At 54.6% G+C, this 137,220-nt stretch overlaps 6 protein-coding genes across 18 annotated transcripts in view; 1 reads left to right on the top strand and 5 right to left on the bottom strand.

Annotated features, from left to right (window-relative positions):
- Positions 1-13,436, bottom strand: part of Man2a2 (mannosidase alpha class 2A member 2) — a 16,499-nt gene extending 3,063 nt beyond the window's left edge. For 2 of the 4 annotated variants that reach the window (XM_042670432.1, XM_042670435.1), the window contains exons 1-20: positions 13,339-13,436; positions 11,452-11,600; positions 10,099-10,356; positions 9,880-10,024; positions 9,587-9,758; positions 9,164-9,291; positions 8,832-9,005; positions 8,374-8,560; positions 6,760-6,937; positions 6,437-6,639; positions 5,649-5,831; positions 5,424-5,538; positions 5,226-5,293; positions 4,975-5,140; positions 3,537-3,773; positions 2,672-2,794; positions 2,341-2,455; positions 2,015-2,148; positions 1,630-1,771; positions 312-445 (exon numbers count right to left, since the gene is read on the bottom strand). In XM_042670432.1, coding sequence (XP_042526366.1) covers positions 312-445; positions 1,630-1,771; positions 2,015-2,148; positions 2,341-2,455; positions 2,672-2,794; positions 3,537-3,773; positions 4,975-5,140; positions 5,226-5,293; positions 5,424-5,538; positions 5,649-5,831; positions 6,437-6,639; positions 6,760-6,937; positions 8,374-8,560; positions 8,832-9,005; positions 9,164-9,291; positions 9,587-9,758; positions 9,880-10,024; positions 10,099-10,356; positions 11,452-11,583 — 2,994 coding nt within the window. In that variant the 5' untranslated portion in view covers positions 11,584-11,600; positions 13,339-13,436. Of the gene's footprint in view, positions 1-311; positions 446-1,629; positions 1,772-2,014; positions 2,149-2,340; positions 2,456-2,671; positions 2,795-3,536; positions 3,774-4,974; positions 5,141-5,225; positions 5,294-5,423; positions 5,539-5,648; positions 5,832-6,436; positions 6,640-6,759; positions 6,938-8,373; positions 8,561-8,831; positions 9,006-9,163; positions 9,292-9,586; positions 9,759-9,879; positions 10,025-10,098; positions 10,357-11,451; positions 11,601-11,777; positions 11,831-13,285 lie in introns of those variants that run through there. The other 2 variants (XM_042670433.1, XM_042670434.1) reach the window with 2 other exon arrangements.
- An 896-nt stretch (positions 13,437-14,332) lies between these two features.
- Positions 14,333-22,797, bottom strand: Fes (FES proto-oncogene, tyrosine kinase). Of its 6 annotated transcripts, none has more exons than XM_042670436.1 (18): positions 22,705-22,797; positions 21,752-22,292; positions 20,314-20,410; positions 20,034-20,220; positions 18,962-19,099; positions 18,755-18,874; positions 18,512-18,634; positions 17,970-18,156; positions 17,745-17,828; positions 17,228-17,437; positions 16,928-17,050; positions 16,679-16,732; positions 16,193-16,311; positions 15,953-16,047; positions 15,747-15,870; positions 15,286-15,443; positions 15,079-15,201; positions 14,333-14,561 (listed from the first exon to the last, which is right to left on the bottom strand). In XM_042670436.1, exons 2-18 carry the CDS (start codon positions 22,256-22,258, stop codon positions 14,419-14,421), a joined length of 2,592 nt encoding a protein of 863 aa, XP_042526370.1. In that variant the 5' UTR covers positions 22,259-22,292; positions 22,705-22,797; the 3' UTR covers positions 14,333-14,418. The 6 variants fall into 6 exon arrangements, with proteins under 6 accessions (XP_042526370.1, XP_042526371.1, XP_042526372.1 ...); XM_042670437.1 differs by having other exon boundaries at positions 21,752-22,328; positions 22,705-22,734; XM_042670438.1 differs by having other exon boundaries at positions 21,752-22,267; positions 22,705-22,723.
- On the bottom strand, positions 16,524-34,998 carry Furin (furin, paired basic amino acid cleaving enzyme). Of its 2 annotated transcripts, XM_042670443.1 has the most exons (17): positions 34,927-34,998; positions 31,438-31,763; positions 30,983-31,081; positions 30,795-30,890; positions 30,395-30,523; positions 30,216-30,292; positions 30,002-30,090; positions 29,430-29,602; positions 28,672-28,884; positions 28,196-28,296; positions 26,772-26,875; positions 26,519-26,636; positions 26,260-26,439; positions 25,794-25,918; positions 25,583-25,693; positions 24,872-25,461; positions 16,524-16,534 (listed from the first exon to the last, which is right to left on the bottom strand). In XM_042670443.1, exons 2-16 carry the CDS (start codon positions 31,606-31,608, stop codon positions 24,875-24,877), a joined length of 2,373 nt encoding a protein of 790 aa, XP_042526377.1. In that variant the 5' UTR covers positions 31,609-31,763; positions 34,927-34,998; the 3' UTR covers positions 16,524-16,534; positions 24,872-24,874. The 2 variants fall into 2 exon arrangements, with proteins under 2 accessions (XP_042526377.1, XP_042526376.1); XM_042670442.1 differs by lacking the exon at positions 16,524-16,534 and having other exon boundaries at positions 24,025-25,461; positions 31,438-31,765; positions 34,927-34,941.
- A 23,963-nt stretch (positions 34,999-58,961) lies between these two features.
- Positions 58,962-110,707, bottom strand: Blm (BLM RecQ like helicase). Of its 3 annotated transcripts, none has more exons than XM_042670467.1 (22): positions 110,625-110,707; positions 104,106-104,207; positions 100,650-101,338; positions 99,972-100,128; positions 97,977-98,098; positions 94,236-94,368; positions 93,321-93,961; positions 91,139-91,330; positions 90,704-90,822; positions 88,209-88,322; positions 86,077-86,175; positions 85,741-85,889; positions 82,110-82,216; positions 81,245-81,405; positions 79,019-79,214; positions 77,072-77,262; positions 74,756-74,894; positions 71,185-71,384; positions 70,439-70,631; positions 66,248-66,370; positions 63,508-63,715; positions 58,962-59,795 (listed from the first exon to the last, which is right to left on the bottom strand). In XM_042670467.1, the coding sequence occupies exons 2-22, from the start codon at positions 104,201-104,203 to the stop codon at positions 59,618-59,620; spliced, it is 4,209 nt and encodes a 1,402-aa protein (XP_042526401.1). In that variant the 5' UTR covers positions 104,204-104,207; positions 110,625-110,707; the 3' UTR covers positions 58,962-59,617. The 3 variants fall into 3 exon arrangements, with proteins under 3 accessions (XP_042526401.1, XP_042526402.1, XP_042526403.1); XM_042670468.1 differs by having other exon boundaries at positions 97,992-98,098; XM_042670469.1 differs by lacking the exons at positions 58,962-59,795; positions 63,508-63,715; positions 66,248-66,370 and having other exon boundaries at positions 70,453-70,668.
- Positions 110,708-110,941: 234 nt separating this feature from the next.
- On the top strand, positions 110,942-113,056 carry LOC122100006 (basic proline-rich protein-like). Its single transcript, XM_042670454.1, has one exon. The coding sequence runs from the start codon at positions 110,942-110,944 to the stop codon at positions 113,054-113,056; it is 2,115 nt and encodes a 704-aa protein (XP_042526388.1).
- A 14,373-nt stretch (positions 113,057-127,429) lies between these two features.
- The window catches only part of Crtc3 (CREB regulated transcription coactivator 3), a 71,259-nt gene continuing 61,468 nt past the window's right edge, over positions 127,430-137,220 (bottom strand). Inside the window, exons 11-15 of one of the 2 annotated variants that reach the window (XM_042670462.1) lie at positions 136,091-136,389; positions 133,419-133,598; positions 133,251-133,331; positions 131,573-131,672; positions 127,430-130,237 (exon numbers count right to left, since the gene is read on the bottom strand). In XM_042670462.1, coding sequence (XP_042526396.1) covers positions 130,029-130,237; positions 131,573-131,672; positions 133,251-133,331; positions 133,419-133,598; positions 136,091-136,389 — 869 coding nt within the window. In that variant the 3' untranslated portion in view covers positions 127,430-130,028. The remainder of the gene's footprint in view (positions 130,238-131,572; positions 131,673-133,250; positions 133,332-133,418; positions 133,599-136,090; positions 136,390-137,220) is intronic. The other variant, XM_042670463.1, reaches the window with a different exon arrangement.

Genomic DNA, 137,220 nt, shown 5'->3' with positions numbered 1-137,220 from the left:
ACACCATGTCATCTGCGTGACCTCTCCCTCCCCCCCCCCTACACACAGCGCTCCGTTTGGAGCAAAGTCAGGCTGGTGAAGGCAGAGAAAGCCATGAGCAGGGGGAAGTAGACGGGACATGCTGGGCAGGGGTGGGCAGACAAGAGGAGTGGACCGGTGCGGCTGGGAGGGGGCTCCAGGCTGCACGAGGGGCTGGGCACATGGGAGATGCCCCTGCCACAGCCTAGGAACGGAGCCCTGCTCTGCCCTCCCAGCCTCCCCGGCCATACCCAGGCCCTGAGCTCCGGTCCAGGCCTTGTCCCCACTTTTACCTCACTGCCGCGGGTGCGCCGCTCCAGCAGGAGGCGGAAGTGGTTGCAGGTGACCTTGTTGTCCTTCAGCCCCTGGCCTAGGCCCCGGTTGTCATCCTGCATTAGCCGCCGGTCCAGGATCACCTCCAGCTGTCCTGTGGAGACCATAGGGAGCCCCGGCTACTACAAGCAGACCCTCGCTTGGGAGGAGGCCCCCCATGGGCCCTCACGAAGAGCCCAGAGGGGCACCATGGGACCCTAGAGCTGGGAGGGCCAGTGGGGGGCTATCCCCACTCAGGACCCGCTGACCCCATGGCTCACCACTGGACTCAACAGTGGGACCCAGGCCCAGGGCCTGGCAGGCACAAAACAGCCGAGTGGGCTGGGTACTAGTAGCTCACGCTATAGTCCTAACTACTCAGGAGGCTGAGATCTGGGGATCATGGTTCAAATCCAACCCAGGTAGGAAAGTCCATGAGATGCTTATTTCTAATTAGCCACCAAAAAGCCAGAAGTGGAACTGTGGCTTAAGAGAAAACACCCAGGGGAAAGGTGGCTCAGTGGTAGAGTGCTTGCCTTGCATGCATGAGGCCCTGGGTTCGATTCCTCAGCACCACGTAAGAAAAAAAAGAAAAAAGCCAGAAGTGGTGCTGTGGCTCAAGTGTTAGAGCACTCGCCTTGAGCTGAAAAGCTGGGGGAGAGCGCCCAGACCCAGAGTTCAACCAGACCAAAAAAAAAAGACAACACCCAGGCCTTGTGTTCAAGCCCCAGGACCCACACACAAAAAGAAAAGATTGAGCCAGTACATGTCTTGCTGGGGATGGGGGTCGGGACCTGGCGGTGTGTGTGTGTGTGTGTGTGTGTGTGTGTGTGTGTGTGTGTACTGTAACACTTGAGAGCTGCGTGTGTGTGTGTGTGTGTGTGTGTGTGTGTGTGTGTGTGTGTGTGTGTGTGTGTGCTGTAACACTTGAGAGCTGCCGGTCGAATGTACCCGTGGCTCTGCCGCAGCACCGGGCCCTTGCCGGACTTCTGTCCTCATCTCAGTGCCCTGAACAATGACAGACCGTCACCCCAAATCCTAAAGTGAGCCCCTCATAGAAAAAACCACCACAATACACAGCATCAGAGGAACGGAGGGAGAAGAGCAGGCAGGGACGCGGCCCGCAGGCAGGAGCCACAGTCCTCCCCTGGGGACACAGCCCTGCTCGCGGCAGCCTTGCTGGGGACACAGGCTTCCAGTCCTGCACTGGAGCGCCACCCTTCCCCAAGCAGGGAGGGGGTGGGGCCGGAGAGAGGAGGCAGATGGCAGTAGGGGGCTGGGCTCTAGATCACCACTCACCGTCACCGAGGCTGGAGACACCCAGGGCCTGGGCTGTGTGCAGTGTGAGGCGTTTCTGCGTGTCCTGGATGTAGGCCATGACCGGCATGGGGTAGAAATTGGCCTGCAGGGGCAGCTTCTTTAGGTACCGCCGGGGCTGGATCTACAGCGCAAGGCCAACAAACCCGTCAAGAGCATCTGGGCCCATTTGACCTTGATGGGTCCCTAGTCTGGAGCTCCCCCACCCCCACCACTCTCTCCTCCAGTCCTTTCTCCATCAGGGCGACCTTCCACCCTGGTCCTGTGCCCATGATGCCCCTGGGGCCTGGCCCTGTGCCCATGATGCCCCTGGGGCCTGGCCCTGTGCCCATGATGCCCCTGGGGCCTGGCCCAGCCCAGCAGGCACCTGGAAGCCATTGAGGTCTGTGAAGAAGGCGCCTTGGCTTTCGATGTCCGTGTGGATGCGCAGGGCCAGCTCCTTGTTCACATAGTCCCGGATGTCCACCAGGAACGACATATCCAGCGACAGCCCCTCCACCCCTGGCACAGGCACAGAGGGAGGGAGGTGAGCTCGGACTGAGACTCTCCAGGAGCCAGAGCTGAGCTGGGCCCTGCCCCCCACTTCTGCACCTCCCAGGATGCCCGTCCCACACGAAACCTCTGAGGACGGTGTGCAGACAGGAGGCCTGCGGCACACAGCCCAAGCAGCCTCCTCCCGCCTGCAGGGCTCACCCGGCAGGTTGTAAAGCCTGACGACCTGGCGAACATGCTCATAGTTGGTCACTACCTCTGAGAAGAAAGGACCTTCTGTCACCCGCAGCACAGGGGGCTTCTTGGGGGTGTAGGGCTGGAGAAAGAGCAGGTGGGCCCTGAGCTCATACACAGACGGCAGAGCAGAGGGCTGGGCCCAGCTGACAAGGAGAGCTCTCCCCAGAGGGTCTGCCTGGAACCGGGGCTGAGGGGCCAAACCCAAAGTTTGAGTTACATTCCACCAACCCCCTAGGGGCAGCAAAGACAAAGGCCCCTGGAGGCTGCCAGGACTGGGGGAACGTCTTTCAGGTACCTTGGCCTCGCCATCAGGCAGGAAGAGGTAGGCCCCACTCTTGTCTTTGGATGTGCGGGTGCCGTAGACGAAGAACTTCATGTCCACCCGCTGTTCCTGCTCCTCATCCACCCTTCGGATGCTCTGTTGAAGAACACAGCCCTGACCCCTGGCCCCACACCAGCATGTCAGGCCTGCCCCCTGGAGGGCACAAACTCACTTCCCCAAGGTGCCAAAACCAGTGCCAAACCTTGTCCTTCAAGGCCCACACGTTGAGGGCTGGTTCCCAGAGGAGCCGTACTGGGAGGTGATGGGGATTCTCCAGTAGAGGAGAAGCCTAGCAGAGGTGGGCCTGGTGGGAAAGGGACTTGGTGGGGGCGGGGCCTAGCAGAGGTAGATCTTGTGGGGGCAGGGCCTGGTGGGGGCGGTGCCTAGCAGAGGCAGAGCTAGTGGCCTCAGGGTACTGAGGCCTGAACTCAGGAACTGGCAATTGCTAGGTAAGGGTTCTAGTACTTAACTAAGCCACATCCCAGAACCCTAGCAGGCTGTCTCAGGCTGCCTAGAGGCACATGTTGAAAAGGCAGGCAGAACCCCATCCCTTTCTCTCTCTCTTCTGTAGCCTGGCTCTGAGGGGCTTTACTTCATAGCCAAACAGTGGTTCTACTTGATCACGTCCCAAAACTTCCAAAACTCAGCCAAAATAATCTTTTCCATTTGTCAAATGACAAACTCAGGAATCTGGAACCATGACAAAGCTGCTTCCAACACTGCTGGCTTGAAGCCGAGTTGGCCCACATCCCGGGCACTGCCAGTTCTGCACAGCCCACTGGTGCGCATGCCCCGCCCAGCCCGCCCTGGCCCTCCCTCACCACCCCTGGCCCTTTACCTTGAGGAGCCCGGTGAGGCCTGAGAACCAGACCTGCATGTAGCGGTTGCTGATGGCAAAGTCGCTGGGGCTGGAGTCCATGACACGGAGGGGGAGGGCGTCGTGCCGGCTGATGGCCAGCTTTAGGCCGTGCAGGTATACCAGCACGGAGGAGGGCAGTGTGTGCAGCCCCTCCACGTCCGCCTGCAGCTGCAGCACGCCCAGGCCCAGCGCAGGCAGGCGCATGGGCACAGACACCTGCAAGCACAGGAGGGGTGAGGAGGAGGGGAGGGAGGAGTGAGGCGCAGACGCTTGGGCCCAGGGCAACTCCACTTGCAGCCTGGGGCTCCTGCGCTGAGACCCCCGCCCACCCCCTCCTCCGAAAGCGCCCTTCCGGCTGGGCAGACGTCATCGTCTCAATGACGCCTGGAAAACTGTGGAGGGACACCCACTATGCTTCCCACGAAGCAGCGAGGTGTTGTACACCTATCATTCCAGCACTCAGGAGCTTGGCGAGTTTAAGGCCAGCCTGGCCACAGAGGGCGCATCAAGATCCTGCTCAAAACAACAGAAGATTTAAAAGCTGGATATGATGGCTCACTCACGTAATCCTAGTTACTTGGGAGGCTGAGATTGGGAGGATCAAGGTTTGAGGCCAGCCCAGGCAAAAAGTTCATGAGACTCCATCTCAACAGAAGCTGGGCAGGGTGGTATATGCCTGTCACCCCAGCTATGGTAGAAAGCATGACTAGGAAGCTCACATCCCAAGCAAACAGCAGGCCCTACCTCAAAAGTAAGTGCAATAAAAAGGGCTAGAGATGTGGCTCAATAATAGAGCACCTGCCTAGCAAGCATGGAGCCGAGTTTAAACTCCAGAACTGCCCCTCCCCTCATGTCCCCCAAAAGCAAGCTCTCACTAACAAATATTTGTGGTTTTTGTTTTGTTTTTTTGGGTCCGGTCGTGGGGCCTAAACTCTGGGCCTGGGCGCTGTCCCTCAGCTCTTTAGCTCAAGGGTAGCGCTCTACCACTTGAGCCACAGCACCACTTCCGGCTTTTTGCTTTTGGCTTATGTGGTGCTGAAGAATCGAACCCAGGGCCTCAGGCATGCAAGGCAAGCGCTCTACCACTAAGCCACCGTCCCAGCCCATTAACAAATATTTATAATGCTGTACAATATTCCTATAATCCCAGCTAGTTGGGAAGCTGAGGCAGGAAGATCACTTGACCCTAGGGTTCAAGACCAGCCAAAGCAACATAAAGACCTATCTCAGAGACACAAGTGGTAAATGGTTGTACTGAATCGTCACTGTCATCCACATACTAACCTTCACCTTGTCTTCAAAGTCAGACTTAAACGGGAGCCTGCCCTGCCCTAGGGGCAGCCCCCTCCCCCAGGTATCCCCCTCCCCATGGGACGCCCAAGAAGAGGCCGTGGATGAGGCAGAGACCAGGGCTCACCTGGTAGACGTGGGGGACCATGTCGGTGGCGGAGCTCCAGTGCGCACTGATCTGCGCGGCCAGCGGCTGGCCCTCCTCGGTCAGGACCCGCACGCGGGGGGTGTCCACCAGCACCGACACCACACTGAGCCGCTCCTGCTCCAGGGGGTTAAACAGCACCACGAACCTGTGGGCAAAGCGGGGCTGACCTGGGAGCTGCACGGGGGCAGCCGCCAGGATGGGCTCTGCGGGGCTGGCAGGCGCTGGCTCACCTGGGGGAGGAGCCCAGCTGGACCACAGTGCGCTCAGGCAGGGCATCGTGACTTAGGCGGGTGTCATCCTGGAGTCAAGCAGGCAAGGAGGGGGTTCCGTGAGGGGCCCCACTGGTGCTGGCGGCGGTCCGCCAGCCGCCATGCGCTCTCCCTCCCACCCGGGAAGGACCGCAACTCTCTGGACGGCACAGCACCCACCATTTGGAGGAAGGGTGCCTCAGGGTCAACGTGGTACGCTTCCTTGTCCGCCAGCACCAGGTAGTGAGCGGCGTTCATGATGACCTGCTTCAGGCCAACCAGCGAGCGCAGCAGCCTGTGGGCAGGAGGGGGTGTGCGGTGGGCAGTGGGCGGGAGGAGACACACACGGTGGATGGACAGTCCTGGCCTGCCCTCCGGCCCCCACCGGTGACAGGGAGCGCGTACCTGACCCCGTAGTCTACCACCACCGCTTCCTTGGCAGTGCCGGTGATGGCATCATGGTGCTGGAAGAGTCCAAGCGTGCGCCGCGCTTCCGTCAGGAGGGCGAAGTCGGAGAGCGGGTACTGCCCAGCCAGCCCGGCGCGGCGGGCGTGAGCTGCAGCCAGGCTGTGAAGAATCTCTGCCCCCCTGCCCACAGAGGCCAGTCAGCGCCCACCCCTGCCCTCGGCCACCCATGCTGGCCAGGGCCTCCCTCTGCCTTCCCACGGCCTGGGCTTCCGCCCATCCAGCCGCACCCCATGACCTATATAAGAAGGAATTCCCTACAGGGTGCCCGGTGTGTGTGAGGGGCTTTCCCGCGGGGTGCCTGGTGTGTGTGAGGGGCTTTCCTGTGAGACGCATGGTGTGTGTGAGGGGCTTCCCTGTGAGATGCACGGGGGGGGGGGAGGGGCTTCCCTGTGAGATGCACGGTGGGGGGGGGAGGGGCTTCCCTGTGAGATGCATGGTGGGGGGGGGGTGTGAGGGGCTTCCCTGTGAGATGCACGGTGTGTGTGAGGGGCTTCCCTGTGAGATGCACGGTGTGTGTGAGGGGCTTCCCTGTGAGATGCATGGGGGAGGGGGGTGAGGGGCTTCCCTGTGAGATGCACGGGGGAGGGGGGTGAGGGGCTTCCCTGTGAGATGCACGGTGGGGGGGGAGGGGCTTCCCTGCGAGATGCACGGTGGGGGGGGTGAGGGGCTTCCCTGTGAGATGCAAGGGGGGTGGGGAGGGGGGAGGGGGAGGCAAAGGACCTCACCGCAGGTGGCCTTCCAGGACGCGGTCCAAGCTCTTGTAGAAAGGCCGAGAAGTGTAGTAGCCCGTCCAGTAGTGGTCCTCTCGGTCGGCATAGGAGAAGAAATCGCCGCTCAGCGTGGGGAAGTCGGGCGGCCGGGCCCCAGGCTCCACGCCCGTCCTCTTGTACAGCGCGTCGAAGTACTCAGAGAGGGTGCCGAACTGAGCCTGCGGGCCGCCAGCCCCGTCAGCGCGGCCCCGGGCCCTCTGGCCAGCAGTGCGGGGCCAGGACAGAGAAGGGACAGAACAGGAGCGGGTTGGGGAGGGGGCGCCCCGCACCCCGCACACCTGCACGTGCAGCTCGGGCTTGCTGTTGAGGAAGTCGAAGAGGCGCTGGTAGTTGAGGAACTGCGCGTCCCACTCCTGGGGCTTATCGTAGCGGAAGTCATCGCCCAGCGGCACCAGCAGCACCTTGCTGCGGAACAGCTGGGACTTCTTCCGGTACTGGTCCAGGAGCAGCGCCGCCCTGCGCGGGGAAGATATGGCCTGCTGGGACCCAGGGCTGCCCATGGCCCAGCAGGGCCTCCTCCACCTGCAGGTGGCCCTGAGTTGGCCCAGCTGCCCGACATGGGGAGGGGGGGCAGGCTGAGGGCGAGACGCACGTACGGGGCAGCGTGGCCTGTCACATAGCGGTCAGTCACTATGGTGTCCTGTGTCACTCAGGTCCTCTCCCTCCTGAGCTCATGCTTTTCTTGTGTGTTTTGAGGGTTTGGGGGAGGGGGGGATTAATTGGAGGTAAGAATATCATAGGGACTTCTGTGCCTGGGCTGGCTTTGAACCTCGATCCTCTGATCTCAGCCTCCTGAATAGGTAGGATTGTAGGTGTGAGCACTGGTGCCCAGCTTCCTTTCTGCCTATGAAGTGGTGCACGTGGATCTGTGCTGGCCAGCTCGCTCTCCCGTGCAGTCCAGACCCCACTCACAGCAGGCAACACCGGCCTTGTCTGGGCTATTCTGAGTCAGGGAGGATTAAATGACCAGAGCAGCTTTGGAGATTAGCCATGTTCTTTGGCCCCAGGCTCTTGTCTGCAATGGGCGTTTGTACTTCTGGAAACAAAGGGTCACTTTCTTCCCTGTCTGTCCCACTGCTCAGACGCAGGAAACCAAGCCTCTGACACAAAAGCCAGTCCAGCCGGTTAAGACTCTTGTTTCTTCTTCAGTGCCGCTAGTGGGGCCTGACCTCAAGGCCTCCAACTCTTGCTCAGTTTTTTCACTCAAGGCTGGCGTTCTACCACCTGAGCTACAGCTCCATTTCTGGCTTTTTGGTAGTTAATTGGAAGTAACAGTCCCCAGAGACTTTCCTGCCCAGGCTGGCTTTGAAGCGTTTTCCTCAGATCTCAGCCTCCTGAGGAGCTAGCATTACAGGCGTGAGCCACTGGCATAATCGAACTTGTTGTATGTTTAAAGTACTGGCTGTGTCATACTTGAGCAGCACATTTAAGCTCCCCGTGGGGGGGGGCCCTAGAGTTGGTGCCGTCTCTGTGCTGATACAGGCTGTGTGCCAGGACCACGTGAATCTGGGCGCGATTCCGGCCCACTGAGCACTGAGGACGCTCCCAGCTGCTGGGGCCAGGCGAAGGCTGGTGAGCCCAAAGCCATGGCAGAGCCGCTCACTGCTGGCTGCCAGCTGGCGGTGGCAGCTTGTTAAGACACCAGAAAATGCCCCCACAGGGAAATGAAGGCGGGAACAGTGGTTCCCTAGTGCTGGTCCTGTTTTCCAGGGAGACACTAAAGTACCCCTGCCACGGCTCTGAGGCCCTGAGCTCAGCACCTGTGCCCGCCCTGTCCTGCTGTCAGCTTTCCCCACATGGCGCCACCCACCCAGAGGCCAAGACGCCTGACTCCTCCAGGGACCAGAACCACCGCGCATGCCCAACAAGGGCCGGCATGTACCCAGCTGTACCTGTCGGCCACGTTGGCCTCTGTGATGGCCCGGGGTGGGACCTTCCATGGGCAGTTGATGCGGCCCCCAGGAAGGCGTTTGAAGTCAAACTGGCAGCAGATCTTGGGGTCAGGGCCACAGGTGTGGGGGACATCGTAGCTGTAGAAGGGCATCATGTGGCACAGGATGTCTGTGCTGGAGTCCGGGTCTACAGAAGACACAACGGGACTGTGAGCAGGCTCGGGAGCCAGGGCCTGGCCGCAAGGGCGCAGTCTCTGATAAACAGCCGCGCCTGTGCGAAGAACGTGCAACCGAGGGACAGGACGCGGGCCTCCCTCGCAGGAGATGCATACGGGGCACCCCAGGACCCCCCAATCAGGAGGAGAGACACCCTCAAGTCAGGGGTCCTGCCTTCAGCATCCCTCCCTGCTTCCCATAGCGAGGGCCTGCTGCCCCCGCTGCTCCCCCGCCGGCCTCACCCCATGTCTGCCTCCACATAAACTCCAGGCTGTGGGTGGCGGCAAAGCGCTTCTTGATGGCGTAGTGCACCCTCTGGATCAGCATGCTGGTCAGGTTGGCGCGGCGCAGCAGGTAAGGCATGGTGGAGCTGTATCCAAAGGGGTCCACCGCCCAGCCAGAGCGCGGGGTGGCACCTGGGAGGACGCAAGGCCCTGAGCCCTCTGGCCCCTGGGGGGTGGGGAACCCCTGCCCCTGCCTCGCCAGGCGCACCGGCTCACGTGGGCCATTCTCTGCCAGTTCCCCTTACAGCACCTGGCCACGGCACTCAGCCTGGAGGTGAGGCGCAACCTACCGAGGTTCTTCTCCAGCCACTGGTGGCCCTCGATGAGCTGGTCGATCAATGCGAAGTAGTGCGAGTTGGCCTCATCCGGCATCACCCAGCCTCCCGTTGCGATCTCCAGCTGCCCGTTTCCCACCAGTCTGAAGGGGAAGCCTGGCGGTGAGGCTGGGCCAGGGACTCCCAACCCAGGACCAAGAGCACATACACCCTCCTCCTCTCCAGTGCACCCCAACATGGTCCTGCCCTGCTCAGCACCCCGGGTGGTCCCAGGAGAAATGCCCACGCTTCCTCTTCACTCCTGCTCAGACGACTTCCATTTCTCTCAACACTAGTGACATTTGAACCCCCACCCCTCACCTCCCTGACTGCTCCAACCTGCTCCCGCCACCCCAGGGCTCGATGGCAGCCCCAGTCACCTCCCTGACAGACGCCCACCTTCTCACGGCGGCTCTCTTTTGGGCACTGATGTTGCCCCACCACTTGGCGAAGAAGGAGACTTCCGCCCAGAGGAAGCGCCGCCGCGGGTCCTCCTGCAGTTTGGAGACCATGCCGTTGAGGATGTGCTGCGTCTGCTCCGTGTAGTACTTGTCGAAGGTCTTGATCCAGCCTGGGGAGCCGACACCCGTCCCCTGAGGACACCCGTCTTCCTCCACTCCCCTCGTGGGTGGCGGTGCGAAGGCTGGCCCCACGCCCGACTCCGGCCAGCCCTCACCTGGGCCAGCCCTCACCTGGGTCGTTGTGTGAGTGAGGCACCACAAACACCTGCAGGTCCTCAGCGTCCCAGTCGCTGGGGCTATAGGAGATGTCGAAGCCCTGCCTCCACACCCCACCGTCCACGTTGTCGTACGGCAGCTCCTCTGACACCGCCAGCATCTGCCCACAGGGAAGGCGCTCAGTGCCCCCTAGGGGCACCCCAGCTCCCCCGCCAGCCCAGCGCTGCGGCTCACCTGCAGCTCTGCCTTCTGGCCCCTACCCCCCAAAGCAAACTGGCAGTCCTGGGGGGAGATGGAGAGGAAGCTGGGCCGCGGCTCTGGGAGCACTACCCAGGAGCCATTGGCCGTGTGGTAGGGCAGCAGGGCGGGCGGGCCTTCAGCATTGGCCGTCAGCTCCAGCACCGAGTCCTTGATGTGGCTGATGATTTCGTGGTTCTCCTCCAACAGCTGCTCCAGCTGCTCGATGCGGTTCTGCAGCACAGAAATCTGACTCTGCCGAGACACCAGAGAGCCGTCACCCACAGCTCCCTAAGCCACAGACACTCCAGCACCCACCATGGCTGACGGCTCCCTCCTTGACCACGTGCTCCACGCACAGGTCTAACGAGGACTCAGATCTGCACGGGTGGAATGCGGTCTCTCTCCACATCCCACATGCCTGTGCTTGACGACCTGTGCTGCCTGTCCACAGCCCAGCACTGAGGAAGCCTGCCCTGGGACTTGCTGGGAAAGAATGCTACAATCGATTAGCAATGTCTGCCAAGAATTCAGGCCAAGAGCAATGCACATAGCTGTTTCTTCTTCCTGCTTTCTTTTTGACATTACTACTTTCCAGTTCCTGTTGGGGCTGGGGTATAGCTCAGTGGTGGAGCATGTGCTCTGGGTTCCATTCCCAGTGTACCTCTTTCCCCCCAAGAAAGCCACAAGTCAGGTCTTAGACACACTCTCAGCTGGGGGCCAGTGGCTCACGCCCATAATCCTAGCTTATATATCTTTATGGCTTATCGACTTCAAATAGGACTTCAAGATGCCTCATCACCTATTACAAAAGAAGTAACTAGTTCCACGACCACACCCTCATGATCATCTTCTTAATCAGCACACTAGTCCTATACGTTATTTCACTTATACTAACGACTAAACTTAACCACAACAGTACTATAGATGCTCAAAAAGTAAGCACTATTTGAACCATTCTCCCAGCTAAAATCCTAATCATAATTGCTCTACCTTCACCTAAGCAGGAGGCTGAGATCTGAGAATTACAGTTCAAAGCCAGCCCAGGCAAGAAAGTCCCTGAGACTCTGCTCTCCAATAAACCACCAGAAAACTAGAAGTGGCGCTGTGGTTCAGGTGGTAAGAGTGCTCGCTGAAGAGCTGGGGGACAGCGCCCAGGCCCAGAGTTCAAGCCCCATGACCAAAAAAAAGAAAAAGAGAAAGAAAAGGAAAGAAAGAAAGAAAGAAAGAAAGAAAGAAAGAAAGAAAGAAAGAAAGAAAGAAAGAAAGAAAGAAAGAAAGTCATGTCCTGGGCTGACATGCCTCTCCAGGGCAGCAGCCTGAGCACAGGAGATTCACTCACTCACTCACCCGGGGGAAGTTCCCGCCGTTCTGGTGTCGCGTGGGATCGTGTTGGACTCGATCCAGCATCAGGTACAGTGAGAACACAGCCACACAGAAAATAGCAGCCCCACAAACTGTCACCTGCTTTTTCAGCTTCATGTTGGCCGCACAGGCACCTGCCAAGGACACGGGACTCAGCAAGAGCTGACCTGCGGCACGCACGCAGCCCCTGCGTGGCCTTCCCACCACGCTCCAGTTCCCAGGCCCGTTCCTGAGAAGCACCTGCTGGTCTGACTCCAACACAATGCAAGCTCGAAACACCAAATCCCCCTCCCCACAAAAAAAGCACTCACCCCCAACCCCCGACCTTGAGACTCTAAAAGTACAAATAAGTATCTGAGGCTGGTTAGGCCACTCCTCCACTGATGCTGGGAGAAGCTATCCAAGATAGCAAGACCCAGTTTCTGCCCACATTTGGATACACCAATTGCAACCAGTTTCCTGGAGCCTGCCCATTGGTTGGCTGGTGGTAGCTGTGAACTCCTGGTCACGTGGCTCTCAGATGGCCACACTGGTCTCTATTTTGACTTAGAGACAGAGGCCAAAGCTGTCAGGCTTCTGCCCTGTCTTTTTCTTTTTGTCAGTTGTGGGGGCTGAACTCTGGGCCCGGGTACTGTCCCTGGGCTCTTCAGCTGAAAGGTTAACACTCTACCATAGGAGCCACAGCACCACTTCTGGCGTTTTCTGCTTATGTGGTGCTGAGGAATCAAACCCAGGGTCTTATGCATGCAAGGTAAGCACTCTACCACCGAGCCACCTTCCCAGCCCCTGCCCTGTCCTCTTGTTTCACAGTGGCATTCAGCAGGAACAAAGTCAGGTGCTGATCCTGTCTCTCAACAAAAGCAGAGGGCTCTGGTGCTCACATCTGTAATCCTACTCAAGAGGTGGAGACCTGGTGTATTGTGGTTCAAATCCATCAGGGACAAAAAAGTCTGCGATTTCACCTCCAATTAACTAGCTTGAGACATGGAACTCAAGCCCTGGTGCCAGCACAAAAAGGTGAAAAGAAGCTAGGCACTAGTGGTGTACACCTGTAATCCTAGCTATTGAGGAGGCTGAGATCTAAGGACTGCAGTTCAAAGCCAGCCTGGGCAGGAAAATCTAGAAAACCAGAAGTGGTGCTGTGGCTCAACGTTAGTCTTGAGCAGAAAAGCTCAGGGACGGTACTGATGCTTGAGTTCAAGTCCTGTGACCACCCCCCTAAAAAAAAGAAAAAAGAGGGGAGGAAGAGGAGGAAGAAGGGGAGAAGGAGGAGAACACAAGAGCCAGGCACTGGTGGATGGCGGTCCCAAGCCAGCCCGGGCGGGGAAGTCCGTGAGCCTCTTTCCTCCAGCCAGCCAAAAGCCCAACGTGGGCCTGTGGCGTGAGCCCAAGGGGTAGAGCGCCAGCGCCGGAGGCCGGGCAGCGCCAGGCCGTGGTGCAAGCCCCGGGACCTGCAGGCACACGCGCGTGCGCACGCTCTCGCACAGGCACGCACGCACACACGCAGATGCTCACGCTGCTCAACAGTCGGCGGGCGCGGCGGCGCCCAGGCGGCTCAGGGCGCACTCGAGGCCGCAGGCCGGGCGTCCGCTGCGGGCCGGCGGGGCCCGGCCACCCCGCGCGCCCTACTTGGCGCCGCCCGCTCCCGCCGAGCCCCGCAGTATTTTTAGCCTGGGCCGGCGGAGAGCGTGGAGCCGGGCGCGGGAGCCGGGCCCCGGGGACCGCACTGCCGCCGGCTCCGCGGGCGGCCTAGCCCCGACCCGGCCCGCACCGGGCCTCCCCGCTCCCGGCCCCGAGCCGCCCCCGCCCGGACCGCTACCGTCCGCAGCCGGCCTCCGCGCCGTTCCGGGCCCCGCCGCAGACGGACCGCGCCTCACATCCCCGGCCCGGCGGCCCGCGCGCCCTCAGAGACGCCGGCCGGTGTCGAGCGCGCCCACCGGTCGCCCCGGGCTCGCGCACCGCAGCCGCGCTCCCGCGGGGCCAGAACCGCCGGCGCGCACAGGCCCCGCCCCCAGCGCGGCCCCGCCCCCGACGCGCACAGGCCCCGCCCCTCCGGCGCGCACAGGCCCCCCCCCCCGGCGCTCCGCCCCCGCGCTGTCAATCTCGGGCGTCCGGGAGGCCTCACTGCGCAGCCGCGGAAGCCGGCGTCCGTTGAGCGCGGCGCTCCCGGAGCGGTCACGTTACCGGACGGTGGCATCTCAGCCCTGCCCGCCTCGCCAGCGCGACCCGGAGAGCGTTCCCGCAGCGCGGCTCCCGCATCCGGGCCCCTGGCCGCGCAAAGGCGCCGCGGACCGGCCCTGCGCTCCGAGGTCGTCCGCCTTTCCAGCGCTGCTGCGGTGACCGTGGCCTCGAACCCTGAACCCGCGCCGGCGGCCGCGTGGCTCGCGCCGGCGGCCTCGGCCCCTCGGCGCGACGGTGGGCCCGGCGGGCCAAGCGGCAGGGGCCAGCCCGGGCCAGCCGGCGGCGGCGTGCGGGGCGGGGCCGGCGGGATGGCGAGGCCGAGCCTCCGGCCCGACTGGCCGGCCGGGCCTGGAGAGGCGCCGCCGCCCCGCGCGTCCTCGCGGCGGCCGCCCCGGCGTGGACGGACCGGGGACCTTTGCACCTGGCTCAGCCTTGACCTGCGCCTGGCTGCGGACTGTCCAGGCCTCGCAGGCCTCGAACCCACCATCCTGGCGAGTTCTAGGAAATGCCGCCACCGCCTGGCCACAGCCTGAGCTCTCGGGCTCTGCCCGGTCTCAGTGGAAAGCTGCCCAGGTTACGTCTGCTCTACCTGTCCTCCCCTTTTCTAGGTCCGCTGGCCGCTGTGTAGGCCCTTCCTGCTTTCTGGAACCTTCCCTCCAGAGGAGTGCACATGCCAACACACAGATGGGCACACAGGGTTTTATTGTCTCTGCCTGGCCAACCACTCTCGGCGTTGTCGGAAGCCCAGGCTGGAGGCCGGGGGGGCCAGTCTCAGCGGTGCCTCCTGCGGATGCACTGCAGCTCCTGGTAGATGGCGCTGAAGCCAGGCCGCTGCCCCGGCTCGTAGGCCCAGCACTGCTCCATGAGCCTGAACACGGCGTCGGGGCACAGCTCCGGGCAGCGCAGGCGGCCCCCTGGGGGTGGGCACGGTGGGCCGGCATGAGGAGCGGGGCCTCTTGCCCACCGTGCACCCCAGGACAGAGGCATGCTGCTTCCACACGTGGGCCTCTGCTCCCCATTTTCCCAGCTGCAGGGCGTGTGATTCCCTTGGGTGTGTGTGGAGGGGGAGGGGACGCCCCATGCAGCCTGGCATGGGTGGAGGGCCAGCGGGCTGCGCTGCCCCTGGGGAGGGATGGTAGTTAAATATCCAGAACCCGCCGGGCGCTGGTGGCTCACGCCTGTAATCCTAGCTACTCAGGAGGCTGAGATCTGAGGATCGCGGTTCAAAGCCAGCCCGGGCAGGAGAGACCATGAGACTCCTATCTCCAATAAACCACCAGAAAACCGGAAGTGGCGCTGTAGCTCAAGTGGTAGCGCGCTCGCCTTGAGCTGAAGAGCTGAGGGACAGCGCCCAGGCCCAGAGTTCAAGCCCCACGACCGACAAAAAAAAAAAAAAAAAAAAATCCAGAACCCCAGAGGGGCTGGCCTTACCCTTCTCCACAAACTCCCGCGTTTCCTGGTTGCTGAGGTTGGGGTACGGGGAGGCGCCCAGGCTGAACGTCTCCCACAGCAAGATGCCGAAGCTCCACACGTCGCTCTCGGAGGAGTAGCGGCCTGCAGGGGGGCCGGGGAGGGGGTGAGGGGCTGCGGGCACTGGGGCTGCCCACACCCGGGCCCAGTGTGGCTGGGGCCAGCTACCATAGTTAAGGGCCTCGGGCGCGGTCCACTTCACGGGGACTTGTCTGAGGCCCCCAGAGGCGGCGTAGATGCCATCTGCCTCCTCGCGGGACATGCCGAAGTCGCTGATCTTCAGAACGTTCTTCTCAGTCACCAGACAGTTCCGAGCAGCCAGGTCCCTGGGGGAGGGGGCAGGGCCCTTCAGCCAAGGCCACGCCCTCCACACAGCAGAGAACCAGAGCTGCTTCCAGCCGGGCTGTCCTGGTCTGCCTGGATAAGGGCTGGGGGGGCGGGGCGGGGGGGGGCGGGTGTGGACAGCTCCTCTGTGTGTGTGTGTATGTGTGTGTGTGCGCGCGCATGAATACTGATGTGCACATGTGCATACACACGCACATGTTAATGGCCCCCTGCCTGTGGGGGGGCTATGTGAGCATGTGCATGCATGACGCCTGTACACACGTGCCTGCCCGAAGTGCGCTCACCGGTGGATGCAGCACTTGCTCTCCAGGTACTCCATGCCAGCTGCCGCGTCCCCGGCCATTTGCAGCAGGGCCTTCACGCGCAGCCGGGCACCCTCCGTCCGCAGGAAGGTCAGGAAGTCACCACCTGCAGGTGACGGCCCTGAGCACGAGCTCTGGGTCCCAGCCCGGGGCGCCCCTCACCCTGCACCAGCTAGGGCGCCCCTCACCCTGCACCAGCTCCATGACGATGTAGATGGGCTGCTTCTGTGTGCAGACGCCGACAAGACGCACGATGTTGGGGTGGCTGTACTGCTTCAGGATCCTGGGGGTGCCGCTGCTTAGGTTTGGAGTGGCCTCCCCCTGCCCCCCCCCCACCTGCCACCCAGGAGCCCCGGGACAGAGGGCAGGAGGCCACGGAGTAGAGGCAGGGGACGGGGCAGAGGGACCCGGGGCATGTGGCCGCTCACCTGGCTTCCTGCAGGAATTTAGCCTTCAGGTCGGGCGGAAGCGTCTCCCGACAGGACTTCACCGCCACCAGCGTGTTGTCCGCACGCAGACGTCCACTGAACACTTCGCCAAAGTTCCCCTGAAACAGCATGGCGTCCCGCCAGTGCTCGGGGATCACCCGCCCCAGCGCCAGCCTTGGGCCCTGGGGGCTCTCGGGAGATTGCCCCCTAGTGGTGAACGGAGGGAAAGTCACTGCCCTGGGATCATTCTGCTGTGTATGTGCAAGTGCCTTCCTAAACAGTTTTGGTGCTCATTCATCCCCTGTACGCCAGCCTCTGAAGGGGCAGGAGGTGGAGTGCTGGCTGTTTTGGGGGTGGGGACCCTCCTCCATTTCCTGTCCAGAGAGTCAGAGTCTGAAACCAGCCTGAAGCAGAGGCTGAAGGGTGTCTGGCGGCAGGGCTGAGTGTGGGGCGGGCAGAGGGGGCATGGAGGCGGTGCACACTCACCCGCCCGATCTGCTCGCCCAGCACCAGGTCCTCATGGTTCAGCACCCACTTGTCCTGGGGGAGAGAGGGAGGGGCAAACGTCAGCCCAGAAGAGGGGCGCTGAGCAGCTCCTCGGGAGCCTGGGGGTGTGGGTCTGACAGAAGGCCCACGGGCGGCCTTCCAGGAGGAGGCTGGCCTCCCGCTGAGTGGCACTCGCTTCTTGGCGCTGGAGGAGAGGGCGCTGCGTGGCGGCGGCCTGCTGCAGCTCACCTTGGGCACGGCCCGGGACAGCACCACGCCACTCTTCTTGGTGAGGGGCTGCTGCGAGCACAGCAAGTGGTCGACGAGCAGGGGGATGCTGGGAAAGCCGTCCCCTTCCAGCCGGTACAGGCCCTGCGGGGCATGGGACAGGGTCAGCGGCCTCCATGGCTGCCGAGGGCAGTGGGGGCCCGGGGAAGGGGGGCACCACCCACGGGGCCCGTCCAGCCGGGATGGGCGGTGGCAGAGAGCCATGGAGGTGGCTCGGAGGAGAGGGGCGGGGAGGGGACGGAGAGGGGGAGGCTCACTCACGTCAGAGCACTGGATGATGAAGTGGCGGGGCAGGCCGTCCCACATCACGGACAGCACGAGCTCCTGCTTGCCCTGGCTCGCCCGCACCAGGAAGTCCCCGGACTGCACCAGCAGCTCGGCCACCTCGGCCCGAGGCAGGGCCCCGTGGTACCACAGCTGCTCCTGCAGCGGCTTCTGTACCTCGGGGACCAGCTGCACCGGGGGCGGGAGCTGGGGGCGGGGCAGGGTCACAGGACCTGCTCTAAACCCTCTGGCCTTGGCCCCCTGCGGGCGGCAGAGCAGGGGGCAGAGCCCGAGGAGGCAGAGGCCTGGGCTGGTGCCTTCTCTTCCCCCGCCACAGACCCCAACCATCCCCAGAGCGGAAAGAGCCACGTGGACACTGGGCAGCTGCTCCTGGCAGCAGACAAGAGGAAGGGGACGTGGGGTGGGGTCGGGACTGGACGCCCAGAGCACCGAGGTGGGGGCGTGGGGCTCCGTCTGGGACCCTCGGCCCCCGCGCCTCCCCAGCACCACTCACCGAGAACTTGGGGCGGAAGATTCCAGAGAAGTGGCTCTTAAGGAGCTCGAGCGTAGGCGTCCGCCCCCCTTCCCGCTCCTGCTCCTGGGGCCAGGGACACATGTCAGCAGGTGGTTGGGCTTGGGGAGGGGGAGGGCGACAGCGAGGGGCGCCCCCTCCCCTTCCCCTTTCCCCCTCCACCCCCCCCGCGTGCGGCCGGGCAGGGGCGAGCGGGGCAGGGCTCACTGAGGACGAGGTGGACTGACGGTCCTCCTGCAGGAGCAGCACGGCGGGGGCCTCGCCGGAGCCCAGCTGGTCCAGCTTGCTCTGTAGCAGGTCTCGCTGGGCCTGCAGCTTGGCCTGGTTGCACAGCGCCACCTGCAGGGCCTGCAGGGCCTCCCCCAGTGCCTGCTTCTTGCCCAGCAGCTGCACCCTGCAGGCAGAGGTAGTGCCTGGAGCGGGCGGGCACGGGGAGGGGGGTGGGGGGGCACACCTGTCATCCCAGCGACCCAGGAGGCTGAGATCTGAGGATCACGGCTCCAAGCCAGCCCGTGCTGGAGAGCCCTTCAGACTCTTCTATTCAGTTAGTCAGCAAAAAGTTGGAAGTGGAGATGCAGCTCAAGTGGTACAACACCAGCCTTAAGTGAAAACACTAAGGGACGGCACGCAGGACCTGAGCTCAAGCCCAGGACCAACACACACACACACACACACACACACACACACACACGCAGGGATGCGTAGAATCAGGGACTCTGTAGTGGGGGGGCAGACGCAGGGGTGCTCACCGCTCGCGGGGGTGCGTGCTCTGCTCCTCATCCTGGAGCTCCCGCCGCAGCCTACTGACCGCATCCCGCCGGCCCAGCACCGTCTCGGTGGCCACGGCCAGGTCCTCAGCCACCGAGGTCAGCCTGCACCAGGAAGGCCAGCTTGAGAGCTGGACCGTCACGTGGGCCAACCTGTGGCTGGCAGAGGCAGCGTTGGGCCCGCCCCGCCCCGCCCCGCCCCTCCGTCCCCTGGACACCACGCACGTGTGCTGCACGCTCTCCACGGTCAGCTCGTTCAGCTGCAGCTCCCCGGGCTCCAGCGGCTCACCCTCCTCCAGCAACGACTCGTCAAACGTGACGCAGGGGGGGACTTCCGGGGCCGAGCTGTGGGCAGGGTGGACATGGCGGTGGTCAGGACGAGGCCAGAAGCCTGGCACCCAGCTGCAAAACCAGGTGGCAGCGCCCGCTTACCCGTGCTGCCGCAGGAAGCCTTGGTACTCGGCCTCCGGCTGGATGCGGGCGGCGGCCGCGGCCATCTCCTGGTGGATGGCCACCACCTCATCCTGCACCAGACTGCTGATCTCCAGATACTCCTGCACAATCTCCTTCCTGCCACACAGGAGGGGCCGGTCAGGGGCCCCAAGCGGGGCAAGGCAGGCAGCTTACCCAAGGCCCAGGGTTGGCAAGGCTGCCGCACCTCCTCTCCCAAGCCAGCAGCCGCAAATCATTTCTACTTCCTGAGCTGGCGAACCTGCCCTAGCCTCGCTGTATCCTTAAGAGGCCGTCCCAGAACCCACCGCGCTGCAGGAGCTCCCTGCCCTGTGCTTCAGGGCTCGCGCTCCGGCCCCTTTCCTTGCCTTCACCTTTGCCCTGGCATCGTTTCTCCTATTACCCCCACCCCCTGATGGTGCCTGGACACTGTCCCTAAGCTTTCATTGTACAAGGCTAGTGCTCTGCTACTTCCAGCTTTCTTGGTGATTAACTGAGACCCTTATCTCCAAAAAAAAAAAAAACACCAGAAAACCAAAAGTGGCAATGTGGGTCCAGTAGTAGAGCGCTCGCCTTGAGCTGAAGAGCTGAGGGACAGCGCCCAGGCCCAGAGTTCAAGACCCATGACCAACAACAAGAGTCTCATGGACTTTCCTGCCTGGGCTGGCTTTGAACTGCGATCCTCAGATCTCAGCCTCCCAAGTAGCTATGATGACAGTCACACATGCCCGCTGTCTTTCCTTTTTACTTTCTTTCCTCCCTCCACATGCTCAGAAGTTCACTTTCTGTGCTCTCAGTGCTATGGCTGGGAAGATGCTTTGGCTCCAGTTGGTTCAGACTTGGGTGTGGGACTCATTGTCACGACCCCATGTCAGTGCTTTCCCAGGACTGGCAGTGGGCGGGGGGGGGGGGCACTATCCAAGGGGCCGATGGGTGTGGGGGGGAGGGGACGCTGTCCAAGGGGCTGATGGGGAGGGGCGCTGTCCAAGGGGCTGATGGGGAGGGGCGCTGTCCAAGGGGCCGGTGGGGGAGGGGAGGGGCACTGCGGGCTTACAGGACGTGGGCCATCTCCTCATGCAAGTCCTGCAGGGACTGCAGGAGGCTGGGCAGCATGAGCTGGTGGTGGTGCTGGTGGTGCAGCTGCGCAGCCCGAACCCCCAGCACGTAGCGATTGTGGTGGGCAAACAGCTTCCACAAGCAGCGCACATACTTGTCCTTGGCCTTGTCCCGGTCCTTGTCTGCTGGGGTGGGCGGGGTGCAGTGTGATGGGTACCTGTGGGCAGGTGGGCTCTGGGCCAGGATGCCCCACACCGCCAGCAGGGGGAGCCACAGACCTTTGCTTGCCTCCTGGTACTTGCGCTTGGCCTGGGCACTGTCCCGAGCCAGGGATCGGTACTGGTTTTTCAGCTTATCGATGTCCTGGCTGTGGGTCTGGGGAGAGGGCGTGGTGGTGAGGGGCAGGTCCCCAGGAGAAGATTGCCTCTCAAGATGGGACCCTGGAAATGTGCTGCCATCAAGGTAGGCAGCACATCCAAGCCCATCCTTCTGGAAGAGTCTAGAGACTTCTGAAGAAGCTGGCGGCTAAGGTTAGGGTCAGTCACTGTGTGATGATGGACAGGTCCTTTGGGGAGGCAGAAAGGCATGGTGAAACCATGCAATGAACACACACATGCACACGCATGAATGAGTGAACGGATGAATGGCAAGAAAGTAAAGCAGGCTCTATTCAGGAGCTGGGATGGGTGGGAGGGGAAGGGAGAGGGTGAATGCAGGTGAATAAGGTCAAGTAGTTTATGTGCATGTAAGAAAACAATGACGGCACCTGTTGAAATTGTTTTAAGAAGGGGAAGGAGGAGGAACGGGGAAAGAGTGTGGTGGGAACACATTGTTACACAATGAAAATCCTTGGGCAACAAACATGCTAATAAAAATCCAAAGCCGAGCACAAGTGGCTCACGCCTGCAATCCTAGCTACTCAGGAGGCTGAGATCTGAGAATTGCGGTTGGAAGTCAGCCTGGGGTTTAGGAAAGCCCTTGAAGACTCTTATCTCCAATAAACTCCTCAGAAAAAAACAAGTAGTGCTGTAGTTGAGTGTTAACCTCAAACACAAAGAGGCTCAGACAGCACCAGGCCTTGAGTTCCAGCGCTAGGACTGGGCGGGGGGGGGGGGGGGGGGGGGGGAGGGGTTGAGGGGGAGGGGGAAAGAACAACAACAATGACAATGACCAAGGGCAGATCCTCGAACTAGACAATATTTTGGGGAAATAGGTGAGTAATAAGGCCAAGTTGGCCACCAGGGGTCGCTGTGGTCCATGTGAGCCAGGCTGGCCCTGGTGGAAGGGGTGTGGCACTAAACATGCTAGGAGCTCTGTGACCCTGGAGGGCTGAAGCTCCTGAGAAAGACAGCAGCAAGGAAATCACGAAGCCTAGGCTCCGAGGAGCTGTGGGATTCACACCATCCAGGGGCCCTAGACCAAAGACTCGGGCCGGGCCTCGGTTCCCCTCATGGGAGCAGGGCTGGGAGGGAGGGCGCGCCTCCCAGGCCTGGCCGGCCTCACCCATCCTGCGCTGGGCCCAGGCACAGACAATGCAGGGACAGGCCCAGCCGGCGCCCAAGTGGGGGAGGAAGGGAGGAAGCCGGAGCAGGACTGGACCGGCCGCTCTGGAGGCCAGGCCTGCGGTCAGGGACTTCCACTTCCCCCTTGGATGCAGAAGCTCCAGCGCGCAGTCCCCCTGCGGCAGGGCCTGCGTCATGGACGGCCGGCCCTCACCTTGGTCAGTTCTTGCTGCAGCTGCTGCCACTGCTCGCTGTAGGCCCTGCGCAGCTGCTGCCGCTCGCGGATCAGCAGGCTCAGCTTGCTCAGGGGCCCTGCGTTCAGGTCCTCCGCATGCTGCCTCAGCAGCCGGCTCAGGCTCTCCGTCTGGCTGGTGATCTCGGCCCAGGACTGTGGCCCCGCGCCAGAGGGGGAAGCAGGCAGGCAGAGGGAGACAGACAATGGCCCCGAGCCCACCCCAGGGGGCTTCTGAGAGGATGGGACGGGTAGGGGCGCCTCGGGGAACCCCACCTGGCCGATGGGGCTGGCGGGGGTGCCGCCCCGGCCCTGGCCCCCGCCATCCTGCAGGCACAGGTGCTGCAGCAGCCCCGCGTACTCCCGGTCGCTCTTCACCCTCTGGGCCATCCACTTCCTCATGCCCTCCAGAAAGCGCAGCTCGCTGTCCTGCATCAGCTGCACGGCCCCGTGGCCCTGGGCGCTGCACAGCTCAGAGGAGAAGCCCATGGCGGCCTCCTGCAGACAGAGAGGGGGGCCACCCCTGGGAGCGAAAGGCGGCGGCTGGAGTTGGCGGGGGCTGCGGGCACACAGGGGTCGGGGGAGAGCAGCCTGGACTTGGGTGACCGGCTCCCCGGGCCAGGCCCCTCCCTGGGGCCCCTGGGCCAGGCTCCTCCCTGGGGACCCCGGGCCAGGCCCTCATCCCTGGGGACCTGGTGCCAGGCCCCTCCCTGGGGCCCCCGGGCCAGGCCGCTCCCCCCGCTGGAGCTGCGCCCTCGGCGGGGCCAGGCTGGCCCGGGTGGCCTGGGCAGTTACATCGCCGCCCCCCCCCCCCCCGGCTGTCCCGCCCGCGCCGCCCTCAGCCCCGCCCGGGTTCGGTTCCCGGGGCGGTCTGCGGCTGCCCCGCACCGCCCGTCCCGCACCCCGGGTCCCCTCCGCCGCAACGCTGGCGTTACCGCGGGCAGGGCGGCTCCGGCTCCTCGGGCGGCGGGACGACTGCGGCCCGCGCCCGGCCGGGCAGTTCCTGATTCCGCGCTTCCTCCTCCTGCGGTTGCGGTTGGCTCCGGCCGGGCCTGGGCGGGCCGCAGAGGGGAAGGGGCGGGGCGGGGCCCCGCGCCCCCCGCGCCCCCGCGCCGGGCCACGGAAACGGAAGGGAGGAGGAGGCCGGGGAAGAATGACCGAGCCCGGGGGCCTGCGCCCGGCGCTCGGGGCCGGCGCCGCCAGGGAAGGGGAGGCAGGGGGCGTGGCCTGCCGGGTGGGCGGGGCGCTGGCACGGCGGGGCGGGGCCTGTGGGGTGGGCGGGGCCGGGGCTGGCCTTGGGGAACCTGTCTCCAAGAGCCAGGGAATGTTGGGAGTCCTCGCACCAAGTCGGGGGTGCCAGGGGGGCCATGGAGGGGAGAGGGGGAGTCCGGGTGCCAGCCTGCAGTGGGGTAAAACTTCCCAGGCAGATGACCCATCCCGCTTCCCCGCGCAGGCCCAGGCCGGGGCCGGGCCCCAGGGCGGCCCCTCCGCGGGGAGGGGAGGAGGCGCGAGGCCGAGGTGCTGGGCGGGGGGCTTGGCTCTCATCTTGGCTGTAAGGCCCCGGAGAGGTCCTGGCTCTGTCCCTGGAGCCTGCCGGAGACGGCTGGGGTCCTGCGGGCAGCCAGGCCACCAGGAAGCCTACTGGCCACAGATTCCCCCCCCCCCCAGGACGCAACCAGCAATATCCCACAGGAGACAAGGCCTGGTTTGCATAGTCTGCACGTTTAATCACTTTAAAACCTTTAACATTATCTCGTGTCCATTAAATAGAACCAACAATGCTGGGCCTGTTTAAATTACAAGGAAAAAAAATCACCGTGTGCCAACCCAGTATCTTACAAAACCAGCCAGGCCGGCCACAAGGGCAGGGTGGGGGTCAGGAGGCCCCCGCCCCCCCACAGGTGGACACCAGGGGGCTAGGGGGAGCGCAGGGGGCTCCCGGGTGGGAGGGGGCTGATTGTCCTATGGGGGGGGGGTGCAAAAGGCACGTCAGAAGAGGGGTCGGGGCGTGGCAGGCCAGTGCTTCCCCAGCAGGGCACAGTGATAGCGGGGCTGGGTGGCACACCTGCCCACCCCTGGCACTTGGAGAGCCAGCCGCCCTAAGCCCTTGGCACAGCCCACGCGAAGCACAGGTGTCAGCCTACCTCCCACCCAAACCCCCTTTCCCAGAGCCTCGCCGGCCTGCCTCTTCAGGACTTGGGCACTGCCGGTGCTCAGCCACCAGCACCGCCCAGCCTGAGGGCTGGGTGGCAGTGGGGGAGGGTGGCGGCGGGGGGGAGGGAGGAGGCGGGTGGTCCAGCTGCTACCCCCGTTAAAAATACAAAAAAAAAAAATCATCTAAAGTGAAATCATCACAAAGTGAAAATATATCCTCGAACAGCTCCTGAGATCCCCACAGGGGAAGCAGCATGGGGGAGGGGGCGGGGGGGGGGCCGGCGGGCCACATCCCTCCCCACCACCCACCCAGGGGCTCCTGGGCTGTGAGTGCCAACAGCCCAGCCACCCCGGGCTCAGAAAACAGGGGCTTGGGCCCCAGCGAGGGGAGGGTGCTCGGGGGCCGGGGGCTCCGCGCGGCCCGGCCAGCCAGGCGGCCCGGGGGGGTGGCAGCCCGGAGCCCAGCACCTGCCTTGCCTTGGTCCCTTCCTCTGCTCGAGGCTTCTGCCACTGGAGGCTCACCGGGGTGCAAGCCAGGGCCAGGTGGGGAAGCGCTTGGGAGGCGCCTCCTCCTGCCCTGGACGGGGGCCATTATTGCTTTAGAGGGGCAAGGAGGGGCGGGAGCTGCAGCCTGGATCCCAAGCCCCAGGGAGGGCCGCCCCTCGGCACCGCAGGCCTCCGTGGGGCCTCAGCCTTGGAAAGCTGCCCTAAAGCTTTCACTCCTCTGTCCCCGTGGAGGGCGCGGGGGGGGGGGGGGGGGGGGGAAGGGGGGGCGCGAGCTCCCTGCCCCCGCTGGCTCAGGCTCCGGGTGGGCCCGGGGTTGGGGTGGGAAGCGATCTCAGCTCCCCCAGATGCCCAGCCACGGTCCGAACCCAGACCCAAGATAGAAAAATACTTTGGTGAGTTAAAAAGTGCCCGAGGCGGGGAGCGCGGGGCGCGTCGCGGGACGCGTCACAGGGCGCTCTGGTCTCTGATGAAGGCGGTCCTCTCGCCCCGGCCCTCGTCCTCCTCCGAGTCGGAGGGACCCTCCTCCTGCCAGGCGTCGGGCGGCAGCCCCTTGTAGGAGATGAGGCCGCGGTCCATGGTGTACACCTTCACCCCCCGGAAGCTGAAGCCGGAGCGCAGCTGCAGGACGAGGAAGACCGTAACGAAGACCAGCACGATGAAGGCGCAGCTCAGGCCGGCCACCACCTCAGGCAGGTGGGAGGGCAGCAGCCCGGCCTGCAGCCGCGGCTCAGGCTCGGCCTCCGCCAGCCGCCCGGGAGGCTGCGGCCGGGACTCGCGGCTGCTCTGGCTCTGCCGAGAGCACGTCCGCTCCACGGGGTCCAGGCTGGCGTGGCGTGGGCAGCTGAGGCAGTCCGTGGGCGCGGGGCCCTGGCAGGTGGCACACGAGGCGTGGCAGGGGACGCAGACGCTGGCCCGCATGGTCTCCACGTCGTTCTCCGTGCTGTAGTGCGTGTCGAGGACTTGGGACGTGAAGCCGGCGGGACAGAGCTGGACACAGCTCTTCTGGTGCAGCGAGAAGCCTTCCTCACACACTGCGGGGGGAGGGAGGGCAGCGGGGGCAGCGTCAGGCGGACGTGGCCTTGGGCTGGGGACCCGCAGTCCCCAGGCACGTGCTCTCCCTGCCCCCCCCCCCCAGCAGCTCCCACGACTGACCCACACAGGCCTGGCTGGACGTGAGCGTCTTGCAGCCGCTGCTCTCCGGGGCTGCGGGGAGCCCCTCGGGGGCGGTACCGTACAGCACGAGCGTGAACTTGGTCAGCGTCCCTATGGCAGGGGACAGGGGACGAGGTGGTGAGTTTGGGAACCCCCTCCCGCCCCCAGCACCGGCCCCACTGGGCAGGCCAGCCCCCGCGGCCCCCGCTACCGTAGTTGTTGGCTTCGCTGGTGTTCTCGATCTCCAGGACCCACTCGCCGGAGGGATCCTCATCCCAGGAGTGGGTGGTCATGAACGCCCAGTCGTTGAAGCCGTCCGCAGAGTAGTCGTGCGGCCTAGAGGGGGCGTTGCACCCAGATGGGGCTCGCGTGGCTGCGGACCTGGGCACCCCCCCCCGGGCCACGCCAACCACAGGCTAGACGTGCCCGGGGCTCTCCCGTTCCCCCACGGACGGACATCCTTAGCCAGGAATCCCAGGGGGGCACGGACACTTCCCAAAGGGGCAGCGTGCTGGCCCATTACACAGGCAGGAACCAGAACTACAGGACACGGGATGTCCCACAGGACAATGCAACTCCTCTGCCAACGCCGCAGCCCCTCGCCAAACAAGGTCTGATGACTGCCGGGGCCCATGGGAGAGGAACGGGCAGGATGCAGGACGGCGGCGGGCACTCACCTGGCGGCCAGCAGGGTGGAGCGCGTGCCCATGGGGCTGACGAGGTGGATGGCCAGGTCCCCGCGGCGGTTGTAGGACAGGGTGAGCCGGGCCTGCGCGTGCTCCAGCCGGGTGACGTGGCTGGGCTCGCCCAGGCACGCGCTCACGCTCTTGCGCACCTCCAGCCGTTTGCCGATGTCCCTGGGCAGAGGACGCCGTGAGGCCCCTCCACTGGCGCGCGAGGCTGGCCCCACCGCCCCTCCCGGGGCCCAGGCCTTACTTGGGCTCCGTGAGGATGTCAATAACGCACTTCCGCTGGGGGGGTACCGTTGTCCAGTTCTGGGCCAGGGCCACCATGGCACCAGCGTCCAGCAACCCATAGCCGTACGAGTGGCTCACTGTGGGAGCAGGCAGGGAGGCAAGTCAGCAGAGTGTGGTGCCCGCCTGCCGGAACCCAGCCGAGACCCAGAACCCAGCCCGCCTGCCCAGCACCACCTGCCGGAGCCCGGCCCCCGGGGACCCCTGGCTCTCACCTTTGCGGCCTACGCCGTTAGTGGCCCAGTCGTTGGCATTGAGGTGAGCTGGCTTCGAGGTCTGCACCACCAAGTGCTGCATGTCCCGCCAGGTGAGGTTCTTGCTGCAGAGGAAAATGGGAGAAGCCATGCTGAATGCCTCTAGAAGAGAGAAGCTGGAGACTAAAGCTGCTTAGAGAGCGCCGGGACGGGGGCCAGAGGCTCAGCCTGGCATCCTAATGACTCAAGAGGCTGAGATCTGGGGATCGCAGTTCAAAGCCAGCTGGGGCAGGAAAGTCCATGAAACTTTTTTTGGTTGTGGAACCTGAACTCAGGGCATGGGCATTGACCCTGAACTCTTTTGCTCAGAGCTAGTGCTCTACCACTTTGAGCTACAGCACCACTTCCAATTTTCTGGTGCTTAATTGGAGATAAGAGTCTCATGGAGGGGCTGGGAAGGTGGCTCAGTGGTAGAGTGCTTGCCTTGCATGCATGAGGTCCTGGGTTCAATTCCTCAGCACCACATAAGCAAAAATAAAAAAGCCGGAAGTGGCGCTGTGGCTCAAGTGGTAGAACGCTAGCCTTGAGCTGAAGAGCTGAGGGACGGTGCCCAGGCCCAGAGATCAGGTCCCATGACCAGACTCCCCCCCCTCCAAAAAAAAGAGTCTCGGGGCTGGGAAGGTGGCTCAGTGGTAGAGCGCTTGCCTTGCATGCTCGAGGCCCTGGGTTCCATTCCTCAGCACCACATAAGAAAAAAGCCGGAAGTGGCGCTGTGGCTCAAGTGGTAGAGTGCTAGCCTTGAGCTGAAGAGCTGAGGGACAGCACCCAGGCCCAGAGTTCAGGCCCCACGACCGGACCAAAAAAAAAAAAAAGAGTCTCATGGAGCCGGGTGCTGGTGACTCTGTAATCCTAGCTACTCAGAAGGCTGAGAAGTGAAGATCGAGGTTCAAAGCTAGCCCAGGCAGTAAAGTCCGTGAAACTCTTATCTCCAATAAACCACCAGAAAACCAGAAGTGACACTGTAGCTCAAGTGGTAGAGTGCCAGCCTTGAGCTGAAGAGCTGAGGGACAGCGCTCAGGCCCAAAGTTCAAGCCCCACAACTGACCAAAAAAAAAAAAAAAAAAAAAAAGGTCTCATGGAGGCTGGGAAGGTGGCTCAGTGGTAGAGTGCTCACCTAGCATGTAGCACTGTGGCTCAAGTAGTGGAGTGCTAGCCTTGAGCAAAAGAAACTCAGGAACAGTGCCCAGGCCCTGAGTTTGAGCCCCAGGAGAAAAAAAAAAAAAATCTAACAGACTTTCCTGCCTAGAAAAGAGGGAGCTGTGGCTCAAGAGGCAGCACACTAGCTTTGAGCAAAAGGGGTCAGAGAAAGCACCCAGGCCCGGAGCTCAAGCCCTGGGACCTGCGCATGCGCACACACAGCACTAGGGTGACATGACCGGGCTTACTTGGCCTCCAGGGTGAGAGCGATGATCCCAGCTGCCAAGGGGGCCGAGGCCGAGGTGCCTGTGTGAGACTCGGTGCACTTCTGCCGCAGGTCAGTGGTCACCTGCAGGGACAGCGGGGTTGGGGTCTGTGGCGGGTGAAGGGGCCTGAGAGGCCTGACCCACAGATCCTGGACACTGCCAGAATCAGGATGCTCGCCTCTTCCACCTGCGGCCCTGCTAGCTGGCTCACCCACCTTCGTTTCTCCAGGAATAGATGGGGGCTGGGAGGTGAGGGGCAAGCGCAGGGTTTTGGGTGATGCCTGTGCTACTCGAGGGCTTCCTGGCCCCCCAGGTCTGCCCTGAGCTCAGCTTCCACAAAGCCTGGCCGGTCTCACAGACAGTGAGCCTTCAGAGCGGAGAGTGCCTGGAGGGGGCCTGAGGGCCTGGCAGCCCCACCCAGCCCGGCCCAGCCCGGCCCAGCCCCGGGCACCACTCACGATCTGCTTCTCATTCTGGTTGCCGCTGCTGTAGGTGGTGGCCAGCGTGGACGAGCAAGCCTCGCTGTACCAGGGCACGTTGCCGAGCTGTGTGGCGCTGCTGATGGACAGCGTGTAGATGCTGTTGGTGTAGCCGTCACAGTTGCAGCTGTCATGCTCACGGCCCCCATTCCCCGAGGCCCAGACAAAGATGGAGCCCAGCCCCCCGCGGCCCTGCAGACAAAGTGGCTGGGGTCACCGGGGATTCGGCCTTGGGGGAGGACTGGTTGCAGGGGCTGCTGCTGACTAGGGAGGCTGGAGTCTCACTCTTGGGGGCTCCGTGCCCCCCTCCCGTGCCCCCCGGAAAAGCCTGGGGGTCATTATGCACGCTGACATAATGCAGTGGAGTATACCAAAGTGCCAGCAGGAGTAATCTCCCAGAGTGGCTATGGACAGCTTTTCTCCATCTCTTGCTTTTAATGATCAATGGATTATTACTACTGTTGCTATTTCTCTGGTGATGCTGGGGTCAAAGCTAGGGCCTCAGACTGGGGACAGGCTCAAGAAGCAGAGCACCTAACCAGCACACACCAGGCTCTGGTTCAAACTCCAGCACTGAAAAAAACGAAGTCATGTCTGTGCATGCAGAGCCTCCGAAGTGCTTGAACAAATGCACAACACTAAGCACCGCATGTAAGTGGAACGAGACAGTTCAGGGGAGAGCTTCGGGAAGGACCGCATTCAGCCAGCCCCGGAGGTGGGGGTGGGACCCCGTTCACCTGGCTGACCCCCCGGAAGAAGGCCTCCTCGGCCAGGCGGGCTGGCCCGTCCACCGTCTTGCCGTCGTCCTCGGGCCCCCAGCTGGCACTGTAGATGTGGATGTGGCCGGGGTTCAGGCCCAGCGAGCGGGCCTCCACCGCGTCCGTCACCTCGCCGTCCAGCATGCGTACCCCTGGCCAGAGGGTGTGGGAAGGAGGGGGCTGCAACAGCTCAGCGGCCAGGGGGCTGGGGGAGGGGGCACCCCAGTCCTAGGAAGTGCCTGCCTCCCAGAGGGGAAAGGAGACACCACCTCCTGCCCTAACCCGGCACCTGAGGCCCCTGCGAGAGGATGCCTACTCCCCACCCCGCCAGCAGCCCCGCCGAGTCCCGCAGCTCTCAGAGTTGCTAGGAACCCAAGAGAATATCCACACAGCCTGAAGGATCCACAGTGGGAAAGTGCCAGGCAACGGCCAGACGGGAAGCGGGCGGAGAAAATCCCACCACGGGGCAGTCTCACCTCCAAATGAGGGCAAGTGGGCGGGGCCAAGGCTTCACTCAGCTCCAATAAGAGCAGAAGGGCGGGGCCACTCACCTCCAATGCGGGCGTTGTAGGCCACGCCTACACCACAGACTCCGTTGTTGGCCACAGCAGCCACCTCACCAGCACAGCGCGTACCATGCCTGCCTCGGCCAAGAGCACAGTGTTCGCGGGGTGTGATCCGCAGAGCCCCCACCCACCAGAGTTCAGGCTGAGCCCTGCCTCCACGGGGGAGAGGCGGGGCAGGGACGAGAAGCCCCGCTCTTGCCTGTTGTCATTCATCTGTGTGTAGCGGGGCTGGGGGTCAGGGTCCTGGTCGTTGACGTCAAAGCTGGCTCCCGGATCCTGGGAAGAACAAGGCAGTGTCGGGAGAGGCCTGATCTGCCAGCAGAGCAGGACAGTCCCCTCCCCCCACCCCCGGCCGGTATGCCCCCCACGCCTCCTCACATAATTGCCCGCCAGGTCTGGGTGGTTCTTCTCGATGCCATCGTCCAGGATGGAGACGACGACGCCATGTCCCGTGAAGCCCTGCGCCCAGGCCTCCCTCACGTTCAGATCCCGCTGAGTGACACCGGACTGCAGACACACCCCGTCCCGTGACTTACAGGGTGGAGCCAGGTGGGCAAGCACCAAGCATTCCCTCACCACCCCAAAACGCTGTCCCCGCCCTGCTGCTGAGAGGCCTGTGCTGGTGCGTGAGCCTCTGTGTGGAAGTGGGAAGGACTCCAGAGGGCAAGGTCAGGCTGGGCAGGAGGGGCAGGGCAGGAGAGGCAGGTGAGGGCAGGCTGGCCCACCTCAGGACCTGGGGGGGGGGGCTGCTGGGAGCAGGGCCCCAGACACTGCGTACCAGGTACCACTGCTGGGGGAACTTGGGGTCCGTTGGCTCCTGGTATACATCCCGTTTGGTCCTTCTCTTCGCCACCTGCTGCTCCAGCCAGTGTACCTGGGAGGAAGAGGAAGGCACGCAGGTGGGGTGTGGCTCCTGAGAACAGCGGGGAGGGGAGGCTGGCAGCAGGAGGGGCTGGCCCTTCGCACCTGAGGCTCCCTCTTCAGCCGGCTGTGCCACAGGTGGTGGGGGGACAGGGAGCGCTTCGTCACCGCTCGATGCCAGAAGTGGTAATAGTCGCCGAAGATCTGCAGGGGAGGGGAGAGGTGGGCTTTCCCTCTGCCAGTCTCGGGGGAGGCGGGATGGGTGACCAGAGGCGGCAGAGGGAGGGGAGATGGGGGGAGCTTTGCATGCTGCCCACGACCCAGAGAGGCCATGCAGAGGACAGGGCTGCCCTCACTGGGCGGTGCCGGGGTCTACACAGCTATGCTAAGGAACCCACAGGGGACACAAGCCAGGGCTCCCAACGCACTGGCCACCCAGATCCGCCTCCTCCCGATGCCCTGGAGAGTTCCTGCTCCCTGGTGCCCCGATGCCTAACCTCCCGGCCCCACCCCTGGGCCACGTCCTATGCCAGACCGGCAGGCCAGGCGGGAACACCTACCTGGCCCAGGTTGTGAAACCCATGCTTTCGTGCCAAGCTGTCGGCCACAGCCGGGCCCCCGGGGATGTGCACAGCCCACGTGTTGGTGAAGACCTTGTGGCCACGGGCATCAGCCACCAGCAGGACCAAGGCTGCTGCTGCCACCCAGAGCAACCAGGGCCTCAGCTCCATGGGGGGGAGGTGGTCTCCTCCGCCTGCTCACAGGACCTCGTTCCCGCGTCTCCTCTGCCTGCTCACAGGGCCTCCGATCCCCCGTGTTTGGGGCTGGCTGGCGGGGGCATGGGGCCGGGGTGGGCAGGGCCGGGGGACAGGAGGAGGCCTGCTGGCTCTGAGAAACGAGAGGACAGAGAGAGTCAGTCCCACCAGGCCCTGCAAGGATGCCCTCGAGCCCACCCAGAAAGGGGCCGGGAGAGAGGGACGAAAACACCCAAGTGCTCCCTAGAAGACGGCTGGACCAAAGCATGAGCCCCCAACCTCCTCCCAGCCTCCGTCCACCAAGAGAACAAGCCCAACACAGGAAGCGTGGCGGCTCGACTCGCTCCAAATCACAGACGACAAATAAAAGCTCACCACAATCAAGGGAAGAAAGCTCCATTACAAAGCACTATGTACACATGATCCCATTCTGTTCTTAAAAACTATTTATACCTATGTATTTATACATAGCCCAGAACACAATCTGGAAGGGCGCCCGCTAACGTGGTAACAATGGTTCTCGCAAGATGGCAAGACCCACGAGGGCTTCCTTTCTGTGTCATCGCTGAGCTCCACAACACCTAGGCACGTTTTATGAAAGCATAAAATATTGGGTTTTAAAGCCTTTTTTTTTTTTTTTAAATGAATGAGGCCTATCCAACCCTGTAGGGTTTCCTAGTTCCACAAGACACAGTCAACCATAGTGACATGAAAAGACTCCCAGGCTGCAGAGAAGGGGGGTAGGACTGGGGGGGTCGGGCTCTGAGCCCTGGGGCTTACCGAAGCCTCACCCCGCTCCAGGGCTGGGCAGCCAGGGGTAAAGTCAGTGCTTCCTGGGGTGCCCGCAGCACACCGGCCTGGTCGAGGCCCCTACCTTGCATAATGTGAGCCAGGCAGCCAGGCCAAACACAGGCTGGTCAGCCAGGAGCGCCCAGGTGAGCTGAATCAATAGTCCACGTGTTGTTTTTTCCTCCCTCAGTAAACAGACAGTGGGACCGCTCCGCCCAGGGCCCCATAACTGTCCCCACCCGAGGGCCTGACTAGCCAGAAACCCAGCACTAAGGAGGGCAGCAGTGGGCGAGGTCTCAGGGGGCCGCGGGGTACCCCGTCTTGCACCAGGCTCCCTGAACCTCCTCCCTGCTGCAGGGTGCTGCCATCCCCACGGCCTAGCCCAAAGGAGGTTACGCTGGACGGTGAGATGGAGGAGGCACCCAGAGGCCTGGAGACTGGGGGGGGGGCGGGGGGGACGCCCCTCCAGGTCACACCCTGTATGCAGCCAGGCGACTCCACACACAGCTCAGAGTATTTTCAGTTTACACCAAAATAACCTGACAGCTGACAGTAGAAGACAAGCGTAGAGCAGTTCGTCCACACCCCTGCAGGGCAGAGTCCACTGGGGCAGGCCTGGGGCCACAGCCCCACCTCACCTAGGACAGATAAAGCCAGCCGGCTAGATAGCAGATACCCCAGCCCCAGGGGGAAAGGGACCCCATGTTCCCAGTTAAGAACTCACGGGGGTGGAGCGCTGGTGGCTCACGCCTGTAATCATCCTAGCTACTCAGGTGGCCGAGATTGATGATCAGGATTTGAAGTTAGCTTAGGCAGTAAAGTCTGTGTGACTCTTCTCCCAGTTAACCACCAAAAAGCCAGAAGTGGAGCTGTAGCTCAAGTGATAGAGCGCCAGCCTTGAGTGAAAAAGCTCAGTGAAAGCGTGAGGCCCTGAGTTCAAGCCCCGACACAAAACAACCACAACATGCAGCCTAGGGAGCAGAGCCACGAGTGAACAGGCTCTACTTCACACTTCTTTCCACACAGCTACCTCTAGGGTCCAGATGCCAGGCAGACACCCTCTGACCACAGTACCGTGAACCCCAAGGAAGCCCTCCTAACCAATGCCGGGGTCCTCTGGGCCTAGCCCAGGTTCCAACACGCAGCGATAGAGCCGCAGCTGCTGGCTGTTAAGTAGGAGGATGGTCAACCAACTATCTAACGCAGCACCCCGGAAGAAAGATCCACAGCCCCCCACTCTCCAAGAGAACAGGCCTGCTGCCTTCCATGCAGGGTCTGAGCTCAGCCAGCTGCCCTCCCAGCTCTGAGAAGGGGAAGCCCCCAGCCAGATCTGCCTCACCCTCCCAGACAGAGGGGAGATTACCCTCAACCCCCAAAAAGAGGCAGGAGAGTGCACAATGAATGAACAGGCTTCTCCCCACCCCCAGCCCAGACTCTGACTCACCCTCTGAGTCCTAGTGGCCTCAAACCAGGAGCTTGTGTAAGTCTAGGTTCTCCAGATCTGTCTCGCCAGGCTCTGGGCTCCGGTTCTTCCCCGCAAAGCCCCAGAGCCTCCCGGCACAGCCGGCTAGCGGAGGCTGGGCATGGCGACCTGGCTGGGCACAGCTACACAGCAAGTGGCAGGACCTCGGGGAGGTCCAGCCAGTCTGTGCCTCCAGCCCGGACCCCTGCCGGGGCACTGCCCCCAAACCGGCCTCCTCTACCCTGGCTGCCCTGGGGTCCTGAACAAGCCACTTCCTCTTTCTGGGCCTCAGTTTCCTCGGTGGTTGAAAGCAGTTGGACCAGAGGCTGGCAAACTTTTTTTTGAGCCACAGAATTCTCTTTTAATGAAACAATAAACAACTTCAGATCTCACGTGCAGGCGCAGCCGAGGCCGAGCGGACGCAGGCTGTCCGGGGCCCGGCGGGGCTGGCCCCTGCCGGCGGCTGCTCGACCTGCGCTAGGCCCCGTCCCTGCGCCCGCACCCGTCCCGCTCGGGGCGCCGCGCGGGCGGCGGGCTGGCCCCGGCCCACCGGGTGGACGAGGCTGCGCCCGTGACACGGGGGACCCGGCGGCCCGGCTCGGCGCGGGCGGGCCAGGCTGGGCCCGGCACCGGCCGTGGGGAGGAGGAGCTGGCCGGCCCGGCCCTGGGTCCGGCCCGGTGCACCGGGCCCCGCACACCTGCGACCCCACGCGGGCCGGCGGCGAACGACCCCGTCTGCGGCCGCGGCGGCCCCGGCCCCGGCGGCTCGCAGGCCGGCCCGGGGCCCGCGCAGCGGCCGAGCCGGCGGCGGCCCCGGAGCGCCCGGCCCCCGGCGCCCGCTCCCCGCCCGGCCCGGCGGAGCCTCGCGGCCGCTTCCTGAGGTCAGAGGGCGCCGGGCCCGGCGGAAAAGTACCGGCGGCGCGCGCCCTTCCGGCTCCCCGCGGCTCCTCCCCGGGCCGGCGCGAGCGAGCCCGGTCCGGAGCCCCGCGGCCGCGCGCCCGCCCCGGCCCCGGCCCCGCCGCCCCCCGGGCCCGGCCGCTCACCCTGGGGAGCCCGGGCGGGGAAACTTTTCCGGGCGGGCGCGGCGGCGGCTCGGCGCCCTCGGCCGCGCGGGGAGCGGGCGGCGGGGCCGGGGGGCGGCGCGGTCCCCGCGCCCGGCGGCGGCGGCGTCACGGCGCGGAGGCGGCGGCGGGCGCGGCGGCGGCGCGGGCCCGGCCGGCGCGGGGCAGGGCTCGGCCTGGGCTCGGCGGCGGCCTCGGCCCGGCCGCGGCGGCGCGGCTTGTTTACCCGGGCCGCTGTCACGGCGGCGGCGGCGGCGGCGGCGGCCCGGCTCCGCCCCTCGGCCCGCCGCGCCCCGCCCCGCGCCGCCTCCGCGCCCGCCCGCGCCCGCGCCGCCGGGACCCGAACCGGAACCCGGGGAGCCGCCGCGCCGGGCGGCCCGGCCGCAGGTGAGGAGCGGGCGCGTCTCCTCGGAGGGGTCCGTGGGCCGGGCGCCCCCGACCGCAGGCCGCGGCCCACGCTGCTGGAGCCGCCCAGGGGGCCGGGGGAGGGCCGGGAGGCCCACCGCACCTCCACCCCCAGCGCCCACCGCGTGCTCCCCGCTCCCAAGGAGAGGCCGGAGGCCCACCCCACGTCCACCCCCCACCCCGTCCCCCCTCCTCCCAGGGGGACGAGGGGAGAACCGGGGAGAGCCAAGAGGCCCACCCCATGTCCACCCCCAGCCCCTCATCCTGTCCCCCCTGCTCCCAAGGAGAGGCCGGAGGCCCACCCCGCGTCCACCCCCCTCCATCCTCACACCAGCCCTGTGGGGCACCCCTTTGGGCTCAGAGCTGCGCAGGGGTGGGGGGTGGTTACTTGGTTACTTGCCTACCTTCTGAGCTCAGTCCACCAGTCTGTGAAGTGGAGACAGTTCCCACAGCCGAGTACTATGAGGCCCCCTTACAGACTGCACACCCCAGAACGCAAGGGCCAAGGGGTCCTTACAACCCATGAAGCCGGCTGGTTCCTTCCGGGTCAGGATGTCCCCTGGAGAGGACTGGGGGCAGTCCAGGTAGCCCCTGCGAGCCCCACACAAGGTTGGGAGACAATATTCCAGTACTGAGACTGAGGCAGGAAGTGAGTCACAACTTTTCCTTGAGCTCTGAGCAAGAGGATCCTGTGGAGGGGCAAGGGCAGCCCCACCAAGCCCAGGCGATGCCCCTGCCCCTCAGCACCCCCAGGTCAGCCTGGGGAGGAAAAAGCAATTGCCTCAGGTGCCCCACGTGGCGGGGGGGCTGGCCCCAGGGGCCTCAGAGGGCAGAGCCGAGGCCCGGGGCCCTCCAGACACTCCACCTTCCAGTTAGCTGTGTGGCTCACAGGTGAATTGTGGAAGGAAGGGCACAGGAGCAGATGAGCGCAGGTCAGCACCTGCCCTGATTGGGGGCGGGGGGGGGGGGGGGGCTCTCTACTTTTGTCCACTCATACTGGGTGGGAAGATGTTCACAGAAGATTGTACTTTGTAGCGAAGCACTGGTGTCTCAGGCCTGTCATCCTACATACTCGGAGGCTGAGAGCTGAGGGCCGAGGTTCAAAGCCAGCTCAGGCAGAAAACGCTGTGAGGCACATCTCCAACAATACCATTTGGGTAGAGCACTAGCCTTGAGCAAAAGAAGTTCAGGGATAGTGCCCAGGCCCTCAGTTCAAGCCCCAGGACTGGCACGCACGCACACACACACAGCACCCCAAAACTCTTACTTTGCAGCCATTCAGCTAACACACAGCTGGAAGCTGCTTTGGAAAGATTCCCATCTCCGGCTTCGTCAGCGCTCTCAAGTCTGGGGCAGGTTTTTTCTTGCCATCACTCCCCACCAAGCTTCGGAACCCAGGCTTTGAGAGGCGGCCTGGGGAGCCCCAGCTCTGCGGTGCCTGGTGAGGGGTACAGGAGGGGCAAGGGGTACCGGAGAGAGCAGAGCCCGCAGCTTGTGGCTAGGAGGCACCTGGGAGGAAGGGCGCAGCTGGCCAGGCCTTTATTCCTGTGTTTGGAGCAAATCCACCAGGCTCCTAGATAACCAGAGTTCCCCAGCCCCCTCTTCTCCCCTGGAGTGCTCTGGGAGCCCCCATTTCGCAAGCCTGACCCCCACTCAGGCAACCTCAAACAAAGCCGCCAGCAACGTGCACACCTGGCTTTAATCATCCAGCCACTCGGGGAGGGCAGGGGAGGACGTAATTGGGGCTTTCTCCGAGCGAGTGGGTGAGACTCGGGAGCTTTGGGGTGGTTCTTTTTGCTTACCTGTGCTTTCAGCGGCCTGCAGCTGCTCTTACAGCGCAGTATCCACACTCTTCTGTCATGCAGTCGGATAAAGCGCGCCCGGGCCGCCCCATCCAGCCCCAGAGCACCCCGGCTCCGTTGCGGCCGAGCGGCAGCAGCGGGCGGGCGGGCCTTCACCTCCCAGGGCAGGGCCCTTCCCAGTCTGGCTGCACCACTTGGGGAAACCCCTTATAGGACTGAGCTGGATGTCTGTGGGTGGGGGGAGGAGCTGGGGCTGGAAGTGACACGCGGTGACATATCTGGTCACGTTGAGACTGGCCTCCCCCTCCCCCCCTTCTCATGTGCCCGTTTATTGGGGTGGCTCTGCACTTACCATGTACTGCCAGGCTCTGCCAGATCGAGGCCCTGGGTTTAGTGGCTTCCTGGGGCCAGCGTCAGGCCTTGCTCTCACCCTCCACGCCCAGCCCACAGTCAGGCGCCTAATGAATGCTCTGAGTGAAGTCCTGTCTGTCAGACATCCATTCTCAGAGCGCTGTGGGACGCTGGCCTCCTTAGGAGGTGGCCTCTGGACACCAGAGCCAGGTCCCCTGACCTCACATGACCTTGAGCCCCAACACCTGCCGCCCTTCCTTCACCTGTAGATCCAGAGGTGAGAGGCGGGTACGATGCGTGGGGTCTTTCTCCGGTGAGGGTTCTGCACCGGGCACTCCTTGCATGGTGGGTAGGACCATGGCCGCCTCTGGAAGTGTCCTGGGCCTCGCAGGTCGCTCACCACCCCCCAACTCTAGTCAGCAGATGCCAACCGATGGCCCAAAAGGTCCCCAAAGACCTAATCGCTGCCCGAGAGAGCTGCTGGGGCACAGGAAGACAGGAAATGCCATCCAAAGAGAAGGCAGCGGGAGCTGCGGGCCGGGCTGAGCCCCGAGGGCTCTGAGCACACACACTGATGGTCCGACCGTCCTCGGCAGTGTGACAGTGGCGCATCCTGCTGATGAAGTTAACAACCTGGGATCCCCCAGTTCACTAAGGTGGCCAGGGGCTGCAGGTATACCCAGTAGGCCTCGGGTGCCTGGGGGGGAGGGGGAGGCCGGCTTCTAGGTGTGGACAGATCTCAAACATTGTTTACTGGAATACCGCAGCGAGCTTGCAGTGTGTCATTTAACCCTCAATAAAGCCATTTTACAATGTATTTAAAGTGCTTAAAGTTTTAGTGCTTGCTGTGTGCTACTTTGAACATTCACTTTCTGAGTAGCCCTGTTCTGGGCTGCCTAAATGCAAGTCAGAGCAGGACTTAAAGCAAAAGTTGGGGCTCAGGGGTAGAGTGCTTGCCTAGCATGCATGAAGCCCGAGGTTCGATTCCCCAGTGCCATATACACAGATAAAACCAGAAGTAGCACTGTGGCTTGAGTGGTAGAGTGCTAGCCTTGAGCAAAAGAAGCTCAGGGACAGCGCGTAGGCCCTGAGTTCAAGTCCCAGGACTGCAAAAAAAAAAAAAAAAAGCAAAAGGAGCTGGCGCCCAGCGACTCATGCTTGTCATCCTAGAGACTCAGGAAGCTGAGATTGAGGGTTCTAAGCCAGCCTCAGGCAGGAAAGTCCATGAGACTGTCATCTCCAGTTAACTACCAAAAAAAAAGTCAGAAGTGGAGCTGTGGCTCAAGTGGTAGAGCGCTGACCTTGAACACAAAAGCTCAAGGACAGCACCTAGGCCCTGAGTTCAAGCCCCAACGTCAGCACAAACAGGAAAAAGTAAGGGGAAAGACTTGTGGCACCTAAGGAAAGCAGTGACGGCGGAGGCAGGAACAGAGAGTTTCAGTGTCCAGCTACACTGCGCCCAGCATCTCCCCTCCCATGCTGCTACCACCCACATCTGGAACAGCATTAACAGGGCTTGGGAAAAGAAATAACAGATGTGGTGTTGGCTGCCAGGAAAGGAATGGACAGGTCTGGAAATCACAGGCCCCTCCGCTAACGCTCATCCTCCAAACAAACTTTGCTGGGGAAAAGCCAGCCAGTGCCTGGCCCGGGGGGGGGGGGGCAGGGGGGGCAGGGGGGGGGGAACGGGACGCCTGGGCTGGTAGGTGCTCTCCCCTGTCGGCCATGGGGTGGGTTGCTGGAGCACTTAGGGAGATCCTGTCTCATACAATGATGGCCGGGCACCATGGCTCACACCTGTCATCCCAGCTACTCAGGAGGCTAAGGTCTTGGCATTGCAGTTCAAAGCCAGCCCAGGCAGAAAAACTCCCCGAGACTCAGATCCCAAAAGTGGAAGCACGGCTAAAGCCTTGAGTGAAAAACAACCAACCAAGCAGGCAAGAGCTCACGGACCACAGTCCGGGGTCCAGAGCAAACAAAAGCCCTGGCCTGGGGCGGTGGGGCAGCTCCCCTCGCCCCCACTGGGAAGGGGTCGGGTGGGACGGGAGCGCGGGGCGCAGCCAGCACACCCACCCACCCCGGGGCCTCATTTACCCCACTCAGCTACCTCCAAGCAGCCTCTGACCTGAGCTCACCCCTTCCCAGAACGGGAAACTGAGGCCCAGCGAGCTCGCTCAGCAACAAAGGGAAGTACCCACGGAAAACCCACCCCCCCAACCCCTCTCCTGCCTGCCTCTGGCTGGACGGGTCTCCTTGCCTTGGGGGTCCAGGTTGATTTCTATCACGTTCCTGTCCTACTCCCAACAAACTTGCCCAACCTTGGGTTCAAATTCAGCTGCAAAATGCTCTTAGCTACAAACTAACCTGACCTCCCAGGGCTCAGTTTCCCCATTTGTACAATGGGTCACAGTTTGGTCAAGGGGTCACTGCAAAGTGCACAGTGCAACAGGTCCCTCCGGAGGCCTGGAGAGGGTGGGGGTGGGGCTGTCCCCTGTCCCCTCCGAGCTGGAGCCCCTCGGGGGGGGGGCTCAGGTCCCCCGTGTCTCTATTTGAATTACAGCTACACCCCGTTTGCACCGTGGGTTGTTATATCACTGGCCTTCACTCGGCTTCAACGCATCATTTACGCATAAAATCCGCCTCTGTTCTTTTCTTGCTAGCCAGCAGCAATTAAAAAGCGCCGCTCCATGCCTGCACAGTCGTAAACACAAACGCGGACCCGGGCAGCAGAACCTGTGTTCACAGTGCGCTGTGAGGCGGACCTCACGTGCGCCGGGCCAGCCCCGCGCGACCCTGTCACGGGTGGAAGTCCCCTTCTCAGAGGGCTTCAGGGCCTGCTCAAGGTCCCACGTGCAGGAGTTGTAGAGTTGGAGCTTGATCTGTCTGTCTGACTCCTGGGGCTGGGTTTTACCATTAGTTGGCTCTGGCCTGGGTAGAGGCTGGAAGAGAGGGGAGGGGGTCCCACTCCCTGCTGGGGCCTGGGCTGCGCAGGGAGGGACCCTCTCTCTAGAGCCCAGAGCCAAAGTACACCATGGGGAGGGGGTGGAGGGTGGGGGGGGCATGTGACTTGCCTCCCCTCCCCTATCAGCCTGAATAAACACCTGCCACCAGGGCCTCCCAGCAGATAAGGGTCCACTTCGTGACTGTAACAATGGTGCTGTGCGGTTCTGGCTGCGCTCCGGGCTCAGGTTTCCTCTGTTCTTGTGCCCGCTCCCCCTCTCCCCCCCCCCCCCCCCGCCCCTGGCAGGCCACATGGGGCTGGGGCTGGATGATGGCCAACACAAACGCACCTGGTGGCAGAGCCTGGCCTAGAACGCTTGACCCTGGGTCCAATCTCTAGCACCACGCAAAAAACAAACATGCAAAACCCAAGCACAGCCTGGCGCCCCCCTTCCCCCCCTCCCCCACTGCCCTGCCCAGCCCCACGCCCCCGTCCCGTCTCCAGGAAGGCCAGGATGGCAAAGCCAAACTCGGCTTCAAGGCCAGGGCTAAGCCTCGAAGCCTCTAGTTCCAAGACCAGACCTAGTGGGGTCCCGCCGGAGTGGGCATCCATCCCGTCCTGGGGTCACCCACAGCTCCCAGGCCTGGGGAGCGGCTGTCACAGTGGCGGCCCTCCCCTGGGGAGCACCCCCCCCCCCCGGGGCCTGCACAGCTCCGAGAGGGAGGCCTCTTTGAATCCAACACTAACCCACCACCCCCACCTCCTCAACCTGCCTGGCAGGGGCTCGGCTTTACCATCCCCCAACCTTTTCCTCATTAAAACATGGCATCTAGCCGGGCACTGGTGGTTCACACCTGTAAGGCTAGCTACCCAGGAGGCAGAGATCCAAGGATCACATTTCAGAGCCCGCCCAACACCTCCCACCTCCCTTTCTCACTTTGTTTACCGCGGACACTCTATAATCTCATTTGCTTATTGCTTTTTTCTGCCCATGAGGATGTCAGCTCTATGCAGGCAGAATTCATATCTCTTCTACTCACTACACATACATACGCGTATAAATCAGGTGTTTGTATATGTAAATGCATGTTATATACATAGGTACATACATACATACATATTTATGTGCACATAGACGTGCCTAGCAGATCTCATCCCTATTGCTGAATGATTTCACCATGGAGTACCTGATTCTACATAAAAGCAAAGCAAAGCCACAAAGCCACCTAACCCCTGCCCCTGCCCACTGGGCTCTCCATCTCCAAACCGCCTCTGGGGAGAGTTACTTGCAGCTGGCCATGAGGTCACCGGGATGCCAGTCCTCCAGCACTCAGGAAGATTCTGGGAGTGTGCAGAACACCTCCTCTCCTCTCGCAGCTCGGATCTCTGGAAGCACTGGACCATTGGCCAACTCTTCTCGCTTAAGACCTTCCTCTTCCCCCTCAAGTCCTGGGACCCAGAAGGCTGGGTGGGGGGAGCAGGGGGCAGTGGGGTCACCTATAAGCCCAAGGAGATGCCCCAGAAGGAGGTACAAAAGCGGCTCAGCAAACAGTGACGGTGTGGGGTGGGGGTGGGGGGCGCAAGGCCTGGGGGCCTGGGCGTGGTCCCTCAGCTCTTCAGCTCAAGGCTGAGCCACAGCGCCACTTCCGGCTTTTTCTGCTTATGTGGAGCTGAGGAATGGAACCCAGGGCCTCATGCATGCAAGGCAAGCGCTCTACCACTGAGACACCTTCCCAGCCCTTTTTTCTTTTTTTTTGCCAGTCCTGGAGCTTAACTCTGGGCCTGGGTGCTGTCCCTGGGCTACAGGCGCGTACTCTACCATTTGAGCCACAGCACCAATTCTGGCTTTTTCTGTGACTAATTGGAGATAAGAGTCTCATGGATTTTCCTGCCCGGGCTGGCTTTGAACCTCGGTCCTCTGATCTCAACCTCCTGAATAGCTAAGATTACATGCATGAGCATGTGTTCACCTGGAATTTTTCTTTTTTTTTTTTTCAGGTTTCTGTTTTTCAAATGCACTCCTGGGGCCAGGGGAGTATCTTAGGAGAAGGAGCACTTGCCTAGCCTGCGCAAGGACCTGGGTTCCATCCTCAGACTACTCCTCCCCAAATAAGCAAAAAAAGGTAAAAGCATGCCTGCAAGGGCTTGGCATTCAGCCCTGCAGCAGTGAGAACCAGACCTGGACCGGGCACCATCACTGAAGATGGGTTCAAGGAGAGCAAGAATAGCGCTCTGTTGTGACAGGAGTCCTCACGCTGGTAACCCCAGGGCAGGCCCTGGAACCTGTAACGGACAGGAAGTGGCTATGATACAAAATCCCCAAGCAGCAGCACCTTCCCCAGCCCTGTCTTCATAGAAATGGGTTGTGGGGAGCTTTGGGGGAAATCCTCAGGTGGCCAGAGGCGGCAAACCACTTGGGGAGCAAACATGCAACCACTTCTACAGCTCAGATTGCAACAGACATCATTAAGCCATCACCAGGATGGGGGTGGATCCCAGGAATCTTCCCCTAGCATTCCAGTCATTGCTAATCTATCACCATCCACCCAGCAGGTAGGAGGTGATGGGAAGGGCCAGCCCGGAGGTAGGGTGGTGACTTCAGCATCCAGGCCCTTCGGAAATCATAGGATTGGGAGAGTCAGAGAGGGCGTGAGCCCTGGCCAAGGCCACACAGAGCACTATGGGGAAAGGGAGGTTGGGAGCTACGAGCTACGGCCCACGCCCCTCACCTGTAACCAGATGTAGATCCCAGAGTGCACACGGTGTACCCCATGTCACCAGCCCGGTTGCTGTTCTAGCCTCCATGTCCGCAGTGTGTAAAGCCCCTGGGTACCGGTTGACCATATACAATGTGGACTTTCTGGGCTTAATGGCTCAGTTGGACATTAATGGGCCGACACCAGGAGGCCCAGTGCCTGCCTGTGGAAGCTGACCGCCCCACACACTTTGCCCAGGGGCTGTGACCAGGGCTTGGAATGCTGTTTTCTGCAGGCATGAAGACAATCGCATAAAACCACTGTGCCTTGAAATCAGTCACTCGGGCATACGTCGAGCGTCTTAGAGAAGTGTCCTGGCCGGGCCGCGGCTCTGGGTGGTCTGCACTGGGGAAGCTGCTGTGTTGGCCCAGCCCAGCCAGACCTCAGTGTCTTCAACCCTGCTGCTGGGAACGGGGGAGCCGTTCTGCACAGCCCTGGGCAGCGTGCCTGCGTGTGGCCGGTGCTCAGGGAGGCCCTGGCCTGGGGACGGCCCCAGCTCCCGCCTGCACCAGTCGAGCTGAAGATGGCGGGGCGGGGACCAGTGACCTCTGAACCTGACCAAGACCCAGGGGGATGGGAACTTCACCTGCTTTCAGGAGTTGCCTAGAAATTCCCCAACAGCTACCCACGGATGTCCAGGTTTCCTGTGACCTCCCTTGATGTGAGAGTTGGGAGGGAGACAGCTCCTTCTCCCGTCTGCACGTCTGGAGCCAGAGGATGGATAGGTGACTCTCCTGCCTGGAAAGAAGAAAGTTGTAACTGCCCAGTACTGCTCTCCCCCAGGACCACTGCCTGGTGCCCTCCCAGATGCCCATGTCGGAGCAGGGCGGGGCGGGGGGGGGGAGACGGGGAGACTGGGGGAAGGGGAATTGGCTTTGTGTGGTTTATAGTGTCTTCAAACAAAAGGGACCATAAAGTAGAATTAAAAGAAACAGCTGGGCACAAAACAGAAAGCATAAATAATGCATTAAAAACACACTCTGGGGGCTGGGAAGGTGGCTCAGTGGTAGAGCGTTGCCTTGCATGCATGAGGCCCTGGGTTCGATTCCTCAGCACCACATAAGCAAAAAGAAAAAAGCCGGAGGTGGTGCTGTGGCTCAAGTGGTAGAGCGCTAGCCTTGAGCTGAAGAGCTGAGGGACAGCACCCAGGCCCAGAGTTCAGGCCCCATGACCAACAACAAAAAAAAAACAACCCATACTCTGGGTAAGTGTAACCCCCTCTGTGCATCACCTTTATAATAACAATTAAAAAAAACTTCACATACACACTGGAGAAAAGTTAGGAATGACAGACACCCAGAGACAGAGGAGCTGTAGCCAGGACAGGGCTCAAGGCTACATTTTGATATTCTTCTGTGTCTGTCAAACATTTTGCTAGTGGTTGCAATGTCTTTAAAAATCAAATAGTGCCATTCATGCTTGTTGGCAGTGCTGGGGATAGAACCCAGGCCCTTGCACCTGCTAGGCAAGTGCTCTACCCGTGAGCTACGTCTCTGGCCCTGGCGAGGAGCTGGGGCCCAGCGTGCGCAGGGTGGATGTCTTCCCCCGCCCCTGACTGGTGGCCCACAGGTGTCCTCTGCGAAGGGAATGGCGAGGCCTGGCTCCCTTCCTCAGCTGGTCAGAGCGGAAGGGCTCCGTCCCGCACGGTGGTGGCTGGGTCAGGGGAGGAGCTGTGGCCTTGGCCCCGCCCGCGGCGCAGCCCCGGCCCTGCCGGGAACCAGGTCAGAGTGACGCGGCCACACATCCTCCCGCTGTGTCTGCTGCTGAGTCAGGGTCTTTTTGGGGACAGCTGGCGGGATGTGACTCTTGAGGGGGTGAGGGCAAGGGGCCCGTCTGTCCAGTCACCTTCCGGGCCTTAGTGCCGTGCTGTGGCCCTGAGGCCCTGCGCTCCCTGTGCGGTGCCCTCCCGGGGGCTGCTCTGTCCTAGGATGTCCTGGGTGGCCTGGGCTGTGCCCACACCCCCCCCCCCCCCCCCCCGCAGCCCTCATCCTCTGAGGATCCAGGCTCTGAGTCAGCCAGGGCTCTGTAATTTCTCATTGGATGACTGGACTACACTGAGAGAAACAACAGCAACAAAGCAAAAAAACCCAAAGCAAAAGACACCCAGTACCTGTCTTCACTCTGGGGCTCTGAGCTCAGCCGAAGCTTTCTATCCTCCAGCCTCAGCCTCCTGGAACTGGGCCTGGACGTCGGGCCTGCTCACAGCCGTCTCCACGCTGTGTTTAGGGCATTTCTGCTGATCCAAAGGTTCGGTCTTCTCCTTTACAGATGATGCTTTTTGTCCCTAAGATTTTAACTTTCAGTGCTGCGGATTGAATCTGGGACGGTGCACAGGGCAGGCAGGGCCGCCTGAGCTCCAGCCCAGCCCGCGTGCTGGAAGCACAGCAGAGCAACGCATCCTGCCTGGTGATCTGGACTCAGCCTGAATCTCGGTGAAGTTTTACCACAATGTAACTTGTGCATTTTTCTTCACACATACTGTTTTGTGTCTAGGCTCTACCACTTGAGCCATACCCCCAGCCCAGAAGTGTGCTGGTTCTTTTTGTTTCTTCCTTTGCCAGTCCGGGGCGTGAACTCAGGGACTGGGTGCCATCCCCACGCACCCCACCACTTGAGCCATAGCTCTACCTCCAGCTTGTTTTCTGGTAGTTTATTGAAGAGCCTCACTGACATCACCGCCTGCTCTGGCTTTGAACCATGATCCTCAGCTCTGACTCCTAAGTAGTTAGGATGACAGGTGTGAGCCACCGGCACCTGGCTCTTGTGCTGCTTCATTGGGAGATAAGTCTTAACTTTTCTATCTGGCCAAGCCTGTGCTAGCTAGGATTGAAGGCGTGAGCCACCTGATCCCAGACTCACGAACTCAAGTTGTGATTTTAGTCGGTCGTGGGGCCTGGGCGCAGTCCCTCAGCTCTTCAGCTCAAGGCTAGTGCTCTACCACTGGAGCCACAGCGCCAATTCCAGCCTTTTCTGCTTATGTGGTGTTAAGGAATTGAATCCAGGGCCTCAGGCATGCAAGGCAAGCGCTCTACCACTGAGCCACCTTCCCAGCCCCTCATGTGGTAATTTTTAAATTCTCTTATATTTAAAAAAGAAACAACTCCCTTTTCTAAGGTCATAAGATATTCTCCTACATTTTCTTTGCTGTTCACATGTAAGCCCTCAACGCACCTGGCGCTGGGTGTGTGGTGTTGGTGAGGAGCTAATTTTACCTTTCCCATATGGACCACAGCTGGTCCCAGCACCGTGAGCCTGTTCTCCTGCTGCCAGGCAAATCCTCCTGCACCCACGGTGCCACCTCGGGCCCTTCCCCGTCCACTCCTTCCCTTTTGAGTCTGATGCTAAAGCCACTCTTTTGTGTGTGTGTGAGTCATGGGGCTTGAACTCAGGGCTGGGGAACTGTTCCTGAGCTCTTTTGCTCAAGGCTAGTGCTCTAGCTCTCTGAGCCACAGCCTTGTTTTCATTTCCATGGCGGTTCATTGGAGAGAAGCGTCTCATGGTCTTTCCTGCCTCGGCTGGCTTCCAGCGGCAATCCTCAGATCTCAGCCCCCTGAGTAGCTAGGATTATGGGCATGAGCTACTGGCACCCAGGCTTTGTTTTGTAAGTTCTCAACTCCTTACAGCCCCTCTGGGGGGCTCCGGCAAGCAGAGGGGAAGAAAGGTGCTTTGGCCGGGTGGCCTGGCCTTTGTGGTCTAGGCCAAGGGTTCAGGAGTCCATTGGCAGTGGTTTCAGCGCCCGCGTGATGGGGGAGCAGCCTGGCCTTGGGCAGTGGCTGAGTGGCGGAGGACTCGCGGGAGGAGCTGGCATCGAGGCAGGCTCCGAGGACACGGTCTGGGTGGGAGGATGCCAGTGCCACTCCCCGATGTGGAGAACCCCGGGGGAGGCTGGCGGGGACATTTGGAAAATGCTCGATCTGGAATCAATGAGTGAATGGAGAGGGTGGACGCGCGTCCAGGCCAGCAGCCCCGGCCTGAGCTGTCCGGTCAGGCCCTGCTTGTCTTTGCCGAGGGGGTGTCCCTCCCACCAGTGTGGCGGTGACTCCTGTTCCCCAAGCCCATCCCACGGCCCCAGCTCCTTACTCCCTTACTCATTTAATCCTGCAGCTGGAGATCGGGCCAGCCTCACACGTGCTGGGCAAGCCCTGGACCACCGAGCTAGCAACAATCCTCAGTCCTCTGCCCACTGTTTTTGGCAGTATTGGAGTTTGAATTCAGGGCCTGATGCCTGTCGGGAAGGTGCCCTACCACGTGAGCCACTGCCTGCTGAGCTCCGGGGCTCACACCACATCTGTCTTCCCCCAGGCTCCTGGTCCCAGGAAGGCCAGGGCTTCAAAGAGGGTGGAGCCAGGAGCCCAGGGCGGCGCACGTGGCTGTCACCTGCAGGCCAGCAGAGCAGGCCTGAGCACCGAAGTCGGTGTTGTTCACTAGCACCAGGGAGGCACCTCGGGATTCCCTGGGTCCAGAGGAGGAGACAGAAGGCCCGGGAGACCCTGCTGCTGGCGGGGCTCGGATCCGGCAGCTGGGACTCATCTATGCTCAGAGCCCCAGGATCCCCATCCACAGCTGTTTTGAAGACACCTTTAGTTCACAAGTCTCGGAAATTGCATCAAAGCCCGTGGCTGAGTCATTTCTCTGAGAAAGCTTCAGCTCGCTCAGCAGCTCAATCTCCAGGCCTGGGCTGGGGCTCATATGGGTCTCAGTTTACCCTGCACGGATGTCTGGGTGGAGTACCTGCCAAGCCACCTGAGCCTCCAGGTTCTAGTGTCACTACCCAGTCAAGAACCTTCCTGGGGTTGAGAGCCAGGGCCCGTCACCAGTACAGCTGAGGGAGGGAGGGGCTGGAACAACCCTAGGTCCCCGAGGAGGGGCTGAGGGGCAGGAAGGTGAGCAGCTAGGGGCGGAGGGGCTGAGCTCACCGCCTGCCTGTAAGCGAGACGCAGCCATGCTCACCTGGGCCAGAGGGGACTTCCGGGCCAGCAGAACTCTTTCTGGAAAGGACAGAGGGAGATTAGCCCCTGGCTGGTTAGTTCTTTGAAAGAAATGTTAGGGCAGGTGCTAGGCCTAGCTACTCAGGAGTCAATCAACACAGGCAAACCTGCTCGGGTTTTCTGCTCTACTCAAGACTGGTATTCTACCATTTGAGCCATGCTTCTACCTAGGGTTTTTGGCTGGTTAATTGGAGATAAGGTCTCTTGGATATTTGTGTCCCACAGCTGGCTTCATTGATGCCAGGTTCCTGGCTAGCTAGGATTACAGGAATGAGCCATCAGCATGTGGACTCATTTTAGTCCCATTTTACAGACCAAAAACTGAGGTGCAGAGAAATTAGATAATCCGTTGAAGGCTATGGGAACAAGGCAGTGGGACCAGAGCTCTGGGCCAGGCAGGCAGATCGAACGGCATTGCTAACTCAAGTGCTGTTCCCGAGTCTCTTCTTTGCTCTTTCGTTTTGGGTCTGGTCATGGGGCCTGGGCGCTGTCCCTCAGCTCTTCTGCTCAAGGCTAGCACTCTACCACTTGAACCACAGCACCACTTCCGGCTTTTCTTCTTTTTTCTTTTTGCTTATGTGGTCCTGGGGAATTGAACCCAGGGCCTCATGCATGCAAGGTAAGTGCTCTACCACTGAGCCACCTTCCCAGCCCACTTTTTTTTTGAGACTGCAATCCTGCTGCTGGGCCTTTTGAGAAGCACCATCATGCCCAGCAAGCTTATAAACTTATTTGCTCTCTGAACCCAATTTCTGAGGAGTCCTTATTAAGAGAGAACTTGAAGCCCACACAATCTTCAGGAAGCACTGCTGACCTGCACTGCTAGGCTGAGCGGAAAGCTCGCTCCTGCTGGGATTGTGGGCCTGCACCGCCACACCTGCCACCTACTGCAGCCGGGGAGGCAGGCGTGGCATCTCCAATGAGGACAGGTGGCCGCAGAGAACTTGGGCTGACTGGAGGGGTAGGACAATCTTTGCTGACATGGAAACATGCATTTCCTGGGCTCTGGGGAAAAAAGGGCTAGGAGGCTCTGATTCCCTCACAGGCAGCTTTACAGCTCTGAACTGTGGGAACGTCACCACCATGCGGGGCCGTCCTGTCTGCGGACCCGCAGATTTCCAAACTGTCCTGCAGACAGGCCGGGCCTCCTGGCTTTCTCCATTGCATATTGTGTTCCAGTCCTGACTGATGCGCCTGTCATTCAGATTCTACTTAAACTGCCGCACCGCCGGCACGCCTCAACGACACTGACTTGGGAACAGAAGAAAATCGTTACCATATGTTCTTAAAAAAAAAACTACATCTGACAGTCATATTTTGCCTCTTTTTGAAGCATCTTTTAAAAGGACAACAGAGCTGGGCTCAGGTGGCTCACGCCTGTCAGCTACTCAGGAGGCTGAAATGTGAGGCTCACAGTTCAAAGCCAGTCCAGGCACAAAAGTCCAGGAGACTCTTATCTCTAATTAGCCACCAGAAAGCTGGAGGTAGAGCTATGGTGCAAGGGGCTAGAGCATTAGCCTTCAGTGGAACAGCTCAAGGACGACACCAGGCAGACCTTGAGTTCAAGCTCCATGACTGAAAAAAAAAGTTCAGAAACAGCACCCAGGCCAAGTTCAGGCCCCAGCACGCACACACACAGACACACAGACAACTGGGGCTCACAGGCAGAGGGCCTGTGTGCCAGCCTGGTGGCTTGTCCTCACAAACCCAAGGGGTGACAAAGAGCCTGGCCCCTGAGCCCTGCCCTTCAGGAGTGGCCGCCAAGAGCTGTGGAGAACAGATGAGCCGGCAGCTGTTTCTCAAAGGCTAGAGGGAGCTGGAAGAAACAGACAATGGTGAGGACCCTTGATGTGTGAAGATGACTAGATCTTGAGGCGCAGTGCATCCTCACACCTGCGCTGGCTCCTCGGGGCTGGCTGCTCTCACAGCACAGCTTGCATGGTGACATGGCCCTTCCTCACCCGTCCAGGCCAGTGCCGGCCCAGGCTGCCGGGGAGCCAGGGCCTCATGCCTGCGAGGCCAGGGCTGGACCACTGCGCTCCCCACTCCCATCTGTGCTGCCTTGTCATGAGTTCACCCTGCACGCACAGAGGTAAGTGGATGGGGCACTGTTGGAAACCAGTGTCCAAGAACAAAAGTCACAACAAAAATCACAACAAATTTAGGTACAGAGGCCATCAGCAGACAGAACGAAAGCTCTCATGGGGTTTGGAAGATGGGAAGAAGGAAAGAGAACAGTAAAAAATTGGCAAGCTGGGACCTGGTGGCTCACATCTGTCATCCTAGCTACTCAGGAGGTTGAGATCTGAGCCAGCCCAGGCAGGAAAGTCTGTGAGACTCTTATTTCCAATTAACCACCAAAAGGCTGGAAGTGGAGCGGTGGCTCAAGAGGTACAGCACTAGCCTTGAACAAAAAAAGTTCAAGCTGGGTGCTGGTGGCTTGTGCCTATAAGCTAGCTAGAGGCTGAGATCTGAAGATGGTGCTTCCGAGCCACTCCAGGCAGGAAATCCTTGAGATTCTTATCTCCAATTAACTACCAGAAAACAGGAAGTGAAGATGTTGCTCAATGTGGTAGCATGCTACCTTGAACAGAAGAGCTCAACAACAGCACCCAGGCCTGAGTTCTAGCCCCATAACCAACAACAAACAACAGTGAGCCAGTGGCTTACTCTTGTAATCCTAGCTACTCAGGTGGCTGAGATTTGAGAATCAAGATTCAGAGCCGGAAAGGCCGAGAGACTCTTATCTCCAATTAACCACCAGAAAACCGAAAGTGGTTCTCTGGCTCAAGTGGTAGAGCGCTTGCCTTGAGATGAAGAGCTCAGGGACAGCATCCAGGCCCAGAGTTCAAGCCCTATGAGCAACCAAAAAAATAAAATAAAATAAATAATTTGGTTGAAGTAGTTTGTTTACATACATGAAGACAGAACAAGGACACCTGAAATTGCTTGAGGAAGTGGCATTGTGGCTGAAGTAGAGTGCTAGCCTTGAGCAAAAGAAGTTCAGGGACAGCACCCAGGCTCTGAGTAGTTCAAGCCCCATGACTGACAAAATAATTTTGCTGGGCACCAGTGGCTCCTGCCTGTAATCCTAGCCACTCAGATATGGGGTATAGGTGTGTGGTATGGTATATGTGTGTGTGGTGTATGTGTGGTATGAAGTGTATGTGTGTGTGGTATGGTGTATGTGTGGTATGGTGTGTAATATATGTGGTATGGGGTATGTGTGTGTGGTAAGGTGTATGTATGTGTGGTTTGGTGTGTGTGTGGTATGGTGTATGTATGTGGTAGGATGCGTGTGTGGTAAGGTGTATGTATGTGTGGTTTGGTGTGTGTGGTATATGTGTGGTATGGTGTGTATATGTATGTGGTATGGTGTCTGTGTGGTAAGGTGTATGTGTGTGTGGTATGGGGTGTGTGTGTAGTGTATGTGTGGTATAGTGTGTATATGTATGTGGTATGGGGTATATGTGTGTTGTATGGTGTCTGTGTGTGATATGGTGTCTGTGTGTGTGGTAACAGGTGTATGTATGTGTGGTTTGGTATGTGTGTGTGGTATGGTGTCTGTGTTTGTGGTAAGGTATACGTATGTGTGGTAAGGTGTATGTATGTGTGGTAAGGTGTATGTATGTAGTAGGATGTGTGTGTGGTAACAGGTGTATGTATGTGTGGTTTGGTGTGTGTGTATGTGTGTATGGTGTATGTGTGGTATGGTGTGTATATGTATGTGGTATGGTGTGTGTGTGTGTGGTAAGGTGTACATATGTGGTAGGATGTGTGTATGGTAAGGTGTATGTATGTGTGGTTTGGTGTTTGTGTGTGTGGTATGGTGTGTGTGTGTGTGGTAAGGTGTACGTATGTGGTAGGATGTGTGTATGGTAAGGTGTATGTGTGTGTGGTTTGGTGTATGTGTGTGTGGTTTGGTGTTTGTGTGTGTGGTAAGGTGTATGTATGTGTGGTATGGTGTATGTATGTGTGGTATGGTGTATGTGTGTGTGGTATGGTGTCTGTGTGTGTGGTAAGGTGTCTGTGTGTGTGGTAAGGTGTATGTGTGTGTGGTAAGGTGTACGTATGTGGTAGGATGTGTGTATGGTAAGGTGTATGTATGTGTGTGTGGTATGGTGTCTGTGTGTGTGGTATGGTGTCTGTGTGTGTGGTATGGTGTCTGTGTGTGTGGTAAGGTGTATGTGTGTGTGGTAAGGTGTTTGTGTGTGTGGTAAGGTGTATGTGTGTGGCTTGCTGTGTGTGTGTATGTGTGCGGCTTGCTGTGTGTGTGGCTTGCTGTGTGTGTGGCTTGCTGTGTGTGTGTGTGTGTGTGGCTTGCTGTGTGTGTGTGTGTGGCTTGCTGTGTGTGTGTGTGTGTGGCTTGCTGTGTGTGTGTGTGTGGTGTGATGTTTTGGAGGTGCAGTCTCGCTCTCTGTTGCCAGGGTGACCTCAGACTCTTGGACTCCAGTGATCCTCCCATGTCAGCCCGCAACAGTTGGGACACCGTCTCCTGAGACAGATGGGACATCTTTACCTTTATTTCTCGCCCTCAAAGACTCTCGGTCCTCACACTGTCTTCCTGAAGAGCCTATTATTTACACAAAGTGTCAACGACTTAATATCTTCAGATAGGGGCCGTCATGTGAGGGTGTGGGTGTGGTGGCGGCTGTCTTCTGTAAAAAAACGATACATGCTTGTGCTCACACTCAGCCAGCCGCACAGAAAGCGCACAGAAGGGAAAGAGAATCCTGCCCTACCACCCTTCCCCAGGCTGGGTTCCTAGCACCTAGAACTTTCTGGTGTGAGTAGGTGCACACAGCAACTCACTTTCCCTTGCAGCGCATGGTGAGTGACGTATTCACATAGAGAAATCTGGAGAGAGAGGATGGGTCCAAGTCATTTTCAGAGATGGGGCTGGGGCTGGGCCTGGGGCTCACTGGTAGAGTGCTTGTCTGGCATGCTTGGGACTCTGGGTTGGATAATCAGCACTGAAAAAAAAAAAAAAAGGGAAAGATGATTCCAAACCTTTTCAGTTCTATATTCAGCTAAAAGGATTTAATTTTACTTGAGTTTAAAAGAATGAAAAGGAAGAAGAAAAATTGCTGAATATTGGGACAAATCCTTTCCTAAGATGTCACAGATTTCTCTGCGATTAAAAAAAAAAGAGAGAGAAAGAAAGCCAGGCACAGTGGCACTGCTCAGAAGGCCGAGATCTGCCGATTGCAGTTTGAAACCAGAAAAGTCCCCATGAGACTCTTACCTCCAATTACCCACTCAAAAAGTGGAAGTGGAGCTGTGGCTCAAAGTGGGAGAGCTCCAGCCCTGAGCAGAACTCGGGGACAGCGTCCCGGCTGAGTGCAAGCCCCACAACTCACAAAAAAGAAACATACTACAAAAACTCACTGTGCCACCCCCACACGCAAGAGGCTGAGGCAGGAGGATTGAGAGTTAGAGGGCACTGGGACCGGCTACCCAGTGAGACCCTATCTCCAAGGCACCGGTGGATCATGTCTGTAATCCTAGTCACGCAAGACTGTGGTCTGGAGCCAGATGGGACAGAGAAACCCGTGAGACTCTTTCACAGACACAGATGGAGACAAGGGGGAAACATGAATATGAGTTAGAGCTGTGTCAGTGACGTGTCTTGGGAGGAAAGCTGTCGGCTCAGCTCACATGTCCCCTCCCCACTGCCCAAGCTCCTGGATGCTGACATTTTTCCTTTGTCAAGATCTGTAACACTAGTGGCGCTGTAGCTCAAGTGGTAGAGCGCTCGCCTTGAGTTGAAGAGCTGAGGGACAACGCCCAGGCCCAGAGTTCAAGCCCCACGACCGACAAAAAAAAAAAAAGATCTGTTAACACTTACTCCTTTCTGTAACCACACTTCCGGTACTTAACCTGAGTCCTGAGTCTAAAATCCTACCTTTTCCTTGTGTGTGCTAGTAATGGGGTTTGAACTCAGGACCCCCCACTTTTACCTATGTTTTTTGCTCAAGGGAGGTGCTCCACACTTGAACCACAGCACCACTTCTATGGGGTTTTTTTGGAGACCAAAGTCTCACAAACTTTCCTGTGTAGGCCGGCTTTAAACTGTGATCCAGATTTCAACCTCAGGAGTAGCTAGGATTATAGGCGTGCCTGGCCTCGAAAATATCAGGAACAATGTAAATTTCATCAGCATAATGCTAACCAGGCTATCCGTAACTCTGGAATAGACTGAGATGCAGATTTTGTTAGAAACATTTTTTTTTTGTCAGTCCTGGGGCTTGAACTCTGGGCCTGGGCGCTGTCCCTCAGTTCTTCAGCTCAAATTGAGCCACAGCACCACTTCTGTTTTTCTGGTGGTTAACTGGAGAAAAGAGTCTCATGGAAGCCAGATGACCGTGGCTCTCACCTGTAATCTTAGCTACCCAGGAGGCTGAGATCTGAGGATCCCGATCAGCCTGGGCAGGAAAGTCTGTGAAACTCTTATCTCCAATAAACCACTAGAAAACTGGGGTGGTGCTGTAGCTCAAGTGGTAGAACGCTTGCCTTGAGCTGAAGAGCTGAGGGACAGCGCCCGGCCCTGAGTTCAAGCTCCATGACTGACAAAAGAAAGTCTCATGGACTTTCCTTCTCAGGCTGACTTTGATCCATGATCCTCAGATCTCAGAGTAGCTGGGATGACAGACTGAAATACAATTTTGACATGCTTTCATCTTATGTAATTTTACCTCTAAAAATATGTACCCTGTTAAAACAGCTTGCTAGATTCCATTGCTGAGTATTTTGGTCTCATTTTCAAAAAGGGCTCCTGGGTACTATTTCTCTGACCTTTTCCATGTTCTCTATACGTCGGAACAACTTCACTGAGCATTGGATTCTTTTTTTGGGGGGGTCCAGTTGTGGGGCCTGAACTCTGGGCCTGGGCGCTGTCCCTCAGCTCTTCAGCTCAAGGTTAGCGCTCTACCACTTGAGCCATAGTGCCACGTCTGGCTTTTTTCTTCTTGCTTATGTGGTGCTGAGGAATCGAACCCAGGGCCTCATGCATGCAAGGCAAGCGCTCTACCACTGAGCCACCTTCCCAGCCCAGCATTTTCTTCTCTATCCTTAAAATTTTCAGCGACTGAGCTAGGCAGGGTGGCTCATTTCTGTAATACTCTGGAGGTAGAAGCAGGAGGATCAGGATTTGAGGCCAGTTAGGGCAAAAAGTTAGGGAGACCTCAGCTTACCCAACAAGGCAGGGGAGGCGGTACATGCCTGGTGTTACAGCCACTTGAGAAGCGTGGGTGGGAACATTACTATCCAGATGAAAACACGAAACTACGTGAAAATTAACGTAATGCCGAAAGGGCTGGGGGGCCAGGCACCAGTGGCTCACGCCTGTCATCCTAGCTACTCAGGAGACTGAGATCTGAGATGGAGGTTCAAAGCCAGCCTGGGGAGGAAAGTCCGTGAGACTCTTACCTCCAATGAACCACCAGAAAACTGAAGTGGTACTGTGGCTCAAGTGGTAGAGCACTTGCCTTGAGCTGCAGAGCTGAGGGACAGTGCCCAGGCCCAGAGTTCAAGCCCCAGACTGGGGGGAAAGAAAAATGGGGGCCGGGTATGTGACTCATGTGGGTAGGGGGTAAATAAGGAAAAAAAAGAAAAGCTCAGTAATTCAGCCAGACATTTATCATTCTGAATCTCTGAGTGATTCTTTGTCTTTCAGTTATAGCTGGGCACTGATGGATCACACCTGTAATCCTAGCTACTCAGGAGGCTGACATCTGAGGATCACGGTTCAAAGCCAGCCCGGGTAGGAAAGTCCATGAAACTGTTATCTCCAATGAACCAGCAGAAACAAAAGTGGCACTGTAGCTCAAGTGGTAGAGTGCTCGCCTTGAGCTGAAGAGCTGAGGGACAGAGTCCAGGCCCAGAGCCAGAGTTCAAGCCCCACGACTGACAAAAAAAAAAAAAAAAAAACAAATAAAGTGGGTTGGGTAGAGCCTTGAGCTGCCCTGAAGCACTTAGTTTCCCAGGCTGCTTCTATCCCATCATTCACAGGTGCCGCCCTGCCCAGTACTGCCAGGCTGAGCTAGGGAACGCTCCCCCAGCCTGCCCTCCCCACCTGAGATGCCCAAGGTTTGTCCCAATGCCACAGGCTCAGGGGGTCTGCAGGCCTGGGTCCAGGACCCCGATGTCCACCAGGATGCACCCCTGCCTTGGTGAAATTAGAGGAGTGCAGCGCCGTGGGGGACGCTCGTTCCACTCACGGGGGCCAGCGGCAGGAAGCAGCTTACCCGAGGTCACACAGAAGGTCAGCAATAGCCGGGCTGACCTCCAGAGCCGGGCCCTGGACCCAGGATGGCTGCCTCTGGGGGCGGGAAGGTGTGTGTCCATTCCATTTCTGGGCCTCTCAGGAAATGGCTGTGGTCCCCCATGAATGTGTCCAGGCCCACAGCCAGCCCTGTATTCCAAGGTCCTTGAGCTACCGAAGAGGTCCTGCCCCAAGAGGCCCAAGTGCCTGTCCTCCCTGCATGTGGTGCCCCTGGCGGGGCTGAGGCAGGGTGCACGCGCTCACCTGTCTGGCGATTCGCCTGCGGCCCCTCGGCAGGCCGCGCTCTGGGATGATGGTGGGTTTACTGCCTGTCCGGTTATGGGGGCTCAGGGGCTCTGGAAGAGCCGAGTGCTGGGGTCCAGCAGGACTCTGGCCTCCATGCTTCTCTGTCCTAATGGAGGCTCTTCGGACCCTTCCTGAGAACGGCGAGTAGGCCTGGTTAGGGTTGCTGGTCTAACCCCCACCAAACCCCACACCTAGCGCCAGTGTGCGCTCTCCACGAGGGAATCATCCAGAGGAGCTGACACCTGCCTGGGCTCCCCAGCCCAGGCTGGAGCGAGAGAGGCCACATGTGCTGCAGGCCAGAGGCCAGGGCCAGGTCAGGCTGACCATGGGGACAGACAGACCGAGGCAGGACACACACATTCTGAGCAGCAGTCAGCCGGGAGCTGTCCCGACACCATCCCAAGCCACCCATGCCCTGTGGGGTCAGGATGCGCGCGTGCGCGGCGGTGGGAGGATGGAGCGTCACACCTCGTGCCTGGACAGCTCCCAGCCCCGCCGCCCACCGTGGCTTCCTGTCCTGTCCTCCTGACAGCCTTGGGTGCAGAGCCACAGGGGACCACACCCACTGGGGCCTCTCAGGGGACAAGTGTGTGCTCTGGGAACTGGGGTGTGCCACGGGCACTCACCCTCGGGCTGCTGGGCACAGCTGGAACCCCATCTTGAGGCCCCACAGGGGCTGTGGCAGCTGTAGGGATGGAGGCCGCAAAGCCTAGGGCAGGAGGGAGCTTGCCCATGGAGCAGCCCCATGGGAGCACCCAGGCCCAGCCCCCGCCCCAGCTGGCTGCTGAGCTGGGCCGAGGGGGGCTGGGTCCCTCCCCGGAACCTGGGGAGCGCAGGGTGGGCCCAGGGCCGCAGCAGCTCTAGGTTGCAGCGGGAGGAAGGGGAGCAGCAGAAAAGAGGCCAGGGCCCTGGGCCACAGCCCCCACTTCCTCTTCTGGAGACTGCTGCCTCCTGGCTGGTCCCTGGAGCCCGCATTGCAGGCAGGCAGGGCAGGGCAGGGCAGAGCAGGCGGGCCCCCAGGCTTTGGAAAAATGGGGCCAAGGCGGCTGGATTGTTCAGGGGAAGAGGCAGCACGGGATGGGATGCCACAGCATCTCTGGTCCTAATGGCATCCCCCGGAGAACGCAGAGCTGCTCCGTGTGAGACAGGACGAGGCCCAAACGAGGACTCAGCAGGACCTAGGCGCCACAGCCTACTTCTCACCACTTCCTGGCTGTGTGGGCTTGGAGCAGTTACATAACCTTTCTGAATTCTGCTTTCAGCATAAAGATATAGTGGCCCCCTGGGGAAGACGGGGGGGGGGGGGGGATGGCAAGGAAGGGCCTCGTCCTGTGGGTTCTGCTGTACCCTGGCAGTCTGAGCTCTTCCTCTGTGGGCCAGGACTGGAGAGGACTTGGAGGTACAGACAGCTGGAGAAATAAATTTTTTCCCAGTGCCCTCCAGTGGGGTCAGGGATTCCCTGCAGGTCCCCGAGGCTAGAGGTCGCCTGCCTTGTTCTGGGTGGCAGTGACCTCTGCCCAGCCCCAGAGGCACGGCTGTCACCACCAGCATCCACACCTGCTTCTGTCCCCTGTGGGCCCGCTCTCGAGGTAGGAGGGGCCGAACAAGGCGTAGGCCACTTGGCATCCCACGCTTGTCCGGCAACCAGCAGGTCAAAGATCTGCAGGCCCCAGGCTCTCGTATGGAGGCCCTGTCCTCGAGTGTGTGTGGTGCGGGCGCCACCAGTGCTCGCGAGAAGCTAAGCTTCATCTCCAGCCCCGGGCGGGGATGTGTCACCGCTGCCTCACAGAACCAGACGCCCCTGCTTCACCGGTGCTGGGGGACAGGCCTCCCGCCCGGCTGGATCCCTGGTGCTCTGTTTCTCCTCTCTACCTTGACTGAGGGCTTGCCGAGAAAGGGCGATTCTCCTGTACCGCCCGCGGGCGGTGAGGCAGCGGCCCCGCTTAGCTGCCAGCACTCACCCAGCCAGGCCGCTCCAACACGCCAGGGCCCCCCGGGGGGAACGGAGGCAGGAAGCAGACAGCTCTTCCATGGGGTACGGGGTCAGCCTCAGTCCAGGGCCCTCAGGTCTCCCCTCCTCAGCAAGGCCAAGGGCTGGACAAAGGGAAAACCAAGAGGCATATTAATAATCAATGTCCTCCTGCCAACAGAATGTTTTACTATTTCTATCTAGTGCTTACTTAAAAAAACAGAAAGACAGCCTCCTTCCAAGTCCCCCACTGGCTTTAATTTTGGGCTCAAGTGACCCCCTGGTCCCAGGATCTTGAGGACCAGGGCCTACAGATGTACCACATGGCTCAGCTCCAATGCTGACAATCTCACAGGCACAAGAATGGCCTCTCGTGGGTTTAATTACACGTTTAATTGGTGAGCGTAAGCATTTTCGCCTATTTATGGGCCATTCACACTTGAGAGCAGCGTGTTCAGGCCCTCTGTTCACGGCCTTCCGCGCGGGCCTTTTCATGATTGACAGGTGCTCTTTGTAATTATGGACACAGGTCCTTCGTAAGGTCTCCTTCACTTGACTTCTAGTGTGGCTGGCGTTGTCTCTCGCAGGGAGCACCACTGTGTCCGTGTCCTTTGGTGTGGGGCCTCGGGTCAGGTGTCAGGCCGGAGGCTCTCCGGGAGGGACAGGGTGGTGCTTGCTTCAGACGCTGTCTCAGAAGCAGCCGCCACCACACTTGCCGCTGCGGCAAAACGTGCTATGGAGAAGAAAGCCTTTATTTTAAAGAACAAGAGCTGTCACCCAAGCACTTCCTTACATATTAATTGATAGGAATAAAAGCTGTGTGTGCTGCCGAGGGGACAACCTGCTTTCTGGGCACAGATGGCCGCGCGGACAGGAGGAGGGGTGCGGGCTGTTAGGAGAGCGCATAGGAGGGCTTGAGGAATGGTCTATTTATAGGCTTGGGTGGCGCCATGATGCCCAGTTTTCTACTGGCTCCTGATGCGGCTCGAGAGCCGCACACGGCCGGACCCGACCTCGCTGTGCTGGAGGGTTTACTTTTGGAAGACGTCCTTCTGGAGGCGGTGGACACCCTAAAACATCAGAGAAAAGAAAATGAGGACGGTAAATAAGAACAGGGAACCCTTCTTTCTTCCAACCTGCTCAAAGCTACTACCATGGTTTTCCTCCATCGTGCGCGCACGCGTGCGTGTGTGTGTTTTCGTTTTGCCGGGAAACCCCAGGGGAGGCAGGACCTCTGCTCCAGGGTCAGGGACAGCCACTGCTGCCCACCACACAACTTGGTTCTGATTTGTCCTTCTGGAAAGCTAAGGATTGTTTCCCATGGACCCTCGCTCCACCGGCCGCCCCTTCTGGGGTAACAGCTGAAGTCCACATACTCTATTCTGAACCAAATAAAATAACACATTTTCCTGGGACCTCAAACCCCTGGCCACAGGATGCCCTGGACCGAACATACTTGCACAGGCAGCTGGGTGGGTAAGGAGAGACCGAGACCGGGCAGGGCAGATGCGGCTCCCAGGGGAGGCCGCATTGCCTCATCCTCTGGTCTGGCATGTGTCCCGACCGTGCTGCCAGCAGCAGCAAATTTGCCAGCTCTCCCCTCCCTCTCCCTGCAGCCTCAACTGAGGAGAGGCCCCAGCCGGGCCTATGACAGCCCGCCCGGCACACCTCTCCTGCTGACCAAAGACAGCAGCCCCCCACCAATAAAACACAATGACCAGCATGACCACAGCAAGGCCGCCCTCCCTCCGCTCCGCACTCAGCCCGCTGCCCACCAGAATGCAGCACACAGGCCAAGAGTGGAGGAGCCAGGGCCACAGCCTCCTCAGGGGAATGCAGAAGCGTGGTTTTTCAAACTTGAAAACCGCTTGCCGGAGGGCAATTCCACTGCAGATCTGCGGAGATCTGCCAAAGCAGCAGAGAAGCGGACCTAAATTCCCCATGCTGACTTCCTGCTGAGAAATGAAGCCTGGAGTGAAAACCTGCTGTTTATGTTGATTTACAGAGTCCTGGTCTCCACTTCCTCCCACTCAGAGCCCTGAACACAACTGGTGCATTGTGCATTATCCTGAGAGGCAAGAAAGGGCAAGGTGGAGAGCTGAGGCCTGGCGTGGAGCCACGCGTGTTCCTTCACCTACGGGACTCACCAGGTGAGCAGGCGGGGGGCCGGGGGGGGGGGGGGCTCTCAGCTGCAGGGGAAAGCAGGAGGATGGACCCATTACAAAGAGGCTGATGCAAGGCTGAAAAGTTACGAAGTCAACCAGTTTCAGCCAGTGGGGACTAGGAAAGAATCCTATCTTGAACGCAGGCTAATTACAACCTACACGCCAACTGCCACTGGCTTTTGGACAGTATGAGTTTTACTACTTCTTATTAAATTAGGCCGTAGGTGTTACAGCAAAGTGCTTCATTCTTACAAACAAATGCTGTGAAAATTAAATAAGGGAGCCAATGGCGATAAACGCTTTCTTCTAACAAGTAAAACTGACGTGAGAAACCAAGCACAGATGTGCAGAAGCACAGACTTGGTCTGCGACAGAAGCCAGGCCAGAAGCCGCCTGAGGTCTCAGCTCTGGGTGAGCAGTGGAGGAAGCGAGTATTCCCTGCGGAGGAAGAGTAAGTGAAGGAAATGAGAACATGTCCTCGCTGGAGAATGTCTGCTGGTCACTTGCGCACTAAAACCCACAAATTAAACTAACCTTTACTAATGCCTTTCACTTCTGTATGCCAGCAGGATTAGCACATAGAAGACGTTTGGGTACAGATTTAACGAGAAATGACAATTTGGTGATGCTTGCCTTCTGTTCTTTCCCCCCATTCAATCTTGTTTTGTTTTTTTTTTAAAACTACCCAGAAAGAAAAGAGGTAGAAAAACCGCAAAAGCAAACACAGCAGCTTGCAAAACTCAACTGCAAACTTGTTTCCCTATTTCTAGGCAATTCTGTTACCACCTGAAGGTATTTTGGGGCTGTATTCTGCGCAAGGATGGTGGATGGACAGCCTCTCTGCCAGGCCTTACCTTCAAGGCAGAGGGCAGAGCTGCCCCCACAGAATGACCAAGAGTAGCTGCCGAGATCTGGCCCGGCGACCCCTGCTCTTTCCTTGTGCAGAGTGCCCAGCCCGGAGCCGGGCCAAGCAGGAGAGGGAAGACAAGCCGCTGCGCAGCTCCCAGAAGCCTGGCCTGGGATCAGGGTGTGGCTCAAGTAGAATACCTGCAAGGCCCTGAGTTTAAACCCAACCTCAGCCTGGCCTTTTGCTTACTGGGGTCCCTCCTCAGCGGCCCACAAGGCTGGGGCTGAGGCTCCCGAAGGCAGGGGACTCACAGTCTTCATGAGGAAGAAGCTATCCAAATTGGGGGGCGGGGGAGGGGGAGGGGACAGGGGAAGGTAAGGTCAAGTGGAGAAGTGTTGGCAACTTGGGGTAGATTGTTCATATTTTTTTGGCAGTACTGAGGCTTGAATTCATCGGGGTCTCATGCTTACAGGCTACGTTCTATCACTTGAGTCATGTCTACATCCCTGCTTCCTACTGCTTGTTTTAAAAACGGAGTCTCATTGATTCTTCTGCCCCAAACGGCTTCAAATCACTATCTTCTAGATCTCAACATTCTGAGTAGCTAGGATGATAGGCATGAGCCACTGGTGCCTAGCTTGGTGTATATTATTTAAAAATCAGAAGTGGGGCTGGGAAGGTGGCTCAGTGGTAGAGCGCTTGTCTTGCATCCTGAGGCCCTGGGTTCGATTCCTCAGCACCACATAAGCAAAAAGCCGGAAGTGGTGCTGTGGCTCAAGTGGTAGAGCGCTAGACTTGAGCTGAAGAGCTGAGGGACAGCGCCCAGGCCCAGAGTTCAGGCCCCACGACCAGACCCCCCCAAAAAAAATTTAAAAAATTAAAATTAATAAATAAATAAAAATCAGAAGCAATGTTTTTGTAACTGAGAGGCAACATTCAGTCATGGTTAGCTTTCTTTTTGGTCAGTTGTGGGGCCTGAACTCTGGGCCTGGGCACTGTCCCTCAGCTCTTTAGTTCAAGGCTAGTGCTCTACCACTTGACCACAGCTCCACTTCTGGCTTTGTCTGCTTTTGTGGTGCTGAGGAACTGAACCCAGGGCCTCTACCACTGAGCCACCTTCCCAGCCCCATGGTTAGCTTTTTGTAGGTAATCTCATTGGAGTCCCTATACCTAATTCAGTAGAGAGAGCCCTACTTTTCTGTAAGCAAAGTGTATGTGTATTGAGTAGAATAAGTAGTTCCCCTTCTCGGCAGACAGTGTCTAAAACCATGGGAGTAACAAGCCCATCACAAAGTTTAGTTTACAAACTAGGCACACGCTGGTTACCAGTGGGTCTCACCTGTAGTTGTAGCTACTCAGGAGGCTGAGATGTGAGGATTAAGGATGAAAACCAGCCAGGACAGGAAACCCTATGAGATTCTTGTCTTAAATTAACCACCCAAATGCTGGAAGTAGAGCTGTGGCTCAAGTGTAGCACTCTAGCCTTGGGCAAAAGCTCAGGGATAGCACTTAGGCCCCTGAATGCCAGCCTCAGGAGGGGCACACATATACAAGAATAAATAAATGAATAAATAGTTAGGCACAGTAAGAAACTATTAACAATAATAGCCAATAATGAAAGAATAATTTCGTTAATATACTGTATTAAAAATTATGTGTATGTGGGGGAAATGGCTTTTAATAAATGCTCCAAAGCAAGCCAGAGCAGTTACACACTATTGTCCTTTCCTCCTTTGTACCCTAAGTTGCAAATGACACTAACGAACATACCCTCTGGCCTTGAAACCACCGTAGCTGGTTCTTCTCCTCTTGGGCCTTTGTGAAGCTGATGTTTTCTTCCTCTTCCTTTCATTTCTGGTTTGATTTGCAAAGTAGTGAGAAGATACAGGCGCCTCCTCATCATCCTCATCCAGGCCCTCTGGGGTGCACCTCCCTGAGCCTCTGCCCACCGGGCCTCCGCCGAGAGAGCTGTCCTCAGCTACAACAGAGAATGTAGATGGTCACAGGAGAAACAAGATGGGCCAGGAGTCTGTGGACTCAGCAATCAGGAGGGACCCAACATTTCTTCTTTATTTCGAGAGCCCTAATGTGAGGCTGGGAATGTGGCTTAGTGGTAGAGTGCTTGTCTAGCATGCATGAAGCCCTGGGTTCGATTCCACAGTACTACATGAATAGAAAAAGCCAAAGTGGTGCTGTGGTTCAATTGCCTTGAGCAAAAGAAGCTCAGGTGATGGGTGACACTGCGGTCAGACACCTTGTATTCATAGACTGTTTTGTAGAATGGGAACTTCTTTGTGCAACTACTTAAAGATAACAACAAGATAATAACAATTAAATAAAAAAGCTCAGGGATAATGCCTGAGTTCAAGCCCCAGGACTGGCAAAAAAGAAAAAAAAAGTCCTAATGTGTCTAATGGCAATTTATTATTAATGAAAGAGAATCACAATTAATTATTTAAAAAACATGTGACAGACTAATTCATGAGGAGAAAGAGGCATGGGACAGGGACTGCATAGCCCGCGGCCTCATGACCCTAAACCGCACCACAGTGATCTGACATGCATAAAATGCTAACTAATACCAGGTAACGTTAGCTGTCATTTTAACAACGAATAAGGGAAACGTAGACTATGTTCTCTCATCTTCTTTTTGCTGGTCGTGGGCCTGAACTCTGAGGTGCTGTGCCTCAGCTCTTCAGCTCAAGGCTAGCACTCTAGCTACTTGAGCAACAGCGCCACTTCCAGCTTTTTCTGCTTACGTGGTGCTGAGGAATTGAACCCAGGGCTTCATGCATGCAAGGCAAGTGCTCTACCACTGAGCCACCTTCCCAGCCCCTGGTCTCTCATCTTTGAATAATAGTTTATTAGTAAAGGGGCACCAAAATAATTCTAAACCACATTTTCATCTTCATAAACAAAAACTTCTTCTTTGCATAACTTCACAAATGATGCAGGAAACGGGCCTTGTGCAAGGCTGTCCTGGCGATGTCTATTTCCCTAGGTATTTGCATCCCAAGACACGAAGCCTAAGGTTTGGTCCTCTTCCCGGCCCCTCTGCTTCGTTGCGTGGGTGGGGCCTCCCAGCCGGTCCTACGAGAGGGCACGCAGCGCGGGGCACCGGCTCTGCCATCCTCACCATGCGGCTCCGCACCTGGAGAGCAGGTCTGAGGATGAGGCGGTAATGAGACTGGCAGAGCTCTTGGCACAGCATGTATGCAAGGCCCTCAAGGCGTAAGAGTGGATGGCCACTGAGAGTGGACGGCCACCAGCTGCCAGGTGTTGCCCCAGGCAGCCCAGTCTCAGGTCAGCCAATGCCTCCGCCAAATTCTAAGGTCTGCACAGGGACACCTCCCTATATACTGGCTAAGTTTCCACCCAGTATCTGTTACCTAGGTAACTGGCAGACCTGGAAGCAGTTACCTTCCCCTCCTGCTAGGTCACCTGCCTCCCATCGGACCTCAGGAGGGTCCCAGACCCTGAGGTCACAGCCGGATCCAGTGTGGCCACACCTCTTCCTGTCCCTGGCCTAGATCAGTCCTGTCCCAGGGGCAAGTCGCCCCTTCCTTTTTCAGCCCTGCCTCTCCACCATGCGTGGTGGGGGCAGCAGTTCGGCAAATAAACTTCTTTTCCTGCCTGAATAGTGCACGGTGTTCTCTTCATCAGATACCTAATGAAACCTACCTATTTAATACACCTTACACAAACCAGTTACTAACACAAAACAAACGTAAATTTCCTACCAAGACGTCTAATCTATTCAGAGCATGGCTTTTAACGGAATAATACCAAATAATGGAATTTATAAAAACTACTCTTTAGTACCTGGTTAATGGCTAAAAACACTGTGAAGAGAGTGTAAAGCACATGCTGCTGCCCCCGCCCTGACAGGAGCGTGAGCACTGACCCGGCTGGTCTGCTGGTCTCCCCACCGGCAGTGATGGGAGGGAGGGGCTCACCTCTGCTCCTCTTCTGTCTCCTGCAACATAATGCTTGGGTCTCGGTTTTCCCTTGGTCAGTGCTCAGTGCTCTGCAGTGACCAGGACGGGCCTCCAGCAGCCTCTGGAAAGGCCTGCTACCCATGCCCTCACTCGAACAGTTTCTGTCAGTGACTAACAAGAGCACTCCGTGACGAGTTCCCTTTCAACTCATCTAAACTCTCCTCTCAATGTCTACCTTAGATGTGCTTGCGGATAACACATTTCCAAGTCAGGTAAGGGCAGAGGACCCATGCAGGGGAAGACAGGGACAGACAGCAATGAGACCCAGGACTCTCGATTCTCCGGCCATTAGTGTTACCACCACCGCAACACCTGGGCCAAAAGTCCCCATTTAGTCACGTTCAGTGACTGGCGTCTCTTGGAGGCGGCCGCTGCTCTTGAGGACTTGGACATCAGCGGGACAAAGGGTAGGGAGAAATAACACCACCTGGAAACCACACCATGCTACCTTAGTGAGATCATTGCTTAACATTACAATGCTTTTAGAAAACGTGTTCTGCTGGATACAGAACCTGGCAATGTCCACTCCGAGTATTTCTGCAATATTGGAATCATCTCTGCACCATATTTTTCCAGCTTGTCTTCAGTAACACCATCAATTTGAAGCAAAACCTCAGGATCAGAAGATAAAGATTCTGTGCAAGGACATAAAATTAAGAATTTAAATGACCACCTATAGAAAACCACTGAGTTCAGGCTCATGCAGTCACTCAGCTCACATCTGTTAAGTGCCAACCAACTGGTCAGCGGTGGGCAGGCAAATGGCCACTTTTCTAAAAGGCAAGTTTAGGCAGACTGGCCCCGAGGCCAGATCTGCACCCAATTCCAGTAGCAAAGGAGCCTCTTCCAGGCCAAGGCCAGGAGATAGCCCCGGCACATGAGCAGTTAGAGGGGACTCAGGGCTATGTGGGCCCATCGCTCCCACCGCTGAGACTGGCTACAAGACTATTCTCTCTCCTCTGTTTGTTGACAAAACCCATGCTCTCTTCCTCTCTAACCTTCCCCCTTACTCCAGGGTGGCAGAGCTGCGAGTGTCTTCCCCCAATGCTCTCCATGTTGGGAGAAACAACAAGTAGGCGCGCAGGCGCCTTAGGGGAGAGGAGACTTCCATCTTGTGGCTGGGCCAGCCTGACACGTAAAGGTTGCTTTGGTTGCAGTACAGAAAATAGATGGAAAGAAGGGGAAACCGGGAGCCAGGGGGAGCCCAGCAGGATCAAGTGAGATGGAGACAGAGGAGGGCTAGAAGGAGATCTGTGGCCAGCTCTGTGGGACTGACTGATCCCCTGGCTTTGACAAGGGAGTCACCATTCACTGGAGCTGAGCGTGGATTTCCAGTCTTTCTCATCAGTGATGTTTGCATCATTCCCATGCTTACAGGAAAAGCAATAGACCGTGACATAGAGGGTGTTGGAAGGGGTCTAAGAGGACACGATACTGGAGAGACAAGCAGACATGTAGGCACTGGGCAGAATTTGCATTTGCCTGCACAGCAGTAGTTTTAGTAAGTTTTTGTTTGTTTTGTCCGTCTTGGGGCCTGAACTCTGGGCCTAGATGCTGTCCCTCAGGTCTTCAGCTCAAGGCTAGCACTCTACCACTTTAGCCACAGCGCTACTTCCGGTTTTCTGGTGATTTATTGGAGATAAGAGTTTCAAGGCCATGGGCTGGGAAGGTGGCTCAGTGGTAGAGCGCTTACCTTGCATGCATGAGGCCCTGGGTTCGATTCCTCAGCACCACATAAGCAGAAGAAGAAAAAAAAAAGCCGGAAGTAGCACTGTGGCTCAAGTGAGGGAGCGCTAGCCTTGAGCTGAAGGGCTGAGGGACAGCGCCCAGGCCCAGAGCTCAGGCCCCAGGATCCGACCAAAAAAAAAAAAGTTTCAAGGCCTTTCCTGCCAGGGCTGGCTTTGAACCATAATCCTCAGATCTCAGCCTAAGTAGCTAGGACTACAGGTGTGAGCCACTGGCACTTGGCAGTTTTAGTAGTTTTGAGAAGATGAAAAGTACATCAGGTTCACATTTGCAGGTAAGGGAGCCAGTGCGAACAGTCCAGAGGGCTGGGTTTTGGGGCTCATAGCTATAATCCACACTACTCAGGAGGCTGAGATCTGAGAATAAGGTTCAAAGACAGGTTAGGTAGACAAATCTGATATATTTTTTTTTTTTTGGGTCTGGTCGTGGGGCCTGAACTCTGGGCCTGGGCGCTGTCCCTTAGCTCTTCAGCTCAAGGCTAGCGCTCTACCACCTGAGTCACAGCGCTACTTCTGGCTTTTTTCTTTTTGCTTATGTGGTGCTGAGGAATCGAACCCAGGGCCTCATGCGTGCAAGGCAAGCACTCCACCACTGAGCCACCTTCCCAGCCCCAAATCTGATATTCTTATCTCCTGTTAATCAGCAAAAACCCAGAATTGGTCAGGTGCTGGTGGCTCACACTTATAATCCTATCTACTTGGGAGGATGAGATCTGAGGATCAAAACCAGCCTGGGCAGAAAAGTCTGAGATTTTTCTCTCAAATTAATCCCAAAAGCTAGAAATGGTGCTTAAAAAAAGGGGGGAGGGGGGCTGGGAAGGTGGCTCAGTGGTAGAGCGCTTGCCTTGCGTGCCTGAGGCCCTGGGTTCGATTCCTCAGTACCACATAAGCAAAAAGAAAAAAGCCGGAAGTGGCACTGTGGCTCAAGTGGTAGAGGGCTAGCCTTGAGCTGAAGAGCTGAGGGACAGCGCCCAGGCCCAGAGTTCAGGCCCCACGACCAGACCCAAAAAAAAAAGAAAAAGGAAAAAAAGAGGTCTGGTGATATGGCCCAAGTCATTGAGTTGAAATCCCAGTACTATCAAAAATCAAGCCGGGTGCTGGTGGCTCATGCCTGTAATCCTACCTACTCAGGAGACTGATATCTGAGGATCAAGGTTCAAAGCCAGCCCGGGAAGGAGAGTCTGTGAGACTCTTATCTCCAATGAAACACCAGAAAACTGAAGTGGTGCTATGGCTCTAATGGTAGAGCGCTCGCCTTGAGCTGAAGACATGAGGGACAGCGCCCAGGCCCAGAGTTCAAGCCCCATGACCAAGACAGACAGACAGACAGACAGAGACACACAGACACAGACACTGACACAGACACAGGCACAGACACACACACACACACACACACACACAACCTGAGGGGCTGGGAAGGTGGCTCAGTGGTAGAGTGCTTGCCTTGCATGCATAAGGCCCTGGGTTTGATTCCTCAGCACCATATAAGCAAAAATAGCTGGAAGTGGCGCTGTGGCTCAAGTGGTAAAGCTCCAACCTTGAGCTGAAGAGCTGAGGGACAGTGCCCAGCCCAGAGTTCAGGCCTCACGACCGACAAAAAACAAAACAAAACAAAAAAACTCTGAATGCAGAAAAGCTCTCAACTAAAACAAGGGGGTAGCTCTGGCGTGAGTCAAGTATCATCAGTGAGGGAAGGACCCCCATCTCTGCCTTTACAAGCAGGCCTAAGTGCTAACAAAGGATGCCTGGAGCAGACGGAGCGGTGGTGCAGCCTCCGGTGGACACCCAGGTGCCGTCCTGCAAGCACTGCCCCGAGGCACAACAGGTGGGCTGGACGTCGGCCGGCCCAGCAGGCTCTGCCATCACCCCGAACCCAGTGCACAAAACAGCACGGAGCACCCAGCACAGCTGAGCCAAGGCACCTTGAATGGAAAGGGATGAGACTTCCAAAAGAACACAGAGGTGTACACACCAGTCAGTTATGTGAACAACTTCATAATAGTCCAGAGACTTTACTCCTGAAATCCCCAGCTGAGCTATCTCAATCCATGGAAATAACCTAGGTCAGCAAGTATTTCTTAAGCACGCAGCAGTATGCTAGGTCCAGATTCAAGAAGCATCTATCTCTCTCCATCAGGATCTCAGTTCTTCATTGCTGTGATATTTGTACATCAATAGCTAAACACTATAAGACAGGCAAGTACTCAGTACAAATAACTGACATCTGGCTTTAAAGACTGCAGTTATTCATAGCTTAATGTTCAGCTTTAGAGCAAAGTATAAAATGATGAAAATTATACCACATACAGAAACTGCATCTTAAGGCATTCTATTTTTATCTCAAGAACCAGTTTAAATGGTTCTTCTGAGTTTTCAGTCCAGAGTTAAATAAAAATAATTATCACAATGTATCACTTCCAAGGCCTTTAGCAGCCCAGTGTGGCAGCCGGATCTCTGATCCTTGCCCTTAGAAGGTAGAGGAAGGCGGATCGTGAGTTTGAGGTCAACCTGGGCTGCACAACGGAAACTCTCAAAAGCAATGACAAGCCAGGCACCCTGGTGGCACACACCAGTAACCCTAGCTACTCGGGAGACCGAGAATGGGAGGACCAGCGCTCTAGGCCAGCCTGGACAGAAAAGCAAAACCCCAATCCCAACTCAGAGCGGAGGGCAGTTGTGTGTGCCTGGCATCTCATGTGGGAGGCTGCAATTGGAGGACTCAAGTTCCAGGCAGCCTGGGCAAGAAAAGTGTTTGGTCTCTAGGGAGAGAAGCTAGATGCAATGGGACAGGCCTGTGATTCCAGCAACAAGAGGAAGCCTAAAAGTAGGTGGGTTGTGGTTTGGGTACATGTCACTGGGGAAAGCAAGAAATAACCAGTGAAGAACAAAAATGCAATAGCAAGATGGACCTGTGGCCTGTCCACTGGGCCGGGAGGCAGCAGGCACAGATGCACCTACCTGCGAGCTTCTTGAGCGTAGCCGTGTTAAAGATGTTGAAGTAATGGACCCCAAAGACCTTCCCTAGAGATTTGCAGACCTCCGTGAGCTCGCCAAGGCATTTCTTAACCACCTCTTCCCGCTGAGACACTTTGGCCACTAAAGCTTTTTGTTTCTTCAAACTGCTGGAGTTTTCTGTTTCCATGAAGTTTACCTAGTGAGAGAAATCCCAGGAGTGGGCAGATGCACACCTGAAACCAAGCAAGGCTGTGTTCAGGTTGGAATCAGCTGTATATCCATCTCAAGGAGACTCCCCACTGTCTTGCTAATGGTTTACTGACCTGATAACCCTCTAGGCTCACCGACAGATGTACGGTACTGGGATTTAGTTATGTTGATGGTACTGGATTTTCAGATTCAATTTTAAGGTGTCTTTCTAGTTGGGTGCCAGTGGCTCATGTCTGTAATACTAGCTACTCAGATCTGAGGGTCCTGGTTGGAAGCCAGTTAGGCAGACAAATATGAGAGACTTTTATCTCCAATTAAGCAGCAAAAAGCTAGAATTAGAAGCATGGCTCATATGGTAGATTATCAGCCTTGAGAAAAGTCCAAGGCTCTGAGTTTAAGCCCCAGTCCCAGAACAACAAAACAGTAACAAAAGGATGTCTCTCCAGTTAAGATCAGAAAATATTCCTCTAGGACAGTATACCTATGTTCAATGACTTAGCTTTGCAGTGGCTATCAGATGAAGATCTGGGCCAGCTTACCTTTAAGTGTCCACTCAGTACATTTTGAGCGTTGGTTCCTGGCATCATGTAGGCGATCGCCTGGTCATTGGCATTGATGAATAAGTCTTCATCCAGTATCTTGTCTAGAATCAGCTTCTTAAAGAGTCTCTCGGCATTGTGTCGGGAATAAGCAGCTCCCTTTCCGTACATGCCTGACTGAATCTTCGCACTCTTGCTCCCTAACAAGGCACAAAAAGTTAAGATGAGTAAGAACCGCTCACAGTGGCGAGCCACCTATGGACAGCTTTGAGCAAGTAAGAGCTCAGCCCCTCCCCAGGACACCTGCAGACAAGATGACCTCACCCCACACAATGAGGGATCTGAACTCAACTCTAGCTTCAGTGGCTTCACGGAAATTTTGTTTTTATTTTTGGGTGCCAGGGAAGACTGGGATTGAATTCCATCCCTCATACATGCTGTCTGTGTTCTGCCCTGGACTACATCCCCAGCCCTTGCTTGCTTTTCCCTCATTTTATTTATCTTTTGGCAGTACTGGGGTTTGAACTCAGAAACGCTGGGCAGGTGTTGTACCACTTGAGCCATGTCTCCAGCAATTCTCATCGTTCTATACCATACCCAATGGAAACCACAGCAAAATGAGGTATGGCATTTACTTATTCATTTAGTCTGTTGTGGGGCCTGAACTCTGGGTCTGGGCGCTGTCCCTCAGCTCTTCAGCTCAAGGCTAGGCTCTACCAGTTGAGCCACAGCGCCACTTCTGGCTTTTTTTGTTTATGTGGTACTGAGGAATGGAACACAGGGCGTCATGCATTGGAGGAAGCACTCTACCACTGAGCCACCTTCCCAGCCCCAGGTATAGCATTTAAAATGTTACATTTTCAGCTCACAAATATTAGAAACATAGACTCTAATAGACTGAAAACAGCTTTACAAACTGTTACAGAGTAACAGACCATTCTCCACAGAATGCAGACTAGAGCTTCACTTCATATTCAAGCTGTCATAACTACTAACACTTTTCTTGGAAACTTTCACTGTAATAATCTACAGTGATGTGATGGTAATGATGATCAGAATTAGCAGTTATCTTGGTAAGCTTTTTTAAAATTTTTTTTTGTCGGTTTTGGGGCTTGAACTTGGGGCCTGGGCACCATCCATGAGCTCTTTTGCTCAAAGGTATGCTCTACCACTTTGAACATTAATTGGAGATAAGAATGTCACAGCCAGGGGCTGGGAAGTTGGCTCAGTGGTAGAGTGCTTGCCTTGCATGCCTGAGGCCCTGGGTTCAATTCCTCAGCACCACATAAGCAAAAAGAAAAAACCAGAAGTGGAGCTGTGAGTCAAGTGGTAGAGCGCTAGCCTTGAGCTGAAGAGCTGAGGGACAGCGCCCAGGCCCAGAGTTCAGGCCCCACGACCGGACCAAAAAAAAAAAAAAAAAAGAAAAAGAATGTCACAGCCAATCTTTCTTGCCCAGGCTAGATTTGAACTGCAATCCTCAGGTATCAGTCCTCTGAGTAGCTAAGATTATGAGCAGGAGCCACTGGTACTGGGATTTTTTTTTGGGGGGGGGGGGGGGTGTCTGGGCGTTGTCCCTCAGCTCTTCAGCTCAAGGTTAGCGCTCTACTAGCCTTGAGCTGAAGAGCTGAGGGACAGCACCCAGGCCCAGAGTTCAGGCCCCACGACCAGACCCCTCCCCCCCCCAAAAAAAGAAATGTACAAGGCTAGTGCTCTACCATTTAAGCCACAGCGCCACTTCTGGCTTTTTTCTTTTTGCTTATGTGGTGCTGAGGAATCAAACCCAGGGCCTCATGCATGCAAGGCAAGTGATCTACCACTTAGCCACCTCCCCAGCCCCATGGGCTTTTTTTTTTTTGTCCCAAGACAGGGTCTGTGTGGTTGGCCTGAGCACTGTCCATCAGCTCTTCAGCTCAAGGCTAGAGCTCTACTACCTGAGCCACAGCGCCACTTCTGGCTTTTTCTGATTAGTGGTGCTGAGGAATTGAACCCAGGGCCTCATGCATGCAAGGCAAGCACTCTACCACTGAGCCACTTTCCCAGCCCAGTCTTTTTTTCGGTTGTGGGGCTTGAACTCTGGGCCTGGGTGCTGTCCCTCAGCTCTTAAGCTCAGGGCAAGTGCTTTCCACAGAGCCACTTCCAGTTTTCTGAGTAATTTACTGGAGATAAGAGACTTATAGACTTTCCTGTCTGGGCTAGCTTTGAACTGTGATCCTCAGATCTCAGGCTCCGGAGCAGCTAGGATTATAGGCGTGAGCCACTGGCACCTGGCTTGGCCTTGATTCTTCTTCTAGCCCCAGTCTCCTGCGGGCTAGCTGGCTCTCGGTGAAACCCATCACCTGGCGTCTCTACATGCTTTCGCCTGTGACATGGTTGTGTTGTACAGAGCTGCAGAGCTGGACTGTGGGCCTCGGTGGGCCACAGGCCAGTGCAGCCGTCTCTGTGTGCCAGGCACCCTCTTCCTTAGTCTCTGGTCTCTATAATTGTTGATACTACTGTGATGTCAGTCTGGTTGTCTGGTTTTAGTTCCTTTTTTTCCCCCTAAGCTTTCAGATGGCCTCGGAAGTGGTCCAGAATATACCACGATAGCATAAAAATTATTCCAAGCAGAAGGCATTTCAGTTCCTGAAATCTTTTTTATTATCTGCCCCAAAAAGCAGAAGGCAGAGCCTCTTAAAAGAACTCTAAAGAGCTCACTTGTCAGAGCCCTCTCTGGGAACGGCAGGGAAGGGAGAATCTTGTAAGCAGCTGTCCAGATCACACCCACCGGACACTGACACAGAGACCCCAGTTTGCACCTAGTTGCCTAAAGGCTTATTTTTACTTCCTAAAAGTCAACTGTTTACCTGTAAGTTCCACTACCCTCTCTCCACACCCTATAAAGATGGTATGCAGGCTAGCTTCTTAGGGGGCAGAGACTGTAAGGCCTGCCCAGGAGACCCCATCTCAAACTAAAGCAAAAATGTGGTCTGAGGTCATGGCTCATGTAGTAGAGTGTGCTTGTTGACACGTGTCAAGGCCCAGTTTTCAAATGCTTGTGAGCGTGCACTCACACACACAATGACAGCAGACAAGTTCCACATTCTCAATGTCCTCTTCTGAGCTTCCGAGTCACCTTTTTTGTGTCTGAATTCCTATACAGATAAGTAGATATGTTTCTTGTCATGCCACGCTATCTTTTGTCAGGTTGATCTGCAAGCTCCACGACCGGGTCAGAGAATGCAGAGAGAGAAGCGCAATTTTCCTCCGTTATGATTTCTCTCTTGGTAATCGCAAATCTCACAGAATTTTTTTATTTTTGGGGTGTCAGTACTCAGGTCCTGGCATCGTCCCTTAGATTTTCATTCAAGGCTGGCACTCTACTAATTGAATCACTCTTGCTTTTTTGTGGTTAACTGGAGAAAAGAATCCCATAGACTCTTTTTCTTTTGGCTCTGGCTGCCTTCAAACTTGGATCCTCAGATCTCAGCCTCCTGAGCAGCTAGGCTCATAGAAACATAAGCTATGAGGGCCCAACTCTTTTTATTTTCTCCCCAAGCAGGAGTAAATTCAAACAGAAAGACATACAACTTACCCAGGAAAATGTCAACCAGCATGTTCATAGTGAATCTTCCAGCAGGACCTGCGTTTCTCATTCCCTGTGACAAACTATGCTCTTGAACAAATCTCACAATGTTTTTCACATCATCAGTCACGTCTCTTGTTTTATATTCCTGTAAATAAAAAGATTACCTTCTGCTATAATTGACACAATGATAGTTGGACTGCCAGAGTTTACTATGTAAACTTACAATTCATCTGCCTCCTAAAACCCAGATTAAAACCCAAGGTGTTATACATGTTTGTTCTAGAATAATCTGCAATTCCACTAAACTTTATTCCTGCTCTTACTCCAGATGCCGTTTTCATCTTTCAACTGCCTGATGGCACTCTGTGGGCTAGGGGAGTGCACCACTTGAACCATACCCTCGTCCTTTTTGCTTTTAGAATCTCATGCTGAGTCTGGGCTGCCCCCAGAGTCCTCCTGCCCCCACCCCTACACCGGCCTCACATGCGGCTTTGTTGCAGGCAACAAAACAAACTGAGGGCCTCCGCTCTCAGATGTTTTTTTTGGCTCAAGGCTGGTGTTTTTGGCCTCTTGAGTAGTAAGGATTACAAGCATGAGCCTCTGGTATCCAGCACGCACTACTATTGCATTTAAATAAATAAATAGGGGCTGGGAATATAGCTTAGTGGTAGAGTGCTTGTCTAGCATGCATGAAGCCCTGGGCCAATTCCTCAGTACCACAAAAGCAGAAAAAGCCAGAAGTGGCAATGTGCCTCAAGTGGTAGAGTGCTAGCCTTGAGCAAATGAAGCTCAGGAACAGTGCCCAGGCGTTGAGATCAAGTCCCAGGACTGGAGAAAAAAAAAAAGAAAGAAAGAATACAAGTCTGCCTCCCTTCAAGTCTAAGACTTGAGCCCCCAGCACTCTGCAGACACGCTGAACAAAATACCAGATGTGAAAGCAATTCTCTAACAGTAAAGCATGGCAAGCATTAAAACGTAAAACCAAATGAAGAAACGGTAACCCTTGTGTACACACCCTAATAATAACAGTAACATTACATTAAAAACACAAAAGCCCAGCATGAAGGGTATGGGAAGTACCTGGTAACCTGAAAGTATCCCAAGGTTGCTTCAAGACAAATGACAGTGGACTCATTCAGACCAGCAGAGCCCAATTTACTACGCCCCCTCAGCTCTCAGGTGTTGGGATTACACCATTACACAAGCTCATTCTTCTTCTCCTTCTCCTCTCCCCTTCCTCCTCTTCCCCCTCCCACTCCTTCTCCTCCTCCTCCTGCTCCTATTCCTCCCCCTCCCCCTCCTCCTCTGGACCTGGGTTCTGTCCCTCAGCTCTTCAGCTCAAGGCGAGCACTCTACCACATGAGCCACAGCGCCCTTCAGATTTTCAGTGGTTTATTGGGCTGACTTTGAACTGTGATCCTCAGGGCAGCCTCCTGAGTAGCTAGGATGACAGGCATGAGCCATCAGTACTGGGTGTCCCTGAGCTGCTTTTGCTCAAAGGTAGCGCTCTACCACTTGAGCCACAGCACCACTTCTGGCTTTTTCTGAGTATGTGGTACTGAGGAACCAAACCCAGGGCTTCATGCATGCAAGGCAAGCACTCTACCACTCAGCCACCTTCCCAGTCCAAGGCTTGTTCTATTTTGTTTTGCTTTTTGGTCATGGGGCCTGAGCTCTGGGCCTGGGCTCTGTCCCTCAGCTCTTCAGCTCAAGGTTAGTACTCTACCACTTGAACCACAGCACCACTTCAGCTTTTTCTGCTTATGTGGTGCTGAGGAATCGAACCTAGGGCCTCATATATGCAAGGCAAGCGCTCTACCACTGAGCTACCTTCCCAATCCTTTATTCTTCTTTACAGTAAAAACAAATATACTCCTCCTAAATGAAACTCCAAGTAATTCCAATTGAAACTGAATTGAAACATAGTACGTATTATTGCTCTTGTGAAAATAAGATCTCTAAATATAGGCTATTCTTGAATTCGGAACGTTTTCACCTACCCACGTTGTATCTTTTTGACGTATTAACGGTATTTCTGAAATACCAATCTTATCGTCAGCAGTGCACACAAATAACCTCAATCATTTGGGTAGGTAGAGGACCGGTACATTTTCTTACAGGCTCCTAGTGCTAAAGAAAAGATATCCCACAAACCACTTCAAAAACCTTCCCATTACCAAGTACGGCAGGGCAGTTCGCCTTGCCGCCTCTCGAAAGCCACGCACCGACTTCTAACTTGGACTTACTGTTTCCAACTAAGAGAAGAAAAATAAGTGGCCAATTTTCTTAACTACCAATGAATTTTAAATTTTCTTATTTTACCTTTGTCTTACTGCAGTTGTCACAAGAAACATCTGGGTATTTCTTACAAAAATGAGGGTTAAATTCATTTTCACCAAAGTAAGCCAAAAGTTGTATTCTCCTGCATTCAGTTATATTTTCACAGTAATGTACCATGCTATACAAATTGTTGAAATGAGTTTCTCTTGTATGACGGTTTCCATCTTTTTCCACTGGAAAAGATAAAGAGCATAATAAAATGTACACATTATATGGGAAACTAGAGGAACATAAAGGCAATATTTTTTTTGTTTTTGTTTTTTGCTAGTCCTGGGGCTTAAACTTGGCACTGTCCCTGAGATTTGCTCAAGGATAGCACTCTACCCAAGTCACAGTGCCATTTCTGGCCATTTCTGCTTGTGTGGTACTGAAGAATTGAATCCAGGGCTTCATGCATGCTAGGCAAGCACTTTACCACTAAGCCATATTAAAAGCCCTATTCCAAGCCCACATAAAGGCAATATTAAATCCACAGAACCTCCCCTTTTTGAGAAGGAAAGGATAGAAACGAGTCATTGCATGAACACAGAACTTCCCCTTTTTGAGAAGGAAAGGGTAGAAAGGAGTCATTGCATGAACAAAGCGTCCACACAGCACCAGCAGGACTCTGCTCTCCTGGCAGAGCCTGTGCTCTTGGATTGTGCAATCAGATTGCTCACTACTGACTGTCCTGCTAGTTCTCTCCTCCAAGGTCACAAGGTAAAATTAAAGGAAACCCATGGGGGAAGCCATTTCTTCCTGTACTATGGTTCAAGGTCTGCCCAGGCTGGCTTCACATGAGCATCTATCAACTCCTAAGCTTGAGTGATTCCCTGGTTTCAGCTTCCCTAGTAGCTGGACCTCAGCATGAGCTACAGCACCTGATTTTCTTCCTTTTTTTTTTTTTTTTTTTTTGCAAGTCCTAGGGCTCCAACTCTGGCCTGGCTCTTCCCTGAGCTCTTTTTGCTCAAGGATAGAGCTCTACTACTTTGAGCCACAACTCCACTTCTGACTTTGTGGTGATTAATTGGAGATAAAGGTTGTCTCTCAGCCTTTCCTGCCCGGGCCGGCAGGATCCTCAGATCTCAGCCTCCGGGTAGCTAGGATGACAGGTATGAGCCAATGGCACCAGGCTGTGGCTCGGGGCTTAGCCTTTTTCTCTCAAGACTGACACTCCACCACTTGAGCCACACTTCCTGGTTATTCTCTGGGCTGGCTTTGAACCGTGATCCTCAGATCTCAGCCTCCTGAGTAGCTAGGATGACAGGTGTGAGCCGCCTGCGCCCGGCTGGCTTGTTTATTTCTAAAGCGGGACAGGATGGTGGTATGTGCGCACCATCATTTATCCTTGTCTTTGTTTGAAATACATATTATGCAAGGATGCATGAGAAAGCTGGGCCTGGAAGGATAAAAGGGCAAGGGTACACAGCACGGTTTGCAAATTGTCTGCTTTGTACATATCTGTATCATTTGAGCTTATATAACAAGCACATGCTACTTATATAGCAAAAATGAAGTAAAGTAAGATTTCTACTCTATATGAGCATCTGTATTTTTCTTGAACTACATAAGAAAACCAGGACACAAAGTATCACAATAGCTGGGTGCCAGTGGCTCACGCCTGTAATCCAAGCTACTGAGGAGGCTGAGATCTGAGGACCACGGTTCAAAGCCAGCCCGGGCACAAAAGCCCATGAGACACTCTTATCTTAACCACCAGAAAACCAGAAGTGGTGCTGTGGCCCAAGTGGTAGTGCACTCGTCTTGAGCTGAAGAAAGCAGGGATAGGGCCCAAGTCAAGAGTTCAAGCCCCATGACCGAACAAAAAAAAAACAAAAAACAAAAAAAACAAAAACCCACAACAATAACAACAAAGCAAAGTATCACAGTAACAAGAGTGGACTGGTCTCAGGGACAGGTGACAGAAGTCCCCAGTGGAGCCTGGCTTACTCATTATAAGTCTCTTCAGTCTGGTCACGTCATGATAGGTGTAGAAGAGCAGGCAGTGAGATATCTCCCCATCTCTCCCAGCCCTGCCGGACTCTTGGTAGTAACCCTCCACAGACTTAGGGAGAGATGCATGAATCACAAATCGCACGTCAGGTTTGTCAATCCCCATTCCAAATGCAATCGTCGCGCAGATAACCTGGTGTAAAGTCAAACCCTGTTAGATGCACGAAGTGTTAAGAGGAACATGCTGGCAGCAGACACTTCCCAAAGCTCAGCCCTTCTGTGACTGTAAAACGTACTCCTCGCACCACCTCCTGACTGTGCCTCTAAGACAGGATTCTCCTATTGATAACTTGGAGTTCCATTAAGACCCGAGGTGATAAAGATGCTCAGGATTGGCAGGGCCTCTCCTGTGTGGTATTACCATGGGCAGTGGCCAGATCCAGTGCAGTTCCGATGTGCGGGGGCAGTGCTGACATCATGAGCTGTGACACTGACTCAGAGGCGATGGGAGTGCAGAGGACAGAGGCACAGAGGCTCGGTGCCTACTCCCCTGCTCCGGGTCAGTTTCCTACAGCACTGGCCAATCACACACTGCTCTTTTATTTATTTTTATTTTTGGGTCCGGTCGTTGGGCTCGAACTCTGGGCCTGGGCACTGTCCCTCAGCTTTTCAGCTCAAGGCTAGTGCTCTACCACTTGAGCCACAGCACTACTTCCGGCTTTTTTCTTTTTGCTTATGTGGTGCTGAGGAATCGAACCCAGAGCCTCATGCATGCAAGGCAAGCACTCTACCACTGAGCCACCTTCCCAACCTGCTCCTCTATTTTTAAGAGCTGATTTCACAGTCAAAGCTTATAAAATTTTAGTTGAAACTAGAGAGAAGCCTGAGGAGCTGCTTATGCTAAAATAAAGAAAAGGCCAGGGACCATCTATGTGGGCCCAGATGAATTACTTGGTGAAAGTGAGGTGGTACTGGATTTCAGGAGCTTGATCACTCACTTGCAAATTTAGAATCTATTGGCTGGGAATGTGGTTTAGTGGTAACTCTACCACTTGCGTAGCATGCACGAAGCCCTGGGTTCCATTCCTCAGTACCACATAAGCAGAAAAAGCCAGAAGTGGCACTGTGGCTCAAGGTGTACAGTGCTAGCCTTGAGCAAAAGCACACTCAGAAACAGTGCCCAGGCCCCGAGTTCAAGACCAGGACTGGCAAAAAAAAAAAAAAATTTAGGACCTACTTAAGCCAGACCAAAATGTTCTATCTCAGGCAAAATTACATTACACCAATAAAGCTGCAAGTCTTTTTTTAGAACTTGAAAAAAAATGAATTGCTACCGCAAGAACAGGATTTCAAAAGCGACGAAGTATCTGGCAAGCAGACTGAGTCTTAATGACATGATTCAGCAGCCAGGGCATGAGGCCCTGCAAGCTGCTGGGCACAATGATCAACACAGGGCACAGCGGCGGCCTGCACTTGTCTAAATTTATGACACTTTGGTCCAAAGGAGCTCTTCCTGCAGAGAAAAAAATCTACTGTGGTCACCAGTGAGGACGAGGTGCCTGCCCACAGCTCCTCCAGTGAGGCCTGCGGGCCTGCAGCCTCCGGGGGTAGATAGGCATCTGGAGGCAAGGAGCTGGCTGCAGGCGCCCAGTAGGCCACGTGGTGCCAGCTCCTTCTGAAAGCTCTGACTTCTTTCACCAGAACTGGCTTTGTTGAACTGTAACTTCCCTCTTTATTTCTGTTTTAAAAACTTCAAGCAACAATTATCCTTTTGGAGGAAAACAACCAAGTTTTTTGTTTTTTTGGAGCTCTACCATTTGAGCCACACGTCCACTTACAGCCTTTTTTTTGGTCGGTCATGGGGCTCAAACTCTGGGCCTGGGTGCTGTCCCTCAGCTCTTCAGTTCAAGGCTAGTGTTCTACCACTTGAGCCACAGCGCCACTTCTGGTTTTCTGAGTGGTTTATTGGCGGTAAGTCTCATGAGATTCTTATCTCCTATTAATCACCGAGAAAGCTGGAAGTAGCAGAGCACTAGCCTTATACAACAAACATTCCTGCCCAGGCTAGCTTTGAACTGTGATTCTCAGATCTCAGCATTTAAGTAGCTAGGATGACAGGCATGAGCCGCACGTCCCTGGCACAATCTCCAGTCTTCTTGTGCGTGTTTGCTTGTGTGTTATGTAGGCCTGCTTCTTGTATGTGCTTATGTCTGAGCGTGTCACCTGGCAGCCATCCTGATTGATCCACTTGTGCTGCACCTCGTCCCTGGCAGAGTCGCTGAGGCCAGCATGGTAAGCCAGCGCAGCAAGGCCGTCCTTCTGTAACGTGTCGGCCATAGTGTCGCACTCGCGCCTGGAGAGGCAGTAGATTATCCCCGAGTCATCTGCCAGACACGGAAACAGCACTGAGAAGTCAACACACAGCAGCCTCAAGCAGAGCTCAGTGAGCTCACAGCACAGGACAAGGCACAGCAAGGAATTCGTGGCCCTGGAACCAGAATACAGGTTCTCCAGAGACCAGCGCCAAAGCAGGAAGGAGCCTTAACACAAGCCTAGAAGGTGCCGACCAAGGGCCATGTGTACCCGGAGCCTGGGAAATTGCTTTTGACTCAGTTTTCTCCCCAGGAAACTAACCTAGATTAAGTGGTACAGGACTTACACTAAGTTTTTATCATTTTAAAAATTAGAAATAATTTTAATGGGTAATATAAAGGGAACGATTAAGGCAGGACTGTGTAAAAGCTATGGGGAAATGCTCATGACATAGGGTGGCGTGGAAAACTACTCTGAACTCGAGTCTCACTTCAGCTAATACAACTCACAGGCAAACACGAGGGCAGGGCAGAGGCACTCAGCAAAGGGCTGCACCATCCACACTGACAGAGGCCAGAGGAAAGACACCAATTACAACACAGATGATAGGGTTGTTATTTAACCCAATGGGATTTGAGGGAATTGAGTTGCAAGATGCTGCTCTGTAAATAACAACTTAGTGCTACGATAATGAAAAAAAAAAAGGCTAATATGCAATATTTTATATTCTACTGTGGTATTAAATAAACATAGCTCATCACATGGCCCAACTCACATGGGTGATGCTTTCTGATCCACTCCAAGCAATCAAATGCTACTTTCTTAGGCTTTTTCGGTAATACGTAGTATTTCAGATTGTGCCTGTTAAAGCTCATACTAAACCTAAAAGAAGTGGCAAACATAAAATCAAGTTAATACAAACATAAAATTAAGAAAACAGTCACTGCTACAGCAAGGGAAATGACAGTCCTGACAAAATTCCTGAAGTTACTTGAGCTAATTTGGGCATGACAATCTGGGTTCCATTATATCTTGACTAAGGTTGTACTGAAGCTCATATTAAAAATGGTGAACAGGGGGCTGGGAAGGTGGCTCAGCGGTAGAGCACTTGCCTTGCATGCATGAGGCCCTGGGTTCAATTCCTCAGCACCACATAAGCAAAAAGAAAAACGCCGGAAGTGGCGCTGTGGCTCAAGTGGTAGAGCGCTAGCCTTGAGCTGAAGAGCTGAGGGACAGCGCCCAGGCCCAGAGTTCAGACCCCATGACCAGACCCAAAAAAAAAAGAAAGAAAGAAAAATGGTGAACAGGCCAGGTGCCGGTAGCTCACGCCTGTCATCCTAGCTACTCAGGAGGCTGAGATCTGAGGATCGCGGTTCAAAACCAGTCCAGGCAAGAAAGTCCCTGAGACTCTTACCTCCAATAAACCAATCAGAAAACTGGAAATGGTGCTATGAAGTGGCAGAGTGCTCACCTTGAGCTGAAGAGCTGAGGGACAGTGTTCAAGCCCAGAATTCAAGCCCCACAACAACAACAAAAAAAACAAAAACAAAAAACATTTCTAGGCCAAGCATGTCCATCTTGTGCCACTGGAAAGTGCTCTGTGAGATCTGGATTCAAGCGGCACTCTGCTTCTGTTTTAGGAACTAGGACCACTACTATAGTTCATGTGAACTGAAAACAAATCAGAATCTTTCAATGTGAGGAAATCGATCTACTTGGCTGATTGATTTGTCAACAAAGACTGGCTCCACTAATAAAGTTACACACCAGTCATTCTCCAGTATTTCAATGAGCTAATATGCAACCACAAAGTTTTGACAAAATGACATTTAATAACACATCACGCAATAAAAGCATCTTGTCAAAAAAAAAACCCCAAAACAATGTTTGGAGCCAAGTGCTATAGGCTCATGCCTATAATCCTAGCTACTAAGAAGGATGCAATCTGAGTATGATGGTTCAAAGTCAGTCAGGGGCCGGGCGCCAGTGGCTCACGCCTGCAATCCTAGCTACTCAGGAGACTGAGGTCTGAGGATCACGGTTCAAAGCCAGCCCGGGCAAGGAAAGTCCATGAGAGTCTTATCTCCAATAAACCATTCGAAAACCGGAAGTGGCACTGTGGCTCAAGTGGTAGAGCGCTCTCCTTGAGCTGAAGAGCTGAGGGACCGCGCCCAAGCCCAGAGTTCAAGCCCCACGACCGACAAAAAAAAAAGACAAAAAACAAAAAGTTAGTCAGGGAAGGAAAGTCTACGAGATTCTTATATCTGTCTAAATGGCCACCTAAAAATCAGAATTGGAGCTGTGGCTCAAAGTGGTAGAGCACTAGCCATGAGCAAAAAGAGTTCAGGAACAAGGCCCAGGCCCTGAGTTCAAGCCCGACAACTAACCCCTCCGCCCCGCCCCCCCCAAAAAAAAGGATTTGATTTCCCCAGCTTTTCCAAATACACTAGGCATAGGATACAGGGTCCTTGTCAAAAAACATAGTAAAAACATTTCATAATCATTAAAGAAGTTCCAGTCAAGTTTTAAAAGCATATATTTCCCACAAAAGTGAATAACTAATGATATTGCTTATTTTGCCAGTCAAATAGTTTCATAGTCTTTGCCTCCCACAAAATTTGGAGGATTTAATTGAGATGTCAGCTGACAGATCATTAAAAATAATTTTTGATGACAGATCATGATGTAATTTTGGCATATACTTCAGAGGAATTCAAATAATTGAGTGTTACTGCTATAATAAAATCCTTTCACTCTCATTCATGTTTATGTAAGTAACATTTCTCAGGGTTGACATTTATAAAAGAAGTACTGATTCAACTCATCTGTGGATATATGAACTAATTGAAAAACAAAAGTCCTATTTCATTAAAATACATACTAAAATTTATGCTCAAAATGATGTGTTTTTTTTGTTGTTGTTGTTGGTCATGGGGCTTTAAGTCTGGGCCTGGACACTGTCCTTCAGCTCTTCAGCTCAAGTCTAGCACTCTACCACTTGAGCCACAGCTCTGCTTCCAGCTTTTTCTGCTTATGTGGTGCTGAGGAATCAAACCTTGTACCTCATGCATCCAAAGCAAGCACTTACCACCGAGCCATCTTCCCAGCCCCAAAATTACGTTAAGCCTCTGATTATATAATATTTATCAAATTGAATTCTAGCAAATGGGAAAAAAATGTCAAAATACATGCAAGCTGGGCATGGTGGTACATAACTGTAGTCTCAGAAATTTGAGAAACAAAGGTGGAAGGATCAGTTGTAGCCTGGGAAACAGCAAGAGTATGTAAAAGAAACACATGCACACATGCGCACACACACATTGTTCCAATCATTTCTACGTGACCGATGACTTTAATAATTCAATGCAGATGAAACTTTTAATACAGATTAGAAGACCAATATGTATACTTTTCCTACAGTGATGTATAACATAGGCAAAAAAGTCTGTATATAAAATGACTGTCTTGGAGCTGAGAAGGTGGCTCAGTGGTAGAGCACTTGCCTTGCACACATGAGGCCCTGAGTTCAATTCCTCAGCACCACATAAACAGAAAAGGCCAGAAGTGGCACTATGGCTCAAGTGGTAGAGCACTAGCCTTGAGCTGAAGAGCTGAGGGACAGCACCCAGGCCCAGAGTTCAGCCCCACGACCAGACCCCCCCCCCCCCCCACCAAAAAAAAAAAAGTTCAGGAACAGTGCCCAGACCCTGAGTTCAAGCCCAGGGGCTGGCAAAACCAATCAATTAACCAATCAAACACTTCTACTCAATCTCTATGTGGAATGTTCAGACTAGGCAAAGAAATTTGGGGGCAGAAAGCAGTCGAGGGCTGCTGAGGGCAGAGGGGGAAGGCGTGGCTGGTAGTACGTATAGAATCTTTCAAGGGAGGCAGAAATGTCCCAGAGTTAGCAGTGGTGATGGTCCTACAGTGCTATGAACAAACCACAAACACCTCAATTACATAAATAGGTGAACTCTACTGCATCTAAATATAGCCGTCTAAACCTTTTAGAAAACCACCCACCCTGTAATACCTGCTTTCTTTATAAAACTGTCTGACGGCTCCTCGCTGCTGGTCTTTTCAATGGATATAATATTACATTGCCTTCTGAGTTCCAGCAGCCCGCACCTACATCTCCATCCACTACTTCTGCTTATGCATTTTGGAATAGAAATTAAAGGGTTTTGAGGTTTAAGCCATTACTGCAATACTTGCTAACTGCGTGAACTTCTCTAAGTTAATACCTTGCCTCCCTTTCTTTATCTGTCAAAGAGAAACAGGACATACACTTCCTAAAACTTGTTTTCGTACATAAAAAGCCACATGAAGTGCCCAGAGCAGTGCCTGGCACACTGGGTAGGCTAGGTACGAACAAGGCTTTAAATACTTGTGTCTGGACAACTTACACCTGCGGGCTGAGGATCTTCAGCTGGGTGAGGATGTCCTTTTGCACCCTGGGGTTCGCGGTGGCCGTGAGCGCCATCACGGGGACCAGAGGGAACTTCTGGCGAAGCATGTTCATTCGTTTGTAATCCTGACGGAAATCATGTCCCCACTAGTAGGAGAAAAACACAGCCTTTTCAGTGATTTGTATCTTGTGTCCAAGCCAACACGTCCCCCGGTTAAGAACCACGTTACTCTTCAGCAGGGCAGGCACTCCATGGGTGCGTCTGTCCCCAGGTCTGAAGATACAGACGTGAATGCCAGTATGAACAGACATCCCGAGGCAGAAGCGGGCTTACCTGACTGACACAATGTGCTTCATCAATAACGAAACGGGCCAAGAGCTTCCTCTCATACAAATTCTCCAGCGTGGAAATCAGCCTGTTACTCGCACACACCTAGACCAGCAACAAGAGATATTCAAACATATGGCCTCAATGTCTTTGCTGTCTTTAATTTCCATTACACTCAAAACCATATTAAAACTACCGTAAAAACACATTATTTCAATCTATGAAGAAAATAGAAGTAACAGGAAATGGCAAGAGAGACGTGAGAATGCTGGCCCTCATTCCAGTTTACTCCTTAGGTCAGTGGTGCTAGAATGTTCTTTGGCTTCAGCAACACTGGTGCCAGGATTAGAGGTGTGCTATGTGTGTGCATGTGGTTTGGGGAGAAGCAGGCAGGTACACAGCTCACATACAGATATATGTGATGATGCACTTGGTAGCACTGACCCCAACAGAGCCAGAAGCACTGAGCGCTAGCAGCAGCCAGCACATGCACCCCACTTGACAGTGACGAGAAAGCAGGGCTGGTGTGCCTACTGGCCAAATCTAGAATACCACTATCCATAATAAGAACTGATGGTAACCCAACAAATAAATCAAGAATCCTTGAGCTCTATCACATAAATAGGTGGGATAGAAGGGAAAGCTTTTTTCCTTATGGTTAAATATCAACTAAATCAGCTAATCCAAAACTTGGCGTATATCACAGTAAAATAACCGTGAGTGGAAGGTCAAACTGTGGTTAAGCGTGGTGTCCAACAGGACATCCGCACTCTCACATTAACCTACAGTAGGACAACAACTAACTACCAAGGAGGAAACCAGAGCTGGTGGCAGCGGGAGCTCTGGCAGGAACTGCCCTAACCCAGCGATCAGCTGTTGACGTCATCAGGAACAGATGAGTCAACACCAAATGCCTCTTGCTAGGACACACGAGACTTATCACATCTGGGGTGTTCCTGCCAAAGTGAACGACAAGGACGAAATGGGGGAACAGAGGGTCAAAACAAATGGACTGCATGCTTCAAAATCCCTGAGAGAAAAGGGACTAGCGTGGGAGTTTCTTCTGCCACAGGGGCAGTCACTGCAATCAGAAGACAGTTCACAGATTAAGAAATAGTTCTGTGTCAGTATACATCCCCTGAATTTGATTGATCATTATAGTATGGTCATAGGTGAGAATTGCTTATTTTTGAGAAATGCATACTGAAGTGTTTAGGATTAAAAGACTACTACATCAGCAATCAAATGTTTCAGGAACTAGAGAAAAGAATACATAATAAAGCAATTATAGTGAAATGCCACTAGTTTGGTTTTCTAAGTCAAAATTATATAGAAATTCTTTTTATCATACTGTACATTAAGAATTATACTTGGGGCACCGGTAGCTCACACCTGTAATCCTAGCTACTCAGGAGGCTGAGATCTGAGGATCTCGGTTCAAAGCCAGACTGGGCAGGGAAGTCTGTGAGACTCTTTTTTTCCCCCCTTGCTTGTGGGTTTTGAATTCTGGGCCTGGGTGCTGTCCCTGAGCTCTTCAGCTCAACGCAAGTACTCTACCCTTGAGCCATAGCACCACTTCCGGTTTTCTGGTGGTTAATTGGAGATAGAGTCTCATGCCTGGGCTGCTTTGAACCAGGATCCTCAGATCTCAGCCTACTGAGTAGCTAGGATTACAAGCATGAGCCACTGGTACCCGGCTATCTGTGAGACTTATCTCCAACTAACCACCAGAAAACAGGAAGTGGCACTGTGGCTCAAATGGTAGAGCACTTAGCCTTGATCTGAAGAGCTCAGGAACAGCGTCCAGGACTGGAGTTTAAACCCAACGACTGACAAAAAAAAAGATGATGCCATAGTTTTAAAAGCATATGTGTTCTAGTGGCCTGTAATATTACTTTTTTTTTTTTTTTTGGGGGGGGGGGGCAGTCATGATGCTTAAACTCAGGGCCTGGGCACTGCCTCTGACCTTTTGCTCAAGGCTAGCACTCTACCACTTGAAACACATTGCCACTTCTGGCTTCTGTTTATGTGGTTCTGAAAATCAAACCAGGGCTTCATGCATGCTAGGCAAGCACTCTAACACTGAGCCACCTTCCCAGGCCCAATGTTACATTTTAAAATAATGATATAATACAAACCTTCTCTGGGGTGACATAGAGAAGTTTAATAATTGGGTCCTTCTTTGATAACTGGAGGTAAATGCTTGCAGCTTCTGCATCAGTCTTATCACCGGTTAGATATGTAGCTGTAATCTAAGTGTAAAGGCAACAGACAACTTTAATTTTAAAAATTCTAAAGGTCATAGATCACAATTTATATATACATATGTGTGTGTGTCTTTATTAAGCATAACTCAAAACACCCTCCTCAGCCAGGCATGGTGATGCATGCCTATAACCCCAGTACACAGGAGGTCGAGGCAGGAGAACGGAGAGTTAGAAGTCAGTCTGAGATATACCAAAACCTTATACACATACAAAAAAGCTCCTGCAGTTATCAGGAGGCTGAGGTCTGGAGAACTGCTGTTTGAAGCAAGCCCAAGCAGAAAAGTCTGCAAGACTATCTCAAAAAAAAAAAAAAAAAAATTAACTAGCCGGGCACCAGTGGCTCACGCCTGTAATCCTAGCTATTCAGGAGACTGAGCTCTGAGGATCACCGTTCAAAGCCAGCCTAGGCAGGAAAGTCCGTGAGACCCTTATCTCCAATTAACCCCTAGAAAACCAAAAGTGGCGCTGTGGCTCAAAGTGGTAGAGCAGGGCTGGGAAGGTGGCTCAGTGGTAGAGCGCTTGCCTTGCATGCATGAGGCCCTGGGTTCGATTCCTTAGCACCACATAAGCAAAAAGAAAAAAGCCAGAACTGGCGCTGTGGCTCAAGTAGTAGAGCGCTAGCCTTGAGCTGAAGAGCTGAGGGACAGCGCCCAGGCCCAGAGTTCAAGTCCCAGGACCGGACCCCCCTCCCCAAAAAAAGTGGTAGAGCAATAGCCTTGAGCTTAAGAGCTGAGGGACAGTGCCCAGGCCCAGAGTTCAAGCCCCAGGACAGATAAAACAGTAACAACAACAACAAAATTAACCAGCTGAAAGCAGGGTTTTTCCTTTACTCTTTGTTTTGTTTTGTTTTGTTTTTTTTGGTCCGGTCGTGGGGCTTGAACTCTGGGCCTGGGCGCTGTCCCTCAGCTCTGCAGCTCAAGGCTAGTGCTCTACCACTTGAGCCACAGCGCCACTTCCGGCTTTTTTCCTTTACTCTTTGTAACTGCAAAGGCAACCATGAGTTTAGTATCCAAGAGATTCCTGTCCTAACACAAAGCTACTTTTTTAGGTAAATGCAACTTTGAAATTTTAGTACAGTGACAACAAAAGGACCACACAGAATGGCGCGGGTAACATGGTGACTGTCCCTGCACCACCGTCCTTGGAAGAATACCAAGCCGTTTGTCTCAATGAGGCGTGATGACTCATAGCCCTGCACCAGTTCTGCTGATGGCAGTATGAAGGATTTAGTAGAATGTAGGCATGATACTTCCCTCAGCTCGGCTAGGAGGAAAACAACATGTGTGAGCATGCACAAGGGGAAGAAAATCATGTTGATCTGGCAGTAGTAAAACCCAATTCTATTTTTTTTTTTAATCTTTTTTTTTTGGTCCAGTTGTGGGGCCTGAACTCTGGGCCTGAGCACTGTCCCTCAGCTCTTCAGCTCAAGGCTAGTGCCCTACCACTTGAGCCACAGCGCCATTTCCGGCTTTTTTCTTTTTGCTTATGTGGTGCTGAGGAATTGAAGCCAGGGCCTCATGCATGCAAGGCAAGTGCTCTACCACTGAGCCACCTTCCCAGCCCCCTTTTCTCTCTCTCTCTCTCTTTTGTCGGTCGTGGGGCTTGAACTCTGGGCCTGGGCGCTGTCCCTCATCTCTTCAGCTCAAGGTTAGTGCTCTACAACTTGATCCACTGCGCCATCCTTTTTCTGCCATCCTTTTTCTGAGTAGTTTATTGGAGATAAGAGTCTCACAGACTTTCCTGCCCCGGATGGCTCTGAACTATGATCTCAGATCTCCGCCTCCTGAGTAGCTAGGATTACAGGCGTGAGCCAACTTGCCCAGCTAAAAGTTCTTAATACATTCATGTTGTCTTCTTTTTGGGTGTTAGTCTGGGGCTTGAACTAGTCCTTTACCTCATGCTTTTACTTGGCTTTCATGATTCGCACTCTACCCCTTGAGCCCCACGTTTTTATTTTTATTTTTTGTCGGTTGTGGGGCTTGAACTCGGCCTGGACTCTGAGCTCTTCAGCTCAAGGCTAATGCTCTACCACTTGAACCACAGCGCCACTTCTGGTCTTCTGGTCGTTTATTGAAGGTAAGTCTCATGAACTTTCCTGCCTGTGCTGACGTTGAAGCATGATCCTTAGATTGCTAGGATTACAATTACAAGCATGAACCACTGGCGCCTGGCTTCATGGTTATTTTTTGGAGATGGAGTCTCACAGCTACTCTCCTGTGCATGCTACGCTAGTGCACTACCACTGAACTATATCTCCAAATAATTTATAAATGATTCTGCCAATTTATAAACGACTTAATAAAAGTATCTACAGTAATGAAGCGTTTTCTGTAGCACTTTTATGGTGCTTTTATGTTTTAACTTACATCCAATGAAGTCAGCTTTTGAACTTGATCTACTATTAATGATCTCAAGGGAGAAATGACAATAGTGACTCCAGGCGAAACACAGGCAGGCAGCTGGTAACACAAGCTTTTACCACCTCCTGAAAGAAAAAGGATGAAAAAATCCATTAGCTTCCATCTTTTTGTTTGGCTTTTGTGTGTGTGTATGATAAATTGAACCCAGGGCTTCATGCATGCTAGGCAAGCACTCTACCACTGAGCCATATTCCCAGCCCTGAGCTGGAAATCTTGTAAGAGGTAAAAACCTTATCATGTCACCAACCAGAAAACAGAAGACATGAGGTAATAAACTTCCTATGCGTGAAAGGTTCAGGGGATCCCTAAAAGATAAGAATCTTGTGTAGGTGTTAACATCTGCCAATGGATTCCTGCCAATTCATATCTAAAAATACATACCAGTGGGCATTAGGATAAAGCAGTCTTCACCGAGCAGTGCAGCGTTGATTGCCTCTAGCTGATTAGTTCTAAAATTATGTAGGCCAAACTTTTTATGAAAAATTGTCATCATTTCTTTTGTATGAGGAAAATCGAGGCTTTGGAAGCGTTCATGTTTCACATTTCTGGAGGTGAAATTCTGCGCCAACTTGTCTATGAAAACAATCAACATTAAGAAGAATCAGTGTGTGAATCCAACACAGGTCAGCCTGTGTTACAGAGTCCTATCCTTGCACAACGGAGGGTCAGCTCCCCACAGCACTCTCCCTGTTCCTGAGGCTTCCCCGCCAACTGGCCCCAAGGCCACCAGAGATTGTAAGGACTGAAATCCAGTCTTTCATTACAGTCCTGTCATCATTACTGTGTTGTCCTCCTCCTCCTCCTCTTCTTCTTGATAACCATGGTTTTTCTACTTGCCTTATTTACTGGTTTACGTACTTGTTTATTTTGCAGTGCTGGGATCAAATCCAGGGCCTTGCGCATGCTCTGCCACGGAGCAGAGCTCTACCTCCAGCTCCCCTGCTGGCTTTAAATTCCCTTTGTTGGCCCCACTTCCACTGTCCCTTAAGTTTGAAGCTCTTCAGACTCTTGGGACTGCGCTCTTCACAATGTTCTTTGGAATAATTCCGGTCCTGCGATCTCAAACACACCCTGTGTGTGAGCAGGCCTAGCTCTCTCCTGCTGTGCCCTCAGCTCCATCCTGCGTAGCTCTCCTGGTCTCTGAGCATTCCTATCCCAGTGCATGAACAACCAACCGTCAGCCCAAGTTTTAAAATAGCCTCCTCAGCTTTTCTCTAAATCTGACTCTGCCTCCTGACTATTTCTGTGAATGGTGTCACAGGTTTTTCTGCGTAGCTGAGACCTCGGCCTCCTGCACTTTACCTCTTCCCACCCCGACACCTCCGCTGGCAGGGGGGAGGCTGTGCAACCTCAGTCCTCAGTGTGCTTAAGGCTGGCTCCCTGGGGAACATGAGGTACTCACACCCATTCCGGCAGCTACTCTCACTCCCAACACTCAAGTGTCTCAAGGATAATTACAGACATCAAGTACGACATACACTAGCATGACACCAAAATAAATCCATTAACGGTTAGTTTAAAGGTCAACAGCCTAACTGTAAGAACCATCTCCAAGGTATTACATCATCAACGATGAAAATAGGAACACTATACTTCATGCAAGTTTGCATGGTACTCTGCTTCAGTAAAAACTACCTAGTGTGAACTTTATGGGGCTGAGGTAAGGTTTTAAAATTAGTTTTGGCTGCACTGGGGCCTTCTTCAGTAGCTAAGTCCACGCCTCTCAGAACTCCTCATTCTGCTGGGGGCTCCCGCAGGGCGTCCATAGCCCTCTCAGAAACCACGCAGGACACTGTCCATGACCGGCACCCAGCCAGTGTTACTGAAGGGAAGAGGGTCTAGGCCCAAGGGAATAATTTGATTGCTTTAAGAAACTTGACTTCATGGGCTGGGAAGGTGGCTCAGTGGTAGAGTGCTTGCCTTGCATTCATGAGGCCCTGGGTTCGATTCCCAGCACCACATAAGCAAAAAGAAAAGCCAGAAGTGGCACTGGGGCTCAAGTGGTAGAGTGCTAGCCTTGAGCTGAAGAGCTGAGGGACAGCGCCCAGGCCCAGAGTTCAGGCCCCATGACTGGACGCAAAAAAAAAAAAAAAAAAGAAACTTGACTTCACAACCTCAGACTACAGTAGTTTAATATTTCAAGACATGTGTCTATAATCATTTCTCATCAATCCAGAACTCAAAAAATAGATACAGTTTCAGGTTAAACATTCATCTTTTCTTTCTTGTTCATCTCCAAGCCATTAAAAACTTGTCTTCATGAGCTTCATTGTTTTAGGGACTAAAAATGTTCATCTAAAGGCAAAGCACACTTGTAATGACTTTGGAGCTTTACTACAATAGGTTATAATTACACATTTTATAAAACTACAGCTGCTGCAGACACAAAGAGCAACTTGCTTTTGAAATTGTGATTTGTAATTCATATTATCTGTACAAATTTGCATAAAACAATGTGGCTTTCAAGCAATGATGGCTTGCTGTGCTTTTTCTTATACAATTTCTATTTTGGATAGTTTTGTTTTCCTGTAATATTTAAGTATTCAATTTATCTTAAACTTACCGGCGTAATTCTGAACTGCCTCTGAGCTTTTCTTTTGAGCCCCAGAGGCCTCTGGAAGGCAGTGTGTTTTGGCTGATAGGGATTTCACTGGCCCACCTTCCCTGACAGGAGGGTAGACAGCTGTGGAAGGCTTGCTGGCTGGCAAATTCTGCATGATGTTCTCCCAGTCATCATCATCATCAAAGTCATCTATGTCAAAGTCATCCACATCACAGGAAGTCGGGGCTTCTCTTGCTAAGTTATCTCCTGAAGCTGGATGCTTACTCAGATCTTTCACAGTGGTGCTTGTGAGAGCATTTCCCAGGAAGTATGAGCTTTCATTTCTTCTCTCTCTACTTGGCGTTTCTGCCCACTTGCTGCTCACAAAGGCCTTCTGTGAACGGGAACTGAATGACGGGCTTTCAAACAGCTCCTTGGTGGAGGCTGACAGACCTGTCTTTCCTGGGGCAGTAGACAGTACATTTTCCCCAATGGACAGAGAATTTGAGGGAAGATATGGAAACTTTAACTCCACAGAACCCTCCAGAGGGCAGGAATCACCCCCCACAGAGATACCAAGTGAGTCATGCCTGTGTTTCCACACACCACTGAGAAGACTCACATCTTTCCTAGTAAAATCCACTTCTGCTAGGAGTTTCCTTCTGAAGACAGAAAAGAAACAATGTAAGTTGTTTGCTATGAATGTTGATCTTCACATCTTAAACCAAATGGAAAGTGTAGTGATCTATAATTCTATTTCCCCAGTCTCTTAACATCTGAATATAAACCTAAAGGAATGGTTTGAAAGGTAAAACCTGATGAAATTATCCTTATGCAATTTCTGGTTCAGACAACCTGGACGGATTGCCTGTTCATTTCTGGACTCAGAGGTGGAGATACAATCGGACCTATGGCAGGAGGGAAGGGTCATGATACCTCTGGTCCCGCAACTGTAGCAGCTGGTCCCCACAGTCCAAAGATGTCAGTTCATCTACTCGCATGGTGTCAACCACCCTACAGATGCGCTCCATCACCTGAATAAGCTGCTCCTGGAGACAGGTCCGTCTGGCTGTAAAGCAATTGTAAACAAGAGAGCAAGAGGATAACTCCCAGGGCTTAAAGCATACACCCGACACGGAGTTATATCCCCAAGCCCTCCTTGCCTTAAAAAAAAAAAAAAAAATCAAGCCATGTAACTAAGAAACAGAATTTCAAAGTTGATATTTTTTTAGATGAAGGGAGAAGACAAATGCTGTAGGGCAGCAATGGGAAATCACTGAAGTCCGCTCCAGGTGGGTGTGGGGGACCAGTGTTCTCAGGGGACGAGGAGAGACAGAAAGGGAAGGAAACACCCAAAGAAAGAAGGAACCATGGGTGGGGGTGGGGGACGGGGACTTGAAGGGGAAGAGAGTGGGAGAGAGGAAGGAGCACTGTGACAGGACCACGACCCCGAGACCACAGGCAGGAGAATGCCCAGGCAAGCTTGCATAGAGAGCACAGGAAGCCAGGCAGGAGACGGGGTGCAGGGGGACTGGGCTCCTATCACTTCTGTGTCCTGTAAAGGAAAACGAATGTCAGAGTGGAAAGCATGGAACAGCAGCAGCCTGGAGTGGCGGCAGGAGCTGGACAGCAGGAAGAGCTCAGTCTCCCTGCCAGTCTCAGACGACAAATGAGATCTGAGCCCAGCGGATGACACACGAGGCATCCGCGAGTACGGGAGTGCAAGGAAAGTGATCATAAAGTTAGCAAGAGTTCATCAAAACAGAGCCTGTGTCAATGTTTTTCCTTTTTGGAAAGTTTAGTAGACCTACAGATAACAAGAGCTACTCAGAAAGGAAGATACAAGAGTCTGCATAAAAGACTAAGAGCTGGGGCTGGGAAGGTGGCTCAGTGGTAGAGCGCGTGCCTTTCATGCATGAGGCCCTGGGTTCGATTCCACAGTACCACATAAGCAGAAAAAGCTGGAAGTGGCGCTGTGGCTCAAGTGGTAGAGCGCTAGCCTCGAGCTGAAGAGCTGAGGGACAGCGCCCAGACCCAGAGTTCAAGCCTGACAAAAAAAAAAAAAGACTGCGAGCTGGGCATGGCGATCCACTTGTGATCCCAGCACTCAAGCTCCAAAACAGTTTCACATGGGGAGGCTTCGCCCCAAAGCAGGCCCGCCCATTCCCTCTCGCTGTCTCTGACCTTGACCTCTTTGGAGTCCTACAACGCAGTCTTTTAATCTCAGTGGAGAAGTTTCCCAGGGGCAGATCTCTAAGGAGGTGAAGAAGTGGTCATGAGGAAGGCTATGAGCCTAGAGGAAGGCCGCTATGACCCTGCCAGAGCCCTGGGCCAGAATCCTCTTCTCAGTCACACGGAATGATGCAGCGCGGGCAATGTGGGGCGATCAGGGTGAGCCCCAGAGCCCCAACTCTGCTGCTATCTCTGCCTGCGGCCAGAAGTTATTTAACTTTCTTGTGCCTTCATTTCCCGACTTGTAAGATAGAGAACAGAAACCACCTAAGGGGCTGGCATAATTATGGACTCAGTGACTTTACTATAGGGCACTTAGAAGAGGGCTAAGAGGCTGGGAAGATGGCTCAGTGGTAGAGTGCTTGCCTTGCATGCCCGAGGCCCTGGGTTCGATCCTCAGGGGTGGTGGTGGTGGTGGCTAGATGTGAGATATTTCGGGAACATCTCTAGCCACACATTCAGAGACCAAAATACAGAGGAGTTCTGAGGAGACAGAAAGAACACAGAGTACTACACATGCGCCATGAGCACATGTGCTGTAAGTTCAGCATCTGCTCTGTATAACTAATGCAATCAAGTACGCTAAACTGTCAAACAGAACGGCAGGTCTCTCAGAAGTCTCATAAAAGAGCTCTTGAAAACTGACTTGGTACAGATGATGTATTCCACAGAAAAGTTAAAGATAAAAATGGAGAAAATCCCTAAAAGAAGTAGTCAAGTGTTGGTCTGCCATTGGGAGTGTGAGGGGCACAGACATGGAGGGACAAAGGGTGAACAAATAAATGCGGCAGTGGCACTCACTAGACACCACGTTAAAAAGGAATTATACAATTTGTGGATGGGGATGGGAGGGAAAAACTGCGAGAGCAAGAGGGGTGACACTGCCCGGAAAGAAAGGTGCTCACACCCGTCCTCCTAGCTGCTCAGGAGGCTGAGATCTGAGGATCACGATTGGAAGCCAGCCAGGCAGGAAAGTCCATGAGACTCTTATATCTAATTAACCACCAGAAAACCAGAAGTGGTGCTATGGCTCAAAGTCGTAGAGCACTAGCCTTGCACAAAAGAACTCAGGGACAGTGCCCAGGCCCCGAGTTCAAGCCCCCATTACTAACATAATAATTTTTTAATTTTTTTTTTTTTGTCAGTCGTGGGGCTTGAACTCTGGGCCTGGGCGCTGTCCCTCAGCTCTTCAGCTCAAGGCGAGCGCTCTACCACTTGAGCTACAGCGCCACTTCCGGTTTTCTGGTGGTTTATTGGAGATAGGAGTTTCATGGTCTCTCCTGCCCGGGCTGGCTTTGAACCGCGATCCTCAGATCTCAGCCTCCTGAGTAGCTAGGATTACAGGCGTGAGCCACCAGCGCCCGGCTCTAACATAATAATTTTTTAAAAAAGAAATGTGCACATTACCTGACTTACAAAATTGTAACCTCTCTGTACATCACTGTTATAACACTCAGAAGTAAAAAATAAAAATAAAAAAGCAAGGGCTGGGAAGGTGGCTCAGTGACAGAGCGCTTGCCTTGCATTCATAAGGCCCTGGGTTCGATTCTTCAGCACCACATAAGCAGAAAAAATAAAAAGGCAGAAGTGGCGCTGTGGCCCAAGTCGTAGAGCGCTAGCCTTGAGCTTAAGAGCTGAGGGACAGTGCCCAGGCCCAGAGTTCAGGCCCACAACCAGACCCAATAAATAAATAAATAAGCAAGCAAGCAAGTTAGAAGATGCATAGATAATTCATGGAGGTCTAACATCCCATCAACACAAATTCTGGGAAAAAGAAATAAAACTATTCCCAGAAAAAAATTCAGACAAAAGCGCAACCAGTTTTCGACTGAAAGTACTCTGGAAAGTAGGAAGCAGGGGTGGAAAGGGGACTGCTGTTGTTCAGAGGTTTACAGAATTACTAGATCGTGGGGCTGGGAATGTGGCTTAGTGGTCGAGTGCTTGCCTAGCATGAAGATGCCCTGGGTTTGATTCAATTCCTCAGTACCACATACACAAAAAGCCAGAAGTGGTGCTGTGGCTCAAGTGGTAAAGTGCTAGCCTGGAGCAAAAGAAGCCCAGGAACAGTGCCCAGACCATGAGCACAAGCCCCAGGACTGGCCAAAAAAAAAAAAAGAACAGTTAGTTGGAAGGCCTGGGACTAGGGAGAAAACTAGGAGCTTCACATTTACATCAAAGGACTGAACCTACAGGGAGGCCAATTCTGGCTCGGCATGTGAAGTGATTTTTCAACAAGCTGCAGTTTCAAGGCAGAATGAGCCTGGTTGGGGTCCTAAATTTCTGAGCTGTCCGAGCACATGCTGGCTGCCCAGTGCACCACGATGGTTTATATCAAAATGAGAGGCACCATACATTTACCATTTTACACTTCACAGCCATAGGATGAAAATACATAAGCTAGAAATAAGCAGCTGAAACGACGTGGCTAATACCATAATTATGTACCACATATGTCTGTACCGTCACAGTCTACACTGGTTTCCAGATCAGGCTCCTGCCCGGCAATTTTCTCTGGTTTTGATAAGAGATCTTTTTCTTGGTCAGAGGCATCAAAATCCTTTAACACACTACAAAAAAAAAAAAAAAAAGGAAGTTAAAACAAATCAAACAAATGCATACCTTCCCCTAACACTATCCTGATTGGTGAGATGCTGTGTAACGGACGCATGGCTTATCTCCTATTCGTCTGCAGGTGTCCCATCTTCTGGTCCCAAGAGACAGCGTACATGTTTTAGAAGCACAGGCTCCTGTTGCGCAGCGTGCTTCCGCTCCTCACAGGCCTGCACCAGCTAGGTTAGGAGGGTGCCGCTGCTTCCCCTTGATTGGGAAAACCTGCCACCCAGGCTCTTTGCACACAGACAACACCTGCTCTTACAGGCCCAACCCAAATTCTCTAGAAAGTGGTTACTAAGAGCTCCCTCTGAGATTCCAAAGCGTTTTATCTGTACTTCCTGTATTATGTCAGCATGTATTTTATTTTTTCTGAACCTCAAAAGGTTGTGCAAGAGGCTTAAGTGTAAGTTGTTTGTCTAAGTGTGCAGCATTTTGAGCAAGTCATGCTTGCCACCTCACAGAGCTCCCACTCCCCGATCACACGTGCACACCAGCGTGCTGACCGCCTCCCGTATCTCATGTGTACTGAGTGTTCTATTCCCTTTATCACACGCGCACACCAGCGTGCTGACCGCCTCCCGTATCTCATGTGTACTGAGTGTTCTATTCCCTTTATCACACGCGCACACCAGCGTGCTGACCGCCTCCCGTATCTCATGTGTACCAGTGTTCTATTTCCTTTATCACACGTGCACACCAGCGTGCTGACCGCCTCCCGTATCTCATGTGTACTGAGTGTTCTATTTCCTTTATCACACACGCACACCAGCGTGCCGACCGCTTCCCTCATCACACGTGTACACCAAGTGTGCTGATGGAACCCGTTCTCCTTTCCATTCCTAAGCCCACAACCTGTCAATAAATATTGTGTGTGTGCAACTGACTCATACAGACTATACGGTCAGTCTGGGATTGCTGTTGTTAGCTCAAATGGTAGGCTGCCTACTAAGCAAGGTTGAGGCCCTGATATAAAATAACGCCAAACAGATAGACAAATAAATACCAACCCATGGGCCAGGCGCCAGTGGCTCATGCACCAGTGGCTCACGCCTATAATCTTAGCTACTCAGGAGGCTGAGATCTGAGGATCGTGGGTCAAAGCAGCCTAGGCAAGAAAGTCTGTGAGACTCTTATCTCCAATTAACTACCAGAAAACTGAAGTGGTGCCGTGGCTCAAGTGGTAGAGCACTCCCTTGAGCTGAAGAGCTGAGGGACAGCACCCAGGCCCAGAGTTCAAGCCCCACAACTGCCAAAAAAAAAAAAAAGTAACACGTGGGGGCTGGAAATGTGGCTTAGTGGTAGAGATCTTGCCTAACACGCATGAAGCCCTGGGTTCAATTCCTCTATACCACATAAACAACCAAAAAAGCTGGAAGGGGCACTGTGGCTCAAGTGGTAGAGTGCTAGCCTTGAGCAAAGGAGGTTCAGGGACAATGCCCAGGCCCTGAGTTGAAGCCCCAGGACTGGCAAAAAAAAAAAAAAAAAGTAAATGGAGTGGGGCACCTGTAGCTCATGTCTATAATCCTACCTACTCAGAAGGCTGAGACCCGAGAACCATGGTTTGAAGCCGGCCTGGGCAGGAAAGTCTATAAAACTCTTCTCTCCAATTAACCACCAAAATAGCCATAAATGGAGCTATAGCTCAGGTTATAGAGCACTATCCTTGAGCAAAAAAGCTCAGGGAGAGTACCAAGGCCCTAAGTCCAAGCTCCAGGACCAGCAAACACACACAAAATACCCTTACAGAGAAATGATATCACAAAGGTAAGGCGCATTACTTAAGGTAACCTAGAAACAAACAAGAGGGTTTATGAGCTATTATTTTACCTAAGGCATTTAGAAGAAGTAGCAGAAGAAATGCTCTCTTCCTCTGGCGATGGTGGAACAAAATCGACATCGTAGTCATCATCTAGCTCAATACACGGGCCCTGCTGGGCAGAAGGCGGTTCAGCCCCCTCCACAAGCTGCTTCCTGTCCCTGCTACCTACAGGCAAACAGCGGATAGCTTAAGTCACTGCAGTAATTGATCACACAGAAGAGGTGGGAACGTGCAGGAGAAAGCCCTGGGTAAGTCACAGCTTCCTTGAGCACCGTGGGGGCTGGGAAGGATGCATGGGGAGCAGCAGCCCTGGGAGCCCCGTGAGAAGGCTGGTGGAAGCCAGTGAGGGTGGTTCTGTGTGGCTGGTGTAGGTGGTGGGCCTAAGCTAAAGGCTGTGGTCATCTCAGGTAGAAAAGTCCACACCAGACTCTGTCTCCAATTAGCCAACAAAAAGCAGGGCTAGAGCAATGGCTCAAGTGCTAGAGGGCCAGCCAAGCAAGTTTAGCAAACACAAGGCCCTGAATTCCAAACCTGGTACCAGAAAAAGAAAGTAATTTCACTAAAAGAGTGATTTGGGCTGGGATGTAGCTCAGTGGCAAAGCACTTACCTAGCAAGTGCAACGTCCTGGGTTCGATCCCCAGTACCAAAAAAGAAAAGATGAAAAAAATAAAAGAGTGACTTTTACCTCTTTCATCCTCCAAATGAGTTTCTGAAGTGTGACTTTCCTGAGAGTCTTTATTTAAAAGCACGTCGGAAGTGGAGTCTTCATCGATGCAAATCACAGCACTACGGAAGGATCCCGTCTCATCCTTCTGTTCTTCAGTTAAATCAATTTGCTGGCTTTCAGAGGAAGAAGTCAAATCCACCTGTACTGCGAGTGCTTTATGAGGTGATGCCTTCACAAAGTTTCTCTTGCCTTGTCTTGATTTCTGGGCCGTGCTCACTCTGACGAAGCAGCCTCGGGCTGGGGTGGCAAAGGCTTTGGAAGTGGAGGAAGTGTCGAAGTCATCTCGATCATCCCAGTGGCTGGGAGAGCTCGAAGAATCCAGGGAGGAACTAAACTCTAACTTCTTGAAAGGAGCATCTTGGGGGATCCTCGCAGCAGGTGTGTTTTGTCGTGATAGAACGGCAGGTGGTGACCACGACAAACCTGGTGACGGTGGTTTTACGCCAGTTCCCTGTCCCACTGGAGTGCTTTTAAAGCAGCTGCCGACCCCTGCCTGCTGCCTGGGGGCGCAGGGCAGAGGCTGGCTGAAGGAGAAAGCCTTGGACACGTTCACATCTTGGTCACTCAACACCGGTGTTCTTGCTATTGACACACTTGCCACAGATGCATCGCTGTCGGACGATGTTTTCTTTTTAAAAGTAAAACCTCTGAAGAAGAACGGGGAGACTGAATTAGATGAATGCATTTCTTTTTGTGACTGGGGGCTGAGCTGAGCCCAGGGCACGCTAAACCTTTCTACCTCTGAGCCCCCCAGCCCTTAGCTGTGCTCATTAACAAACCCACCACTCCACAAAACTATTCGTTTTTTGCGGTTTGATTTTTCCTACTTCAATGACAAGTTACTTTCATTGTACCACAAAAGGACCAAGGATCTATCTCCCTCTGTGATTTAAAATTTTTCACCTGACTTAAACTTAAATTAAGGTTATGTGGTACGCTCTGATTCTTCCTGCTTAGAGGCTAAATTATTCCATTTGGAGAGTTCCTGCTTGATCTCAGGCCGGTAGTATTGATTAACAGCATCTCCAGAACATGGGGCTGGCATACCTCAACAGTGGCTACTTTTTGTTACTCTGATAAAATTTAAGGGAAAAAGAGTTAAAAAACCGTTAGCAGCGCTGAGCCCTGCAGGGCAGAGTCCTGACTGGCTGCTGGGTTAATGGCAGGGAGGTCAGCAAAACTTTGAAGCTTCACAAGCCTAAGCTGTCTGCAGCCACTACAGACACAGCGTGTAATGCAAATCAGTATTAGGAACTGATAGTTCCCTTCTATACCATTTCACCAAGGATACAAAATTAAAATGGAATGTATACCTGATATAGTTTGCCTGAACTCATAAGAAAATTGATTACTCATTTATTCAACAAATCCCTTCTTTTTTAAACTGTAGTACTGATGTTTGAACTCAGGAGCTCTATCTCTTGGCCTATGCTCCAATCCTCTTAACAGGATCTGTGCCTTGTGTAGGGCACAGCCCTAGGACCAGCTTCAAACCACAACCTTTGCCCCCCACGTCTGTGTCACCATACCATGTCAGGTGGTCTTGAACCTTGATCCTTCTGAGATGACTCCCCAGTAGCTGAAATTATAAGTCTGTACCATCATACTTAGCTTTTTTGGTCATCTGTGGGGCTTGAACTCTTGAGCCTGGCTGCTGTCCCTCAGCTCTTCAGCTCAAAGGGAGCACTCTACCACTTGAACTACAGCACCAGTTCCGGTTTTCTGGTGGTTAATTGGAGATAAGAGTCTCATGGACTTTCCTGCCTGGGCTGGCTTTGAGCCACAATCCTCAGATCTCAGCCTCCTGAGTAGCTAGGATTCCAGGCGTGAGCCACCGGCGCCTGGCTTTTCTTTTCCTTCCTTCACTCCTTCCTTCCTTCCTTCCTTTCGTGAGCCATCAGTACCCCTTTTGCTTTTCTTTTCCTTTCTTCTTTCCTTTCCTTCCTTCCTTCTTCTTGTGCTAGGGATTGAAGTGAGGGCCTTGCACTTGCTAAGCAGGTACTCTACCACTTGGTCCACATCCCTTTATGCACAGGTTTTTTTTTTGGGGGGGGGAGGGGTCCGGTTGTGGGGCTTGAACTTTGTGCCTGGGCGCTGTCCCTCAGCTCTTCAGCTCAAGGCTAGCGCTCTACCACTTGAGCCCTAACACTACTTCTGGCTTTTTTTTTCTGCTTATGTGGAGCTGAGGAATGGAAACTTATGCATGCAAGGCAAGCGCTCTACCACTGAGCCACCTTCCCAGCCCCTGCACAGGTTAGTTTTAAGGTAGGGTCTTGCTCCAGGCCCAGGATGTGATCCTCCTACTGTGCTTCCCCATCTCTGGGGTGACAGATGCTCATTGCTGAGTGCAGCGCTGGGCTTCCTCCACAGCTGGTAACGGACAGCCACTGGTCCTCACCATTTGGTGAGGGAGTCGCTCTAATTTCTTTGTTACCCAAGCTGACCTCAAATTGCAATCCCCCATGCCCCACTCCCAAGTAATTTGAACTACTAAATAAATGATTCCTGAGGCCAGGTGTCGGTGGCACACATCTGTAATCCTATTTACAAGGAGGCTGAGATCTGAGGATAACAGTTCAAAGCCAACCTAGGCAGGCAAGTCCATGACACTCTTATCTCCAACTATCAAAGAGCCATGAGCGCTAGCAGTTTATGGCAGCTTGCCAGTAGTCCTAGCTACTCAGGAGGCTGAAATCTGAGGATCAAGGTTCAAAGCCAGCTTGGGCAGGAAAGTCTGAGATTTTTTTTTTTTTTTGGATCGGTTGTGGGGCTTGTAATCTCAGCTTCCTAAGTAGTCAGGATTACAGGCATGAGCCACTGGCACCCAGCTTGTTTTTATGTTTTTGATAGTACTGGGATTTCAACTCAATGACTTGGGCCATATCACCAGCCCTCTTTTTTTTAGCTCCATTTCTAGCTTTTGGGGATTAATTAGAGAGAAAAGCCTGGCTCTATGAGATTCTTATCTCCAACTAACTACTAAAAAGCTGGAAATGGAGCTATGGCTCAAATGGTAGATCACTAGCCTTCAGCAAAAAAGCTCAGGGACACTGCCCAGTGTCCCTGGGGTTCAAGCCCCAGGAGCAGCACACAAACACACAAAGTTTACTACTCAAAAAAAGTAGTATGTGGCAGAAATTATGCAAAAGTTCTAAACAATTATTATCTGATGCCACCAAAATGTGCTCTGTCATTAATCTGCAAAGTGGAGAAAAAAAAAATCACTGAACCTCTCAGCTTCTCTTTCTCATCTGTACAACAAAGCATTGCTAAGGCAGGAGAATTCTGAGTTCTAGGCCAGCCTAGGCTACCTGGCAAGTTCAAGGCCATCCTGAGCTACATAGCAAGATCCTTATTTATGTGACACATGAGTAGTTCACAGCTATAAAATGGTGATGCAATCAATATACTTACGTGGGTTTTGGTTTGGAAAGACTGAATTTATTAGTCAGTTTTTTGGCTGAGTGGCGCTCTAGCTGTTCCTGTAGATTGTTGAGAGGCAGTGCAGCCATGACCCTGAAACAAAAGGGGGAGAGCCGCGTAAAGCCCTCCGCATCACAGAACTGATCGGGGGATGGGGGCTGGGAAGGTGGCTCAGTGGTAGAGCGCTTGCCTTGCATGCTCGAGGCCCTGGGTTCGATTCCTCAGCACCACATAAGAAAAAAGCCGGAAGTGGCGCTGTGGCTCAAGTGGTAGAGTGCTAGCCTTGAGCTGAAGAGCTGAGGGACAGTGCTCAGGCCGAGTTCAGGCCCCACGACTGGACCCCCCCCAAAAAAAGAAATAAAGAAGAAATATCTTTTTCACTAGGGGTAAATGTATTAAAAATAGCCAGCCGGGTGTTGGTGGCTCACGCCTGTAATCCTAGCTACTCAGGAGGCTGAGATCTGAGAATCGGTTCAAAGTCAACTGGAGCAAGAAACTCCATGAGACTCTTATCTCCAATAAACCACTAGAAAACCAGAAGTGGTGCTGTGGCTCAAGTGGTAGAGTGCTCACCTTGAGCTGAAGAGCACACAGACAGCACCCAAGCCCAGAGTTCAAGGCCCATAACCAACAACAACAACAAAAAAATAGAGGCCAAAAACTGGCAAGAGCCCATCTCAACTACAAAAAGAGCTAGGAGGATGCTCCTGCAGTTCTAGCTACCTGGAAATCAAAGGTAGGATGACCAAGGTAGGAGGTCAGCCTGGGCAAAGTACAAGACCCTAATTGGCAAATAAAGCAGGAAGGGGCTGAAGGTGCTCGACTGCCGATAACCTGCCTACTACAACCTGGTACTGGAAAAAAAGAGGAAAACACCAAGTTGTGGGGAAAGTGAGACTGTTTTCTTATTTTTGTCAGTCACAGAAGTGAACTCAAGGCCTGGCCGCTGTCCCTGAGCTCTTTTGCTCAAGGCTAGCGTTCTATCACTTTGAACCACAGCACTTCTGGTTTTGTGGTGGTTCATTGGAGAAGAAGAGTCTCAAGGACTTTCCTGCCAGGCTGGCTTTGAACCACGAACCTTGGATCTCAGCCTCCTGAGTAGCCAGAATTATAGGCACAAGCCACCAGCTCCCAGCTGCTTTCTTGGTTTTACTCTGATCTTGGCAATTCTGACCGAAGAAAAAATACTACAAGAGACAAGATTATCATTACACGCAGACAACTTGATTATACAGCAACACAATCCAAAGAAAATCAGTCATAACAACAGGGAATTAACACTTCAGGAAAGTGAAAGAAAAGATAAACACAGATTCTCAAAAACAAAACATATTCTCCTGTAGTAGCAATAGCCAACTGGGAAATATAATTTGTGTGTATGTGTATGCCAGTCCTGGGGCTTGAACTCAGGGTCTGGAGTGCTAGCGCTGAGCTTTTTCACTCAAGACTAGTGCTTTACTACTAGAGCCACATCTCCACTTCTGGTTTTTTGCTAGTTAACAGGAGATAATACTCTCATGGACTTTACTGTCTGGGTTGGGTTTAAAACGCCATCCTCAGAGCTCAGCCTCCTGAGGAGCTTGGACTCTAGGCATGAGCCATAGGTACCCAGCAGAAATACAGTTATAAAAAGGCAAGCATGCAGTTAACTACTGCAATAGAACCTACAGAAGGACAGATGTAACTGACCGGAAGAAAGAAACCAACTATGACTGGGAGAAATAAAGACTTGGAGAACGAACCATTTCGTGTTCTCCAAGGAAAGGTCTGACATCATAAAGATAACAGCTTTTCAATAATGAATTGAGGAATATTTCCCCAAACAATCTGCGGTGTGAACTGCGGGCTTGCACGTGTTAGGCAGGCACAAGCCAAGGGCTCTACCACTAAAACTAACCTGACAAAACGAGACAAGAGGGGGACACATTACACGTAATACCTTGTGTGACGCACACCAAGGGAAGCCTGAGCAGGGACGGGAAGCAGGATCCACGTCCTTAGGGCATAAGCAGGGAGCAGACTCAGGTTTTGTTCGCTGTTGCTTTTGCACCACTCCCACGTACATACGGTGGAGACAGGTCCACAAAGCCTAAAATATCTACTACCAGTCTTTTCCACAATACTGTACTCACCATTATTGCTAGATAAAACACAGAGTGCTTAAGTGTATCAAATCTCTGAGAAGGTAAAGATTCTCAGGCTAAGCCAGGTGCTAGTGGCCCACACCTGTAACCCTAGCTACTGAGGAGACTGAGATCTGAGGCTCACGGTTCAAAGTCAGCCCAGGCAGGAAAGGCCATGAGACTCTTATCTCCAATAAATCACTAGAAAACCAGAAGTAGCCCTGTGGCTCCAGTGGTAGAGTGCTCGCTTTGAGCTGAAGAGTTCAGGGATAGCGCCAAGGCCCAGAGTTCAAGTCCCATGACCAACAACAACAACAAAAAGATTCTCAGGCTATAATCTCGATGACACTGGGAACCCAGAGGGGTAAGGAGAGCACAGAAATTGCTTCTGTTCTGAGGACAGGTCGAATCCGGTAACTCCCCTGGTGGTATCCTTGCAAAATCCAAGTTAGGACCACCTGGGGAGCGGTCCCCTCCAACCAGCCATCCAAAGACCTAGGTCTTCAGGGGAAGCATAAACCAAAACCAGAGCCACATCCACACCCCAGATCCTCAAAGAAACCTCACCTACTGCTGAAGGACAGAGCATGGAAGATGCTGCTGCCAGGAGCCCAGGCATCACCTGTGTAGTTAAAAACAAACAGAGACACCTCCAAGCTCTGAATCTGATTCAAAAGTGAGCCTAGATCCCTGCACTAGGCAGGAATGCACCTTTGCTGGTGGCCTTTTATCATTACAACTGACAATCTCTTAGAACCCTGCCTAACAATTCCAGTCAGAAACTGCACAAGATTAGATACAGAAACACAGACACACAAGAGGCTCATGCCTGTAATCCTAGCTACTCAGGAGACTGAGATCTGAGGATCAGGGTTCAAAGCCTGAGACTTATCTCTAACCATCAGAAAACCAGAAGTGGTACTGTGGTTCAAAGTGGTAGAGCACTAGCCTTGAGCAAAAGAGCTCAGGGACAGAGCCCTGGCCCTGACTTTAAGGCCCATGACCAACCAAATGAAAGAAAATTCAGGGGCTGGGAAGTTGGCTCAGTGGTAAGAGTGCTTGCCTCGCATGCATGAGGCCCTGGGTTCAATTCCTCAGCACCACATAAGCAGAAAAAAGCTGGAAATGGTGCTCAAGTGGTAGAGCGCTAGCCTTGAGCTGAGGGACAGCTCCCAGGCACCGAGTTCAGACCCCACCACCGGACCCAAAAAAAAAAAATTCATATTTTTTTCCCGTAAGCCTGTTTATTTTGCTGTGTTTTTATTTGTTTTTATTTTAACTCCATGGATTGTCATGGAACCCCTCCCCCACTATCCAATACAGGCCATTTGACTTAGACCCTTTACCCCAGCCGCTCCCAGGTACTTCCAACTCTCCCTCCCTCCTACCCTTCCCTCTGGTTTTCATGTCTGAATCAACTCCTGCCTGCCAGGACTCTTATCCATGCCCTTTCTACAGCTCTTTACCACTTAAACCTCTATGGACAAGCGTCCTTCCTCTTCCTGTGTTCTGCCCCGCCCCCACCCCACACCTCATTACCTCGCTCTCACCCGGCAACCTGACTGCCAGGGCATCACCTGCTTTTGCTTCTTGTCAGTGGTTTTGAATCGGGGTGCTGGTTGTTGCTTCAGTTGTGTTTATGCAATTCTACTAGCCTCTCTACCCCAACAGCAATGCCAACTAGATCTCTACTTACCTGTCCACTTTCTCGATTACCTCTTTGGTCAAATTTAACTCCCACCTTTGCTTTCCCTGGACAACAAATACCCAGTATTAGTCATTCCTGTCACCCGCTCCCCTGCCCCTTGCTACCCCCACTCTGGTCGGTCTTCCTGCAGCATGAAGATACAGCCGTCAGGGAGACCAGTGGTCTGTGGGGGCCACACACACACACACACACACACACACACACACACACACACACACACACACACACACACACACACACACACACACACACACACACACACGAGGTTGTGGTTTATCATCTGCAATCTCTCCCGCAGCCAAGCTTCCTCACCCTGCGTGGAGATGAATTCCAGGGTCTTGGGCATTGAAACAGCTTGACAACCCAAATCCATCCCTGCTCCAATCTAACAATATGAAAATACACCACCAGCCCGTTATTACCCAGTCTTGAGGAATCTGCAAGAAGTCACCAACTCAATTTTAAAAGACACAAGAAATTGAAATTCCTCACCCAACTTGTGCCCTAGATGTGTAAATACCACTGGTGGTGGGAAATCAACAAATAATTACAAAGCAATGGGATTGGTTTAAAGCTTCCCAGATGAAGGAACAATAGGAAAAACCTGAGGGCAGCTTTCAAAGAACAATGCATGGATCCTGGAAGGCAAGTGGGACTTTCCAGACATGTGAGTGCTCACAGACCTGGTCCTGCTAAGCTTAAGGCTTCCCTACAACAATGGAGATCCTCAGAGGGGAAGGGAAGCAACTTGCCAAGATTATTTTGCAACTATGTTAGCTCTGTCCTGTCCTACCCTCTCTCTCTTCCTTGGAGATTATGTTAAGGACAGGTAGTGGCAGTCAACCAAGTGAGAGGCCCTAAGGCAAATCCCAGGATTTCCCAAAACAAAACCCCTATAACCATACAGAAAACAGAATGATACTCATCTACCCACCAGCAAACCCAAAAAGTCACATTCTGTCCTGTCTTCTCTCTTTTGCTGGTACTGGGGGTGGGGGTGTGTTTTTTTGTCAGTCTTGGGGCTTGAACTCTGGGCCTAGGCGCTGTCCCTCAGCTCTTCAACTCAAGATGAATGCTCTACCACTTCAGCCACAGCACCACTTCAGGATTTCTGGTGGTTTATTGGAGATAAGAGTCTCATGGAGCCAGGCGCTGGTGGCTCACTCCTGTAATCCTAGCTACTCAGGAGGCTGAGATCTGAGGATCTCGGTTCAAAGCCAGCCCAGGGAAGAAAAGATCATGAGACTCCTATTTCCAATAAACCACTAGAAAACCGGAAGTGGCGCTGTAGCTCAAGTGGTAGAGCGCTCGCCTTGAGCTGAAGAGCGCAGGGATAGCGTCCAAGCCCAGAGTTCAAGCCCCATAGCTGACCAAAAAAAAAAAAGAGTCTCATGGACTTTCCTATCCAGGCTGGCTTTGAGCTGTGATCCTCAGATCTCAGCCTCCTGAGTAGCTAGGATAACAGGAGTGTGCCACTGGCGCCCAGCTGGTACTGGGGTTTGAACTTAGGGCCTCACCCCTGTTAAGCTAGCATTCTACCCCTTGAGCCATGCCTTCAGCCAGCTTTTAGCTGTTTCAGAGACGGAGTTTTGATGACTTTTCTGCCTGGGTTGTCCTCTGGATCTCACCTTCCTAAATACTAGGATTATATAGACATGAGCCACTGACACCAACTCTGCCTCTATTTTTGTGCCAGTTCTGCTATGGTCTTATTTGTTTATTGTGTGGGTCCTAGACCTTGAATTCAGGGCCTAGGTTCTGTCCTTGAGATTTCTGCTCAAGGCTGGTGCTCTTACCACTTGAGCCACAGCTCTACTTCCAGCTTCTTTGGTGGTTAAGTGGAGATTGAGAGTCTCACAGTGGTTCCTGCTCCAACTGGCTTTGAACCAAGATTCTTAGATCTTAGCCTCCAGAGCAGCTAGGATTATAGGTGCAAGCCGGACATCTTTAAGACTTGGCTTCTTCATGAGGAAGCTCAAGGCAACAGCTTGTGTGTGTGTGAGCGCGTGCGGGCACCAGTAGTGGGTTCTTGAACTCAGGGCCTCAGGCTCCGCCCCCCCCAGGCTGGTGCTCTGACACTTGAGCCACACCTCTACTTTGGGTTTTTGGGTAGTTCTCTTGAGCTTGTCTCGGCCTCCTGAGTAGCCACACTAGCAGGTAAGGGCTACCAGCGCCCGCCTTCCACCGCCTCCTAGTAAACTTTGCTACCTCTGACCGAACGGAAGCCCAACGAAGGAAAAGCTGGTGCCGCCGGCCATTTCCTGCGCTCCAGACCTCGGCCTCGCCTGTCCACCGCGGCGGGGCCGGGCCGCGGGGGCTGCGCGGCGGGCGCCCGCCCCAGCCCCGGGGCCTGGCGCGCGGGACGCCGCGCTGGGCAGCGCCCGCGTGCGGCTCCGTTCCGGCATTTAAAGCCCCCACCGCCACCAAACGCCCCGGCGGACCCGCGGGGTGCGGGCCGGAGCCTGGGCAGCCCCGGGTTCTAGTCAAGGCCCGCGGCACACGGAGCCCCGGGCCGGGGCTGGCAGGCTCCGGGCCAGGCGCCGACCACACGGACCCGACCCTAACGGCGAAGGCCCGCCGCAGCTCCCCCGTCGGGAGCGCCGAGGTTCCACTCTCCGCGCACCGAAGACCTCACGGGCCGGGGCCTGCGGGCCGGCTTTCGGTTGCGGCCGCACTCACCTGTCACCTCACGCCCCTCCGCGGGCTCCCGAGGACCCAGCGCGGCGGAACCAGAATCCAAACTCCCCGCGCCGCCACCGCCTCTCCCGCGCCGCGCGCCAGCTCACTGCGCGCGCCCCAAGTCGGGAGGTTCTGATTGGCTGCGTCCTGAGAGTGCTGACCAATACAGTGTCTTCTATCGTTTATTTCCCGCCTCCCAAGCTATTGGGGCGGAGCCCCGTACGCCGCTCGGCGGGGCACGTAGCCTCCTAATGGCCAATCAGAGTGCGGAAGCAGACGTCAGATGACTGTGGTCCAACCCCCGGCGGCTTCCGGTGATGACTGGGGACGTCGTTGGGAGTGTATTTCCCGGTTCTGGTAAAGACTGCGAGGGGAGCTCCCGCGGGGACCCCGGGTCGTGGCGGGGTTGGGGCTTTCTGGCGCGGGCCGGCCGGGACTCGCGGTGCCCACGCTCCGCCCACCCGGACCGCGCGCCCGCCGCAGGTGTCGCGGGCGGGAGACGACGGGGGCCCGGCGCGAGGCTCGCCTCCCGGCCGCGCCGAGCGGGCTTCGCCGTGCCCGCGCCGAGCCCGCGCCGAGCCCCCCGCCGTGCCCCCCGCAGTGCCCCCCGCCGTGCCCCCCGCAGTGCCCCCCGCAGTACCCCCGTCGTGCCCCCGCCGTGCCCCCGCAGTACCCCCCGCAGTACCCCCGTCGTGCCCCCGCAGTGCCCCCCGCAGTACCCCCGTCGTGCCCCCGCAGTGCCCCCGCCGTGCCCCCCGCAGTGCCCCCGCCGTGCCCCCCGCAGTACCCCCGTCGTGCCCCCGCAGTGCCCCCGCCGTGCCCCCCGCCGAGCCTGCGCCGAGCCCCCCGCAGTGCCCGCGCCGAGCCCCCCGCAGTACCCCCGCCGTGCCCCCCGCAGTACCCCCGCCGTGCCCCCCGCAGTGCCCCCGCAGTGTCCCCGCAGTGCCCCCGCCGTGCCCCCCGCAGTACCCCCGCCATGCCCCCCGCAGTGCCCCCGCAGTACCCCCGCAGTGCCCCCGCCGTGTCCCCCGCAGTGCCCCCGCAGTGTCCCCGCCATGCCCCCCGCAGTGCCCCCGCAGTACCCCCGCAGTGCCCCCGCCGTGTCCCCACAGTGCCCCCGCCGTGCCCCCCGCCGTGCCCCCCGCAGTGCCCCCGCCGTGCCCCCGCAGTGTCCCCGCCATGCCCCCCGCAGTGCCCCCGCAGTACCCCCGCAGTGCCCCCGTCGTGTCCCCACAGTGCCCCCGCCGTGCCCCCCGCCGTGCCCCCCGCAGTACCCCCCGCCGTGTCCCCGCCGTGTCCCCCGCAGTGCCCCCGCCGTGCCCCCCGCAGTGCCCCCGCCGTGCCCCCGCAGTGCCCCCGCCGTGCCCCCCGCCGTGTCCCCACAGTGCCCCCGCCGTGCCCCCCGCCGTGCCCCCGCAGTGCCCCCGCCGTGCCCCCGCAGTGCCCCCGCCGTGCCCCCGCAGTGCCCCCGCCGTGTCCCCACAGTGCCCCCGCCGTGCCCCCCGCAGTGCCCCCGCCGTGTCCCCCGCAGTGCCCCCGCCGAGCCCCCCGCAGTACCCCCGCCGTGTCCCCACAGTGCCCCCGCCGTGTCCCCGCCGTGTCCCCGCAGTGCCCCGCAGTGCCCCCGCAGTGCCCCCCGCCGTGCCCCCCGCCGTGTCCCCGCAGTGCCCCCCGCCGTGCCCCCCGCAGTGCCCCCGCCGTGTCCCCGCAGTGCCCCGCAGTGCCCCCCGCCGTGCCCCCCGCCGTGTCCCCGCAGTGCCCCCGCCGTGTCCCCGCAGTGCCCCGCAGTGCCCCCCGCCGTGCCCCCCGCCGTGTCCCCGCAGTGCCCCGCAGTGCCCCCCGCCGTGTCCCCGCAGTGCCCCCCGCCGTGTCCCCGCAGTGCCCCCCGCCGTGCCCCCGCCGTGTCCCCGCAGTGCCCCGCAGTGCCCCCCGCCATGGCCCCGCAGTGCCCCCGCCATGCCCCCGCAGTGCCCCCGCAGTGCCCCCCCGCCGTGTCCCCGCAGTGCCCCCCGCCGTGTCCCCGCAGTACCCCCGCCGTGCCCCCCGCAGTGCCCCCGCCGTGTCCCCGCAGTGCCCCGCAGTGCCCCCGCCATGTCCCCGCAGTGCCCCCCGCCGTGCCCCCGCAGTGCCCCCCGCAGTGCCCCCCGCAGTGCCCCCGCCGTGTCCCCGCAGTACCCCCGCAGTGCCCCCGCCGTGCCCGCGCCGTGCCGGGCCCGAGTCTTCCCGCCTCCCGCCCGACCCGCGAACCCGGTGAATGCTCATGGGCGCGGCTATCCCGGGAGACACTGCGGAGGTGTCTGAAGAAGGTAAAATGGGGCCACACGGCCCGGCCACTGTACCCAGAGCACAAGAAACCACCTGCAGCCGTCCGCACTATCAGGCCCCTGGCCGTGTTCATCGAAGACAAGACAAGAAACCAAACGAAGGACTGAACCAAGAAACGCTGGCATGTGTCCCTAATGGAATATTAGTCACCCCTAAAACAAGAGCCACGCTTTCCCATTGCCACGGTAGATGGCCTGGAAGACCCTGTGCTCAGGGAAACGTCAGACACGGGAAAATGCTCCCTGATCTCAGGTGTGAGATCTAAAGTGTTTCACACGCAGAGACTAAAGGAGTAGAGAGATGCCGGTCAGCTACAAAGCAGCAGGTGTGCCGGATGGAGTCTAGAAATCTCATGTAAAACAGGCGCACTATAGGAGAGAAAGTACTGTTGCTATTGCCACCAAAGAAAAAGTAACTAGAATGGTTACATCTATTTATTTCCCTTATAGTGATCTTTATACTCAGTGTATCACCAAATATCATGCTTCATACCACAAAAATCCCCACCCCAATTTTTTTAATGGCTGAGCTCAGTCGTTCACATCTATCATCCCAACTACTCAGGAGGCAGCTCTGAAGGATGGAAGTTCAAAGCCAGCCTAGGCAAAAGTGGCAAGACTCCATTCCAACAACTAAGCCATGTGAATGCACACACCTGTCATCCCAGCTCCAGCGCCCCAAACCTTGTCGCCATTTCCCCTCTGTCCCACCCATCCTCCCTTTGCTGTAGTTTTACTCACTGACAGATTTGGAAAGAATGAACCTAATGTGTGTGTTCAATCTGCACTCAGCCCAGAACTACTGTACTCCCTAATTGTAAAAAAAATGATTTAAGTAACATTTCCTGGAAGCAGTTCTTATGCAGTCTGCCAGCAGCCTTCTGTCTATTGTCCCCCCGTAGCAAGGCCTCAGAAGAGGCTTCTCTTTTATTATTTCACAAGAGGTTTCTTAATTTCTCTTTCTTTTGTCCTTAAGGGCCTTGAAGCTGCTAAAATAAATCATCGTTATGCCTGTCTGAAGCCCATTACTTGGACATGATGTATCAGAAAAGAGATGCCTGCTTGCTCACTTGTTTGCTTGTGGGAATGTAGCTCTCCTTGGGGACCCGTCTCCCCACCACTGCACAAATGAATACCTTCTTGGACATGCCTGGCCTTGGCTGACAGGAACTATAAGACACGCTCCAAATACAAAACCTCTGTTACATCTAACCCAAGCTAACAATGTTAAATAATTACCTTGGCCTTAAAACCTTCTTTAAACAAGTCCCAGCAGCCTCGACCTGACACATCCACCATGGCAGAGTGCAGCCCCTTTTCTTCCCACTAAACAACTGAATCTCTCCCAACAGGAAAATCTTACATTTTACTCATTTCATCTCATTTGCACCACTAAATAAATCCAGCATCTTCTTTTTTTCCTTTTTTTGTGGTACCGGGGGTTGGACTCTCCACTGGCTTCAGGCCGGAGATGGAATGATGCTCCCTTCTGTGGTCAGTACTTAGCGGTTGTCTGCTTTCACACACACATACACTCACACACACATACACACCCTGACCCCATGAATCCATCAGGATTTTCATTGGTCCCGCTGTAAAGTTTGGCTGTTCACATTTATTTGGGCACGTAGATCTCAGAACACTGTGGGATCATGACCTTTTTATATCTAACAGGGGTCTGACCTCTTAAATATGACCACCAAAGGAATGGTCTGTGAAAGAAAGAACAAAGCAGCTGGGCGCCAGTGACTCACACCTGCAATCCTAACTACTCAGGAGGCTGAGATCTGAGAATCACACAGGAAAGTCTGTGAGGCTCTTCTCTCCAATTAACCACTACAAAACTGGAAGTGGCATTGTGGTTCAAGGTGGTAGAGCACTACCCTTGAGCAAAAAGAGCTTAGGGACAGCACCCACGCCCTGAGTTCAAGCCCTACAACCAACCAAAAAAAAAGGCTGCAGAATAGTGCCCAGGCCCTGAGTTCAAGCTTCAGGACCAACATAGACATACACACACACACACACACACACACACACACGGAAAGAAATCACATAAATAGAAATGCAGGTTTGCAGATGTATACCGGCGCGGCCATATCCAAAACAGACCATCATCATTAAAGGTTGCTAGTGGTTTTACATGGTAGCTCACACTTATGACCTCAGTGAGTGAGAGAATCACAGTTTGTCTGGGCAAAATGAAGACATCTCAGTCAAGGCTGGCACCGCAGCAAGCAAGAGTCAGCCCAATCCTACAGGAGGCTGTATGTAGGAGGACTGTGATCGAGGACCATCCCCAGGGAAAAATATGAGACCCTATCTGAAAAATACCTAAAGCATAAAGAGCCGAGGCATGGTTCAAGTGGCTGAGCGCACTGGCCTAGCAAGGGCAAACCTCTAAGTTTGACCCCGGTATCAGGGAAACCACACAGTCTCACGCTCAGATGTGACCTGACCTTGCTCTGCGATGAGAGGAAGGGAAGAAGGGCAGTCATTCGGACAGATGCTGGCCACTGTCGATTCAGAAAGACGGGCAGAGAAAGGACAAAATGACATTTACCACATTTTTTATTGGCTTCAGTCAGTTGTACAGGGCTTTTATTTTGACATGCCATAGGTGTACAACGTATGTCTCTCCCACACCTGCCGCGCTCCCTCATCCCCCTCCCTCTTCCCACACCATCTCAGAAAACTGAAAAAAAAGAAGAAGAAAGGAAAAGAAACTGGCTAATACGTGTGCAGAGGCCTGATTCACACAGCCCGAGGCCACCCGCTGGCCTCGCTGACCAGTGAAACGGACATCACTGTCAGAGATGGTTTCTTGGAAAGACACGGACCGCCCTGCCCTTTCTCGGTGCGCTCCAGGGACCCCACACATGGACCCACTGTGAAGCGACGTTGTGATGAGGGGCAGTTCCGAGCCCCACTGGCGCCCGTGGCTCTGCATCCCGCCGGCAGACGCTTCTGCTGTCTCTGCTCTGTGGTCCTCTACCTCCCTGCCTGCCCTTTATTCTCTTTTTGTTCTTTTGGTCAGTACTGGGGCCTGAACTCAGGGCCTGGGCACTGTCCCTGAGCTGCTTTTGCTCAAGGCTAGTGCTCTACCACTTGAGCCACAGAGCCACTTCCCCCTTTTTCTGAGTAGTTTATTTCTGCCCTGTCTGGTTTTGAACTGCAATCCTCAGATCTCAGCCTCCTGAGAAGCTAGAATTACAGGTGTGAGCCACCAGTGCCTGGCCCCGAGACTCGTATCTGTGATAAGCCATGAGCAGAATTGTGGCTTAAAGGGTAGACAATAGTCTTGAGTGGAAAAGCTAAGGGACAGTGCCAAGCCTCTGAGTTTAAGACCCAGTACTGGCATTAAAAAAAAAAAAAGTAAAGAGGCTGGAAGGTGGCTTAGTGGTAGAGCTCTTGCCTAGCATGCATGAAGCCCTGAGTTCCATTCCTCAGTACCACATACACAGAAAAAGCTGGAAGTGGTGCTGTGATTCAAGTGGTAGAGTACTAGCCTTGAGCAAAAGAATCTCAGGGACAGAGCCAAGGCTCTGAGTTCAAGCTCCAGGACTAGCAAAAAAAAAAAAAAAATAGAGCTAAAAAATAAACAATGGAAGAAATAAAAGAGACTACCAAAATACTTGATTAATTGAAGACAGGAAAGAAGCATTAAGAACAAAAGCTAGGTGGGGAAAATAGAAAACACATTGCAGGATGGTAGATTCAAATCCAGTCATGTCAGACATTGCATTCAATATAGAGCAAACACTTTAGATAAAAAGCAGGCATTATACAATTAGATTAAAAGTGACCAACTCTCTTGCCCTTTAAGTGATTTATTTGAAATGTTATATATATATATATATAAGAAATGTTATGTAGAAATATTGAGAGTGGACTGGGAATGTGGTTTAGTGATAGAGTGCTTGCCTAGCATGAAGTCCTGGGTTCGATTCCTCAGTACCACAAAAACAGAAAAAGCCAGAAATGAAGCTGTTTCTCAAGTAGTAGAGTGCTAGCCTTGAGAAAAAGAATCTCAGGAACAGTGCCCAGGCCCCATGTTCAAGTGCCAGAACTGGCACAAAAAAATACAGAAGAGAACAAGTAGGAAAACTCTATCAGTATCAAATAAAGCCATTAAGATAAGGCGGAGAACCAGATAAAGACAAGTTGGAAAATTTCACCTTGTGAAAGATAAAGACTTGGCAATCCTAAATGTGTATCCCTATTAATTGTACTTGTTTTCTAGGGTTATTATAACTAAGCAACAGAGTTATTGGGTGGCCTTGTCCATAGAAAGTAGGTTCTCCTAGTTGGGAGTTTAGAGGTTTCAAGGCCATGGAATTTTCAGGGTTAATTACTTCTGAAAGCTGTTGTCTTCTGGGTCTTCAGATCATCATCCCTCTTTTAATGTCTGGCCAAACTCCCTCTGATTTCCCCTTCCCATTCATCCTCTTTACAATACAAGTTCCACAAGTTTCATCCTCTTACTTTCACAGTTGAAAACAATTTACTTCAACCATACTCCCTCTTTCATCCTCCTTGCTAGTTTAACCCCTCCTGCTAGTACCCCCTTCCCAGCCTGTTTCTCTTTCAAAATTTCAAATTTCATGTGTGTGTGTGTGTGTGTGTGTGTGTCCTGGGGCATGAACTCAGGGCCTAGGTGCGGTCCCTGAGCATTGTGGCTCAAGGCTAATACTCTACCACTTGAGCCACAGCTCCATTTTTGGCATTTCTTTTGGTGGTTAATTGAAGAGTCTCAGGGACTTTCCTGAACCAGGCTGGCTTCAAACTTTAACCCTCAGATCTCAGCTTCCTGAGTAGCTAGCATTACAGGCATGAGCCACTGGCTTCTGGACCAAATTTCCTCTTATAAGGATGCCAGGAACACTGGACTAGAGCCTAACCTATTTATTTTAATTCAAATACCTCTGTAAACACCCTATCAGCAGACACAGTCACACTCCCAGCACCAGAGGTCAGAGCATGTGAAACTTGTGAGAGGCACAGGTCAGTCTGTAGCAGTAAGGAGCTCCCAGATGCCGGGGGAAAGAGGCTGTAGGGTTGAAGTTCAGTGGTAGAATGCTTGCCTACCACACAGGGCCTGGGTTCAGTGCCTAGCGCTGTAAACACAGAGCATGAGGCAAAAATGCAAAGAATTAAAGAGAGAACTAGACAAATCTACAGTCATGTCAGTAATTGGTAGACTAAGAAAGCAAAACTCACCAAGGATAGAAAAGTCTTGAATAATGTAATTAAGTAAATTGGCTTACCTGGCATTTATACAACTGCTCTACAACCAATAACTGAAGAATGCTTTTTCTTTTTTTTTTTTTCTTTTTTCCTTTGGTCGTGGGGCTTGAACTGGTCTGGGTGCTGTCCCTGAGCTCTTCAGCTCAAGGCGAGCGCTCTACTGCTTGAGCCATAGCACCACTTACGGTTTTCTGGTGGTTTATTGGCGATAAGAGTCTCATGGACTTTCTTGCCCAGGCTGATTTTGAACCATGATCCTCAGATCTCAGCCTCCTGAGTAGCTAAGATTACAGGCATGAACCACTAGTGCCCAGCTGAAGAATGCTTTTTCTTTAAGGATACATCGAACATTCTGATGCTAGACTATATGGTGGACAACAAGAAAAAAGAAGTCGGGCGGGGGGGGGGGGTGGGGGGGGGGTAGTTGTGGAGGTGGGAGGGAAGGGATGGTAGGGGAAAAACAAAGGAGGAGGCAACAATGCTTGATAGGAAATGTACTCATTATCTTGCTTGTGTAACTGTAAGCCCTCTGTATAGTATTTTTACAATAAAAACATAAAAATAATTGAAGACCAATAAAAAAACATAAAAAAGTACTAAAAGTGTGACACAGCTTGTGTTCTTTAACCATCATAGTTATATTTAAAATAACACAAGGAAATGTGGAAGTGAAGTGATATATTGCTAAATAATTCATGATTCAAAGGGAAAACACGGCCGGGCGCTGGTGGCTCACGCCTGTAATCCTAGCTACTCAGGAGGCTGAGATCTGAGGATCGCCGTTCAAAGCCAGCCCGGGCAGGAAAAACAGTGAGACTCCTATCTCCAATAAACCACCAGAAAACCGGAAGTGGCGCTGTAGCTCAACTGGTAGAGCACTCGCCTTGAGCTGAAGAGCTGAGGGACAGCGCCCAGGCCCAGAGTTCAAGCCCCACGACCGACAAAAAAAAAAAAGGGAAAACACGTTGGGCCTGCTGCAGCGCACCTGTACTCCAGTACCCAGGAGGCTTAGGCAGCATCGTGAAGTTCAGGGCATCTTTGGGACAAGATAAAATCCTCTTGCAGATCTAACCTCAACACTGCGCCAAGCCAGTTTTTGTTTTCCTTTACAATATGGGGGAGGAAGAGGATTGCATTTTTTCAGGTATTTTCCTCCAGACGTTGTAGATGAAAGTGTTCTCCTGTCATACTGAAGTCAGAGACCAGGAGAAGCCGCTCTTCATTCTAAAAGCCAACAGCTGCTCAGAGACAGCAGAGCGAACCATTACTCATGGTGCAGAAATTCTCTGTGTACACATATGCGCGAGCGCGCGCGCGCACACACACACACACGGTTAGAGGAACAAAGAAAAGGAGCAAAAAGAAAAATAATTCATCGATGCTCTTCACCACCTCAGAGCCCGGCTCTGCAACTCCCCCGTCTGTCTCCTGATTTCCTGCAAGATACCGGTGTCCAGGCAACTCTCGCAAAGCAGCAAGTGGCAAGATTAGACTGCAGAGGACTCTAACCAGTGAATGGTGCTGGGCTGATTACGGAGAAAAAGAAACAGTTACTATTTCTTCTTCAGATGATCCTCATTGTTGTTATTATTATGACTGAGGCAGGGTCCTCCAGGCTGACCTGGGGTTAGTTTTCACCGTGCTGAGGAGAGCAGGAGGAGCCTGGCTGATCCACTCAGCCCCAGCGCAGGTGTGTTGGGGGGGCGGGTGGAGCAGCCGGGAGGGGAACCTGCAGCGCGGGGCACCCACCCGGCAGGCGGCCCAGTTCCATTTTGCTTCCTCGGAGCTTTCTGCAACTTGAGGAGTCAGCTAACCGAAGCTCTTTGTTTAATTTCAGTTTCCTTTCAACAAACACAAGACGTTTTCTAGCGTCAGCTTGTACAGTCTGCTGCGCATGTATGGAAGCTGGGCACAGGTTACCCTCCGGGAGACCCGGCTCAGAACGCGTTTATGGTCACCCCACTCACCTTAACAGAGGGCGGCTCTGCAGAGAGGCCTGGAAGATGGGAGGTGGGTCACGCTGAAACACAGGAAGGAAGCGCAGTGGCAGAGCCCGCGGATGCCTAAGGCCCTGGGCCCGGACAAACCAACCAACCACCCAACCAAGAGGCTGGGAGCGGCCCACTGGCTCTTTTATAACCACCATTCTAGAGGGTTCCTCGAGAGCTACCTCAATCCCTGTAAGTCAGTGTCTGCAGGGACCTAACCACCTCCCACCTTTTTTCTTTTTCTTTTTCAATTTGATTACCATACACTCATTGTACAAGGGGTGTACCCCACCAATCACCCCCTCTATCCCTTCCCCTTATTCTCCACCCCCTTCAAGCAATTCCAGCAGGTTTCATTGTTCTGTTTTCACAGGTGCAAATCGAGCTATTGGAATATATTCACCTTCTCTCTTTCCCCTCCGCCGACACCCATCTCCCCACGAGGCCAGCTTTACTTTCCTGTCATTCATTTTTTTTAGTGTGTATTAATTATGCCTCGATACACGGAGAGTCTCACTATGTAGTCCAGACTGATCTCAAGCTCTGGAACTTTCTGCCTCTGCTTCCAAGAGTGCTGGGATTATGCATTCACCATACAAATTACCACACTAGCCTGAAGCCTCTTTTTACTTTTTTGTCAGTCATAGGGTTTGAACTTGGGGCCTGGGCACTGTTCCTGAGCTCTTTTTGCTCAAGGCTAGTGCTCTACCACTTTGAGCCACAGCTCCACTTCCAGTTTTGTGGTGGCTTATGTAGATAGGAGTCTCACAGACTTTCCTGCCCAGGCTGGCTTTGAACCCTGATCCTCAGACCTCAGCTAGGACGACTGACATGAGCCACCCGCACCCAGCCAGAAGCTGCTTCTTAACCTCATGAATTTCCTTCTGAAAGGGCAGGCCCCTATTTGAGCTCATTTTGTAGAAAGGGAAGAATCCTGTGTGTTCTCATGATTCATATCAGTGGCTAGGGGTGATGCAGGATTGCTCAGAACGACTCACTCAGCATCTGGCGTGAATTAAACAGGACTTTCTCTTGCTGACAGTAAAAGGAAAGGTCTTGAGCAAGGCTACCATTAACACGAAGCCCGGGGGCCTGGGGGCCTGAGCCGGGGTGGCCAGAGGCTGCGCCGCCTCAGCAGTGAATGCCTAGCGGCGTGAGGCTGGAAGTGGTCGGCCTGACCGTGGAGGCCCACAGCAGTCCCCAGACACAAGCAGCACCCCGAGTGACTCCGTGGGGTCCCGGAAGACAGTGTGGCTCTTCACACGGCACTGAGCCATGAAGGGGACGGCGTGGCTCTTCACCAGTCAGGGAGCTATGAGGGGACATCGGTGCATTTGCACGGCCTGGAGCAATGACTGGGGACTCTCTGGGGGCGCCTGGAAGCTCAGGCTGGCTCTCCAAACCAACCCCAGAGACCCAGTGGTTGGCAGGCCCCTAGGTCTGGTGGAAACATGAGAAATCAAGCAGTCAATGCTTCTGCTTAAAAAGGAAGGCGTGCTGCCTAAACCTGCGTCCCTGCCGCTGATCCATGCCTGGCCCACAGGAGCCTGGATGGCACAGGAAGGGGGGTCAATGGAAAGGACACAGGATGGCACAGGAAGGGGGGGTCCAAGGGAAAGGACACAGGAGCCAATAGGAAGAAGCTAGCTGTGGTCCCAGCCGCTCGCGAAGCTACAGTTTGAAGCCAGCTGGGGCAGAAATGTCTGTGAAACTCTCCAATGAAGCCATGGAAAAAGCCAGAAGTAGAGGCGTGACTCAAGTGGTAGAGTACCAACGTGAGTGAAAGCAAGCAAGCAAGAATATAAGGCCCTGAGTTCAAGAACTGGCACCAACACACACACACACACACACACACACAGAGAAACTTGTTACTTGAACTACCCAATCTGTGACTCTTGTAATAGCAGTGTGAGGCGGTTAATACACCACAGCACACCACCAGCATCAAGAACAAAGGGAGAGAGTTCTAAAAGAAAACCACCCGTGGTGGGAGCCGGGCCAGCTGAGCGTGGTGGGCACCGGTGGCCCGTGCCCAGCACGGCGTGGGAGAACCGTGCTCGCGGACAGCCTGGAGGGCAGGCGGTGACATCTTGTCCCCCTCCAGGCTGGCTTGGACAGATTGCAAGGAGATATTTGATCAATTTAGAGCTATAGTTAAATGTCAACCAACAGCCTCCTCCCCATCTGTCCCCAAGGAAATGCTCCAAGATGTCCCAACAATGCCAGGGGCTTTCGTTTGATTATCCTTGTCCTAACGTTGGCTGGTGGGTAGACCCATGAAGCACTGGCTTGTTAGGAGAAACCAGCCCACACTCTGTAATGGACTGTGCAGAGGCCCAGACGGCGAACCCCCAGCCTCTGGGAACAGACCCCTCCCAGCCCAGGCCTTGGTGGCCTGGCCAGGCCCCCGGGTGGGAGAGGGGGCTGCACCGCGCAGGGTGAGCTCTCAGCATGGCATTGTCCCACACAAAGCTGGCTTCTTCACTGAGACCCGAAGCCGACTGAGGGGGACAGGATGCATCGCCTACCAAACTAAGGAAGGTGAGGGGAAGGGGGATGGGAAGAAGGATGGGTGGAAAAGTTGAAAGAGCTCACGCTGACCAAGACGCACTGTGCTCACCAACTGCCTTGGTGAATGGCAACTCCTTTGTACAACTACTTAAAGATTTTGTGTTGTTAGCAATGAGGCTTGAACTCAGGGCCTAAGCTGTTTTGTTCAAGACGAGCACTCTACCACTTTGAGCCACAGCACTACTTCCCATTTTCTGGTGGTTCATTGAAGGTAAGAGTCTCACAGACTTTCCTGCCCAGGTTGACCTCAAACTGCGATCCTCAGATCTCAACCTCCTGAGTAGCTAGGATGACAGACGTAAGCCACCAGCACCTGGCTTTTCTCCTCCTTTTTCTTCTTCCCCGCTCCTCCCCTCCCCTTTTGAAATGGGATATCACTATGTAGCGCAGTCCATCCAGTCCGGGCTGGCCTGGAACTCACAGCCCTGCCTCCATGTGGGATTGCAGTGCTATGACCTGGGATGGGTCTATGCACTGTACTCCCCACCCCCCACCCCGCCCTGCCTGCCCCCAGCAGCTGGGTGCCCACCAGCCTCCCTGGTCCCTCAGAGACGGCCAGGGAGGTGCTCTGATCCAGAGCCGCCTCTCACACGTGCAGGCTTTTTCATACAAAACCTTGGCCACATCGAATCACATAAACTGCCGATTTTGATTAGATTCTTCCTGGGCCAAGCTTTTTCTATGCGGTCTCCCAGCAGTGTCGGGCACGGTGTGTAATTATAGCATCTTTAGGAAGAGACTGTGCGAGGGCGCGGATGCAGCCTGTGGGGCTCGGACAGACGCCCTCAGCTGCCTGGCGAAGGGCAGGGATGGCTTCCGTCTTAGTCCCGTCCTGTGAGACTGTGAACACAGAGGTCTGTCGGCGTAGGAGGCTGGGAGCGTGGTGCCCACTCCGCTTCAGACGCTTCCAGGAACACCTCTTCTTAGGGGATTCCTAACAAAAAACACAACAAAAAAAGCTTTGTTTTTGCAATTAAAATGAAAAGCAATTTACTTTTTAGACTCTGTTTTGACCCATTTTAGGTTTCAGCAAGACAAAGAGCAAGGCAGCCAGGCGCTCTGTGCTTACGCCACGCCAGGCCACGCAGCCCGCACGGCCGTCCATGGGCGGTCCGCGCTAATGGCGGCGCCCACCCGAGGCCTTCATGCCCAGCCAGAGCGGACGCCGAGGCTCATTCTGTGAGGGCCGAGCACCACAGTGCACTGGTGGGACCAAGTCCCGGGCACCAAGGCTGAACAAGTCATTCCTTCCCTAGGGCTGAAGAGGGGAGACTCAGGGACAGGGGTAGAGAGGGGTAGGACGGGGGAGGGATGCTGCCAGGACAAAGGCATGGGCTGAGGAGGGCAGCGGGGCAGGGAGGCCCGCTGTGGCCGCCCCGAGAGCCGCCCGGCCACATCAGAGGGCCGCTGCCCTTGCCCGGGAGTCCTGTCCGGGGCGCCTGCATCCTTGGGCGAGTCAGCTGCCAGTGCTGGCGCGGCAGCCAGGCCGCTCTCTGCCTGTGTTCTGGTCATGGATTTCTGCCCTCCGTGGGGGTCAGGAGGGCACTCAACTGTCTTCCCAGAAGCGCTGAGAGCAGGCCTGTCCATCAGGGTGACCACACGGGGTCCCCGTCCCCTGTCACGAAGCCAGTGCTGCTGCAGGAACGGCAAAGTGACTGGGCTTTCATTTTTGTCTTGAAGTTTCAGAAAGGGCTGCCTGTTTTCCTGCCTCGGTGCGGAGACTGTCCAGTGGCCACAGGTGAACGAAACCACTCAGGCACGGGAAACCCACCCTGAGGGGCCGGCCCGGCACAGGGAATGCACATAAGACCCGAGAGAAACAACGGTGTGCAGGAGCGTCTCAGGACAGAAGGACAGGGCACAAAATGTGACGATGTGAAGATGCACGCTCCCCCGGGGGAGGGGATGAGCCGGAACCGCAGGGGCGGGAGATGCCGCGGCCAGGTGAGCTGCGGCCAGGTGAGCTGCGAGGACAAATCCGCCAGCCACGCTGCAGCTTTCTGTCCTTTAGAGAAATAAATTGGAAGTCTGAGAAGCAGCCCAACTATTCGTGGCATGGTAGTTTCTTCAGTTATGTTTAGGCTTCCTTTTGTTCTGTTCAATTTAAATGCTTTCTCTAAAGAACATCTATTGTATGAGCCCATTTCTGGAAAAAATTCCAGCCGCCTACCTGTCCTCTTCCCCAAGGATGGGCGGAGACACTTGTCTTCGCTGACATCCCCGGTGTCAGCTGTGACGGTTTCTGGGTGCTTGCTTGGTTTTAGAAACTTCCTTTTTGAGCTGGCCCCACCCGCCTCACAGGGCCTGGCAGAGGAGCTAGTCTAGAGGATGCCTCAGGATTATGCAGTTTCAAGCCCACGTAAGAGGGTGGTAGATGGTCAGGCCACGGGTCTGGGCTGTGCCTCCAGTCTGGGGAACATTCTGGCATGTTCGCTCATCTGTGCCCCCCATGACATCATGTTCGCCCTGCCTTGCTTTCCGCTTGCTGGGAGGGGGGGTGTCTGCCAGCCCGCAGGACAGGGGCCACTCACAGCTCTGTGGTAGGATCTGACTCAAAACACTGCTGCCAACCAAGTCCAAGGGCGGAGGCCTGGCTGTCTGGTTGATCCCAGGTCCTGAGAGCCACTCTCATAGTTGGGCTCTGGGCTCCATCTAGTGCCCACAAGGGGACACAGCCACACACAGCAGCTATTGCGAATCATAATTCCCATACTTGCACACAGGACAGCACTCATTAAACAAGCAGGACCAAAGCAAGATCCCTCTAGTGCATTCCTCCCAGAGTATATATTTGGTACTTCAATAATGCTAAGCATTTGTATATACCATCTTTGAAAGAACAACAGATTCATGCAACAAGTAATAGTTGAAAAAACAGGATAGTAGCTGGGCGCCAGTGGCTCACGCCTGTCATCCTAGCTACTCAGGAGGCTGAGATCTGAGGATCATAGTTCAAAGCCAGCCAGGGCACAAAAGTCCATGAGACTCCTATCTCCAATTAACCACCAGAAAACCGGAAGTGGCGCTGTGGTAGAGTACTTGCCTTGAGCTGAAGAGCTGAGGGACAGCACCCAGGCCCAGAGTTCAAGCCCCATGACTGACAAAAATAGATATAAATAAATAAAACGAAAAACCCAGGATCGTGGGGACTTACAGTGAATATGCTAGTACAGGCGTGGTCCCAGCCCCCAGTCCCAGGTCCCCCAGAAATCAGGGAAGGAGGGAGCGGTAAGAGCAGCAAAGGTGATGCCCACGCGCCCAGGGTCTGTGAAGGCCTGCAGAGGGGGGTGGAGTGGAGGCGGTGAGCTGAGCTGGGTGACAGGCCGGGGCAGAGGGCTGGACGAGGGGCCGGGGCCGGTGACAGGAAGCTAGACCAGGACACACATGGGAGACGGGGCCCAGAGTGCAGCAAAAGCCTTACTGGAGCCTAGGCCGGGCTCCAAAGGGAGGGGCCGGAGGGCTTCAGGGCAATGCTAGGAGAGCTGGGATGGAATCAGGCAGAGGGAGGTAGCAGAAGGCGGGAAGGGGAGAGGGCTGTGCAGGAAGCCCTCTTCTGAGAAAGGAGATAGTTTAAGAAGCTGGGCTTGAGGAAGGGGTCTGAAGCATATACAGGCTGGTGGAGATGGTGGAAATGAAGGCTTGTAGGGAGATCTGTGACCCCATGAAAAGTGAGACTCCAGGCTCACTGGAGGGGTGAGGGTGGGAGACAGGCAGGTGGACCTGGGCATGTTTGCATGAGACCAGCATGGAGGGAGCAGGAGAGGCAGGAGAAGCTACCGTGGCGGCTTGGAGTTGCTGATGAGAGAAGCCCGGCTACCTGGTGTGGTCCAGGAAGGTCTCAAGGGTAGCACCGAGGGGGCCGCTGGGCTTTTCCTGCAGAGAAAGACCAAGACACGGAAGCCATTACCAGGGTGGACCAGGCCAGGGAGGAGGAAAGGGCAGCTAAAAGGACAGGAGGAAAGACAAGGGGTGAATTCGCAGTGGGTGAGAGAATGGGGTGCAGGCAGCGGAGCAGACGGGGTGGGAGTGGGGATTAGCGAGTAGGCTCTGGGAGGGGCTGCAGCTGCGACCTCACCAGCTCGGGTAGGGCAGCAGGAGAGCGGAGCCCAGGAGTCACAGCTGCTTCCGAACAGAGAGGCTGGGGAGGAAAGGGTGGCAAAAGACTGAGCCACATCCTGGCTGCCCCCTGTCCCTGGCACACTGTCAAACAAACCATGATCCCTGCAAGGGTGGACAAGCGGGCTGGTGCAGGACCTGTCCCACCAGGGGCCAGAAACCGGTTACCTGCAGGCCAAACCAAGGAGAGGTCAAAGACCAAGGGCAAGCTGGACACCAGAGGCGCACGCCTGTAATCCTAGCTCCTAAGGAGGCTGAGATCTGAGGATTGCAGTTCAAAGCCAGTCTGGGCAGAAAAGTTCATGAGATTCATCTCCAATTAAACACCCAAAAGCCAGAAGGAGAGCTGTGGCTCAAGTGGAAGAGCTCTAGTCTTGAGCAAAAACTCAGGGACAGTGGCCAGGTCCCAAGACTAAGCCCCAGAATTGGCATGCATGGCGGCATACATGCGCACACACCACACACACACACACACACACACACACACACACACACACACGACCAAAGACAGCCCCTTCCCATTCATTCACCATCTGAGGTAGAAGAAAAACACCAAAAGCAATACAACTTATTGTGCTGCCTTTAATTACGAAAGATGTAAAATGATGTATTATAAAACTCGGAAGCTACTTTATACAAGTTCCAATCTTTAAATATTGTTTAGCAAGGGGCCCTGGGAGTTGGGACACTGGCGGGAAGTCTGTTAGCTTTTGTGACGGTCCCATCTGAGAAGCGACAGAATTGCACCCTGAACCACCTGTGCAGAAATCAGAAGGGCCATCAAGAGTCAGCAAGGGAAGTGAGTTCCAATCCAAGGACGGATTGGAGCTCCCTGCAGAGCAGCTCAGGGCATATGCAGCAGATCTGGGATTTCATGTGAGAGGAGGCAAGGAGGTAAAGGATGCCCCCCTCCAAGAGGAAGATGATGACGATGACGACGGTGTCCTAACACCCTACGTCCTGAAACCCACGCCATGGGAAAAGGAAAACTGGAGACAGGGTTTTAGTTCTATGCGGTTTAACTGCCAGTAACTGAATGTAGTCTGACCGATGTCTGGCTACAAAAGTTAGGTATTGGACACAGTGTTTGGAAGCTGAGGACCGAGACAGCTTGGTCAGAGCAGCAGCTGGTGCGGCTCACAGGGCGCGCTCTGCGGGGTGGCTGTCCAGACGGGTGGGCGGTGTCACCCGTTCAGACGGATGGGCCCAAGGACACCGCCTTCTCCCGCCCCCACCTGCAGACCCCCAACAGGCAGTGGTCCTGACACAATCGTCTCCAGACTAAGGCACTATGTAAAGGCGGGCTATGCTGGGACACCTTTACTTCAAAAACAGAACTATGCCAGCACCATTCCCTGCCTGAATGGCAGGCTGCAATTTCAAGGGGGCCTGTGACCCAGGAGTTGGCTTCCCATGGCACTCTGGGGCGCTGGATGGTATTATAGCCCCCCCAGGCCCTTTCCCTTTAGACCATCACCCACTCCCCGTGAGCTCTCCAGCACGGAGCTCCGCAGGCCTCGCGGGGAATGGTTGATTTCCTAATCCAACAGGAGAGCTGGGGGCAAACAGGAATGCCTGGGTTCCAGAGGGGGTGGCTGGAAGGGAAACGGAGGCCTGTGGGGAGGACGGGGCTGTGGCCGTGGCGGGCTCCAGAGGCCAGGCCCGGGTGTGGCAGCTTCCTCCCACATGGCCCTGAAGCCGGAGCAAGGCCAAGGGGTCTCCCCGGGGAAGGGCAGCAGCCATCCAGGCAAAGGTTCCAGCTTCTCCCCCTCCCTTCAGTATGCTCCCCACCTTCTCCTCTGCCTTCCACACCTGCTCCTCCCCGTGGTGTCCAGTGGGTGTCGCTATGTCTCCTGCTCCTCAGCGGGGGATCTGCTCAAGTTAGCTTATGGCTAAGGTCCACTATCCACTATCGAATCGTGTACCATCAACTTCCTCAACCTCAAAGCAGGAACCTCTGCTATTTAGAGCAAAACAGGGATCTGGGAAGAGCTTTGAGGTGCAGGCCTTGCTGTGCCTTCAGAAGACAACTTCCACTGCCTGCGGCAGCACAGCGGGAGAGCGGCGCCTGGGACGGCGCCCGGTGTTAGAAGTGACTGGCCCCGTGTGACAGGGGAGCGGCAGGGAAGGGTCAGCTACGGGTCAGACAGCCTGGCAGCACAGCAGGTCCCTTCACCCATCTGTTCCTTCATGCGCTCACGCACGCACGAGTGCATCCACCAGGCAGTGGCACAGCGCTTGGTCTGGGCCAGGCACTTGTTAGGGGCCAGGGGCTTGGCGAGGAGGCGGCGTAGCCCCTGCACGCCGGGGGCTTCCAGGCCAACGCCCCAGCTCAGAGACACCACTCTGTGGAGACCAGGGGCGCTCAGCTCTTGGGTCTGGCAGGACCCCCAGCAGCTCCCTCCCGCTGTGGCGGGGGGCAGGAAGGAGAAGATGCGTGCTTCTCTGGTTTGTGTGAGACACCTTCAGCCTCCTCTTCGTTCTCAGCCTTCAAGGAGCACCATGCTTTTCAGGCTTGTCTGCTCCTGCGGGGCTGTTTTCAGTGACTGAGCGAAGTCTTGCTTTCCTCCTGTTCAAAGGACAAGTGTATGGAAGCAGCAGCAGAGGGATTACAAACTGGGAGGAAGCAAGGAAGCCCTCGGCCTGCCTGGCTTGAGCCTGTCCCTGGACAGGCCAGGCGTCCTGTGTTTACTGAAGGCTGTGAGGGGCCATGGCTGGGGCTGGCCCGTGGGCGCCATGGTTAAGGCATCATGGTGTCGGGGTACCAGTGCTCGAAGACAAGCCTCCGTCCACAGCCTCCTCACCAGGCTGCACTTCAGTGGCTCTGAGCACCACGCAGCGCTGAAGAGGCCTCCGTGACCGGCATCTTGTGCGTCTGCACACCGGCCGGCCAGATGGCCGACAGGAAGGCAGAAGGGGCCGAGGGAGGCGCGCGCGGGCTCCCCGGAGCTCCCGAGCAGCCTGCCCGCCACAGGCCTGAGGCAGGACGGGGCCGAGTGTGGGACAGGTGACGGGTGCCTGAGATGGAGCCTGGGCTCAAAGCCTGGAGCCCGGGCTCGGGTCCTTCTGTGTGGAAATAACTAATGGCGGGATGTTTCCTGGCTCCGGTCTCTTCCCCTCTGCGTTGGCCGTTTCAAAACTTCCGTCCTGGCGCGTGTTGCTCACAGTCGGTCCGCTCGAAACGTGTCTTCCACGGAGGGGTCGAGCAGGCCCATGCTGGAGTCACTCAACATGCTGAGTCCATCCAGGCTCAGGGGCTCAATGTGGAGCTCCTCTTCCAATGGAAATGAAGTGTCCACGTTCAGGCTGACCTCAGGCATGCCTGCCAGAGCACTGCTGAGATCTTTGAACAGGCTGGTGCTGGAATCTTCTGAAAGGACAGAGTGATTAGGAGGTGTGAGCGTGGGGGCCTCAGGCTGCTGAGAACAGCCAGCGGCAATGCCTGCAGCCCGGGTGCTGTGTTCCGCCGGCCCGGAGCGCTGCAGCCAACCCCTGGCACACGGTGCTTGCCTGAATCAATATTGTTTTTCTTTTCAGTACTGGAGTTTGGGCTTCCTAGAGTACTAGGAAGGCACTCTACCACCTGAACCACACTCCCCAGACCTTTTGTGCTTTATTTTTTAGACAGGGCCTTACGTCTTTCCAAGGATGGTCTCGGGCTTCGATTCTCCTGTCTCTGCCTTCCCTAGCCGACATAACGGTGCATGCCAGTGTTCTCCTGCTCTCAGCCTCCTCAGCAGCTGGGATGGTAGGTATAAGCCTCATAACTGATACCTTCAAGCTTTGGGGCTTGAACTCAAGGTCTAGGCTCTGTCCCTGAGTCTCTCTGTGCTCAAGGTTAGTGTTCTACCACTTGAGCTACAGTGCCACTTCCAGGTTTTTCTGAAAACCTTATTGGAGGGCTGGGAAGGTGGCTCAGTGGTAGAGCGCTTGCCTTGCATGCCTGAGGCCCTGGGTTCGATTCCTCAGCACCACATAAGCAAAAAGAAAAAAGCCGGAAGTGGCTCTATGGCTCAAGTGGTAGAGCACTAGGCTTGAGCTGAAGAGTTGAGGGATAGCGCCCAGGCCCTGAGTTCAGGCCCCACAAGCGGACCCAAAATAAAAAAAAAGAAAAAAAAAGAAAAACTTAGGAGGTAAGAGTCTCAAGGACTTTCCTGCCCAGTCTGGCTTTGAACCCGTGATCCTCAGATCTCAGCCTCCTGAGGCGCTAGGAAGACAGGCGTGAGCCACTGGCGCCCGGCATGACTGACATTCTTCACAGTAGGTTCCAAAAGTTCCAACTTTTGCAGATTTTCTCCTTTGATATGATGGTTAAAAACCAAGACTAAAAACTCCAGAGGAGTTTTGACTGGCAGGCCCTCTTCCATCTCGTGGCTCCCAGAGCTGGGGGCCATGGCTCACATCTGTAATCCAAGCCACTTCAGAGGCTGAGATTGGGAGGCTAGCAGTTTGAGTCCAGCCTGAGCATACAGGTGAGATCCCTGCTCTCCTAAAAGCTGAGAGTGGTAGTGAGCACCTGTCATTCCGGCTACAGCGGGAAGAGAAAAACAGGACTGTGATTTAGGTGTGCACTTGAGCAGAAAGCAAGGTACTACTTCAAAAAGGCACCACTTTGTCTAACACTGTGTGTTGTTCAAAGGAACGTCATGGGAAATGGCCTCCCTCCTGAGTGGGGCCCTGAGGCGGGTGGTGCAGCCAGACTCACCCGTCAGGCCGGCATTGGGGAAGTCCCCGCAGCTGGAATACAGGTTTGGTCTCAGATGCATCGAGTCTTGTGGGTCTCGGGCGTCTTGCTGCAGGGACACCTGGAGGCACAGTGTCGTGTGTGAGGCGTGGGTCTGCTCCCGGGAGACGGGCCCTAGGCCCCCGGGAAGGCCAGACTCGGAGGCCACCCCCAGACCCCACGCTTCGGGGACCCCAGTGCGTCCTGCGGTGGTGATAGCAGGCGGATGTCCTGACAGAAGGTGGCCCTGGGTGAAGGAGGGGATCAGTGCGTGCAGCCTTCTCCGCCTCGCGAGGTGGGGGCCCTCAGAGGCTCGGGTGGTCACCGAGGGAGGGGTGGGCCCCTTTCCTCGCTGGTTTCTGGAAAAGGCGTGAGAGTTCTTGTTTGCTCTCCTCAGGCTGGTGCCACACTGAGAACGCCTCCATGAGCTGCTCCAGGCGCCTCGCCTCCAGCTCATCTTCCAAACCAGCCTCAAAGAAATGTCTCTGTGGGGCTGGGAAGGTGGCTCAGTGGGAGAGCGCTTGCCTTTCAGGCATGAGGCCCTGGGTTCCATTCCTCAGCACCACATAAGCAAAAAAGAAAAAAGCTGGAAGTGGCGCTGTGGCTCAAGTGGTAGAGGACTAGCCTTGAGCTGAAGAGCTGAGGGACAGCGCCCAGGCCCAGCGTTCAGGCCCCATGACGGAGACCCCCCCCCAAAATAAAAAAAGTCTCTGAGCCAGGTGCTGGCGGCTCACACCTGTCATCCTAGCTACTCAGGCTGAGGAACTTGGTTTGAAGCCCATCTGGGCAGAAAAGTCTGCAAGACTCTTATCTCCAATAAACTACTCAGAAAAAGCCAGAAGTGGAGCTGTGGCTCAACTGGCAGGGAGCTAACCTGAGAAAAAGAACCTCAGGGACATTGCCCAGGCCCTAAGTTCAAGACCCAGGAGTGGCAAAAAATGAAAAAAAAAAAAAAGGTAATAAAAATTTAGGCATTTCCATCACTTTCAGTCAAACATCGACTCTTGTCTAGACGGAAAAGGGCTCTGTGCAGCATGGTGAGTGAGCGTGGCGTGTGCAGAGGGGACGTGGAGCGTGGCTCAGCAGTCGAGCACCTCTGCGGCAGTGTGAGGCTCTGATCCCAGCACCGCACAAAAATTAAAAAGAAATGAAAAGCCCCAAAACCAGGGAGGCCAGGAGCCCTGCGCGGCTCCTCATGGTCTACGTGAGAATGTATTAAGTTCTGGGAACCACTCAACCTGCCTTTGCTCTTCAGTCTATCTTGAGCCTGAGCATACTAAATCTAGGAGTATTGAAAAGGGTCGGTGCTAGAAAGAAACAGCAAAACAAAACGAAGTAGCTGGCTGCAAATGGCTCAGGGAAGGACGCTCACCACCCCAGCAGTGCCAGCCTGGACCAAGCTGTCCCAGGAGGCCACACACCGCTGAACGCACCACAAGGCCTGCGGGCACAGCCCTGCCCTCCCCGAGCCCCAGCCCCTTCCAGTACTGACCGTGCTCCTGACCCACAGTCCTGCGAAGGCCTGGCCCTGAACAGGCACTGAGGCACAGAGCACGGAGACACTGGGAGGCGGGCAGCGGGCAATGGGTGTCTACACAGGGAACAGCCTCAATGGTGCAGTTTTATGGCAAGGAAGGGAAGGGCAGAGCCGGTTACACACCTGCTGAGGGAAGGCTGGGCCTGACCGGAGGGACTGTGGGTCAAAGCCTACGTCTGGGAAGAAGTTGGTCAAAGACGAGCCCTTCAGGGAAGAAGGAGATGACCATTTAGCTTGGAATTCTGAGCCACATAAGCCCTCCTCCTGACTAACGTCCCAGGAGGGGCTCACCTGGGATGGAAGGAGCTGGAAGGCCGTCTGTGGCAGGGCCTGCTGAGCAGAGGGATCCTGGGGACAAGGCTGCTGCAGGAGCGGCTGGGGCAGCTCCTGGGGCGTGGGGTAAGGAGGCGGGGGGGACACCTGGGCTTCTGTGGGCAGGAAGGAAAGCGGACTTCGCTCTGCGGACGCCATCTGTAACACAGCAACAGGGCCTCCAGGCTGTCACTAGAGAAGCCTGAGGCTTTTCTCACTGCTGGATGCCACGCCAGCCTGCACCCCCAAGCATCTCCAACCCACCGCCTCTGAAAGCGTTCCCCTTCAATAACCTTTCTGCTGTCTTAAAAAAAAAAACCCAAACAAGAACATAGCCGTTTTCCTCTCTATGTTCTCTGTGGAAATGATGGTTTGTTTGCATGTGAAGCCATGAACTCCTAGCGGGTATGGAAGACTGAAAAAGGCAGGAGCTGAGCAGCCTCCAAACCTGCACTAAAACAAGACACTAGAAGACTGAATAGCAATTTAATAAACCACACCAAAATAGCACAACCAACACTAAATGAGGACAGGGGATGGGAGCTGGCAGAGGTGATGTGACCTGCACCCCGGAATCTCTAAAGGGCTCTGGAGTGGCAACAGCAGGCAACATGGTGACTGGTCACAGCTGCGGGGGCCCTGGCCTCCCGGACAGCTGACTCCCGCCAGGAGATGGGAGCCTGGCCTCGGGGGAGAGGAAATGAAGTGAAGTAAGGCTCGCTGAGCCTAGAATAAGAGGCTTTCTACTAAACACCAAGGGCTTATGAGAATCTCAGAATCAGATCCTCACGCCTTTTTTTCCTGGTAGCCTTCAGCGAGTCAGGATGCAGGCATACCCCGGGCTCACGCAGATGTGTGTGCTTCATGGATCTGGGCACACAAGTAGAGAGAAAACTAATTTAGGGCAGGAGAGGTTTCCCAAGGGAAGGCACACTCAGCAAGCCAAGTACACCACTGCCAGTCGCTTGCCAGAGTCCTGCTCTGCAATATGAATGGAGACCAAAGACCACAGGGAATGCCTGACCAGACAGGGCCCACGCTGGACACAGGAAACACAGATCACGCGGGCAGGAGTAACCATGAGGAAATATACTTATCATAATGTTTAGGTTATTTTAAAAATCCTTAAGCCAGGCGGCTGTGGCTCACGCCTGTCATCCTAACTACTCAGCAGGCTGAGATCTAAGGATTGCAGTTCAAAGCCAGCCCAGGCAGGAAAGTTCATGAGACTCTTATTTCCAGTCAACCATCAGAAAACCTGAAGTGGCACTGTGGGTTAAGTGGTAGAGTGCTAGCCTTGAGCCGAAGAGCTGAGGAACAGCGCCCAGGCCCAGAGCTCAAGCCCCATGACCGACAAAAAATAAAAAATAAAAAAAAGTTATACAATTCCTCCCCTCCCCCCTAAAGGCAAGCTGCACGGTCAGTTGCCCGGGCAGTGATGGGAGAGTGACTAATGAGATCTGACCCCCTCCCACCATCCTAGGCCAGTACTCATTACGTGACTAGTGGTTAACGATGTTATAATATACCTAGGGTGTGACCGATAGATTAAAAATATATTCACAGGGGCTGGGCTGGGAAGGTGGCTCAGTGGTAGAGCGCTTGCCTTGCCTGAGGCCCTGGGTTCGATTCCTCAGCACCACATAAGCAAAAAGAAAAAAGCCAGATGTGGCACAGTGGCTCAAGTGGTAGAGCGCTAGCCTTGAGCTGAAGAGCTGAGGGACAGCGCCCAGGCCCAGAGTTCAAGCCCCACGACCAGACCAAACAATAAATAAATTAATTAAAAAATATATATATTCACAGATGATTATGGTAAGGAGAACTACCTTTAAGTGTTTAGAATAAAAACATAAGTTAAAACTGTACTTTCAACTTCGGTAATTCAGGAATAGGTATGTGGCTTGGACATGCGTCCCTCTTCCCTACCTTCCATCTTTCCCCTGGGGGGCTGGAGTGGACTTGCTGGGCAGGCCCCTCTACCATGTGAGCCACACCTCCAGCCCGTTTTGCTTTAGTGATTTTTTTCAGGCAAGGCCCGGCGTGTGTATGTGCTAGTGTGTGCTAGTGTGTGTGTGTGTGTGTGTGTGTGTGTTTTGTAAGGGGGACAGGAGGGCCTTACACTGTGATCCTCCTAATCTCTGCCTAAATAGACTTCTTTTAATCCTTTTATAGAGCTATAATCCTCGTGATAGTATGTCATGAACAATAGAAGTATTGCTTCTCAAATCTACTGTGGTAATTAGGCAAGAGAGCTAATGGACTATCAAAGCTTTGGAAAGGTACTATGCTTTTTGTTTTTTGGCTCTCTGCTGTGGCTTAATGTGTATAGAGTCAACAGGTAATTCTCCACACAAGTTTTGAAATTGTGACCTAGTTTCCTTCACTATCTTAGACAAATCTGCACTGTGTTCTCCATGTCCTACACTTGCAAACTGTTCAATATTTGCGTAGGAGTAGTAAACCCAGCAAGTCTGCCCGTAGACAATCAATCCTTTCTGTATCCTCACGCTCTCTTCTCTCACATCAGCTGTAAGGGAATGACTCCGCCAGCCACCGCCACATGTGCTGTAGCAACGGACCGAATCCAAAATAACCCCAAAAAAGGAAAGGCCAGCTGGGTTCTGCCTCAGCCTCTTCGCCCCTTTGGTTACCTGGGAGGTGGGGTGCGGGTTCAGCGGGCTGGTCGAAGAGAGCTGCCTGCTGAAACCTGGGTGCGCCTCGGGGCGGGGGGAGAGCGTGAGGGGGCTGACGGGGGGCTGCCGGCGCCGAGAGGGGCCGCTCAGGTTTGTGGTGGGAAGAGATGGGTTGCTAAGGGAAAAGAGACGGAGCGAGGGGTGGAGAGAGGAGGCACTGGCGACCGAGCTCTGCGCGTGGCTGCTCAGGGGCGAGGACGGGGCCATCTTGCTGAGCGTGGCCTGGATGGAAGGGTTACTCCGAGAACTCTGGAGACCTGGAAGACACCACGTTCACAAGTTACCTCTGTAGTTTCAGTCGCAACCTCTTGTTTTCCAAAGAGTAAGAAAACTTCTATCCTCATATGGGATGACAATATATGTGTGCAAAGAGCTTCTCTCTTACTCCAAGTGTCTCAGGTGTGTCAGTGACACAGAGAAGAGGAGCCACAGCGAGAGAGAAGATGCCAAGCAGCCGGCACGAGCAAGTGACAGTTACTGTCTCCCAGAGGGACTAGAGTATGTAAGAAAGGGCCGCACTGTACACTAGGCGACAGTCCTCAGCTCCACTGTTGGGAAAGGGGCCTAGCGCAGCAGAGCCCTCCACACACCTGTCCCAGGCTCGCTGCCCGAGTCGTCTGCTGCCTTTAAACAGCCTCAGTCAGAGCTGTGGCTCTCACACAGCCTTTAAATACCCTCAGCACTCAGAAAGTCCGAGGGGGGGCCGTGAGCCCTGCTCAAGTCCCACGTCAGGGTTCCTCTCTCTTTTCAACTCCTGTATTCCAACTCAGGGGAAAGGAAGGTTTGGCTGCTCCTTTATCTTCTGCATGGAGGAGACCGCTCTGGACAGGCATTTCCATAGCACAGGCTGCTGGGAAGAAGCTCTATGGAGCTGGGGACCCCGCCCCATGCCTGGCTGGATCCTGGCCCTCGGCACGAGGCCTGGCCTAGAGCAGACTCACGGGGGCAGCACTGCTGCCTCTGTGTGGACTTTGGCTTGCAACAGCCAGATTGCAAGTCCAAAGTGTCCGTCTTGTGCCAGCGGGGGAGGGACACAGCTGTGTGCGCGTGCGCTACATTCTGACAAAACATGAAGCCTCGTGGACACC

The sequence above is a fragment of the Dipodomys spectabilis genome, unplaced genomic scaffold (genome assembly GCF_019054845.1).
Source record: "Dipodomys spectabilis isolate Male_0828 unplaced genomic scaffold, ASM1905484v1 ptg000552l, whole genome shotgun sequence".
Classification (NCBI taxonomy): Eukaryota; Metazoa; Chordata; class Mammalia; order Rodentia; family Heteromyidae; genus Dipodomys; species Dipodomys spectabilis.
Note: the sequence above shows the minus strand (reverse complement) of the source record. Positions and strands in the feature narration are given on the sequence as shown.

Bases quoted from the DNA above. Each gene is read 5' to 3' on its own strand.
- Fes (XM_042670436.1), bottom strand. From the start codon at position 22,258: ATGGGCTTCTCCTCTGAGCTGTGCAGCGCCCAGGGCCACGGGGCCGTG. The intron at 20,411-21,751 runs GTGAGGGCCGGC...CCCTCTCCCCAG, and splicing joins TGCAGCAAGAACTGACCAAG to ACCCACAGCCAGGACATCGA. The intron at 17,829-17,969 runs GTGAGCCCTGCC...CCCTGGCCCCAG, and splicing joins GTCAGTCCACCTCGTCCTCA to GAGCAGGAGCGGGAAGGGGG.
- Furin (XM_042670443.1), bottom strand. From the start codon at position 31,608: ATGGAGCTGAGGCCCTGGTTGCTCTGGGTGGCAGCAGCAGCCTTGGTC. The intron at 30,891-30,982 runs GTGCGAAGGGCC...TCTTCCTCCCAG, and splicing joins GGCTGAAGAGGGAGCCTCAG to GTACACTGGCTGGAGCAGCA. The intron at 26,637-26,771 runs GTGAGAGCCAGG...CTGCTCCCACAG, and splicing joins TAACGGCGTAGGCCGCAAAG to TGAGCCACTCGTACGGCTAT.
- Blm (XM_042670467.1), bottom strand. From the start codon at position 104,203: ATGGCTGCACTGCCTCTCAACAATCTACAGGAACAGCTAGAGCGCCAC. The intron at 90,823-91,138 runs GTATGTATTTTT...TTTTTCTTTCAG, and splicing joins CTTTATCCTAATGCCCACTG to GAGGTGGTAAAAGCTTGTGT. The intron at 77,263-79,018 runs GTAAGCCAGGCT...TATCTTTTCCAG, and splicing joins ACTGAAGAGACTTATAATGA to TGGAAAAAGATGGAAACCGT.
- LOC122100006 (XM_042670454.1), top strand. From the start codon at position 110,942: ATGACTGGGGACGTCGTTGGGAGTGTATTTCCCGGTTCTGGTAAAGAC.